Raw genomic sequence first — 144,179 nt, 5'->3', positions numbered from 1 at the left:
TTGGAAAAAAGTTGCTAAGTTTAGTGTCAACATCAGTTCTAGAAACACTTCTGTTTGAATTATAAAAGTTCTATTGAGTTAAAAGAAGGGAACTGATCAAAACTGAAATATGAAGTGATTAAATTACATTAACAAGATATATCAAAAAAATAATTTTATTTAAAGTTCAAAGATAATTTTTAAAAGCAGAAAGCAATTATTCATTACACATGGAATGAGAGAGGCTTACAGACTAATGTGTATTCCTAGCTTTTGGGAGATATATTCTCACTTCTTGCTACATGATGAACTGCAAAAGGGAATGTATCAGTTATTTTCATAGCTGGTTCTCATGGATCCCTCTGTTTCAACATTTTTTTCAAGAAGTTTATGGCATCTACAGGAATACCAAACTAAATGGCCAAATTTTTGCACAGTATTTAGCCAGTAGCAGTAAGAAATATTAACTTCATTAATAAGTCAGTTGCTATTTTACGCATTTCAGTATGGAGCTGCAATTGATAAAACCCATTGAGTCCACTACACAAAGCTACAAATAAATAAAAACAATAACAAAACCAAAATTACGCAAGCTGCGGTCAACCCAATATGATAATTTGCAGTTAATAATGTCATTCATTTCATGATATAAGTGAAATAGAAGAGAATAAGGCAGCCGATATACCTTACTTGAATTAACATGCTTGGGTTTTTTCAACTTAACTTTACAAATAGCTGGAGTTACTGTTCATTGTGGAAAGAACCATAGTATTTTTGCTAATTTTTAACCATAAATTATGGCAAATTATATTCTTTTTAGAAACTGAATAAGAACAGTTATTTTTTCAAAAATAGCAACAATAGCTTTTGCAAAACAATATTCACTCCAATTTGGATTTGCAGTAGTACTTAGCCCAAAACACTTCTTATCATAGTTCAGACTCAGTTCAAATAAGAATATATATATATATCTATACACAACATAAAGTGTTGTTCAAAATGAACCCGAAAGATTTTAATTTTACCATTTGAATGACAAAAAGTATGAATCAGACATTTCACAGAGAGAGAGGTTCTTGCTAAATTTCTTTTCCTCACTGAAAACCATGCAAGAACTTGTTACTATCACAGGTGGAACCTGGAAATATCTAGATATCTTCTCTTGTCTTCTCTGCCTCTAGAGATTTATTGAACAAGGAATTTGGACCAATTCTTAAACTTTTTTTCATATTCAGTTCTATTTTGACACACATCAGAGTGCTAAGATACAATCAGAAGAATCAGATATTCACTTTTATTAGGCCTTTTAGGTCAGATTTTATGGTAAACACAAAACAGCTTACTGAAGTTGAAGTTGTTTTGGTCTACACCAGCTGAGAATTTGGTCTGAAATGTTTAGCAGAAACACTATTTACAACTTTGCCCAGAATTTTATGTATTTTTGCAGCTCTTCATTTGAAACACCTTTGCTAGAGGGTTTACTGAGAAGTAGAAAATCTGAACATAGATTAAATAGGGAAAATGGGTTATGAATCTGAACAAGGGAAGCCAAGTCATTCTCACTCTTCTCCAACAGCATAAACTGGTTAACAGGCATTGTTAACAATTAATAGGCAGTTTGGTGGATCTTTGCAGGATCTCTAAGCCTGGGATTACATATGCATACAGAAGAAAACAAGATACAGAGAATGACATTCTGGGTGAAACAGTTGTATTTGCTTTCTTTGTTATACATATGTTGGAAACATTATTGTGTTTTGGAATATTAAAACCCACTTAAAAGTCTTCTATTTTCAAATGAAGGCACACAGATATTCAATTCGGGGGTGGGGGGGGTGGGGAGGTGAAAGATTAGTTATACAGGTATCACTAAATCTGAATTTGTTATAGTGATGTCAAAATACATTTCATAGAAGCAAGTTTGAATTAAACCTTAAAATGAACCTATGTTTATGTATCCCTCTTACAGTGAAAAAAATTATTAAAATGGTATTGTACTTTACAGCACTGCATATAATAACAATACAAGTAACATGCAAGTATCAAAGAACCTTTTGATAAGGTTTTCCTCAGCACAGTTATTTATGCTTGCAACAGGTTAGGAGACCACATCGTTATATGCTGGTAAAAGTATCCTATGGTCCCTGTTTAATTCCTAGAGAAATCTGTCAGAGGTAAAAGATGTGCTACAAAAGGGATAAAAAGTAAAGAACATGTCTATTATCAATTTAATGATAGGATAGACGTTCCCTTCAAAGTTTTTCCTGTTACGAAGCCTCACCAGTGAATAAAAGTATCTAATGTATTATTCAGATAAAGGCCTCTGAACCTTAGACAGAAGGAAATCCATACTGCCTTACATTGCTTTATTAAGTCTATATTAAGGGCTCCATTACTTTAAAGAAACTGTTTAAGTAACATTAAGGCTATGACCCAAACTGACAAAAGTAAGGAAATACAGATAGCTGAATTTCCATCTTTAAAATATGCTGCTGTGGGGAAGAAAAAGGAACAATGAAGTAGGAGATTTTGCTTCTCATCTTGGGCTGAGAGAAATATTTGGGGGGGGGAAAAAAGCCAGCCTGAATCTTCACCTAGCATTCAACCGAATCCAAATAAAAACTGTTTAAAGTTTGGCTCTCTTCCCATTACCTCACACCATGGGTCACTTGCAGATTGAGGAGCAAGTTTTCAAGCTGCTATAGGAATGACAGATAATTCCTTCCTCCACTGCAATAGCAACTGGAACCCAATTACTGCTGCTGGCCTATATGCAAAACATTGGTGCTCAAAGGTTTTCACGTGTTCTCTGCCCACAAGATGTAATGCAAAATCTCCAGAGAGTGAAAGATATCTCTCTACCTTTTTTTCCCTATTATACAGGGGGAATAGAGGAAAGAGGATGATATAAGGGCAGAATAAGATCACCGGCAACAAGACCGATAGGGTGCAAATTGGCCATCACTGTACAGGAAAGGAAAATACCATGAGACAACTATTTCTTACCTGTAGCTCTTAGCCCAGAGTTAAAAAATTAATTTGCCTTTATACCATGCCACTATTATATCTGATGAACTCTAACTAATTCTAACAAGACATAAGTAAACTAGAAACATATGTTGCCTAAATATTGTCTTTTAAGGTTGACATTAATTTTAAGTGAAATTATATTACTCGGGTGAATGGCCTACATCCTTTCATTTCACCTGAAGGCCTGAAACATAGTTACATGCTATATCTGTGCTGTTGAAGGCATTGATATAGCCCTAATATCAGTATTTTATAATGTATTTTAAAACCTTTGGAAATAGAGGAAGTATATAAGCACATGCTTGTGGCTAGGAATATCTTTAAATCTCTTAATAGCTGAATACTAGTTTTAGTCATAAACTTTGTCTTTATTCTTAAAGTCTCACTTCTGCATTGACATAGCATGCTGCCTTCAATTTGTTTACCTCTCATACTGAGATTCCCCATCAGGTGGACATGAAAAGCAGAAAAGTCATATAGTATTACCACAGCAAATAAGACAGTCTGCATTAGACAGGATTCTCCATAGGGTCATACACACAAAGTCACTGCCCTTTCTATAATATCAGATTACTTATGATGCAACACTGTTACAAGAGACTTACAAGAGACTTTCCTTTTCCCCTTGTTTCATGGCCTATTTAATTATTCTGTACCCTCGGCATACAAGCATGACATAGTATTTTTTATAACAAATTTGGAGAAAAGCATCACAAATGCTGAACAGAAAAGATCCTCTTAATCAAATCCCTACCTCTGCAAGTGGGTCTCAGCAAAGCTGAACCAAAAAATGAGTGTTTAATTGTGCGAGTTATTAACAGTCAGACCAAACTTGGAAATAAATACATTGATAACTTCTCCAGTTCCTCAGATCAAGGTCAATGTCTTTCTGAAACATAAGTTTGGCCAAATCTAAATTTAAATCACAGACAGGGGTGTAAATGGGTGAAAGTGAGCAAATTGCAGGATTTATATAAGATCAGATTCAATGATCCATGGCTTTTTTGGCCTTACACACTACAACATTATTATAAAAGTACATGTTATCCAAACTAGAGGAGCATGAATTTGTGTAATTTCCATGGAAAAAAATCACGAAAATACAAGAGATCCATTTTGACAAGACATTCATTTAAAAGGACAAATGGTTAAATGCATAACAGTATATATTTAAAAGGTTCAAAATGAGCAAACAGGCTCAAACAAAATAAAAATTAACCTCCCATGATGAGGCAAGCAGCTATCTTTCAGTTCTTGTGATTTCCATTCTGATGGAAATAACATACACTACATTATATTTCCAGACTGTGGTGCTTGTGTTATTCATATATACATTACAACCCAAGGCACAGGAAAAGAAAATCCCAGAGTTACCTTGTACAGAACCTGTCTTCATACTTCCATCATGATTTGTGGAATCAGCCTTTCTTACCTCACCCTTGGGCCACTATTCTTTTGGTCCCACATCTGCAAATCCCCTGGCAGTAAACTTCTGTTGTGGTTTCTGCATACCTCACCACCTAGGGTTGTGGATAGTGGTCCTGTCCCTTTCCTGATTTTGCTTCTGACAAGTATGTGCATCCGTTACTGCTGTGTATGATCTCTCCCTCCCTAGAGAATGTCTTAACCACCTATTTCCCAAGGAAACGCAATGGCTTTAGTCTTGCTTCCATTCCCAGTACATCTTGTTTGGAGCTCCATGGTCTCAGATATGTGTACTCTTTTGAATATGCCAATGACAGTGATGAGGGATGAGGAAAATTCTTAAATTATACTCTATTACCCTCTCACAAGATGGGCTTCATTTCCCTCTTGCCACACAAACAAAAAAGGAAAAACCTATCTGCAAAGAAAGCAAACAACATGGCAAAGACCCAGAGAGCTCTGAATAGCACTTCTCCCTGACAACAATCAGCAACCCTGAACAAGCAGAAAATCATTATTTCTGTAACAGGTCTGATACGCTTATTTGCATTTTCTATAATTTTTCAAGAAATCAAAATAGTAGATGGGGTGTGAGGCCTTTCACAAAGACTTGGTCCTGACAAGCTAGTGAAACATCTTCTGCTTCACAGTACACCTTTCAACCACACAAGGCACATCATTCTCAAAATGCAATTGGAACTCTCCAATATTTCACCAATCTACATCATTACCAATAGAGTTTAACTTTTCAAGGTCAGTAGAAGTCACCTAGTAGGTATGGAAGAACATAAAATGATTTGAGTGACAACTTTCTAGCTCTTTGCTTGACACAATGTGTTGTTTGCCCTGTCTCAGTATTTTCTTTTGTAAAATGGGAAAAATAGCCTTCTACATATCTAAGCATAATGTTTAGTAAATGAACAATTAGTAAATTAAATTGTTCTGCAAAAATTAAGAACAACAGCAATTCTAAGTATTCTTTTCCCCATTCATTGCCTGCACCTGAGAATATAGAGATGGATCCATTCCTTCCCTTCTTCTTGAAGAAATCCTGCTCCTTTATCATATCAATGTGGCTTTTAAGGAAAATAGTCCCGCGCTCTCAATCTGCATAGTGCATTTTATACCACAAAAGGCAAAATTTCATCTTAAAACTGGGACTTCTGTGCAAAACATGGGCTGCTTGCTTGATCTGGCAGAAGAACAGATGGATCTTCATCCTGTTGATTGAGCAGGTGTAAAGACTTCATCTTGCAAGATGCTGTTAACCTGTGGAAAGATCAGGCCTATATTAACATTTAAGCATAAGGGTAGTCTCCTTGCAGGTTGTACAGCAACATATACTCACACATATATGTACAAACACACTCTCATATATCTCTATACATAAATACACACACAAATAAATGGCTGGCAGCTGGATACAAATGCAAAAATATGTCTCAGGCTGGGACCCTTTGAATTAGTTCTAACATGTATAATGCAAACCATTTATTTGAAATGTTACAAAGGGAATTTTCTCCCAGGATGCATTTTTGTATGCTAAAATTCAACTAACACTGGACTTCTTTTTGGAAATATAAACATTAAAAAGACTGGGTTTCAAATGGAAGTGCTGACAGGCCTTTAACTATCGCAGCTTGAATAGTATCACCACTGTATATTAACAACTGTAGTCATAAGATCTCAACATTTTTCCCCTCCCCGTCTTTCCCTGGAGCTGCTCAAAAAGCTAAGCCCCTTTTCACATTCTTAATGACCAAAAGTTAAAAAAAAAAGAAAGAAAAAAAAGAAAAAAAAAAGACTTAAAAGTTCGGCTGGATTTTCTTCTGGTTTCCTAATGAGCTTAACATCTCATAAGACGCCTTTGGTAAAGGAGAAAATCTTTTCAAAAAGACCCATTTTCCTGCTGACAGTACAATCTTTCTGAAGTAACATCAGAAGACCATAAGGGTGACATCCAAGCCACCTGAGCTGGTGATACAAGCTCTGTAACCAATAGAATTCTATCCCCTCTTTACTCCACATTTTCTAGCAACATAGTTCTTTAGAATAGGGTCAAAAGAAAAATTTCTGTTTAGTTGTTTAAAGGAAACAAATAACTTTTTCATCAGATCTCTGCTAGAGTTTGACCAAAGTCAAAGTATACTGTAATTTAATTTGTCATAAAAGACCCAAAGTAGCTGGCTGTTAATAAAACAGGAGATCACAAAGTTATGTAGTTTCATGTCACCTTGAGTATGCATGAACAATGGTACCTGACCCATTTCATGAATTTTTTTTTGCTGTTAGATAGCAGAGAATAGTCTCACAATAAACTTGAATCCTGCACTGTGGCAAAAAAAAAGTAAGAAGCAGCAACTGCTACATGTGTAACATCTGCGAAAAGGAATACTGTCTTGAATGTAATGACTGTCTATTACAACTGTACATGGGATTTGAACATGTAAAAAAGTTACTTGCATAACTGTCACTGCTCATATGAGTTGTTTGATGGAAAACAGTGGGGGCTACCTCAGTGTTTGGATAATTTATGTATCAAAGTATCTACAGAACTGGGCCTTACTATGTACTGTAGCAGGTGTACAGAAAAATATATGGTTTTGCCACTTGTGTGTGATTCGGTGGCACTACAATACAGCAAGTGGTGGTGTTCTCTCGTTACATAAGTGTAATTCAATGCTATTACAAAAAGAGGCTGCGTTATTAGGTCAGAATCATCAAATTCTGCAATTTATTTTTGTGATAGAAATTCATAACTGGTGTGTACACTTTAATGGGGTTAATCATAGATGACACCTGAATGAACGAGGCAAGAAACTCAACAATGTTTAGTTTTGAAAGTTGGTGAAAGAACACTTCTCATTTTCTATCTTTTTACAACTTCTATAATTTTTGCTATGGTTGCTCTAATTCTGTAATTTCAGTAACTATGGAGCATCTATCGTGAAATAAGCCATTAACAATAATTTCAGTGTACCTGAGGACCTATTTAAGATTGATGTTTTTTTCAGAAACCGAACACCAGACCAAACTGCATGAAAAAGGCAGTTTTCCTAACACCCTGAATTCCCCTGTGTACAAGTCCTCCTCGGCACAATTCAACACTGAGTGAAGTTGGGATGCCTGGCTGGAATAAGGAAGAATCCAGCAGGATGCACTTCCAGAATAAGGGCTTTCCAAAGACCTTAAACTTGATGTGGCAGTTGATTGTCTCCAGAGGTGGGAATTAATTCTGCCCCCAGGTCAGCTTAATCCTCTTGTGAGAAGAAACCTTCTATTATGATAAACTCTGCTAAATTATTTATGATATCTCTGTGATCTAATGGAGCTTTATTCAGCAAGACCTTTGTCACAGGCTCATACAGGGAATGGAATGGGGCAACTGATCATGAAACTCCAGTAACTGTAGACTTCTGGACCTTTGAACAGGTTGGTTCAAATTTATGCTTAAAATAATTCTGTTGATTTCAGAGGAGTTAACATAGGAAGAAATCTAGCCCATAAAACCCAGTTCTGCGCTGTTTTACACTGTATGGTCTCAGAGAGGCAACTCAGTCTGCCAGGACAGCCTTTCAGTTCCTGAGGTAGACTTCAGGAAGTCCTATAGTCCTGCAATTCTCACATAACCTTTATTGTCTTATTTTCAATTGGCTGCTGTAAGCTGTAAAAATGAATTTGTAAAAAAAGAACCCAAAACCCACAAGACTGGTGCTTTGGGATATCCAGTCTTAGAACCTGATCCAATAAAAAAATATATATATGTACATTCAACTTCCACACCATTAAAGCCAGACATATTCTTTTAACAAAACCTGGCCCTCAGTTGTAGTCAATACCATACAGAGACATTTAGAGAGTAACGAAATCTCACAGGAAATTCTTTATATAAAGAGATTCAGAAATGAAAATACCATGCAGGTCACAGTCATTGGCACATAATGGTACAGTTAAGCCGTTCATTTCTAATTAGGCCTGTGATCAGAAAATAGCCAATTTTGCTTTCTGCTTCTTGGTGTGTTCAACAATTTTGTCAGCCAAAAACTGTTAGCTGCTGAATTTGTAACGATCCTTTATTGGATAATAAGGTTTTGTTTTCATTTCTCTCAAACTGCTGGAGCCTCCATTAACAATTATATCGTGGAAAAGGTTTCCACAGTAGGTGGGCCCCACAGTCTGTCTAAACCATGGATTAGCATTATAGAAAAAAATAAAATTCAGAGGGAAAAAACAAAGAACACTTAAGAAAGGTAGGTTTGGTTTCGGGTGTGTACAGAATTAGATTACCTCATTACATAAATTAAGCAAAGGAAATGAATACATTCAATATAGTGAAACATATGAATCTGCTACTCTCTGGGTTGTCAGGATACAGCCACCTAGTTGAAGTGGTCTTTAATTAATGGTCAAATAAAACTATATTTATTACTTCAGGAATAATATGAGGTTTTGACAGCAGAGCTGGTAAAATCCCTGGCAGGTGCACACCTGGCTCAAAAGCTCTCTCTGCCCTACCATGATGTTTTAGTGACCTGTTCCAAGGACAAGGACCTTTTGGTTTACAGTAGGAATTGTTCACATTTAACTCAAAAAAAACACCTCTTCTTATCGCCTCAGGAATATCTTCTCTTCAAACCAAACTAAGTTTTTCTACTCGCTTTTCATTTTTAAGGCAAAAGAAGAGTTTCTTATTGGCTCAACAAGCTACATTTCTTCATTTCTTATGTTCTTTGTTTCAGAAGACAGTTTTGGGGCTTGTGGATGACCTTTACTTTGCTCTCTGGTCTCACATATCAGCCAGCATCACTTTGGGATCTTTGAGATGGCACATCAAGAAAGAAGTGTCTGTTTTGGATATCTACCTGAGTGATGAAATTTGAATATAACTGAGTGCCTCAATGGTTCTCAGGTTGGAGAGACAAAATCAGTGATTGCAGAAGGAAAGAAGACAAAAAGAAGAGAATTTGAAGGAAAAAATAAAGTTCAAATGCACTGAAAATAGGGACAGTGCAAGCCATAGAACAAAGGAGATTTTTTAAAGAGTATCTACATTTTTAAAAATGGATTTGCAGCAGAATTATATTGCAAAGCCCCCAAATCTGCACAAGTAGGAACACAGACATAATACATGTAGGGTTCATTGCACCACCTATCTCCTGAGAAGACTCCCTGGCACTTTGTATTAAAAACTCAGTATTGCTTTCCACTGTCAAACTTTAACATTTTCCCATATGGGTATGAAAACGAACGATAAAATGAAAAAAATCCAGCCATATCAAACCAACTATTGTCATGCATAAGGTAAAAGAATAATTTGTTTCACCAATATAAAAAATAATCTGGTGACCTTTTCTTTCTTTCAAAGACTCTGAAGCAGATATGTAAAATTCAGCATCAGGATTGGCCATTTTGACAAGGATATGGTTTCTGTTGCAACATCTGGACAAACATAGCCAAGCCTCTGAAAAATCTCTATTTACCTACATTAATTTCTCTTTTTCATCAGCCAAAATTTCTACAAATTTAAACCCCACAAAGCATCCTCAGATATTCACACTTTCTAGAGATAAAGTGAGTATTCTGCCACTCCACAGAGCTGATGTTTTATTTGATATTGGACTGCATATGTTGCAAAGATAAACTACTTTTTATGAATCTTGCAAATATTATCACACTCACAACAATATGAAAAAAGTATATGAGGAAAAATTCTGCCAAGGGGGTGAGGTTTGAATAAAGTATATTGAATAAGGCACTGGGTCACAGTCTGAATAATTAGAAGGACACTCAGAAGGAAAAATCACTATATATAAATATTTATTTAAAGGATGGTATTACAAAGCACATGCACAAGAAAGGACGATGGAATTATAAACAGCTTTAAATCTTCATTTCTTAATCTATAATTTTTTACCTTACTAAACATCTGTAAAACACAGCTTGATACATCTAATACATTTATAAAGGAAAAGTAAACGTAATTGTGTATGCAGAATCAATGCACATATAGAGGTACATAAGGGCATGCACAGACATATAAATTAAATGAATGAGAAAGGGTGATGCAATATAAGGGTGTAGCATAAATTGTGTCTACCTCATTTGTAATTGCATGGTTCATCCTAACCATATGGTGAAGAGCTATATAACCCATTCCGTTCGGTATATACTGACTAGGTCACATTCAGCTTAACTTCACAGTCTGCCCAAATGCATTTCCTTGCTTGGTGGAGCCCACCAAACTGACTCCAAAGTGACAGATGAAAAGAAGATGTGCTGTCTTGACACAGTCAGTAGAGCAGTTTCACTCAGATAGCTGCAGAATACGGTACCAGGAAAGCTCAAAAGCTTTAAGCTACAAGATGTGATGATAAGCATTCACTGTTTGCTATGAAATATATGTGTTGTGGGTTTTGCTGCAGATATTTGACTCGACTCAATATTATAGTCAACAGAAGGTCTCCCTAAGGAATCAAATAACATAGGGCCTGTCTGCTGAAAAGCTGTATTTAACCTTCTATGCAGTCAGGAAATTGAGATAACCCAGGATCTCCTGCCCAGTGGCCTAAGGTTTTTACACTCTTTGATTGTACTGGTCCAGATTCTTTCAAGTAACAGCCTTCAGTTTCTGCTTCACCTGTTTTACCAGGGTAAACTTTTCTATCAGTGCTTTGCACTCTCCATACTCCTTTAATAGGCTGCTAAGCCTGAAGCTCGAGATGCAATGAGCTCAGTGAAATCAATGGGAAATATCTGTGTGCACCAAAGGCCAGATTTTGATCCATTGTGTTCAGGCAGAATGATCCTCATTAACCTAACAGATAAAGGCAGCAATGAGCGACACTTCTGTAATATCCATGAAATCACTATTTCATGATACCAGTGAGAGCCCAGGGAGGAGGTTTCTTGGTTGCAATAATTAATAATTTACAAAAAGCTTTAACTAAGCAAGACATTGCCCACCTGGAAATTGGAATGAAAGGATATTAATGAAGCTGCAATGCAGATGGTCATGTTGAAGGTGATGAAGAATTTATTAGGGAGACAGCCATCAGAAGCTGTGTAGTATATGAAGCATAAAACTGCTATAACTAATGACAGCAAGTAGTTTAGGCAAGTAATGGACAGCACAGCTACAAAAGGGAACATGGAGATATATTATTTAGTAATAAAGTTCTCATAAAAATGTGAAATATGAAGTAGAAAGATTAATATGATTGCACAAGCCATCTTAAATATCCATACCCAACTTCTGTCTTTTAAAAGAAGTAGACTGAATTTATGCCCAAGCAGCAACACGTAAGTCACATCACTTATTTACATAGTTTATGCAAACTACTACAGATCTATGGTCTTAATTTATTGAAATAATGTTTGAAAGTTGTTTAATTTATTGCATTAACAATAGAGCAGATGCTATATTTCTACCTGCCAAGTGATCCAGGAAGTGTAGGTCAGATTATCAATCATCATATCATACTCCAGAAGATCCAGGAACCTGCAGGTTAGCGGCTGCTCTGCTTTAATAATTTCAGTCTTCCCTGGGACTGAGTAATAATCCTTTCTTTACATCTCCACTGCTGGAATTAATCTTTGCAGAAAACCTGGGTGAAAGAGTCGACTGCAGAAGACAACACAAATACAAACATTGCTTAAGACACTTTAGCATTTTGTATGCAACTGGAGCTAGAAAATATTTTTTTATTAAACCATCTTCTATGGTTTTCCTTTAATAGTGGAAAACTGAAGAATTTTATATTATGCTAACACTGGCATGTAGAGGAAGTGAGTAGGGGGAAATCACTGAGGATTCTGGGCTATATTTAAACGCTGTTTAAGCCTGCTTTTCTCTTACCCATCTGAATTCATAATACATTAGGAAATGTGTCTTTAATGCATACATTGATCAAGTTACATAATTGGAGGAAGACATTCTTTTTTCCAGTTCTTTTTAAAATGCTTATCCCAGACCAAAACCACTATACTTGAATGTGAATTTTCTGTTCAAAATAAGGTTGTTCTAGTGCAGATACCCTGTAATATAAAAAGCACTGCAAATTGCTACACTTCAGTCCACAATACAGGTTTATCCTTCTTCTCAGATTAAAAAGAAAAAATTACTCTAAAATATTCTTGATGTTATCAAAAAAGGGGATTTTCATGCATTTGCCCAAATTTATCCATACTACTTGTCTTTAGTGGAATTACAGTAACATGAGATTGGCACAAAGTGGAACACAAAAGGATTTTCTTGAGAACGCTGACCTGATCATTCATCTAGAAGGACAGCTATTTTCTCAGCCACTCTTACTTATTGAGGTTTTAATTATTTTTTGTGTCAGCATTTTTCTATAGAGCAGTATTTCTGCAAATGCCATCAGTACTGGGAAATACTGCTTGCATCTCTGGTTTGCTGAGATGATTTTGGAAAGAAGCAGATGTTGAACTGATATATTTTTGGCTAAGACAGTAACTGGCAAAAATCTGGGATGTGATAAGATGCTTTTTGTCAGTTCTCTCAGTCGTCCATTTCAATGTGGAGAGTTAAAATGGAGCTGTCTGCTAACACTGAGGGTAAACCCTGTCTCTAGAGCACTCAGTCTCTGATATTAAACCAGCACTTAAGTAGTGAATAAAATATATATATACACACATATACATTCAGATAAATAAAATCAGTTTCTCTGAGAACGTCCTTTTTCTGCAGGTCATGGACAGCTCTGCAGGGTAGGGTTAGAGAGCTAAGAATTGTAGCTTGCATTTGGAAACGTAAGCTTTGCCTACAAATACAGGTGATAGGCTTTCGTAATGGTGGTTGTGGAATGAATACACCCTGAATCACAGTCTAAAGACTACCCCATGTCTGTTTGGTTTTTTAAAGAAATGGAAAAACTACACTGGCAGTCATTTGCATAATTCAGATATACTGAATGAAATATAAAGGGTTATTTTAATATGTCAGCAGTAATATTATATTTGCAAGTTCTGGGTCAGTCACTATTGAGAGACATAAAATCTTCTAATGGGTAGTTGTATGAACAAATCTATAGCTTTTGTTGCTTTGGGGTACTTGTTTACAAATGATATAAAGTCTGCTATGAGGAATATTCCATTTTCCTTTTAAACTGTTTCTTTTCTTTCCTTCTTTCTCTCTTTCTTTCTTTCAGAGGGGGAAAAAGCTTAGAAAAACTAAACTATAGGGTGGATAATTTTCTTTTTCCATAGTACACTGAATTATTCTACTATCTGGATGTAGTTTGTCATATTTGGTAGAGGGCTTTTTTGAATGATAAATGAATAAAATAGTTCATTTAACTGTTACTGGAATTTTGCACTTTCCCCTGGTGAGTGGTTTTGCTGGCCTCATAATACTGTTTTGGCCAGTTGAAATCTCATGAGTTATGAGTGTTATTTCCTTACAATTGCACATATTTTCCATATTTCACACAAACCAATTATTTATCACACATATATACATGTGTTTTAAATTATTTTTAAATTAGTTCCTTCCTATTTTATACCGTTTTTAAATTACTCTCAGTGTTTTGAATCTTAAAATAAATGATCTATTCAACACTTATTAATGTTTTTCAAGATTTCACAGAATAGCTGCTGGTTTGTTTATGAAGAACACTCTTTCTCACCTATGCATCATATCCTCTTGCACCTAGGGGTACTTGGCAGTGGGTTTTCTCTTTCTCTCCTATCGGTGGTGTAGAGCTTGACCAGTATGGTAGAAATTGGGAATGCTTGAGGTTCAAGACATTCCTGAAACCATCCTCATTGACTACTTCTGTTGTGCCAGATGGCAAAGGCTGTGTAGTTCCACATGTCAATTCTGCAAACAATGGGCATAAGAGAAAGGTAATACATGAGTGCCCATGTAACACCATAAAGTTATGTTTAATACATATCTGCTAGCTAGCATTTGCAGAACTCTATATATGTCCACAGCACCTTCTGCTGCTTTTTTCTAAACTCCCTGTAATTGGTCACCAGTAACAAGTTGTCCTCAATATGTGAGAGGCAGCTGTACCAGCGCTGTAAACAGAAGAGTTATAATCTTTTTTTATTTTGTGACGTGACACTTCTGCAGATTCTGTCTAGTATTGCATCGAACCTTACTACTGTCACACTGCATTGCAAATTCATGCCTATTTTTCTCTCCACTATCATTTGTGATCCCTTTTGCAGTGTTACTGCTTTCCAGCTTTCACTGTCTCCACAAAAATTTGAGTTATGAATTATATTTCCCCCAGACAGATAAATGTTCATTTTTTTCCATGTTGAATTTCATTTAATTCTTCTCTGTCCATATTTTAACCCCTCTAGCTCCACTTATATTATTTTTTTTTTTTTCAGTACTGACTGTGACACTTTCAAATTCAGTACCGTCAGTGAATTGCATGAAAAGGTCTATTACCCCACTTCAAAATCAATACGAAGGATGTTAAATGAAGTAGAACTTAAAACCAGTTCCTGTTGTCCTTCACTAAGCTCCTCCCTTTTCAGTCTATGGCAGTTTATATTTTTTCTTGTTTTATGGTTCTGCAGTCACATTTCAGCCTGTGGATTAATTTGGAGAACAACATTTCATGAGACATTGTGTCAGAGGCTTAACTAAAATTCAGATTCCTACTGCTTTTCTTTCAGCTATTCATTTTATGTGCAGTAAAATATTATCTTCATCTATCTTGCTTCTCTAGATCTTCAGGTTCCTGAGGATCAGGTTATACTCTGTTTCCAGTGAGGATAGTACTGCTTCTATAGCACACCAAAAATAAACTATTCATAAAGTCAAAACATTTCTGATTTACTTTTCCTTATGATTGAAGGAAATTATTTTGTTCCCCTCCCACAGGCAGCTTTTCTAAGTGGCAGGTAATGAGACAATGCAGAAAAGGTTTTTTGGTGGTTTTTTTTTTTTTTCCACCTGTGTCTGAGTGCTTACATAACTTGAATGCGGTTGACTTGAGGAGTAAGAGAAGACCTGCTCTCTGGGATGTCTGAGTAACCTAATTCCCAGTTAGCATTTTTCTCTCAATATTTTTCTAATACTGTTCTGGGATACAGAGAGAATCTTCAGAAACAATTGTTAAAATCATGGTTCTTTTTTCCTTTTGAATTTGTTTTGTCTTCTCTATAGTTTTTGCTAATTACCCAGATTCCCATGTCTCATCAAAAATAATTGCCTGTGGTAGAGTAAATAAATTTCCTAATTGCCTTCCTACCAGTTGGCCTGCACAAATTGTCAATACTGCACTTTTTCAGGTATTCTTTTGTCTGGTTTTTATCAATGTATATTTCAAAATGTCATTATTTGCTAGTTATGTAAGATTTAACTTGGAAGTCTCTTGCTTTACAAAGATATTTCAAAGAATAACTGAATTTCAACAATTTTTAACCACTACTAAAGTCATCTTCTCCCTCTTTTTCTAAATGATATTATCTTTCCAGGATTTTTTCTTCCTCAAACAAAATTTTTAAACCGTTTTTATTTCCTTAACTACTCTGGCATACAAGAACTAACATAGATTAATTTTTATTGCCCCTATTTTCCTTCCACAAACTTTTTTTTTCCTATGTATTCCTCATAAATTTGGGTTCATTCCTCTTTTCCAATTTTGCATTCTGGAAAAAAAAGAGTTTCATACCATGACAGATGCCTTGAAAAATGACAAGTATGGCCATTTCTTCTTCCTTGCATTCTTCTTTCATAAATATAAATTATATTGATCCTTAATTAAAGTATACTTTAAATGAGCTGCTCTGAAAGATGGCAGGGCATCCTAATGGACATCAAGTCCCAGCATATAGTCCTGCAGGTTGTGGTTGAACAATTCTTTCCTTTTTCCTTCACTAGAGGAGAACGACCACAGGACTGTTCATGTACTCATGTTTTAGTCACAGAAAATTCTTACTGAAGAAGAAGGAATTAGTGGGAAGTAAATGTTGATTAAAGATTTAAACATGTGGACATAGATTTCTTAATTTCTTCTATTAAGTGATTCATGAACTGTGTTACCCTCTATGCCTTAAGAATCCATTGGCTTAATACTAATTAGAATTGAGAAGAGAATTATTCTAAATTGGTTCTCTTCTTATATTCTTTTTTTTTTTGCTACTTTTATAAAAACATAAAGATTTAAGATGAATTCTCTTTAGTTTATCTATTTTTATTAGCAAAGTGATTGCTATCCTCATTCCCTCCAAATATGTTTAAAATCAAGTAATCCTGTGAGTTTAGTTGTCAAAGAGTTTTTTCGTCTTTCTCCATAATTCTGAGAAACCTGTATCCAATGTCTGTGCTTTTCCTCATTTTTTCCCAAATCCAATAAACTTCACAACAATGTTCTCCATTTGGTAATTGTAATTCACTAACATACCTATGCTAACTTCAAATTTCTGGTATTTTTTTGACTTTTAGTTACGAATTTAGATGTATGCTACAATATTCCCTCTACAAGAATCACCCTTCTAGGCATCAGTTAGTTGTATTAGTACTAACAGAGAGCACTATAGACAGTAACTAATTATCTATGTTAATACCTACAGATAAATTCTATCACTTCTGTATTCCCAGCTCTTGTTTTTTGTGCTCCTTTTACACATGGTGATATTTAAACATAAGAATTCTCCTCTTACTCATAATTTTCTATTTCATAAACACTTCATCCTCTATTTTATTTTAAAATCACATGCCACGCTAAACATGAAGCTGTAATGTAGTTTTACTATAAAGCAGTGGATGCATTATAGAAACTTAAGAACAGAGTGACTGCATGAAGATTCATCTCAGAATGGCTAAAGATAAGAAACAAGATAAAGGCAGTTTATACTGCTTGTTATGTCTGAAAGGCACCCAAGACCAAAAAGGTGAATCACATGTTAACAATAGGGAACTTACCTAGTCTTGCCCTCAAGGTGGCAAACTATCTTATCACTAAAGAGAAGGAAACAACCTTAAAAAAAAAAAAAAAAAAAAAGGGATAAAATATGAGTAGAATAGCAAAGATATAATCTTGCTTTTGGTATTAGATGTGGAGTCTATGGGAGTTTCTAAGATACTGAATTCTCTTTAATTATCATTGAAAGATAGGCTAACATTGAGCAGGTGGTGAAGGTTATCAGTGTTACATTGACAATGTCTGGAGCAAAGGATCTCAAAAAATTCCCAAGTTACTATGATATTCTAAGAGCACTTTAGCTAAAATATAATCTAACAGAAAAAAACACCCTCACCTCTCTGGAAATACTCGGCACATAATTACAGTCAGTAGCTTTCTGCCTAAACTGCGTAAGTGAGAGAGAAGGCAAATGTTTAATATAAAGTGCTTAAGAGTTGGACATTTTAAAAACTACATTGTCAAAAGGCCAAGAAAGGGTTTTTCTATTACTAGTAGTCAAAAAAAGAAAAACCCAACAACAAAAGCAGGAACAGGGAGTTATATATCAGCCTTAAGAAATTAAAACTCGAGGTAAACAGCACAAACCCTTTCTTTCAATAACTATACAGACATTATTCATGGAATTGGTTCTGCTAAGATAAATCAATACTGAAATACTGCACTTTTAGAAAACATAGGCAATCAATGTGAATACACACAGAATTTTCTTTCTAAAGTGAAATATATATAGTTGAAAAATCTAAGCATCAGAAAATCCAGAAATAATTTAAATAATTAAAAGCTGCCTATCTTAAGACATGCCATATTGGAAGGAAACTGACTGTCCATCAGAAGTGTATATAGATATAAAATATATCAGGACGCATGACATATATATGACTGTGATGTGTCCATCATAGTGCTCACATGATCTTAGCCAGCTTTACAAGGGATGTTAAGATGAGAAAGGATCATCAGTCATCTATTCTGATTTCCTGCATGATAAAGGACTAGCATTTTCAAAGCGCATACATAATTTAGAAACATATAGACTGTGGGGTTCTCGTTAGATGCCCGACTCCTACTGATTCCACATTTGATAAATGACATTGAGTGTCTTAAATCTCTAAGGTCCAGATCCTCAAAGGCACTTTGGAAGCTAATTCCCCCTACAATCAAAGAAAATCAAACGCCTAAATGTCTTTGAGGACCTGGGCCTAACCCATTTTTGAAAAATTTGCCCTTTATGTCTCTCTTGATAAAGATAGGTGCAGTTAGATGAGGGGCCATTTTCATTTCCTTCATAAGGAGGTGATAATGCAGACACTTGTCTTTAAGCATTCATCCAGGAAGTGGATGACTTGGAATCAGCCCTCTCCTCTGTCTGAGGATATTCTAATTACATCTTCTGCCTCCCAAGAGGATGCCCTAAGCAGTGCTCTATGCTAAGATATATTCTACACTATTCAGGAGAGGGTGCATTATCCACTGTCTTTTGCACAGCTGCCCTATCACAAAGAAATGAGAATTCAAGATTCACTGGGCCAGAGAGAGAAAACAAGCACACATTCAGAGAAAAAGACAACACGGATCCTGTTCCTTGCTTGAGTTCATTCCTCATCTGTATTATTGATATATTATGGCAAATATAGCTGTGGCTGTGGGAGCAGGAGTCCTACCTGTTCCCAGCTACCAGGGTAGTGCCTTAGCCATTGGGCTATTCTGCAAAACAGAACTATTGTCAACACAGTCACAGAGACCTTCTCTGCTCCTTTTTTCATGTGTGCAGGTCCTACTCTTTCTCTGAGTTTAAACACCTGTATTCAGGAAAGGATAACAGTCCATCAGTTCCAAGTGGGAGATCTGAGAAAGGCTCCTAACCCTTGAGGACAGGTAAAAATCTACTCTTTTCACAGGGTATTTTCCATTGTCTACTGTCAGCTGTTGCTAACTTCAGGTGTCTCCTTGCTAAATTAGTCAACTTTTTAATTCCCATTCTGAAGGAATGGGAATGTTATCAACAGCCTACACTGGGTGTGCAAGTGCCAAACACAGAACCCTGGGCTCCATTCCACAAGACAGCGTGTGGGCATAGCTGACATTGCACTTAGCTTTTAAAATACCTAAATCCATTGTTGGACTCATTTGTAAGACCCTAAGTAGCATAGCTGCCCTTTTCAAAAGTGACCAGACTCAGACAAAGAAACTTGGAGATTAAGAATTCTCAGGATAATCCTGAAATGAAGCTAAGCTAAATGGCTATCACTGCTGGGGTGTAGAAAACAACCTTTCAAAGGTACAAGAGTATTGGTACCATTTAACAACCTCTCCTACAACTGTCCCAAAACGTAAATACACCTTCTCTCATATGTAATGCATTCCCCTCTGTGATCAGGAGAAACGAGAAAAAGTGAACAAGCTACAAAATGTTCTGATTAATAAAAATCTAGATGGCAAGCTCCTGTACTGTTTTCCTTCTGCCAGAATAGCACTAACATACTCTGTTGAGAAAAATCAACAGTAGGCTCTAGGCAAGACATATAAGAGAGCCACAGTAGGCCTGACCCTACAGTTATCCTATGATTTATAGTCTTCTTACAGCAGTGTACTGTATTTGACACTGGCTAAGGGGTTAATCAGTTCTGAGCATTGGCTTGGTAATAGGGTCCTGCCCTCAGGGTCTATTCAATCAATCAGAGTTGTCCAGTGCTGTAATGCCTCAGTTCTGTGTGTAGGCAGATGAGTGTGTTGTCATTCAGCATCCTGGAGGTATATGGCCTTTGAGAAGCTTAGTGGAAATTCCACCTAGATCAGGGTTGTCAGTCTCACTCCACAGAGAGCACTGAGGATAAGAAGTGAGGTGACCATGTTGAAACAGGGGTCACCATCTTCTCTGAGGGCAGCCTGAAGCCTTGAACCTGCTGAGAATAGGAAGCTACAGCCATTTTGAAGAAGGAAAATGCTCGGCCACATCCTCTCTAGAAGGAATTATTCTTCAGGCCTCATTAGATAAGAAATTTCTCATTTTGAAGAATACAAAAGAAAACAACCATTAGGTTGAATACATTTCTTCTCAAAAATAGCCAAAAAATCCAGAAGTCATAAGCTTAGGAGGAAAAAGAATCTGGGATATTTCTGTAGAGTATGGGTGACTAGAGAAAATGCTCATATGCATAAAGAGAGATTAGGTCAGAAACTGGAAGAAACTAGCTTGGGTGTTTTTGTTGTTCTGCTCTACAATATGGCATGCAGCTTGCAAAAATTAATTCTCAACCTATCAGTTCATTGCTTATGTGCAACATTTTAAATGATTTCTAAAACAACTAGGGCTGGACAACCGAACACAACTAGATTGTGTTGCTAGCTACATTACTCTTTTGTGTGCTGTTGCTGCAGAAGCTGGTATGCATCAAACTCTCAAGACCAGTGGTCTACCTGCACTTATAGATGCCTTTTACCCTGAATATAAGGGGAATTTCCAGTAATATCAGGTATTTGCAGTGCTGGAGGCCCTTCCTTCAACTACCTCCTCCAGATGACCTCCCGGAATAGCTAGTACTCATAAGATGAGTACCCCCAAAACACGCACATACTTATAAAACTGTCTACACTCACAATACAATGCATTCAGACAGTGCTTACGTTGTCCAAAACAGCCTGGCTCCTGTGGAGAAGCAAGATGTTTCAGATGTAGCAGCGAAGGTCAGAGCTCCCATAAAGCTTGGAGGGAGGGCACTTTACTTAAACCTTTCGTTAATAATCATTCGCAAGAATATCTGAAGAAAAATAATAGCTCTCTAAAGACTGCATTCTTTATTTTTCCTAATTATAGTCCTGTATGAGATTACCCAGAAGTAGGTATCAGAGGAAAACTAAAGGAGCTTTCTGCGGTAATAGTACGTATGTGTGAGGTCAAGAGTTTTTCAAAAAAGCTTCTGAAGCAGGGGAGGAATGGAAATGTGATCCTTCTCTCTGGGTGGTAAATAGGAGGTGTAGGAAATTGTGTGTGTACATATGGGGGGAAGGGGGTATAAACGTTTCTGTTTAGACCTCAGCAGAGCTTTCAGCAGCCAGTATTTCAAAACATAAATGGGAACACATTTGACACAACTGCATATGCTCTTTCTTTTCAATGACAAAAGATGACATCATTTACTTTGGTCAAAGTAGTGTTGATGATAGAAAAGCTAGTCTCAATACAGTCAGTGTGGTTTTTACCATTGTTGTCAATGACGCTAGGTAGAAAATCCATTCTTACTGAAGTTGGTAGTTAACAATTTACACATATGAGAATCTTGAACATTTCAGAGATGGATCAATATAACTTCAAAAATATAGACCTATAGAAACTGCATTTACTTTTGTCCCGAATAAACTTACAACAATGCAATTATTATCTAAAATATCTCTGCATATGAATGACTGGACAGGATGTATTTCTTATCTCTCTTTTTTTTTCTTTATTCGCATGGGTATAGCTCTTTCTTCTTTAATTTTTTCTGCTCCAACCAGTTGTTTGTATCAATAACATTAATTGACACTTATGGCAATAGAGTTGTGGGTGTTCATGAATGGAGAAATGGTTGGTTTCCATGTGTTGCCTCACAACTTTGCCTCACCTCCAAATAAGAAAAATAATTTATAATATGAAGAGGGTAAAAAATTACTTGTGTTTTCCTGATGAAACTGTCAATGAAACTTAAAATAATGTTAGATGTGTTGGTGGGGCTTGTAGTTGTTTGGGGTTTTTTGTTTATTAGTTTTGTAGGTACTGATGTGCCATGAAAATGTTTGAAAGCATCACCATGAGGAAAATACCAGCCATTAATTACCTATGATGTGGCATTCAGCATACCTAAGCAAAGTGTTAATTTTCTTTAAGCACATAATTATGAAACCAGTTACGCCGCACAGTCCATTAGACAAAACAAGTCAGGACACAGGTTTTAGCTCTGCTGCAGTAACATGTGCAAAAGATCTATCTGTCCTAAGTGTCTATTCTCACTCCTGTACCTGCATACACGTCCTTAAATATTGTAAACTCTTGGGCTGAGCATCTCACCATCTCTAAGCACTTCTACAACACATAGGATAAAGCACCTCCAGAGGATATATGGCCATAGTTAGATCTATTCTTTTTTAAATTATTGCTTCAAAATATAGGAATGATTAACACATTAAGTACAGAAAAATATTGAAGAATTCTTATTTTTCTTTTTTCTGCCAAAATATTTTTATATTATCTGTGAAGGTTTCAGTTATTTTATTTTATTCAGATGCTGTTCACTCGCTTCACCACTGGAGGACACGTGAGCTTAGTTAAACTTCTCTAACCAGCACAGAATTACTGGGCAAAACAGAGTCACATTAGATAAGGAAGAAACATTTTGCAACATTTCTATTGTTTTAATATGTTCAAGGCTGATAAAGTGTTAAATGAAATATGTGACCCTTGAAATTCTGAGGTCATTTCAATGGTTGCTTTCTAAGAAGAGAGGTAAGAGAAGAATAGCAATATACCAATATAGTTGCTTCAAGTTCAAGCACAAGATAATTCACTTACTGCTGAGAGATTGGAATAACAATGCTTTTTTGTGAATCAAATGGTTATTATCATTATTAGCATCGAAATATTTCAGTCATTCTGTACAAGAAGAAATGACTGGGAAAAAAATCATTACATGAAAAAAGGACAATTTCTGGACAATGCCACGCAGTTTTATTTAATGCTCAGAAAGAATTTACAATATACACGACCAAACAGATATGTAATGAAGGTAGCATTTTTAACAGGATGCAGCATCTCTTTGACATCTCTTTCTTTGACATCAGCATTGTAATCAGCCACCAATGCTGCCATTTCAGCAGACAGTACAAAATTACCAGTCAAGAGAGAACAAAAGGAGGCAGTTGATCTTTTTATAATGCTTTTAAATAATGTTACAATTCACAAAATGAATGTTCTTGTGGTGCATCATGTAGTACAGAATAGTGCTGTGAAGCTTCATTAACAAATAAAATATTTTTAAGCTAACTGCTCTTGGAGGTAGCATGATGTATAAACTGGCCATGGTCTGACTACAATGACAAGTCCTGGAGAAAAACAAATCTTTCTCCTTTAGGTAGGTTTCCTTTTGTTTTGGTTTCCATACCTATCTTTTCAGTATAAATAAATACTTGAAATCTAAAGCTGCGATATGTGTTTTTTTCTGTCAGAAAATCTTTCTGTGCAAAAAAAGTCTCTAACAGCTTCTTCTTCACCATGCATCTGGGTATGAGAATATTGATGCTGGGGTTTAATAAGAAACATCCATCACATAACAAACATAATTCTGTAACAAAAACACTATCCCAGTACTTAAATTTTTGTATCTAAAAATAGATTTTCCAATATTTTGCTATTTTGAGTGGGAAGAGAGTAAATCAAATAGAAAATAGAAACTATCCATGACCCAAGATTTTCAAAAGCAAACAATAATTTTGAATACTTGATATTTGGTTGATTCACATTGCTATAATATAGAGGGAACTGAATTTCAGAAGTACTGAGAGCTTACTCTGCTGTACACAGTGTATTTTAATTGCAGCATGTTTAGGTAACACATGCTATGATCCATGCAGAAGCCATTCCAACAGTTAAGACATTGTAAATACACTGCTGATGTAGCCTTATTGGTCACAGTCATCACTGATGTCCTCAGTCACTGCAGCAGTAGAAAAATCTGCTAAGTTAAACTGGCCAGGCAATTCCATTGAGTGCACTCTGGTCCACAGTTAAAATGAGAGGCAAAATCCAATAGGTCTGTGTGAACTTGACCTTGCAGACATTCTTAAATGAAAATCTAGAGGTCAGTTTAGCCCTAAATGACACATATCAGTCAGACCTCTGAGAGTTTCTCAAATGTCAATATGACCTTAAGCACTTGCCCATGTTACAACACCTTGTGCTCTAGAAAAAGGTGGAAAACATAAAACCCACAAACCATACTGAACATCAGAAAGGTGTAAAAAAGTCCTTCCTGACCACAGCTGGTAGCCCTGAACTATACAGAATCACAGAATCACAGAGTCGTCTAGGTTGGAAAAGACCTTGAAGATCATCTAGTCCAACCATTAACTTAACATTGACAGTTCCCAACTACACCATGTCCCTAAGCGCTATGTCAACTCTACTCTTAAACACCTCCAGAGATGGGGACTCCACCACCTCCCTGGGCAGCCCACTCCAACACCTAACAACAATGCCTAACACCCCGTTCAAAATACGTTACAAAAAATGGTTTGAAATCCTCCCTCCATTCCTCTTGAAATAACAACTAATTTAACACCCAAAGATTTTTGAAAGGGAAGTTGATGGTATAGCAGTGGTTTGGGAGCAAGCCAGACTGCTCACGCTTTTCAGGCTGAAGTCCAGATCCCTGAGCTGGGAGCATGCTGGGTCTCTCCTTTGGACCTGAGGGCTGCTGAACAGAGCTCCTTGCCAATGAAGTGTACAGCACTATTCAGCTGACAGGATGCTTATACCTGACTTAATGTCAGCTGAAAGAACCTTCAGGCACTGTTGGTGATGTTGGCTAAATCTCCACAGTGGCAGCTTAGACAGCCAGTGCACATACAGACGCTTATGAAGATACTTAAATGGAGGATTCCTAACTTTGAGTTTACTTCCATCTCTAGCTGGAAAGTTAGAAAGTGGGACTAAAAAAGTAGTGGCTTTTTCCCCAAAGAAAATACACTGTTGACACTAGACATATTCCATAATGCAAACATGTCTTGAAGTCACTGAGATTGCAGTTTGGTCATTAAGGCACTACAAATAAAAAAGGGCCAAGTGAACATATGTTTCGCATAAGCGGTGTCCACATGGACAACTTCCAAGAGCACAGCAAAGAAACTGCTTTCTTTACTTACCAAAAGGTTATGCCAGACTCCAGCTATGATGCATATAAACTGTATTTCTTGTATCATTTGTCTCTCAGATATACCATATATTAATGTCATATGTTTTCAAAATGCCCTATGTTCCAATAATGCCTTTCTAATGCCTGGGAAATGCTGACCGTGGCATTGTCTGATAAGGAAGATAACCACGTGCTTGTATAGGCCATAAACAGTAGGGCATAATCCTGCATCCTGATATAGACTACCATAGCATGTCTTCTCTGTGTCTAGATTTTACTTAGGAACACCCTAAGTGTTTGTCTTTTTTCTTGAATACACAGTTCTCACAGGCTGGGATCCACCAGCGAAGCTGACAAACAAGATATCCAATGAGGACATGGGCCCTCTGCCAAAAATGGACATAGCATATGTGTAAGTAAGTGATTTGCTGGATTTTTTTACTGCTTTAAGTTTTACTTATGAGCTTTGGTGGAGTGAGTCCTCACTAAACTTACAATATCAGGTAGAAAAACAAAGCTACTCACAGCTACTCAAGAAGCTGAACAACCACAAGTGGAAAAGTCCAAAACTTAAACATCGGCAGTTAGGAAGCTAACCATTATTACCTTTAACACTGCTGGAAAAATTCATTCCAGACTGGTATCTGGATTCTTACTTATACAAGAAAAATTATTACATTAAGTTTTCTTAATATCATAGTCTTTATGTAAAAGAAATGCGATGTTAAAATGTCACCTATTTGGAAAAAAATGACTTACTGTATGCTAGACAAGCATATTGACAGAATGATATTTCCTGCCTGAAATCAAAAAGGGATCTATGTTCCCATGGGAATTTATAATACAACTGGAAGAAAATAAATAGCCAATTGTAAGTTAGAGTGTGTGGGGGTGAACATTTCAATAAGGTTGTTATTATTTTATTATTTTTAGGTGAACTGTTTTCAGTGATAAAATCTCATTTAAGGAGTTGATTGGCAAGAAAAAGGGTCATTAGTTTGTGTATAAGGTTATGTCTACTTTTTTGAGTGATTTTTTTTTTTTGCACGTTCCTGAATTTCCAACACAATTGAATTTTTATTTGTTTAAGAGCTGGAATAGCTTTAAGAAGGCTAAAAATTGGGGCTGCTTACCATAAAGTAATCCCTGTTTTCCTTCAGGGATTGGATGGTTTCCTCTAAAGTCCAGAGAAAATTTCCTACCTCTGCCTACTACCTAAACTAGCTGTGTTTCACTTACAGAGGTAATTAAGTTTTCTACTAAATGTTCATATAAAATAAGTCATGTCTACAGAGCTCTAGAGCCCTCTAGTGCCTGTCATTCTGCTTCCTGTGTACCTCCCGAGGAATAATTCCACTGACTTTAATGGAGAGATTAATTCAGCCTGCTCATACACAACTGTGCTTTTATCTAAGTTGGTACCACAGCAAGAAAAGCCAATATCAATCTGATAGGGACATGGTAAGACTGGAACTGCTGGAGCTTTGGGGTGCTGTGATGGCCCACTTAATAGTTCTATAAACAGTGCTAGAGTCACCTGGATGGTAGTATACTGCCTTTTGGAGCTGTGCTGTCTGGGGAAGAACAAAACAGCTTCTGCAAATTGTATATGGTATTGTGTATGTACAGATTATTTACAGAGGGCTTTTCAGGGCTGTTTTCTCCAGAATTTGAATAAGCCTTATTTAAAATATACGAACATTTGAAATAAAAATTGAGAAGGATGTGCTCAGTGAGATTTAAAAACAAACAAAAAAACCCCCAAAGTAGGAGGTTTGGATGAGAATGTTATATACACTGCAAGATTCTGGAACATAGTATTGACCACAGTGAACTGCTACTTGAGGCTAGATGGTTATGGGAGTGGGAAACTAGAAGTAATATCAGGTGAGGATTAGTGTGCCAGGCCTGGTAAAGGACTCTGGGACTAACTGAGCAAGTAGACTAGTTTACCATCTTATAACAGGAATTAGTATAAAAAGAAAAAACAAAAAAGGAAGAATCAGGGCAAAGGAGAACAAAGAATTAGATACCAGAGCAAACTCGAAATGATTTAACAAGGAAACTGGGAAAAAATGGAAGATGGCACATGAGATGGGTATGAGTTAAAATGGACAGTGGAGACTAAACTAGGAAACTGTCTGCCATCTCTGCCTGTACCAGAGCATCCCTACATGTAAAAGGTGCAAATAATGAGCAGGAAATGAGAGACTTTGAGCCATGCATTAAGCCAAATAATTAAAATTTTTTTTTTATCATGATAGGAGCATAATTTCAGTGTTGTTCAACATGGTAATCATTCAACAAAAGGCTTTTCATGTAATAATGTTTGGTGTCACAATGCTTAAAAGTTACGCACCTGGTGTATTCAAAAACAGGAATTCAGTCAGACATCCAACTTTGTCCTACATCGTCTGCAGGAAAAATTAAGTCTCTAGACTGGGATTCGAAGCAGAGACAGTATGTGGAACATGACGATGCATGATCCCACTCTATCAGACAGCTTCAGTGTGCCTAAAATGTCTTGCCTGGATTTAAACACCTGTTTCATGGTCACTGTTCAGTGTTCCCGGTTCCAAGTGCCTGAAATCACTTCCTGCATTTAGACACTGGTTTGTTCCCAGGGTAGTTCAAGTATTTGGCCTTTGATGAAAATGAGAAAAAAGAAACTGTGCAGGACTAGAACCCATACGACCCTTCCTGGCCAAATGCCCAAACAACTATTTACAGGGCAAAGCTCCTACTATCTGGCCTGATCAGCTTTCCCTTTCTGGCTGTAATATATCTCAGTGATAATAGGAAGAGAAGCTAAGTCATGGTCAGATCACTCCAGGGACTGTCAGTACAGATGCCCTCCTAGAACACAAAAGCTGGATGTGAAAATCCTCTTACCGTGAGGAGCTAGATCAAAGAGGTCCTTTGGCAAACAGCTGAATTATTAGGCTATCATGCAAATGCAGCCAGAAGCATCAACTTCCCCCTGTATCCATGCAGCTAGATATGATCTCAGTGACTCTAATTAGCTGTTCATCTCCAGGATCTGACATACACTTCTGCCTAACAATGTGTATATAGCATATCTCATACATCCCAGGACATAAGAATAAGATTTTCCTAAACTTAAACTCTCAATTTTAACTAAAAAGTTTTCTGATCACACCTTTGAATTAACCCTGACTGAACGTCTAGAAAAAATACATGTGATCATGTCATTAAGTGCTTTATCCTACTTACACTGTGGATAACAAAAAGTTTCATATGCAGCCTAAACTGCATTTTTAGCTTTTGAGTACTTGTGTCTTCTACTGCAAAAGAGGAATACAATGTGAGGCTTTTGTGCAGTAGGCTAGAGAGTTAAAAAAATAGCAGCATTAATATCAATGACATTAATATCAATGGGATATAAGACAATTGTATACAGTACCTATGCAACGAGAATTAATAGAATGAAATAAAGAAAAAGAAAAGTTAAGAGAAAAAGCACCCTGAGCATTAGAACTGTTAGATTGCTGAATAATTTCCTGTGGGAAGTAATAGGTGTTCTGTTGCATTTTTATAAAATGTTCATTCAAATGCAAATGCAAATATCAAATATTCCTAAATTAAAGAAGAAAATGTACTACTTCTTTTCCATGTATGCATCCACTTTCTGTTTCAATGTTTTGAGTAATAACTCAGTTAAATTATGTATCGTGACATAAATCTGTAGGAAATTATTGACTTTAGAAGATGCAGTACCCTTATTTTGCATGGTGCTGAGACCCTCCTCCCCAGCACTAAGTCTGTACACACAGATTGCAAAAATACAGTTTTTTTGTTCTTTGCTGCACTTAGGATTACAGTTCAAAGGTGGTTCTGTGCACAACTCTGTAATACTAATATTGATTTCCTGACTCAGTGATAGTAAAAATGACATGGAAATACTACAAATGAAGATTAAGTCAAGACCACCTCTCTATTGGAGACACTACTTAATTAGCAGATACCATGTTTTCTACAGTTTTCTACAAATCAGGAAAAAGTTGCTAAGTACATAAATACAAAGAATAGAATCAGTGACATTCAGGGATATACATAAAGAGTTTGAGAAAATTCAACTGGATCTAGACAACCACTGAAAATTTTGAAAGTCTCCAACAAATATCAGCTTCTTTCAGATTAATTTTTCCAATAAAAATATTGATCCATTGAACCATTCTTGTTGTGGCTAAATATTATCAACATTTTGGGGGTTGTTGATTGCAGATTCAGATCTCGACTGAAAAGTATATTTCCTGAGCATCCGGCAACTATTTGAGATAGATAAAACATTTTTCAATTAAAGTAATATTTAAGTTTTTAGGAAAGCAACTAAATTGCTGATTCTTCTCCACTTTTTTCTATTTAAAAGAAGTGGTGTGTGCAGTGGTCAAAGTGTAGAGACATAGAAGCTCCTGCTGAACTTCTTTCTTGCAACAGTATACATTGGTAATACTCATTTATGTATAACAAGTCCCAGTAAATGCTAATAAAGCACACTGTTATATATGGTCCGATCTACCATTTGTGTAGATGATTGGCAAAATCAACTCAAAGACCTAATTTTAAGTCTGTAGGTTCTGAAGTTGACTTAAAAATAGTGAGACTTAAAAATGGTGAGACAAAAATGGTAAGACTTGGCTTGGAATGAAATGGTTTTAAATCTGAATGAATTCACTTAGCTGACAGTGGGTGTAGTCAAATAATGACCCAAGACTGCTTGCAGCTAAGTTACATCTCTGAGAGCTTGCAGCCACCTACTTAAATTGGATACTTCATATCTGAAACATTTTTAGTTAGAACAAGTATTTGTAGGAAAGAATAGGTTAAACTCTTCTCCTGTACTCACAGCCAGAATAAAAGTAGTTATACTGATAAAAATCTGACTGAAAACATTAAAAATACCAAGCTTTTAAGCACAGTGTCTGTGCTATAAACTTAACAGTTTGCAATACAATTACTGAAGATACAAAAAATAAAACCCATCTTTCTAGCCAGTTGCTGTGTTTGGGTTTTTAAGCAGGCTCTTGAAAGTCAGAATACTGTCATAAGAGGTAGCTTCCCTGCATACTGTATACATTGGACATGATTTTGTTGTCATTTCATCCAAGTGAATGGGATTGCATAAAACAGTTTTGTATAAATATATTTGACAAGAAAATTTGGGTCTTAGGGATAATCAACTGGACATGTAGATCATTTGAAAGTCCCTTAACTTTTCTTATTTTTCCCTCTATTTTATATTAAAAACCAGTGAAGGACTGGCTGGCACCATCTCAGAGTACATTGTGGTTTGTTTCCTCATTATGGAAATTTGTGGTTAACTTTGCATTTTGTTTTTTCTTTTCAACATTGTCTCATTGTTCTCTCCCCTTATGCTTAGAAGTATCTTGTTCAAAAAAGAAAAGATACTATTTCCCTGTAGAAATAAACCCAGGCCCACTCATGAAGAGAACTATTCATAATGTAGAGTTAGAATTAATATAAAAAAATGCTCATCTGTGTTACAGAAAAGACCTCTGATTCATGAAACTATACTGAATGCCAGTTCAGCCTTCTGAAAGAGCTAATGTTTTACTGTTACAAAGTTTAGACAAACATTTTCTCCCTCTAAGCATTAGTCTGGATATTTAGAGAGGTACTCATACTACAGCAGCTAATTTAGGTACTTACACTACACTATTCTGTTTATCAGTTTCCAAAGGTGGCCAATCTAGTCAATGGGAAGAAATAGAGCCCTGCACAGGCTGAAGTCAACTATAGGGCTGCGTATCTCTTCTCCCTGTTTGAAGAGTAGTTAAGGGCACTGTTAGGGATGCTTGGAAACTAAAGGGAAGAATCACACTGTTTTACTACAATAATATTATTCATTCAAGCTCCTCTGCCTCTTGTCCAAATAAGTGTTTCTTTCATTCCTCTCTTGCCATCATATCAGAAGAAAACTCAGAAAGATTCATGGAGGGCAAGTGCTGTGTCATAAAGTGAAAGGAAACAGATGGTCACCCATGACCTGAACAGTAACATTGCAAATAAGCAGTCAGGGCTGAACATCTGCACTCTGGATTCTATAAGCAATGGAAGAGACAGGGTTCTTTGCCCAGCTTCATCTGACAGTTTTTCTTAGGTTTTACTTTGTATTTTATTTATTTGTAGACTAACATATTTATTTATAGACTGAAAGGTAAACTTTAGCTTCAATTTTACAATTGTGTAACCCTACAAAGATTTGAATGGGGTTTTATCCATACAACAAAAGGCATAATTTGGGTCCTGGGAAGAACTCTGTGTGTGTGTGTGTGTGTGTGTGTGTGTGTGTGTGTTTGCTTGTTTCTGAGTCTGTGTATAAATACACATGAAAATCCTCATCTAAACCATGAACTGAACCAGAATCTCAAGCATTAAAAAACAGAAGCTCTTGATGCAAGTCAAAGAGGATCATAAATACCGTGTCTTATACTTCGGCAATGGTTATACCAGAGATACTCAGTTACGTTGTGCTTCCATGAAGATAACAGGTCTATCAATCTCACCAGAATCTTCATTGTACACCATTCCATTATTAATTCAGAGTTTCTGTGAGTCCTTTTCTTTATATCTCTAGCAAGGAATATGCTCTTCCTCAAAGATGTAAGTACTGCTGATCAATATATAAATTAGCTTACTTGAAGCTGGCAATTTGCCTTAAACAGCAGAAATATCACATATCATAACAGTGATTTCTCTCTTAATAGTGCCCCTTTTCACAGAGCAAGCAGTTTGGTTCTTTTGTTTGGTCTTCTATTTAAACAAAAAAAGAGAAAAATTACACTAAGAATGAAGATAAGAAACTAACTTGCAACGGAAGCTGCCAAAATATTAGTCAGTAATTGTTTCTACTTCATTGGTCTCATTTTCAATGAATTGCTTTGTACTCAGTACTGTAACTGTACTCAAACTAGTTATCAATGGTTCATTGTCAAAATAGAAGAACATACTGTGTGAGTATCCATGGGGGTCTGCTCCAGTTCTAGTATCCATTGATCTGGATGAGAGAATAAAGAATATACTTATTAAATGTGCAGATAATTACATTTTCAGGTAATAAGATAGGAAGGACAGCCAGGACTTTGGAGTACAGGCTAAGAACTAAAACTGATCTTGAGAAACCGGAGGTACAGTCTGAAAAACACTGCGTCAATAATAGTATCAGAAAGAATCAACTTCACAAACTGTCCATGATGCTAGAACAACATCTAATCAGAAGTTCTATGGAAAAATAATATAGATTTTAGAGCTACCATAAGAATACTAAAAAGCCTGGCACTATGAGTTAGTGTGCAAAATAGCTGTCTTGTACATCAGGTAGACTCCAAACAAATGTGATGTGTCCACACAGTCATTCTGTATGCTGGCTGTTCATCTATGCTTCAAAACAAACAAACAAAAAAAAGCAGTGGTAGCTTTACAGTGAGTAACATATACAGCATGTGTCAACAACATCATCCTGCTGCAAAAAAGCACCAAATGGGGATATATAAATAGAAATGCAACCTGCAAAATCTCAAAGAATCAGTCCTTTAACTCCATTCAGAACTGGTAAGTCTTACCTGGTGTCTCTGCACCTCAAGGAAGGTGTGGACCAAGCAGAAACTGGAAGAGAATGAGAAAAATCATCAGGTATCTAGAAAGTAGTACCTATCAGCAAAGATTGAATACATTTAGTTGTTTACACTGAAGAAGAGAATATCAAAGTGAGAGTATGATGACACAGTCCCAAAAATATCAAAGATGAGAATCTGTTTTCTAGGCTTATGGCGGATTGTGTTTAAAGTGCAGAAAAGAAGATTTGGGTTAGATAATAAGAAAAAATGCCTTTATAATAGATAAAGAAAATGAAGCATTGCAAGAGATTGGCTGGGGAAGTTGTGGAATCTTCCTGATTGGAGATCTTTAATACTGTATAAACAAGGAATCATCAGGAAAGATGTAAGTAAAATTGATTATGCTTGGGTTATTGATGAGGCAATCTGGCAAAGTACTTTCTAGGGCTACAGTTTTGTGAAACAAACTTTCACAGAATCAATCACAGAATCATTTCCACCATTCTACTTAGGAAACGTATTTTAACAGATGATTGAGAGAGTATCTAAAACTAAATTGTTCAAGAGATATATTTTTGCTCCACAAAAAAAATTAAGTCCTTCTAATTATCCTTGTGGCTTTGTAGACCCAACCAGACTGTTCAATTCCAGCTCACCTGTACCTGTAGAGCTAAAAGAGACATTAAGTAAACAGCAGAGTGGTCATGTACATCTTCCATTTTTCCTGCCATGCAGTGATATTCTCAAAAAACTAAATGAACCAGGGTAGTAGTTCCCATTTTCAGCCATAACTCAGTTATTGCAGACAGTGAACACACATGGTGTTTTAAGTGCTGATGTCCAGTTATTTAAGTGAGGCCCAAGTCATCAAAATTAAGCTTTCTAAACTGTAGTTCGTAGTGTCAGATCTCCAGACAAACCGATTCCCTAACCTGTCTGCACTTAGTATTACAATCAGAGAATGGCTCTTACTGAACAAGACCATATTTAAAATACTGAGGCAAGGATTAAGTATGAAAACACTATAACCAGAAAGGTACCACAGCAACAACGGTTCATGGAGAATTAAACTGAAATGATAACATCAGCTGCAATGTGAGTTCATTCTGACATGCTGTCAGAAAGTATGGAGCTTTGTCTGAAGTAGCTACTAATGCTGAACAGTGTCTTCAGTAACCTCATTGGGAAATTTGGAAACTCTGCCCCAGGAAGTAACAAATCCCAGGCAACAGCATTTCTGAAGGAATTGTTCAGGGAGATCTCAGGAGTCTCATGTGAACCACCAGTCTTCAGTCACTTGGAGCCTGTACTCATCACCATGACAGATGCTACAAGTTCCTGAACCATAATCCTTCCACTTAGCTCTCTATGTATTCTTGATAGGAATGAAAATGTATTTTGGTTTGACCTAGATAACTCTATATTACATCCGAACAATGCTACTACACTTGAATAAAGAGCAATGATTTTTAATGAAGTATATAAATGAATAGGGATGGCTAAAGTGCTCATATATTATTGTGACAGAGGCCAATATAATATGTTAGACAAATGTATCAAATTTTACATTATCAGATTCATCATATTCATGAATTTGGAATTTGTCTTTTTTAATGCACAAACATCAAAAAGAGTGGAACATTTGAAGAATCACAAATGCAATTTATCATACAAACAAACTGCAATCACACCAGATTGAACAAGGTTAGCCTTGGAAGGAAGAAGAAATGTATGACAGCAGGGAAGGATTCATTTGATCAAATGTAGACTCCTACAGTGCAAATCTGGTCTAGCTAGCTGGATTATCCTTCTTGCTAGTGGAGAAAAACAAGTACACATAGGGTGTTATGCCTCACATTTTATTTAGGATAGGTCAGATTAATTATGTCCTGCAGTGTCTTTGTCTTCCTTTAGACTGTAAATGGAGTCTAGGAAAAGAAGTTAAAATGTAGACAGCTAGACTGCAGACTTCTAAAGTGATGTGAGATGAATTCCACTCTTACCAACCAACCACAAGTTATGCAGAAAAGGGGATTAAAAAGAAAAAACTAGCTAAAGAAGAAGGTCATATTTTTTCTTGTAAAGTTTTCCAACAAAACACTTGAGAAAAACATAAACCTGCAAAGAGTAAAATATTTTTTATTATCAGATTTTTAAAAATGAACTTTGTAAAAAATATTTCAATTTATTTTTCATCCCACTTCGGTTTTAAACACTTACTAAGTTGTCTTTCCCTCTCTTTCTCCAAGTGGCTCCAGTGGAGATAAAAAATGAAGATTTGGTACTAATGGGAGGCTAAAAGTACAGCTATGGACTCAACTCCATCTTGGTGTGTGTCTTTGTTGACTTCAGTAGAATTCTGCAAAATGAATTTGACCTTGGATGTTTTCAATCAGTGTGTTCCAAATGAGAAAAAATTGTTGTTAGTAAAGACAAAAGAGGGAAATAAATCAAAGACACAAAGGGCAGCCAGTCGTCCAATTCTCTCTGATTCTCAGTGGGGATTGGGTGCTTAACAGCCCTTAGTATCCTTGAAAATATCCTCTTGGGATTTGAAAATGAAAAGAGAAATGGGTGACCTTTTTTACCTTCCAAAAATTGCTCAGTGAGAAGTTAGGCCTTCCTGTTCTTTTCTGGGGGAAATGAGAAAGAAGGGGAAAGGCTGAATAATTTTTGATAAATAAAATTTTCCTGTAGTGGTTTGCTCTAGTCAGAAAGGTGGGGGGAAGGGATGTCATTTGTTTGTTTCGGTTTTCAAAATGTGTGTTTGAGTAAGTTTGCTTTCCTTTGCATAAAGGCAAGGTAATAAAAATATCCATGTCTAGGTCAAAATAGGTCAGGCACTGAAAGAAGTATGTAAGGTTTCTGCAAGAATGACAACCATAGCTCTTAAAAAAATACAAGCATGGGAAGAATATACTTTTGCAGGATTATATAGGTATTAACTGAAAAGAGCCTATCAGTTTAGAGAGCTGTCTCTTTCCCTTCTCATTCATACATTCCCTGACTCCTTTCACCAAACAAATTGAAATTAAAACAACAAATGTATATCATTTTCCTTTGCACATAGTGTGGCAGGTAGGAGAGAAGAATCATTAATATATATGGACAAAAGTTTAAGATTAAAACATGAATCTCATTCCAGTTGTGATGATGAGTCAGGGTTGAAATGAATTCAAGTCTCTGGACCACTTTGCCTTAACCCAATCATCCATACGGCAAATTACCTGGAATGATTAGATTGCAGAATTGTACCCATGGGCCCCTTACCATTAAGCAGGGGGTGCTAGAAACTCTGTTGCTGCTTCAATAGGAATGAAAAGGGCAGCTTTACAGGATGTTTCTGTCCTGCAGCAAGTGTCAGGAAGGCTGCAGCGTCTAATCCCTGCTAGGGAGTTCCCCTGTCCTTCCTCTTCTTTAAATGCATTTGATTGAAAGCTTTTTACTCATTCCTTGCACAAAAAGGAAAGTAAACACAGCTGTAGGATTTTAATGGCCTGAAGATAAGTGCACATATTTTTGTTGTTTTGGTATTGCGGGCTGTTGACTGAATTTCAAAGAAAGCAGTAACAACAGAACAGTGAGGAATTGTACTGACTCGGGAGATGCATTAATATTCAGACCATTCTACCAAATATGCTTGGGAATATTTTCAAGTATAATAAATTCACCACAAACTCCTGAACTGCTATACATTGCATGCTACTATAGGCAGCTGGCAAATCTAAGGTAACTGACCAAAAGCATGAATACTTACTTTATAAATGATTCAGGCCTCAAGCTCCCCTTGACTAAGTGAGAAGATGCAGCCAGGTATAAAATGAATAGAGGGGCAATGGCCTTTGTTAAAACAATATAAATGAACACAATCATGACATGGTTATAGCATGTGACTGTACTCAGAGCATGCTGTACATATCTGATGTCATTTCTTGTATTAAGTGTATTGTGCGGATGCTGACAAAGAAGAAAGGAATTATTTAAGGTCTGTGAGTCTATTCTGTTTTAAAGATCATTTAGCTTCACACAGTCAGATTACAACTTGCAGCTAGCATTTGTATTTCTGGGTGATAGAAAACTAAACTTGACAACATACAAACATTTGTAGATGCTCTGGGAGTGTGCCTATCCCCCCAAAAAAAGGCAGAAAAAGAAACAGGCTACCAAAATAGACTGTACAGAAGGCTGAAGCAGAACTGAGCTATAGTTCTCTAGGTATATGAGCATGTACCTAGTGTACATGGTTTGTCACTCAGTACAAGAATTTGCTATACATCTCTATTCTTCTCTTACAGATGTGAAACAAAGGATCTTCACTACAGCCACTATACATCTAGCATGATTCTGAATTATTACTAATTTATCCAGACTCTTTGCAGCTCAGTATCCGAAAAATACCCATTTGCTGAAATTTTCTTCAGATAGATGTGCAAAAATCTTTTTCACTTTGGGTTCTCCTCTTCCTATTGGAATTCCATTTCAGAAGAGCTACCTGACTCCCAGAGATAATAGATCCTTAAACATGCAGGAAACCACTTCTATTTTCCTGGGAAGCATCCAGGTCTGTTAGAGAGGTCCTCCAATTGGAGCAAAACCAGGTGGAAGCCTAATAGAGGCTGCATTTACTGCTTTGATCTGATTATGCCATTAATCCTCCTGTTCAACTTCCTAATCAGAAAAAGCAAAAAAAAATATTTTACAAAAAGAATAAACAATAAATGATACACTGCATGAGAACAAATAATTACAAACTAGATAGGTGACTCTCTGGATTTCAAAGCTCTCCAGTGAATTATAAAGTAGAAAACATTTACACTTTCTAATTTGAAAGAGAGTGTTTTTTCTGGCCAATGCAACTCTGTATGTTGTAATGTAAAGGGATCACCTATCCTGAAAAAATTGAACTTAACGATTGTTGCTCACTCAGGGACTACCCACAGTTTCACTGACAATATTACTCACCCATACACAGCCACTTCCATACCTTGGTCTGGTAAAATAATATACATACCAAGCAGAGCATGGACCAAAGCAATGAATAACTGAATAAACCTCCATTCAGTCACAGCCCATCTATATTATTCATTGTCTGTTATATGCAAAGTATATGTTTAATCTGCACATAGAATTACTGCCAATTTGTAAATAAATGGAGTAACCATTCATACAAATGACTGATCAGACATATTTATGCATATAATGCTTAAATTCAGTGCCTGCATCTCCGTTTGCTTGAATCAGATGTCTGTGTGTTCAAACATTTTGCACATACAATTGCACAAATAAAAAAGTATGAAAAAAGCAGGTTTAAAATGCGTTAAGAGATAAAGCAAAACTGCTTTAAACATAAAAACAGCATTTCAAGACTGCATGTAGTGTATTTAATTACAGGGAACACTGGAAGCAGTATCTGATTAGCTGAGTACTTGGGGCCTCACATTTCTCATGATGTTTTCAGCAAAAGAGTTCACAAATATCTATCATCGCCTGCATGGGCTGTAAAAAGAAGGAAAAAAAAGTCGAGGACAGAAATTCGAGCACTTTGAAAATAATAATCCTTGTTTATAGGGCTTCAATATTCTCAAACAATTTTCAATGTGAAAATAAATCTTTATACTATGAAACTGAAAATCTTCATGAAAACCTTAACTGCAGTCTTATGGCTACTTCAGCACAGCACAGAATCAGTACCCAGAAAAAAATAGATGAATCAGACCCTGATTCTCAAACTACTTTTGCAGCCCTGGCTCAGTTCTCTAGAATGAGACAGCTGCATTTATAAGGAATCCGCTCTCTGTCTGGCACACTATCTTTCCTCCAAATCCTGAATGCAATTGCTCTGAAACACGAAATCCGTGATCAGATTAATTACACAAAATCTATCAGGTACATTGGTTTTTCCAGTGGTGTCACGGTGACATGATAGCTGGAATTTCCAAATTCCATAGACATTAATAAACCAACAGCCTGTATTCCTAGTGTTATGCTTGATATGGATTTCACCACTAGACTCAGACAAGTGGCTGTAATATAAATAGGAAAGCCTGACTGAGAACACATCAGGCCCTTGGAGAAAATTTGGATTTTGACCCAGATTTTGTGTCTGGTCCCAATCTATACTGGGCTGAGTCAAACCATGACCCGACGTTTGGGCAAATTCCCAGCTGGCTTTTACAGTGACAGTTCTGGCTCATCCCTAATACATTTTCTAGCTTTGGAGATATAATATAGGGGTTGAGGGTTATAGTTTTCAAGAACATTCTCTATTTCAGGCCCAGACAAACAGAACTAAAGTTAGTCAGAACTATGCAGAAAAGTCTTTCTCTTCCAAGTACATTTTAACATAAAGCAACACTGGAGATAATATCTTACCACATTGGATATTATTTAACTCAAACTCCTTATAGTACATGCTCAAGACATACCTAGCAGTATTATCACTCCTAATGAAATGGCTTCCTGAGAGTTTGATATACAAAGGATTAGAAACACCAATTCCATTGATATCAGTGCATGAATGACAAGCAATGACAGTTAAAGAGTGTCTCATAATAATCACAATAACTTCCTTTGTTAACTCCTATAACTTTAATTGATTTGTAGTAGTTAGTTAAAAGAGATGTAAGTTCTTAGGAACAATTTGAATATATCTTATTATTCTCAGTTTTAAAGGACCTACAGTTTGCTCTGAAGAGATCTTATGAATCTGTGAAAGAGTTTGTAAGCAGAATTTTTATTACAGTTTATATATTTGCAAAGATTAAGGTGTACAGTAACTACTTTATTTACCAAGTCTTCTACTAGAGGGGCAAACATAATAATAGCAATTAAAATGGAAAACAGCAGGAACACTGAGCACAGCAGCCTGGTTACAATGGAATTCCTGCTGGTAGGACAACAGGAACACATCAAACAAGAAGCAGTTCTGAAGAGAAAAGAAGCCAGCAAAAATAATGAGCTTTTAAATTATAAACAGAAATGGACAACCTTCTCTTTAAACAATGTAAAAAAGGTGAATATAAAATTCAGTTACATGAAATAGGCAGAAAGCGACTATGAATAGAAACACCTTAGACAAGTTATTATAGAATGAGGGCTGTTTGCTGCATGGTTGTCAGTGAAAATGTATTGCTCTTATATTCCTTTCAAAATTAAAATGCTGCATCTGGGGACAGCTGTTGACTGATAAGGAAGGACTGCCTGGATTTCAGTGACATTATTTCTCTGCAACAGCATGTAGAAATTAATTTAGTTAAAGGAAAGACATGAAAATAAAACTGAAATAGAATGGATTTAAAGATGTTTTTTTCCAAAACTCGGAGTTTATTATTATTGTTGTTGTTGTTATTATTATTATTTAGTCTTTATTTCCCTTCATTTTCTGGTGCTGAAATATGTTTCTTTCAGATGATTCCCTCCTGTCTGCAAATCCAAATAACTGAGATGTAATGACAGTTGTGAGCATTAGGAAAAGTTCTATAGAAAAAATTCTATACATGTTTTGATTGAACATTTTACATTCTGTATCCTATTTTTAAAGGCTTTATATTAGTTGAGTGAATATCAGTCAATACAAGATTTGTCTGGAAATGGACCAATAGCCACACCTTTGCTGTCATTTGTGCACAATGCCTAGGGATTTAATGGAATAGAATACCTGCTGTATATAAAAATACTCATTTTACAACAAAATAAGATCAGGCGCGCTTTTTTTTGCCACCTAGAATCAGAAAGAAAACCATAAACAAACCAATTCCCCATATGCTATATTGGATGACGGTCCTCATACATTCATATTTGGGGGTATTTCTCCTGGAAAAAATGTTGCTTTTGTGTTTATCTCAGTGAAACTCAGTATCTCTTGCTTGGGAATAATCTCATTAAATATTGCCTAACATTCTGTGGTAATAAGGGCTCATTCCCATCATTCCCAATGGAAATCTTAATTATAGGTTGCCATGAAAAGTTGAGTTATTAAGACACTCATCACTTTACAATTCTACAACTTTCCAATTTTAGTTACACTACAAAAGTTGGTTCTTCCAGATGCAGCAAATGCCTGAAAAAATATCCACAGACCAACAATTTAATATTTAACAAAGGAGACAGTACACTTTTGTCTCGCTCAGGAATGGAGATCAAAAACATAACTACTGTGATCCCTAGATGTTCTGATTTTGATGAAGTTTTATTGCTATGACAGTGCCCTACTCAAACACCAGTGTCTAGACTCATACAACACAGCATTATTAATTTACTCTTTTATTTATAAAGCTCATCCCCTTTCACAAATCAAGATTCTCTAAGCTAACTACCCAAGATGCTCAATCTGTTTTAAATGAGGTCAAAATAACTTTTGATAACACGACAAAGAAGGCCTTTACAAAGCTTTCAAATGGCAAAGAAATTCAAAAAGTATTAACTTTTCAAATGGAAGCCCTCACAAGAAAAGTACCACATAACCTTAACTCTGCCCTTTCTGTATGGGAGCATGGTCTTTCTCAGTACATAACTACCTACTGTTCTTATTAAAACAAAAGCATCCCCTTGCTTTCTTGCCCAGTGCCCGGGATGTATTGTGCTCAGGGAACACAATCTGTTCGGTACTCCATTTGACCCACATAGCTTACTTAACACACACCATCAAAGCCCTTCTCCAGGCACTTCAGCGCAATTCAATGTTCTTGGCCTTGTTTGTTGTCTAGCAGGTACCGGGACAGTCTGAGCATGAGCCCACTGAAGTCAGTGAGGGTTTTCCTACCAATTTCAGTGCACTTGAACCTGACCTGAAGGAGGTGGAGGTCCCATGTAGGAGCAAAATGTGGTCCCTTAAGCAGGGGCTGTAGCATGATACATAACAAGAGGGCACAGCTGAGCATGGAGTCATTCCTTAGCCAAATTTATTGTTCTCGTAGTAAAGATTTCCAGCAGAAAATAAAGACTCCTCCCTGCCCAACAGAAAAGGAAGAGAATAAACAAAAAGCAGTTTATCAGTCATTTGCTTTGAAAAAAAAAAAAATGTTCTGATCTGAGCAAAATACATCTTTCTGAAATAACTCCAAGTCTATATGCACTGTCATGACTAGCATGTAAAGAAAAGGATTTTTCTCAAAACCTGGTATTTTTATGTCTCTACCTTCATATGCACATTTGGAGTCAAAGTAGAGAATCTAGTTCGGCAAAAAAAAACATTTTACATGTGCATTACAATGCAGAGAAATAAAAAATTATTTTTGTGAAACTACTGAAAAACAAATCCCTGATGCAGTGTCAGTCCAAATTTCATCTTTCCCATCTACCACAAAAACATCAGATTGCTTCCTTCTTTTGAAAATTAATGTCTTTTCAACAAAAAGTCCTTCCTCCTCTCCCCTTCTACTAACTCTTTCTGTCCTTGGGGATAGAAGCATACCAGCTTTTCTTGTTATGGTTTCCAGAGTAAAACCCTCTCTCTGGCAGCAACCAAACAAAAATCTTTTAAGTGACTCATCAAAAAGGGGGAAAAAAAGAGTCTATGAAACTCTGTGAGATCAATTTAGTCTGTTTAAGATAATTCAGAGCTGCCCATCAAAAGGGATACTCCTCAATTCCTCTCTGCAAGCTGTTGGTATTTCTTCCTTTCTGCTGCACTGGAATTTGTATAGATGCATGGTACAAGATCATTAGAAAATTAATCCAGGTGAAAATTTAAAAAAAAAAAAAAAATCTGTTCTGTTTTCGATTGAAGGCCTTGTCTGATATAACATTGCTCATTTGCTTAATATTTTTTAAAAATACTAAAATCCCAATCATACAAAAGAACCTTTATTAAAGGATAGTTGCTCCCTCACAGTGTCATTGAGGAGTAGGTGGCTTCACTTTCTTCTCAAGATTAGGACCTCAACATTATTCATCCCAGGAAAACTTCCATTAATATAGCTAGGAATTTATATGAGGCAGGAATTAATAAAATTTGAATAACCGTGTCAGCATTTATCTGCTCAAACAGTGAAATTCAGAGTTGAACAAAACAAGGGAAATCTTATTAAAATGCATATTAACTGTGATACCTTGAAAAACATTTTCTAACAGGTAGTTTAGATGTTATTTAATAATCATGATAAATGTCCCAAAGAATTAAGTTTTGCAACATACAGAAAAGAATTTAAGATAATGTATTTGTCACATAAAATCGGTGAAGATTTTGGCTTTGACTATAACAAAACAAGGCTCTGACCTGTGTTTTTGTGGGGCAGACTCAAAGTCAAGCTTTTGCCAAAGTCAATCTGTTATGAAACACTAGACAGCTAACAGTTCACCTTAGGTGCTTATTAAACACCCTGCATACCTATTGTTTCAGAAATCCTACAAGTACAATAGATCAAAATACAAGTCCATGAACCAGCGCCAATATTAGCTTTCTCTAATATATTCACTGAGCTATCTTCAAACAGTGTCCTTGAAGAAAGCTACAAAACCAGATAGGTTTGTTGTTGTTTTCTTAGGCTGGCATTGCACTTCTTTTTTTCAAAGCTAACGTTTCACAGTCTTCTTATAAACAAAAAAGTGTCTGACTCAGAAAAAATTTCTTTTCTCTGTAGAGGAAGAAGCAGGCAGGCTTGCTTTCCAGCTACATCTGTGCCTCTCCTGAGGACTCGAAACGACACGGGACTACATGAACAGGAATGATTTCTTAACCGACTGTGCCACCATGAGGCCAGAGTACACAAATACACTAAAACCACAGAAGTATCTTGTCTTTGGTATCAAATGTTTTAAAATTAAGAGCCTCCATAAGCACATATCTTACAAATCTTTGTTTTAGAAATTTCTAAATGTAAGAATTCATAAAGCCAACAGGAGAGAAGAACTATTTTTATTCCAAATTCATTACAAATGGTTTGACAAAAAAAAAAAAAAAAAAAAAGAATTAACACTGACTTTGCTTCTCTTTCATTTCCTTTGTATTTACCATTATGTATAAGACTTAAAGAAATTACAAAAAGTGGGGGATAAGAATAAAGTTATTGAGGATTATATGAATTAAGGATGGCTGCGTTAATGTGAATTTCTTTCCAGTGCTTGCAAATTAAACCTATGTAACTTCAGCAACTAGTACACGTATCAGTGCCATCTGGGGCCCAGAAACTACACATTACCATATGAGGATCCCACAGGACCCAAACAGAAGCTCACAGATAGCATTTAATACATAGTGATAGCATTAAGACGAGCACAAAGCACAGCAGCAGCCATGGCTTCTTGGATGAGGGAAAAGGAGTGAAGATAGAGCTCTCAACTTTCATATTGTAACTGAGCAGTTAATGCATTCTCCCACAAATAGGAAGAAGTGCCCCCAGCTCTCTTCATCCACAAAGGGATCCAGATCCACTGTCCAGGAGTACACCTCTCCCACCATGTAGAGGCACCAGGTGAGGCTGGGGCATGGACTGTGCGGGGAGGAATGAAAGGGGAATGGCAGACAAGAAAGAGGGAGAAAGACAGTTTTCATATTGTATCTGGGTCCTGTTTAACAAAAAAATGTACAGAGTGGGGAGCAGAGAGCAGAACTCAGGTCTTTCCTTCCCAGCCAACTGTCCTCAGCACCATGTTATAGAGCCGCCCTCTTCGAGTTCAACAGGAGAAGAGAGGTCCTTTCACCCACAGCTAATAGGATTCCCTGGTGTGCAGGGTAATCTCTTGGGGAACATAGATTTGAGCCCCTTCAATTCAAAAAGACATAAAACTTGTCAGTGGAGCCTGCCCCCCTGGGATGAAGGTGAAGATGAGAAGTAGGAAGACAAGGAAGGAAGTACGCAGACTCAGGAGCTGACAGTGTGGCTTGTAGGGTTATCTTTAGAGCAGATGAGACACTGCGTCTGCTGTTGGCCCCATCTCCTAAGCCTCCAGAGCATCTGCAAGGAGTGAGGTGAGAAAAGATAGAGCAAGATTTACCCTACTCCTACTTCAAATCCCATACCCATTTTTAAAAACATGGGCAGTATAAAGACCATATAAGGAATAAATTTCAGACAGATCACAGGAAAGGACATTCAGTTCAAAATAAAGACAAGGTCACTCACTCTTATTGCCTATGTGCAAGATAAGTATCTACTTTGGGGACAGTCACTTTCCAGGTTCCATCAACAATATGGACAAAAAGGCTCAATTCAGAGGCCTGAACAGAAGTATGTAGTGACTTTCGAGATGCCACAGGATTTCTGAAACACCTGTTTGCTACTGGCAAATGTAACACAAATCTACAGGGAACCTGTAGCTGAATCAAAAGGTCTGCGTGGGATTTCTGGTAACACCTACATTTGCACAACAGAATTGTGCCCTACATCTCAGTTGGTTATATTGAGAGCTTAGATCCTGAGGACCCATGTAGACAACTACCTAAAGAAAACTCTATTTCAGTCTCTTAGTCCAGAACTAATTCCCATATCTAAGGATTGAGCTGAAATATGAGAAGACCTTGCAACCTGGCAGATCATCTAGAGAGCCATCTAGAGGTATTTAGTGCCCTTTGAGATGCCTTCAGATACCTCACCTGGAGCTTAGCTGCCTCTCCAGAAGAGCTGGAGCTTCCCACAGATTGTGTGTCATCTCTGCCAGTCCATGCTGATGCCTTGAATACCCCAGTGTGCCTCAGACAGCAGTGAATACTTCTGTATAGGCAACTAAATAAAGATTTTAATAAACTTAATTCATCCCAGTTGAGATGAATGTCTGCTCATGGAGGCAGCAGCAGTAAACTTGCCAGACCAGAGACTGGACTCAAATGCAGTTTTCACATAAGATGTAGACATAGCTGAAACATCCCACTTGCTGTGTGAGGGCTCTAACTCTTACTAGAGTTAGAAGACCTTGGAACACTTCTTAAAGAGTCAAAAAAGTATATAGCTAGGAATAATAGGCTCATATATAGCAAACTACATAAAAAACTACTTATAAGAGATTTATTTTATGTTGTAGGTCTCACAACTGTAATTAAAAATTATTTAGGTGTCCACAAACCAAAAGAAATTGAATGACATTTCCCTGAGCTGTCATAAAGAGAGAGATTCAGCTGCTATTCCCTCCTGAGTAAGAAAGCTGGAGGACACTGTAAGCAAAATGTCTGAATCCTAGCCTAACTGATACCTGCAAGGAGACACTCATGCACTGCTTCTCTGCAAAATCCCTACTGACTGGGTTAGCTGACCCTTTGCTCAGGGGCACCAGTTATTATGAATCCTACCACAGATGTCTGATGCTTCCTATGCATTGTACAAGTAACTTTGGTATCTAGGATGGAATGGTAAAATTTTGAGTGATGATTCTCAATAGAGAATTTTTTTTTTTTTTGCCTGTTTACATTTTCTGAACTGCCACAAGACTGGCAAATCACACAGCTACAGAAATAATAAACTTTTCCTTTTCTAAATTTTCATTTTCCTTAGTTATAAAGTAACAAAGAAAAGAATCTTTAATTATAACAGGGCTGTAATGTGTCCATTAACTTTAATAACTTAAAATACACATTAATTTGGGGAGTTGTTTTAGGAAACATGGAAGTGTTTTTACAGGAAAGGGTATCATTTTAAACTGTGTTCAAAGAAGTTGCCAATTTTATTCATTATTGGGGGTTTATGCAATATTTTGTAACTAACGCACAGCATACTCACACATATGTACACACACACACAAGGCTGCTGTTTGGAAGTTCTGCTTTAAAGACCAGAGCTAGTATCTGCAAATTTCTCAACTTCTGCTCATTCAAGGTGTGTTCCTGCCTCCCTGTCCTCTGCTGCCTCATGTTTTTGCAGCCCATCTCAGGATCTCTCTTCCTTTGCCAGACTTTAAGTACAGCCTTTTACATGGAATCTCAAAAGATCAAGTTCAAGTGCTGAGAAGGCAGAAGAAGCCAGGATAGTGACAGGGGACCGTGCACCATCCTGGCAGCAACCGTAGAGTAGCTGTGGTGCAGTAGTGTGCCCCACGGTGTTGCATGCCATGATGTGGGGAGGATTGAGAGTTTTGTACATTACTGCTGTAGCATGGACAAGAATCTAAAGTGGCCCCAATTTTTTCTTTTCTAACAAAGGGACCCTTGAGCAAAGATCTTCTTCTTTATTACATAACTAAAGAGACAAGTCAAAAATAGGCTTTTCCTTTTTTTAAAAAAGTGACCCAGAAGATCTAGTTTGACCCATTTAACTTTTAATTCTGAACCCCATGATTTAACAGGGATAGCAAACACAGCACAGCACTATGAAAAGCGAGAGCTAGGTATTCTAATGGAAGGAAAACAAAGGTAAATCTTATTCTTAGAACTACAAATAAAATTAAAATTATTTTTTAGAAAAAATCGTTCTAGGGAATTCATGTATACCCATTCACTCACTTTTTACACAGTTTATTCGAATATTCCTTCAATTCTTCAGACCATCTCAGAAAAGTACCATTATTTGAGATTACTGCCTCATTTTCATACATCACAGTATCTGCACAGAAAAATGCACAAGACTTTGTGTAGCCATAGTTTATTTTCTAGTAAGACTTTTTTACAATATATTGATCTTGACAGCTTTCCTGAGTTTAAGAGAATAAGTTTGCCAAAATTTGGAAAAGACAGATCATGAAAATCTATCATATATGTAAGAGCTATAGTCTTCATTTTTCAGTAAAGGGTACTTTTTCTCATGCAGCAGACAGAAATGGATGCAACATACTGATGCTAGCATTGTGATGTGTATAGAGGTACTTTCCTGTTCTGGTATGTTAAAAGCTTATTAACGTTTCATAGTCTTTCTTTCCAAGGACATATCATGAAATAGGCTGTAATTAATTCAGCAGGAACATTCAGAAATGAAGCTATCCAAAGTCAGAAAATGCAAGTAAAAAAACGGCTAAAAAGCTTTTTTGTTTTCATTTTGATGCTAGTAGAAAGACATATTAGGCCCCAGATTGTTCAGTTTATTTTTGCACTTAGTTTCATTGAACGTAATTGAAATTCTCATGAGAGAAAGGCAAATGGATTTGGCCCAGTGTGTTTCTGAACAGACTATTGTGAGAAAATGATACAGACACTTAAATGCATCTCCAACTTCTTTATAAAGATATCATTTTCCACATATATCAAATTTCACACAAACTGATTGTCTCTAGACAATTTAGAGAAAGCCAGATAGATTTAGTACACTTTATTTTGACTTTCTGTTCCCTTTTAGGATTTGACTCAATAGAAGAGAGGCGCTTTGAGAACCAATACTTCTATGGCTAGATCATTCTAACCTTCACAGCCCGTGTGGTCAAGTCTACACAGCCTACACTTTACCATTACAGCATCATATTTTATATAATGATACATGGACAAATGCACAAACACTCAAAAAAATGAAGCAATAATTAACATTAAGAAAAATGGCTTGCATCATCGTGTTGAATTGCCCCAACAGGAGCATTGCATATGAGTCCCTCTCAGACAAAGCTACTTCAATCGTTCTAAGATTCTGAAAACTTACAAAAAATTTTGGTTTTTTCCTTCAACTCAAAATGGAAGATAAATGTGTTTTTTCTGTCTCATTCCCACACATGGAATTTCTGTCCCAAAAACTATGCTCACCACCATCCAGAATGGACAGCATTTAGTTCTGACTTCACACCAAGTCATAAATCAGATATTTTATGCCTTGCAAGGGATACAAATGAGAATTACCACATTTTTTTTGGCTTCTAGGGAAAACACAAAGATTTACAATCCTAATCAATATACAGCTATTAATATTAATTATTGATTAGATTAATATTAACATTACTCATTATGAAGGGATGTTTGAGTAATTTTTAGATGTCTCTAACAATTATAAATTCTACTTTTTGTCCTTCTATTTATAACTAGACCCTTAGCATCCAATTAGACTTATCTAAGAGGCAGAAGATACTATCTTCAGAAGTTAAAATTAGCTGTAGATCAATTTTCCTGAACACAATGATATAAGGCGATCCCAAATTGATTTTCTATCCATTTGGGATGAATGCACTTTGCATTTCCAGCTCCTGTCTAATTTTACATGAATCTAATTTTACATGGTCTTTCAGGGACTGAAGATCCAAGTATTGCCTTTGATTCACTAACTAGGAAGATATTGGAGGTAACTCACCATGCATCATCTACTTTATGTTTTCCATCTGTGTATAGTCTCTACCCTTTATCAGTTTAATCTACTTTGAAGCAGGCTCCTAATCAGTTAAAAAAGCTACCTCAAAATGACTGCGGATAGACAGTATGCAGAGAAACCACTGCGCAGGACTTGTTAACTCAGACACATGTCCAAGATATTACAGGCAACCAGGATCACCCTTCACCTCCCCATGGGAAGTGTCCTTCCATCATCTCACACAAAATAACTTCAGGCAGCTTAGGCCTCTAGAAAGTGCTAAATGCTGTAGACTGAGAGGGTGTGGCTGAAGGTCCAGTGGAGAAAATAGTTGTTGCAAAAGGAGAAAGGAAAAGGAACTACAATACAAAACCATTTGTGCCCCAAAACATTTGTGACCAAGAAAAATAAGATGGTGATAGCAATTTCAGTAACAGAACAGTATTTGGGAATAAGGGAAAACTGCAGTTACTAGAAAATGTTATTTGCACTTGTAACTTGACATCTGAAAAGGCAGAAAAGAAAAATGTATCTCATGCATTATGTATCTGGTCAAAATATTGCTCAGATGTTCTCATTAGAGAAAATTCTGGAGTGGTATGGTTAAAGCAGATCTCACTTTGCCTATACATTCCTAATATTACCTCAGATACATAATTTCTTAAAGTAAGGAATATTTAGTCACATACAATCCTCACCCTAAACAAGTGCTGACAGTAAAAAAATTGCGACTTTACCTCCCATCTTCACTCCTACACACACATAGACAAAACACCTCATTCCAAATGCCAAGAAGAAAGGCAATTAAAAGTTAAGTTGCCTATCAGTATGCATTATTTATATCTTGCCTCACGAGGACACACTGTACCATTACCACAAATGCTGTACTCCCCAGACTACTCAACACCAGTGTAAACCCCAGCTGCCCAATGTGCCCTGCCTGAATTTTCTGTTCTCTTTGCTATTAACTGGGGATCATAGCTTAAGAGTGCATCACAGCAGCTCCAAAATGAGAGAATGAAGAAGCCACGGAGAGAGACATTTAATAAGTTTCTCGGTGGCTTTTTGTTTGCTTGCTTTTCAGTGTTTCAAATCTGTCTGGATCAAGTACTTCGGTTCTGAGAAGAGGGCTGAAGTGCAGCTACAATTGGAAGATTATTTTTCTTCAACAGCATAAAGGCATACTGTAGAAGAAAATATGATTGAAAAGAGAAAAATATTTTAATGCTGTCCCCTGCTCTAAATTTCCAGTGATAACAAACAGTATGTAGGATAGTCCAAAGTCACACATTTACATTTTAAAAAGACTTGTGTCATATTGGTATCCATTTCTTAATCAATCTCAGAGGGTTTCTTACAGTTCTTAATCATTTCATTCATCAGCAATTTTAAGATGTCTCAATAAATTGTATAAAAAGAAACAAAATAACACAGAAAAACTGTAACAAACCCTGTCTGAGTGAGAAACAGCAGCTTTTACAGAGAACCCATCCATTTATAATTTCATACCCGTTCAGCTCTCTTCAAAAGGGAAGCTTAGCTGTCAGTTCCTGACTAATGCTGTAATTTAAATCCTCGGATCTTTGCTACTAATAAAAATTTGTTTGGAGCAGATGAATATAGACACCACAGGTGGTACTACTCTCATTTTGCCACTTGAGGGCAGTCATTTCGTGTCCTCTAATAAAATGCTAATACTCTAGCAATTTCTCATGTTTGCAATTAGGCTGTTCTAAGCCAAACTGTGTCACTGATATACACAAACAGAATATAAACACAGGCTATCTCTTCTGAATAGCCAATCTGATCCGAAATTCATCTTGGTCAACCTGTGGGAGAGAAAGCTAATAAGCGATCAAGGGATAAGTGCTCAAATGAGAATTTAAAAAGAACAGCTTAAAGGATACTGAGAAAAATCAGATGTTTTCAATCAGCTAGGCCTGAAGGATTTGCCCTGCAGTATGCAAAGCACTTGCTGAAGCAACCTCAGCATTGCTAGTAGTTGTAGTTGAACAAAATGAATAGAGAACTGGTGATGTTTCTAAAAAACAGGAGAAAAGTGAAAAATGTGTGGAAGATCTTGAAAGCAGGGCAGAATTAGAAGCAAAACCACTGTGGATTAGCCAACTCACTTCAGAACTATAAAATACTAAAATAATAAAGAAATTTGTAAGATCTTGAAAGGTACAAAGGAAATGAGCAAATGCCAATCTGGGCTGCCAAGATAAAAACTTTGTCACACCATCTTAATTGTCATCTGTGATAGAATACAGGGTCTCATGCAAAACAAAAAGTGATTGTCATATATCTTAGCTTTTGTCACATCTCAACAATAGCTCAGATAACTTTAGTGAAAGAAAAATAGGAAATCATGGTCTAGCTAAAGCCGTAGTCTGGACAAAACATGCTTGAAAATGTGTATGTAAAGAATAGTTATCAAATAATTTATAATTTGAGCAGTAGGACAGAGAGAGCCCTTATTAAATCTGCAGAGGACACGAAGTGAGGTGAAGGGTTTGTATATCACAGTCAGAAGTTCATTCAAAACACATTATAGATCTTTTCTTCCTTAATAAACCTCACATTTTGGATTTCCCATTGATTCTGCCACTCCATTCAACCAACACTCCTACTCTGTTCTCACTCAAAAATCCCCTCCAGACACTGCCTCATGGAGTTAATTCAACCACATGATCTTCCTGAATTACTCTGCAAGGTCCACACTCCACACTTCCAGCTTCTTTTTCAAAATCCATTTCTGCTTTACTGTTAGACTCATTCATTCATAGAAAAAAACACTCCTTTTTTCCCTAGCTACTCCTGCTGTCTCTGTATTACAATCTCCAAAAATCTTGTATATCTTGACAGTGAGTTGAACAAATGCCATTTGCTATGAACCCACGTTACTTATCTTAAACTGTGTATACTTTTGGATTGAGATTCTTGTTTTAATTAAAGTTTTTTCCTGTTTTCTAATTATTTGATATTTTCAGTAGAAAGATACATTAATTTGCAAGATAGCCAAAGTAATTATTTAAGCAAACTCAAGTTTTGTAGCAATTAAAGGACTACTCTGCTTGTTCATATTTCTTCACACCATGAGTAGGAAACGCTTCTATGTGCTCTGTGATAAATGTAAGCTATGTATATACAATGAGGATAGTTCTTGGATTTCATCACTCATTTCCTTTATATAGAAGCTACTGTAAAGGCCCTATTGACACTAGGCAAGAAGGCAGCAATAGGAGGTGAATGAATGATAGAGACCCCTTCATTTCAATGACAATAACTGCCCTGAACTTTGATCCTGTACTGTAGCTTAAAAACTGTGAATTCAGTTCCACTAATGGAAATAATCTTGGAAAGACTATTCCTTTGAATGAGGAATAGCAATAAATTTTACCAAAATACTAATAGTGTGTTGAAAAGAGAAAACAAATGTTTTTCTTCCTTCAGAGATACCAGATTCTGTAATATGAAGCATCAAAGGATAGAGAAGATGTTCAGGTTTTTTACTTTTATAGTTCCTTAAATGACCTTCAGACAAACCAAGCTAAGAGATATTTCTCTTGAAAGGACAAAGGAAAACTTGTGACAATGTGAGTGCCATAAGTCTCTGGAAGACTGGGCAGCTCTTGATTGAAGGCAGCATCACATTTATTGACACTGCAGATATCTACTGTTCAAAAGGATTCAGGGATATGAAGTGCTGGTCAGGTTGATAAGGTTTCATATTGTATTTAATGCTGCCACTTAATATGAAGTAGGGGTATTTTTAAAATTTCTATTGTATTTGCAATGGTAGACTATCAAGGTTACCCAGAGCATTGGGAAGGAGGGAGGGAGGGAATTGTTTGCTTTTCATGTTGTTGTCCCACATCAAAATGAACTGCAAAATAATTTCAGGTAATCTAGCCAGAAGACTGCGGGCTACACGGTTTTAACAGGACACTGGATGGGCCAACCAACCCCGCAAAGACTGGACATCACTGCCTTACCCAGGAAAGACTAGCACTGTGGTTTTAAAGAATTATATTTTCTGAGCTGACCCAGTTGTACTGATTCATTGCTAAAAGAAGAGTGCAGTGGCTCAAAGTGTTTTTAAATATAGTTTGCAATCTTCCTTGAGATGAAGGAGAGTGACTGCTAAACTTAGGAACAGGCCTTCTGAAAGGAGTCAGCCTGGCCATAGCATAGTCTATATTGGTTAGATACTCTGGACATCATCCACAGCAATGATGCAGCCAACTATTGTTGCAAGAAAAGTTTTTTTAAAGGTGTTTATATAGTGCTGAGAATAATATAGTTTATACCGCATTATAAATAAGCACTTGCTAACAGATAATTATTCTTAAAGACTCTAAATTACAAACCCACATTGCCCCAAAATACATTACCTTATAACATATGAATCAAATTCTCCAATACTTGCTCAAATAAATCTATTAGTGAAATCTTTCCCAGGCAGAACTATGGTCCTTTGTAACATGCTGAACCATGTTTCAGGATTGGTTTAATCCACGGAGTGACTAAATTTAATTCCATTTAGTTTGTGAAATATTAAACTATATGCCTCCCAAAGCATTATATCTCATTAGTGTTAAACTTGAAAAAAAAAAAAATTCAAAGGAATAGTTGGAACAGGTGTTGAAAATTTTGGAGCTAATAATGTTTCCACAGTATTGATAAAGAGCTATTTTATTGCCTTTATAATTTTCATTAGGATTTAATTTGCAGATACTTTTGATGCAAATTATGATGCTTTTTGACATTTTAAAGGAATGTCACCAAATACTTAATCACAAGTTCTTACTGTATTTTGGGTTATTGGCAGCATGTATATTCTTGTGTATCTATTCAGGAGAAATAGAGCTAGCTGTATGCCATGTGATAGAAATGTATCACTGTTTTTAGTAAAAATTATATATTAGCATTAATACTTTGAAAGCATTCCTCCCTCTCCAGGATATTTCAAGAAATATTGTATGACTGGTTTAGATCATTAGCTAATGTAAGCCTATACTATCTTAGGATGGGATTCAATAATTCTGAAGTAGAAGCATGCATGATCTAATATCAAGCAAACGTAGGCAAATTATACATTGCTCAAAGAAAAGTGTAGTTTATGCTATCTGAATAAGACCACATGCTTCTTATAGAAAGTCAATCAAAACACAGAATTCAGAAAGAAAAAAATATTTGCATTACTAATAAGTCTAATAATTCAATAATTAAGAACTTCATATAAAATTATGAACAAAAGAAGAAATAAATTACTGCATTCATTATGCTGAAGTGGGAGGAAAATTATAGGTCATTATGTACTGCAAGCGACATCAATTCTTAGGTTTAAAATGTGCTTTAGTGAAGAACTAGTGGGTTTTGCATAAAAGCAGAACTCAATGAAAGAATGCAAAAATCCATTAGCCTCAAATTTATAAATCATTCTCTTTTACATTTCAATATACCAACACTGATCATATGTAAAGTGCATTTGCCCTGAACAGTGGAATTCATGATGTTTGGAACATATCACCTTGCTGTGACATCTGTCATCCCTTTACTGTGGATTAAGGGAGGTGGTGAGGGAGGTGGTCAGATGTAACCACTGTGATGCAGCGTTACCACCAGTGTTAGAAAAAAGTTTTGAAAGAGTAATCAGCAGCTGGATTTTCTATACCTGAAAATTAAACTCCTGCTAAATCTACCAGTATCTCAGGTTTTATAATATCTAATTTTTATCTTTACCTTAACTAACAGAAGACATTGAACAAAATATGTGTAAGTGACTTTGCCCTTTTGAAGAATGAGACTGGATACAACCAGATACAGTCTTCATTTTTGCCATCAAAAGATAGCTCTTGCAGACTTGCCCCAACTCTAAATAGGAAAGGATGGTCTTAGTTGTGAAAACTACCTCACCATCCAGCCAAGACCTTCGCTGGTGCTAAATCAGAAACACCACATATTGCTACACATTGCCCAATGCAACATCTTTGAGCTCAGAGTGCTGCTGCTAACTGCTCACAAGACAAGCTTCACTGTCTGACGTTTTAGATGCACAGCTGTACAACGGGCTCCACACCATTTTCTTTAGTCACTCTTTGCAGGTCTTGATTATTCAGTCTGGTTAACTCTTTGGGCAAGAAAGTAGCCCATTCACAGTCAAGCTGGCTGTTGAAAACTCAGCATCACCAAGGCACAGCTTTGACGCTGCTCTGCCACAGCCCACAGGCTGCTAGAATGCTCCCTGGCATAAATCTGACTGGAATCAACTAGATTTTCCCAGACAGTGCCCACACTTAGTTTAGGGGACAGTATGAGCCAGACTGGCAGAGTGGATGACATTACCCTGCTTGGGGAAGAAGAGGAGGAAGAGTTCAGCCACACAGAGCAATGTGCAGTGAAAAAGCCTCTAAGCCCCGACTTGATTTTGTTTCTACCACACATGTAACCAACTGGATTATTTCAGTATTGCTTCTTCCAACTCAGTAGAAAAAAAATAAATTTAAAAGTTGACAGAATCTTTTCTCTATTTTAAAACTAAAAGTAGGCATTTTCTTGAAGAAATGGAATAATAAATGAACACAGAACATGCAAAATAAATGAAAACACATCTAAACCCACACCATCACTCTTGTGTGTGAGCTATACCTAAACTTCAGATAGCGGATGGAATACAGAATTTTTTTCTATCACTCTTGTAGGTGTTTTAAAAAAAAAAAAAAAAAAAAAGATCTTAAAAGGAGAAAATGATACCATTTTTTCACCACTTTGAAATAAAATTGTTTAAAACTTTGAGACAAAATGTTGACTCAAATGATTTTTTATTGCAGATTTTAACCTATTTTGGCAAGAACAGTTGTTTGCATAGAGTGCATGAACAGTTTAGTACATGCACAGAAAATGTTAGAGGAAAATATATTATGCGGACTCCAACAGCTCAAGAGAGGGGAGGCTGCTGCAGCTCCATATCCTCAGGTGCAGCCAGTAGGGATGCTGAAGATGTATTCCTAGTAGGCACACACACACATAGAACATACAGCACATACACACACACATACATACACACACATACATACATATGTACATACATACATGGCCAGCCAGTCACACAGATCAGAGACAGAGCACTCACATGAACACAGATGGCACCAACAGTCTCATCCTGCTCTCTGGCTGAGTAGGACAGAGGTCCACTCATGAAAATACATACATGGACATGTACAATGGTGGATCCCTGCAGCAACTGGTCTCAGACAGTCTGCCCAGTAGCTTCCCCTGGATCCCAGTCTCCCCAGTTGCTGGCACCTGGGCATACAAGCCTCTGAGGCTGCAGCCCTGCTCCAGTTGCTGGTACAGACCATCACACTCTCTCTTTCTCTCTCACACACGCACACACATGCACAGAGCTGGCCAGGACCCCCCCTGGTCCCATAGCTGACCCCCTGTGCTCTCCTACCTAGAGACATGGCATTCTCACGCTCACAGCTGGCTCTTACATACCCACTCACCACCTTGCTCCCAGACCACTTCACCTACTCACCAGCTCATCTGGCTTGATCTTCACTAGAGATCACACACTCATTCACATACCCAGTTGCTCCAGTCACTGCACCATGGACACACGGGACCTCCAACCCCTGGCCTGACTCCAGTTGCTGCACTCATACACACAGGAATTTAATAAGAAGGCAGGACAAACTGCACCGATGAGGCACAGGGCATGGCTGGGCAAGTGCACCAACTAGCCAAATATTTACATTTTACCACACTTTTTTATCCCCTTATCCCTCTATTTCCCACACTTGCTCCTCCCCAAGTCACCTAAATCCCACCCTTTTTCAACTTTGGTTCCTCCCTGAAATCCCATAAGGCCTCCTGTGTAATCCCAAGATGCTTTTCCCCTGCATCCCATCATGTGTCCCACCACCAGGCAGCAACACCCCTTAGTCTGAAAGGAAGGAGAGGCGGTGGGGTGGCGCTGTATGTTAGAGACTGTTATGATTGCTTTGAGCACAAGTGTAGCGAAGACAGGGTAGAGTGTCTTTGCGTTAGAATCAGGGGGAAGGCCAACAGGGCAGATGTTGTAGTAGGAGTCTACTAGAGGCCACCTACCCAGGACAGAGAAGTGGATGAAATATTCTATAGGTATTTAGGAGAAATCTCACGATCGCTTGCCCTTGTTCTTGTGGGAGACTTCAACTTCCCAGACATCTGCTGGAAGTACAACACAGCAGAGCGGGACCAGTCCCGGAGATTCCTGGAATGTGTGGGAGATAACTTCCTGACGCAGCTGGTGAGAGAACCAACCAGAGAAGGTGCCCTGCTGGATCTCCTCTTTGTGATCAGAGAAGGACTGGTGGATGATGTGGCAGTTGGAGACCGACTAGGGCACAGGGATCATGAAATAATAGAGTTCTCTATTCTTAGAGAGGCCAGGAGAGGGCTAAGCAGAACTGACATCCTGGACTTGAAAAGGGCTGACTTTGTCTTGTTTAGGCACCTGCTTGAAAGGATCCCTTGGGAGACGATCCTGAAGGGTATGGGGGTCCAGGAAGGCTGGGCACTCTTTAAGAAGGAAGTCTTAATGGCACAGGATGCTCCTGTGCTGACTGGCGGTCCCCAGGTGCTGTAAGAGAAGCCAGCGACAGAGAAGACCACCCTGGCTAAACAGGGAGCTTTGGCTGGAACTCAGGGAGAAAAGGAGAGTTTACAGCCTTTGGAGGAAGGGGCTAGCCACTCACAGTGATTACAAAGAGGCTGTGAGGCTATGCAGGGCAGAAATCAGGAGGTCTAAAGCCCAGATGGAAATTAATCTGGCTTCAGCAATCAAGGACAACAAGAAATGTTTCTGTAAGTATGTCAGTAGCAAAAGAAAGACCAGGGAGAGTCTCCATCCCCTGCTAGACGCAGGAGGAAACATGGTAAGAAGTGATGAGGAGAAGGCTGAGGTGCTTAATGCCTTCTTTGCCTCAGTCTTTAATAACAAGACTAGTTGTATTGAGGGAATCCAGCCTCCTCAGCCAGAAGACAGAGACTGGGAGAACGACCCCCGCGCAATCCAGGAGGCGACAGTCAGTGACCTACTGCATCACATAGACACACACAAGTCTATGGGACCAGACGGGATGCATCTGAGGGTGCTGAAGGAGCTGGCTGGGGTGCTCGCCAAGCCACTTTCCATCATTTACCAGCAGTCCTGGCTGACCAGGGACAACATGTGGGACAACCAGATGATCAGGCCCAGTCAGCATGGGTTTATGAAAGGCAGGTCCTGCTTGACAAACCTGATCTCCTTCTACGACAGGGCGACCCGCTTATTGGATGAGGGAAAGGCTGTGGATGTTGTCTACCTTGACTTTAGTAAGGCCTTTGACACCGTTTCCCACAGCATTCTCCTGGCAAAACTGGCTGCTCGTGGCTTGGATGGGCACACGCTTTGCTGGGTAAAAAACTGGCTGGATGGCCGGGCCCAAGGAGTTGTGGTGAACGGAGTTAAATCCAGTTGGCGGCCAGTCACGAGTGGTGTCCCCCAGGGCTTGGTTTTGGGGCCACTCCTGTTTAACATCTTTATTGATGATCTAGATGAGGGGATCGAGTGCACCCTCAGTAAGTTTGCAGATGACACCAAGTTGGGTGGGAGTGTTGATCTGCTCGAGAGTAGGGAGGCTCTGCAGAGAGATCTGGACAGGCTGGAGCGATGGGCTAAGGCCAACTGTAGGAGTTTCAATAAGGCCAAATGCCAGGGGCTGCACTTGGGCTGCAACAACCTCCAGCAGCACTACAGGCTTGGGGAGGAGTGGCTGGAGAGCTGCCAGTCAGAGAGGGACCTGGGGGTGTGGATTGACAGCCGGCTGAACATGAGCCAGCAGTGTGCCCAGGTGGCCAAGAAGGCCAATGGCATCCTGGCTTGTATCAGAAATAGCGTGGCCAGCAGGGACAGGGAAGTGATCTTACCCCTGTACTCGGCACTGGTGAGGCCGCACCTTGATTCCTGTGTTCAATTTTGGGCCCCTCACTACAAAAAGGACATGGAATTACTTGAGCGTGTCCAGAGAAGGGCAATGAAGGTGGTGAAGGGTCTGGAGCACATGTCGTATGAGGAACAGCTGAGGGAACTGGGGTTGTTTAGTCTGGAGAAGAGGAGGCTGAGGGGAGACCTCATCGCCTTCTACAACTACCTGAAAGGAGGTTGCAGAGAGCTGGGGATGAGTCTCTTTAACCAAGTAACAAGTGATAGGACAAGAGGTAATGGCCTCAAGTTGCGCCAGGGAAGGTTTAGACTAGATATTAGGAAGTATTTCTTTACAGAACGGGTTGTTAGGCGTTGGAATGGGCTGCCCAGGGAGGTGGTGGAGTCCCCATCCCTGGAGGTGTTTAAGAGTAGAGTCGACATAGCGCTTAGGGATATGGTGTAGTTGGGAACTGTCAGTGCTAGGTTAATGGTTGGACTAGATGATCGTCAAGGTCATTTCCAACCTAGATGATTCTGTGATACTTAAATTATGGTTCATCCCAGGTTTCCTTACCTGCTGATTTAATTTCATGTAAGGCCTGTAAAGTCAGCAGCGACTATTACGATAGGACAAAGGGTAATGGGTTTAAACTAAAAGAGGGTAGATTCAGACTCGATATAAGGAAGAAATTTTTTATGATGAGGGTGATAAAACACTGGAACAGGTTGCTCAGAGAGGTGGTAGATGCCGCCTCCCTGGAAACATTCAAGGTCAGGTTGAATGGGGCTCTGAGCAACGTGGTCTGGTTGAAGGTGTCCCTGCTTATTTCAGGGGAGTTGGACTAGATGACCTTTAAAGGTCTATTCTATGATTCTATGAATTAATAAAAACAAATAACAAATGTTTATGACCATACTGCTAGCTGAACTAAATTGTCGTGTGCTACATCATGGCCTGCAAAGTGTCATAACTATCCACCCTTTATCTGAAGGACTCATCCTTAGTTCAAGAGATCACCTGTACATCCTTTGTTGGTAGCATGAGGAAAGGGAAGACTGCAAAAAATTTATTTGGCAGGGTAGCATTAGACACTATAATAATTAGACAAAATTAGTCTAAGGAAACCTAGTCCCTTAAAAATAACCACAAAGTTCTAAAAAATGTCCTCCTTTTATGTTGTCTTAAATCTGTACCTAAAATAAAAATCATGGATGTGGCTCCTTGGTTTGAGACTCTACATGTTAGAACTTGATTTTGCCCTGAGGTTCTGGGTTTTTTTATGTTTGTAACTAAGTTAAGGAAACTGGCATATAAAAAGAAAAATCTGGAAAGGTTAATTAATCACTGTATAAACAGCTAATATGAGCAATAGTACATTTTGCTATAAATGTTTAGTGAGAATCACATAGAGGGTAAAGCTTTGAAGAGACTACAGCTAGAAGAGGACTTCAGCCTCCTGGGACAGCTTCCACTGTCTTTTATGAAACTACTGAAGAATCAAAGGACTTCAAAACCACACACTGGAACCAGTTAAGAGATGATCGCCCTTTGGGCTCATGACTAAGACTAGGTGTGTGTTACAAGAGATTTTTAGAAGACAATTTGAGGTGGAAGACTACTTCCCTCCCACTCTCCACTTTTGCAACTGGTCAAGAACTGAAAATCTGGTTAGTGAAGCAAAGAAGTAGGGATGAATGATGCTGTGCAGAGGTCCCTCTGACAGGCTGCATCTAGGCTATCCTAGCCAGTGACTACTTCATTACCCAGGCAAATATGGCACTCACTATCAAGTGCTATCTGCTTGATATTGATATTGGATATAATATGTGCATACATCTCCGAAGACAGGGAATCTTCACTTTCTTTAGGATTGTTTTTTACAGAAATTATTAAAGCCATCATTAAAAAAGATTCTTTTAAAAATACATTTCCAGAATACAAAGCTGCCTACAAAGCTGTAGGTGGGATAACCCAGTAAATTCAGCTAGTCACTGAGCAAAGATTTCATTTTTTTATTTATCTTAGGGTAAATGCTACCTATTAACTACACTATCTGGGGACTATCTCTGTAATATCAGTCAATTACAGAGATTGGCATGGCAGTAATAATCAAGGTAGAGACATGTATTATTTATTTCTATTTGTTTAAGTTACACCATCCCATAGATCATGAGTATGACCTTGGTAAAATGTAATGAAGTCATGCCCTAAAGTGAAGATATACTTTCAGGAGTATATACTTTGCTCTTTCAGTAATGACAAACATTTTGTGATATGTATGGCTATACTTTTTACTATACTTTATGCAGCAGTTTCTCTGTTGCCCACAGGGACTGTTTGGAGTAGGACAGCATGCAGGCAATACAAATCCTCCAAATAATTCTAACATAGCATCAAGGAACAAAGCTCTTGGTTTTGTGTTTTTGTTAGTTATTGCTAACAAATGTGAAAATGCAGAAGCTCACAAGGTGGCTGCCACAAAAGCAACTAAGTATACTGCCATATCATTTTGAGTCATTCACAAGAATTATTTGATTGTAATAATAAAGCAGCATGGTTTTCTAAGAGCACCTGTATCTAAAATGTTACCTCTTCATATGACAGAGCTTTGTTTATTGCCAGTTTTCTTTTAAATAAAAAACTCATTAAGAATAGTTGAAAAAAACCTATTTTCCTTTATGGCTATTGGTATTTCAAACAATAAATATATCAAAATAACTTCTGATAGTCCTACCTTATTAATAATTAAAGAAAAAAGAAAAAACAAATTCGCTATTTGATGGATTACTTCCTAAAAAAACAATGAAACTGAAGCTGAAATTCTGAAAAAATAAAAAGTATACTGCATTCAACTGGTCTGCACTTTGACAAAGAATTATCATCTCCAGCTGCCAGTGTTAACATCAACTCTGTGAGATATTACTCTGTCTATAAATTAATGGAGGATAAAACCAAATATTCATTTCCAGCAAATTGTCCATTTCCTATAGAGCAAAATACACTATAAGTCATAAAATGATCCTGCCAATGATGTAATAATAAATTTAATCTTCCTTTCTCATCTTCCAAAATTTCAGGATAATGGGAACTATGTCATTTTGTTAGTTTTAGATACTTAGAAATGTTGTGTCTGTATCCCTTTATCTCTACAGCTGAAAGCAGCTTAAAATGTTTTGTTACTTTTCAATATTGCATTTGTACCAAGAGAAGAAACTGCAATTTTTAGTCTCTCTAAAGATGAAGAAGATGGATTGGAAGAAACTTTCCATGACTGGGAAATATTCCTATTTCTTTAATGACATAATGCATTAATTGATTGTTAAGTACCAAATGGAAAATGATGACAAATTATCTTTTCGCAAATTTAATACATTTTAAAAAACATATAGCTAAACAACAACAACAACAACAACAACAATGTAAATACATTTATTTTAGTAGTTCTCAAACTTAACATTTAGGTGTCAGCAAAAAAAACCCCAAAACCAAATTCTAATATACTGTAACCATTTTATCTGAAAAGTATTTGGTATTTATTTTACTTCTCATGAAAATATTAGAAATATTTTGGGGCTGGAGCCTGACAAAAGGTGTACTATGGATTATTTCCATAAAGAATATTTTAACTGAGATTCAGTACAGTATGAAAATTAGGAAATTAATAAATTTTCTATCTTTAAAATCAGATTTTCTCAAGTTCTTAAATAATTTAAAATTTACTGTCTATTCCTACTTCAAATGCAGTGCTCAAAATAATTATTTTCCTAGTAAATAGTCTTGGAAAAATTGCAGAAGTTTGCTAAATATTAAATCTGTTAAGGTTAAACATCAAACTAAATTCAACTGCATATAAAAGTTATTGAATATTTTGCATTTTTAAAGTTTTGAACTATATTAAACTGGAAACTCCTTTAAATAGCAATTTGAGACATGTTGACTTGTATATATAGAATCACAGAATCATAGAATGGTTTGGGTTGGAAAGGACCTTAAAAATCATCAAATTCCAACCCCCATAGGAACAAGAAAAATAAGTATGAGAGAAAAAGTCTTAATACACTGCAGGAAATGGTGTTTTTTTCATAATGACCTTTTAAATATAATCTATTCTTCAACTTTCCTTATATCTCTTTGCTTTTTTTCCCATTCCTTGGAAGTCTCCCTGAGACCTCTGCAAGATCCCAGTAGATCTGACAGCAATTCCTAAACATGCAGACACTGATTTTCAGTGTTCTGTGAATTAAGAATCAGTCATTGACACTTCATTACTGCTATGTTGTAACTTAGCAAAGTCAATTATAGATCAGGAATCTGATTTTACACCTTTTTTTCTTCTTCAGTACCTGTGTTCACCAGCTCACTAGATAAGATTTAATAGAGATGAGGATTTCACCACAAAGGACAAGTTCGTTGCTCCTTTCAGCTGATACAAACAACCAATTTGAGTCCAATTTTTGCCAAGGTGCCATCAGTATCAGCTCCTGACTTTGCCTCAGTTTTTGGCATATGCATAGGCCTTTAACAGCTGCTTTAATACAGCTGTTCATTTGATGTCACAACAGAAATACCACGAATATTATACTTTTCAATCTTCAAGAAAGTTACAGGAATATAATCTCATATACTTTTCTATAACAGTGTAGGGATCTCCAGGCTTCACTTTTCAACAAAGTTGCTGATAATATAAAGAGCTTAAAATGTCAGTATGGGCCAAGACCATGCTGAGTGCTTTTGATAGCTTTTGTCTTGTTTCTGACATTACCTAGGGAGTGTACTAATTCTTTCACTTTGTCACTCTTTCTTTGAATACCAAAGAAGGCAGACTATCACATCTATCCATTAGTTTCTGCATTACAAAAAGGGAAACCCTCCTGAGAGCATGAACTGGGGAATGGTTGGATTCTATCAGCTAGATTCTGTACAAACAGCATTTTCACAGCAAGTCAACTACACTGATCTTGCTAAGTCTTTTTCCAAAAATTATAATCAAATAGTAACTAAGGTATTAAGAGTCCAGCTAAATGTTTATTACTTCCTGTTACAGACATACAAGCATATGGACTATGAAGATAATAGTAAAGTTAGTATATGAGGATATATGTTACCATAAAATATTTAACATTTTTCTTGTTAATGAACAAATAAAAACAATTAATACTATGGCGTGTTAGGTTTATAACATTTATAAATGTTTATTTAGCACATTTATAAGCTAACCACTGAGAATGTTTCAGCACCCATTTTCCATATTAATGACGTTTGGCTGTATTTAATATAATTTTCACATGGTATACATTTGAAAGTACCACATGCATACTGACAAAGGAGAGATAAAACTAAATTTTATCAACAGATTAAGAATTATTAAACACAGTGCAAGATACATAACCAGTGACTTTAGTTTACAAATATATACATCAATTAATTGCCTGGGAATAAATTGATATTTTAAAGGCTTAGTCAGAGAAGAAGGTGGTTTAAAAAGAGGCATTTCAGGATATGCCTAACCCATCAGAGAGAAATCTTTTGATAGAAGAATTGCTAAGGCTTTTGCTTTGTTAGAAAGTTAATTTTAGTACAATAGTAAAATATGTGGCATTTTACATCTTTTTGTTTTATTGTGCAAGGAAATATTACTCACTAGAATAACAGCAAATTTTCTAAAGTGACCAAAGTTATTAAGAAGCAGCTAGCCTGTCTCTATGCTGTCTTTATTTAGCCTTCTAAAGTGTGTCTTGTTAATGAGATCAAAAAGAGATTGCCATATTTTAATTCTAAAGGTTGGGTTTCTCTAGATCTCCCCACCACAGAACTTCTTCATCATTATTTTTCCTTATATTTTGGATATTATATTTATCCATATATTTCGTTTAAATGCTCCAATAATAGCTGTAACCCTACCACAATAACAGGTGTAACTTCACCACAGTAAACTAAAAACGTATGTGTGTTGGGTTTTTATTCTATTACTGCATACATTACATATTTCTGAAGCAACTGGGATTTTTCTAGCAACATGGGCCTATTAATTAAGTATTTTTTCTAATTGCCTATTGCTGCACTGGTGCTATTCCTCCCAATGTCTCTTCTGAGCTGGAAGATGCTCTTTTGTGCATGGCATATACATTCTGCTGACTCCTGCTGTTGGTGCAATCCTTTGTAGTTATGCTACCATTGTACAAACATCAACATTGGTCGATCTTCTGATGATTGGTGTGATTTTGGCAATGTGACTCCATGGACTCCAAATTTGAGTTTTGCTTCCCGTTTCTGTTTCAGATTCTCTTTTCTGTTTGGGGATTCTTTTTTTTTTCTTTTTCTTTTTTATATTCTCTTGTACTCATGCTATACAAGAACTTAACTTTCTTCAATAAGTTTTCATGTGGGCTGATGAATTTCCTTCGCTTGGCAAATTTTAATTACTTCAACAAAAATTACTTCTTTGTGTTTGAGATCTAGGAGAAGTCACAACCTGATCTTTTATAAAACCCCCAGCATTCTTGCATCATTAGGTCAGCCGTATCCTCTTTTTCTATCTTGCTTTTATACAGATTTTAAAAAGGTTTATTTTTATGTATACCATTCTAGTTTTTCAATCTACTGGAAAAAAAACAAACAAACAAACAAAATCCAAGTGCATATAAACTGTTCTGCATGTTCATACATGGCATTCCTAGAGGAGTCAATAACTCAAGGTAGGCAGCTTTCAAGCTTTTTGTCACAAATACCGCTCTATACTTCCCAACTTTTCCTTGCTGCTGCCGGCTCATTATGATTTGTTACACTGTAAGTTGGTGTGATGGCTGCATCCACTCCAGGTGGTTCAGAACCTGTGGTTCAGGAATCACCGACAAGTGGGCCTGACTGAAACCAGTCCTGCTGTGCCAACCATGAACACTGTGCTGGGCTGCATCTTCTCAGCAACTAAGGAGTCTAGGCCATGTCTTACCAGGAGCCAACAGTACCAGTCTGAGCTGGCACTAGACAGAATTAAAACTGCTACAGCTGCACACCTGCACATACACCAAAGGTGGGGGGGCGGGGGGTGTAAGGTGTGGTGTGCTTGACTATGAGTCAAGCACTTTACACTATAAAATGTAGCCCCTCCAAGCCCACTGAGCTCTTTATGGCAGTGGGCTGCACAGCTGCGATCTCCTCCTTGAGCAGGGCTGCCGCTCAAAGCTACTGCTCGAGACTGAGACCCCTTACCCAGCATCTGATATTTATTAAAAGGTAAGTGACATTTTACATTAGGCCTAAATATATATTGCATGCTAGTGACATTTATATATATCCAGCTATAGCTTAATTATTAGAAGTGTAGTAAGTAGTAGAGTGTTTGACTGCTGTCTAAATCATCACCTAATCACCATCTAAATTATAATTTAAATAATCATTTAAATCATGGTCAAATCATTCTCAAATCATTGTTATTCCTTAATCACCATTTGATTAATATTTGATTTTCATTTAATCATCGATTAATTACCATTTGATCATCTTTTAATCATTAACAAAACCCTTTCAGTTAACACCATAGCGCTGACTTCTCTTTATAATTGACCTGAGACAGTTAGACCGATAACTCACCTTTTCTTACTTTACTAGATGCCCCAGGGGGAAAAAAAAAAATCTTCAGCCAAAATACGAATTTATATGCATGTTGCTACCAGACAGAAAGGTCTGGTTTTCATGATTACTTTGCTAATTTTCCTCAGGCTTACACACAAAGGTTAGCAGTGAAATATAGATTCTGATGCACATAAAACCTTCAGCATAATAAAGCACTGGATCTACAGAGTTCAAGACAGACAAGGCATCCACTGTAAAAATACTCATGCAAAGTGTTCAGACAATACATGCATTGTAAATCAAACAAGGGAGGAAAGAACTAGAGCTGCCCAGTCCATTCTAAGAGAAAAAACATTCTATTGTTTTCCCATGGCATTGTTAGAGACAAAGAATGCTGAATAAGTGATGAACTTAGCTTTTGTGTGATTAAGTGCACCAGCTGTATTTCCAAATTTTAACAGTCAACTGGACGATTTTCAGTAACCTTTGTAATTAAACATTTGCCTTAATTCATCTGTAATGTTCTTTCACATAAGATAGATTTGAATAGCCACATACAACAGCTACCTATTCTAGAACAAGTGAGAGGTTTTTAATGTCATGCTGCTTCAAATCAACATCATTTGAGATATCGGGCATCACTGAAATTATGTTTATGGGATATGACACATCATAAATTAATGTAAAACAGCCTAAAAAATACCACTGTGCTGAGTCTCTTTATAACATGTTACTGGCATTATCAAAATAGGCTAGGACTTTCCTATAAAATCAGGAGAAAGAGCCGTTCCCAAAGGACTATTTCTCTGGAGATTGAATAAAGAGAGAAATGGAAGAAGTCAAACCTGGCTACACAGGAGAAATAACTTTGTTAGGAAATGTTCCCTACACAAATAGGTTTTACAAATTATTCACATAAACATGCACACAAATATTGCATCACATGGATTCTATCAAGACTATTTTTTTACATGCTCAATTTTAGTTTCCTCAGCTGAAGAATCAAGGAAAGAAAGAATACTGTAAAGCTCCCTGGTAACTTCCAGGGAGAAACACCTTTTCTTCAAGGGGAAAAATGGCTACATTTAATTAGCTGAAGACATGCTGGTTCCAAGGCCTGTTTTTCATAGACAGGATTAGGATAGAGATCCTTCCACTGTAACACTCTTATATAAATGTTTCCTTCCCTGAGGCTGTATTCAATTTAGAACTGGAATAATGAAGAGTCAATAGAGGTCTGACAGGGAGAGGCACGCATGGATAAATTTTTGCATTGTCATTGTTTTATTTCTGGTGAAGCTTTGAGAAAATTTTAGGAAAAGCTTTAAATGCACACCCAGCCATCATATCTACCTAGAATGGCAAGCTCAAGCACTTTTTCAGCAGATTCCAAACCTTTAGAGGCCAAACCCCTATCAAAAACACAGAAGCAATGTGAATGCCACTACCTTCCACAAAAATAAAGATTGATTCAGGCTTGTCTCTGCTTCCTGGGACAGCCTAAATATCTATGCCAATGCTTAAGCAATGCCTTTGTTGAAAAAAACCTTTGAATTATGGAAGACACTTCATTAGCTAAACCAACCACTTGGAGGGGTAAAGGGAAGACCTTCCTTCTGATTTGCTGTGCCTTGAAATAACACAGTCATATCATGTTTTATCTGAAGTTCATTACTTCGAATAAAATCAGACGATTATCTAATTCTTCAGGTTTACTAACTAAAATTAAAACTCGTCATACATAATTGGATGACATAAGCAAAATGAAAGGACATTCAAGTTTGGTTGCTTTTTCCTTAAAATAAAGTTGATACAAACCTATTCTGCTTAATCATATACTACAGGAGGGGATCTTGTTCATAGCAAAAGTCTCACCAATAGTGAAATTTGATGTGTGTTGAAAAAGGTGATTACAGGAGCCACAAAATTTAGGTTTTTGGTAGAAGATAATACAGTTCATAATACTTCCTTCTTTTTGTGAATTGTTAGAAATTTGAGATGAGATTGGTTCAACATATTATAAATTTCCTCTACAAAAAACACCTCCCAAAGCTATCATCTCTCTCTCAGAATGCTGTTTGAACAGATTTGTATGTCATAAGGAGCAAGCATTCAACAATCTTTTGATAACTGCTCTCCATCTGGAAATGAAGACCAGCCCTACAATATTGTCTTTCATTGCTGCAAAAATAGCAGCTGTCGAAAAACTTGAATTTAAACAGTAATGCAAAGAGAATTTAGGGTGAAGAAAAAAAAAAAGTCATTTTCTGATAAGCATTAGAGTGGGGAAAAACACCACACACTTAACAGAAAATAGAGTGGTTAAGGCACCTGAAATTCTCTGTTCAATTTCCAGCTTTGTCAGACTTTTTATTTGACATTGCTCAAATTTCAATGTCTCCATTTGAAAAGCAGAAATGAAAGATTCCTTTTTCCTTTCTTCTATCCCTCTGTGTATTAATGATTCAGACTATAAGATACTGAAATATACATATAGACCTATATACACATTATATACACACTAATCACTTTGTATAGCTGCATGAGGTGAGTAACATGGTATGCTTTTTAGTGACACCAGTGCTGTCAGCACCAGTTAGCTGTTCTCCAGGCTGTAAAACAGAATTACTTTAGAGCTTAAGTAAGCAGACACGAACTCTAGACTGAATAGGCCTTAGGCAAAAGCCAAGGATCTCTATGCTCAGTCAGAGTTTTTCCCAGGCCCTAATTTTAGGTATATGAGAAATTCTAAGGACGGTCAAGGATAAGTAGTCTCTGGAGGGCCACTCCAGCTCAGACTTGAGGACAACTGAGATACTGAGGGTCAACGTAACGCAGAATGTAGGTGACATGGATCTTGCTTTATTATTATGTGTATGTGCAAAATCCAAGACATTGTGAGGTCCAGACTTCTTCTCAGAACTCCTCACGCTGCAAGAAGTCAATAATTCTCACTAACAAAGATTATCAAAGTACCTTTACTTTCTGGTGCATATTTTACTTCACAACATGAATATGTGGGGGTTTTTATTGCAGACCAGGGAATCAAATGTAGAGTTTTGGTTCTATAGATTCAGCAGAGAGAGACATTGCCTACTCCGAGTTTTAGACAATACCTCAAAGTTTGCCCAACAGAGTTCTCTCTCAATGAAGATTGCAGCAATAATGACAAATCTCTTGGTCTATCAATTTTGTGTCCATTAAGATTAAAAGTACAAGTAACCATCTAGTTTAATGAAGACTGTTGTAGTTGCAAAATTATCAAAAGGACATTATCGGTTCAAAAACATTCCCAGGTAACCAGCATTAAACACTTAAGGTGTAGAAATGTTGCTGTTGCTGTTCAGAAAAGGATTTTCCTTAATGTCTCATTTTCTGATAAATTTCTTTGACATTTCATAATTAAGTATTGTAAAGTCCATACTACAATTATATGTTCCATTTTGGATGTAGTTTTAATTTAGAAAATGTTTTCTACAATAATTAATGGAAGATCATAAACCAAAGTCTCTTAGAGACATTTGAAATTAAATAAGTGTAAAATATGAGAGTTTATTCCCTATCTAAGGACAACTTTCAGCTGAAAAGCCCTGCAATACACTGGCAATATATCTGCTAAATCCCTGAAAACTCAGATTCTACAGCAAGCTAAAAAATGAATGGGATTATCAATGCATGCAGTAGTTGTTTTAAGAAAACAAAGGAAGGGAATTTTTAGGGGAAAAAACTCTAGGAAAACCAAGCTTCTGCTCTGTCTTTCCACTACTCTACCAAAATCTCAGAACCAGGAGTACCTCCAACTGCCAACTGACTTTTAACCTGCTGACTGCAATCTTGTCCTTTCTTCATTTTTGTGGTCTCTTCGCACTTCTTTTAGGGTGGCCTTCAAAGTAGTTTTCTTAACTCCTGTCTTTACCTTCCTAGAGTTCTGTCCTTACTCTCCTTCTGTTGTCCTTCTATATCTTATTTTAGCCATGGATTCATGGTCTCTCTTCAAAACACTTCTAAAATTGGGGGGGGGGGGTGTTTCCTGTTTAGCCATGCAATCAAAAATCTCATTTATGTTCTTATGAATTACCACGTCTTTTTTTGGCTTTGGCATATGCCCTGCTTGCGAAAGTCAGAGCATTGTTACAATGAACCTCCTATCCCATTTGCAGTATTTATTTCTGTGCATTCCTATATCTGTGGTTTCACATACAAACTTCTAGACCTGAGATGGGACATCTTCACAAGTCATCTCATTACCATCCCTATTCCCTCTCTTTTTATGATGTCTTTAAAAAATTAGTACTTAGGCTGCTTCTGTGTTGTGATTCTTGCATATTGGGAAAGACCAGGACAGAATTATCCAACTGTATCCTACTATCCAGTGTCTTGATCCTTTGAATGTAAGTGACATAGGAAAAATATCTTGGGTTTGTTGGCTCTTTTTGTACTGTGTCTAGCCTAATCAGATCCTGATCTAGGATCAAAGCTTTTTTGTGCTATGGTAATTCAAATCACGTTTTTAATTGACATTTCTAGCAAAATTCCAATTTCAGAAACGAGGTAGTTTGGATTATGTGTACTGATATATTCTGTTCAAAGAATATATACAAAGAATAATATACAAAGAGTAGTTGCTTATGAAACTGAACTGAATAAAACTAACTTTGGGCATCAGCTTCACAGGTCTGATTTAGCCAAATTAGAAGATACATTTGGACTACAAATTGCAAGTTACAGGTCTGTACTATTCAGCTACTTATCCATTTAATTAGTCTTTTATTGCCTTGAGATAGCTAGCATACACTGTCCAAAGGCTCTTTTCACATGGAGCATGCTCTGCTGCCCCACTGACATGTAATTTGATACCACCTCTGGAAGAGACTGCCTCTGTGGATATTCAAGACTCATTTTATATAATTTTATCTGTCTGAGTGTTCATATCTCTACAAGTACAATGCAATTCCACACATCATAAAGTGTAAGTGTTCCACCTATTGTAAAATTTTATTCCCCTGTTTATCACAGTAATATCTGAGCTCGTTCAAACAGCAACCTCTTCCTTGGTAATCCTTTATTTTTTGACTGGAGAAAAAATGTTTGCAGAAGGATTTTGTGAAAGTTGTACCTTCCATTCAGCTCTTGCTGAAATTCGTATTATTTTTTCAGTCTCCTTTTTCTTCACATCCTACAAAACAATATCCCATTAACCTATTGTTGAGAAAGTCATCTCCAAAAGATTATTGTTTCTTGTGTTCCATGACTGACACACTTTGCTCTAGGAATATAAACAGACTCAAAGAAATCCACAATGATAACAGAGATTGACTTTAAAGTGGGATTCCTATGGAGGCACTGAGTTTGTGATTGGGCAGGTACAGGAGCAGTTACAGAATTTTCCAATATAGACTCAGAAATTAAACAGCAAAATTAAACCCAAAAAATTACAAGACAATTATTTTTTATAAAACTATGTTTTGGAGGAAAAGATTCACTAGCATTGATACAGAATCACTAAAGTACTTGGTCTGGCAAATAAATATTTTTAAACAGAAAGCCCCAATACCCCAGCTGCATTAATCAAAACCACTGACCAGCTTTGGGCACAGCACTTATCACTAATGAGTTTGCTTCTTTTATTCTGTAGGGAAATAAAAGATTGTGAAATATACCCACTTGTACAGCAATGAAAAGACTTCTCAGAAAACAGGCAGATGTCTTAACTGATGCAAAAATATTCCTAAGGATGACTATCAACGAACTCAAAATCCAAATGTCCAATACTGTCCTGACAGCACTAAAGTCAGGAAGAGTTACACTTGTACAGGAAAAGGCAGGAGCAGGGACCTAAATGAAAGTTTCACTAGATCATACCCAAAGAAACAACTGAGAACTGCAAATGCCTTGAAAACCAGGAGAACTGCATATGTTTAACTGCCACCTACTCACCAACATTTAAAGAACTACAAGCAACCCACAAACTTCTGTTATTTAGAAAACTAAGATTAGCCACCATCCAAAATTGATATTTTTTTTTTTTTAAATTCTGAACTGAAAATTTTTGCTCAAGAATACTGAACAGAAAGGGATCCAGTAAGGGAAACAGGAAGCAGATACAGAATCAAAACAGGCATTCTTTAGTTTTAGAAATTGCTTCAGGCAAAGTTCTAGAGGTGCTGGCATGTTACTGAGAAATCTGCCTAAAACCTGACTCATGGGTTGTGCTACATTTAGGACTAGGAAAAGATGTATTTTCTCTGGTCAAACAGATAGGTTTCTCATGTTTCTTGGCTGGTTTTAACTGTTTTGGCAGTGAACAATAACCTAAAGTATACAGGATCACTGTGGCACATTTTTGCTGTCAAATTCTCTGCATCTGCAAAGGCAGCAGGTTTTGGCAGCTCTCACAGTCTTTGCTTCTCTCTTCCCTGTTACGCACTTCAACTTTCAGTAGTAATTTTTTACATTTTTTTTAAATTAAAGATCTTATCTGTGTTACAAGATGTTCTCTGCTGCACTGCCAAATGAATAGTAGAAAGGGCAATCTTTTGGAAAAATATCTTTTTAAAGGGTTGTACATAACAATAACCACCTGGACTCACTGACTCCAGTCTTAAATGGGTTCCTCCACTAAAACAAACGTGTAGGGGAAGAAATCTAAAAGAAAATCAGGATTAAAATTTTACAAAATTTGAAATCTGTATCAATGACAGTCAAAGTAATACAGGCTGTACATTAAATACTAAATATGACTGCAGGCTGAACTCCTGGAAGTATTAGTAAGACAGAAAGGCATCAAACTAAAAATGAAATGTGGACACTGCACACAGATATACACTAAGAATAGCCTTATCTATTATAGGAGTTACTCACCACTTTGGACTGGACTCTTTTACTCTTGATTATAACTTTACCAGTTTTAACCATTTGACCTATAAATTGTGCGAGCTTCAAAATGTACTTTAATGTCATAAGAAAATTACTTTTTCCAAAAATTATCAGGGTAACTCCAACCAGAATAAAAATAAATCTGATGAGCTCTCTTTAGTCCACATGCTTTGGATGAGGAACTGAACTAGCCACTCAGATTCAAACATATCTAAATCCTTAGAAGTCTGAAAGCTACACATGCTCAGAGAGAACTAGGGAGTTTAAGCAATAACCACTTTTAAGATCCCACTCTCACCAAGCATATGCCAGAGCAGATTCATTGACTACTCACCTGATACCAGCTCTGGAAACCTGAAGTTTTCACATCTTTTGTTCTCTTACAGCCAACTCTATCTGGCACCAGACTGCATGGAAGATGAAGACGCAAAGTTCAAATGCAATGGAGACATGAGCAAGGAATGGGTTCCGCTAAGAGGAGTACATCGGCTCAGGCTTTTCAGAAAGAGATGAAGGGATATGGTGACAAGCCAAAATAACATGTGGCAGTTGTGAAGAGATGAAGAGGAAGTGAGATTGAACTACAGAGCCTCTAATTTCTTTGTTCCACCATATATTATTAGGAAGTGGAAAATCCCACAATCTGGAGAGGAGTTATATTGAATACTAAGAAAAAGAATGAATAACAACTAACATCTGTGGGGATTGGTATAAGAAACCTGAAGATGAGAATTAAGTTGAAGATCCAAGGGGATGAAAATATGGAGTCAGAAGAGGGCATGAACAACATATGCCAAGATTCTCCAGTCTTTGCTTTTACACTGTTGACAAATAGTTGTAGAATCAACAGGTAAAGTATTACATCTCACTTCAATATCATAGAATCATAGCATGGTTTGGGCTTGAATGGACCTTTATAGATCATCTAGCCCAATCCCGCTGCCCTCCCCCCGCCCCGCCCCCTGCCCCATGGGCAGGGACAACTTTCATTAGATATCCATTCACACAAGTAAACATACTGAAGACCTATGTAGATATCAGAATTGCCACATGACAGTAATTTTTTTCTAGAAAAAGAACAGATTCCACATACTACATCTAAAAATGTGAAAAATCTAACGTTGACAAGTCAAGCGCTCAGAAAACATTATGGCTAATGCCAGAATTGAGAACACTAATACAGTCTTAATTTATCCCCTTATGGCATATGCATTATAACAGCATTATATTATTATAAGCTATTTTTCCCACTTGGAAGGATGCTTTACATTACAATGTTAGTAATGTATTTTTAAGCACAGAAAATGCTACTGTGGGACTATTATTCCTACAAAGTTTAGAAAATGTATAAGCAAGCAATGAAGCTGACAGTGTAAAATGAGAAAACCCAAGCAGGTTGCTATTATAGCATTAAGAAAATCAGACTCCTTTGTACTGAGACAATGCTGGAAGCCCCAAGGGAAAAAAAAAGGAAAATGCATCTGTTCCTACTGACGTCAGGAAGCTAAGGACCAGGGTCTACCCCCCTGTACATTCACAACTTCCATTACCCTCAGCTGAAAGAACTTGTAACTTAGGGAAGAACTGGGTCTTGCGCATAAAAGTCAAAACATCATAGTAGAGACTCAAGTGTCATAAATTATCATCAGTCATTCTGCAAGTACAAACTGAAACATTGACAGTCCCTGCCTTGAAAACTTGAGTATCCTGATCTAAGGAAATATGCAACCAGCATTAAGAGGAGGATACTGAGAAACACTGGTAGAGGCTGTCTGCATCCAGAGTTTGGTTATTGTAAACTCTGCAATCAGATCATATTACTCAAAAATTCCTGTTGCTTTAGATTAGAAACCATTGTACTGAATGCAGCATGAGTTGTTTGGTTTTTAAAGATTATTCCCTCCCAGATGGTTTGGAAATGACTGCAGATATATATCACTACTTTAAATGTATTTTCTTGATGATGGTTTGTCCTGGTTTCAGCCAGGATAGAGTTAACTTTCCTTGGGCTGAGAGGGAGCACAGCTAGACAGCCGGGCCCGGATCAGTCATTGGAGTATTCCATATCACATGATGTCATGCTCAGTATATAAAGGAGACGCGCGCTCTCTCATTTCCGTTTCCTGGTTGGCGCGGCGGGATTTTTGGTGCAGTTGGGATCACTGCTGGGGGCGGGCTGTGTACCAGTCGCCGACTGGTGAGCAACTGCATTGTATACTACCCATTTGGACTTATATTGTTACTGTTGTTCTGTTACTATTACTAAATTTTTATTTATTCAACCTATGAATTTCTTTTTTTGTCCCTCCCCTATTTCACCAGGGAGGTGGGGGTGTCACAACCCAGACTGGAAGCCCAGAGAATCGCAAGGGTTCTGTGATCCCCTTGGGTTAATTAATGACACCAAACTGGTGAAATGACACCAAACAACCTGTTAAAATGTTTTACTTGTGGTAGAGAACAATTTAAACTTGGAAAAGGATAATAAGCAATGTGGTCTCTTATAAATCTATAAGAAAGAAAAGAAAAGAAAGGAAAGAAAAAGAAAGGAGAGAAAGAGTCAAAGAAATCCGGATCACCACCCCTGGATCCAGCGTTGTCTCAGGTCCGGTAATCCTGGGTGGTGGGTGCCCACACAGCGAAGGTTCTGTTGCCTTTTTAAGTTCATCTTATTAGCTGATTAGCATAGTAGACAAGGAAGGTCAGGTATTCCACAAATTCATCTCCATGAGAGATGAGGAAAAAGATGGAGCATGGGTTCCAGTTGAGTCGGTGGTTGTTCCCCAGCTTTGGTTTTTCCTCTGTTCCCAGAGATCATTAGCAAGGCAAGCTTGATGTCTGGCTTGCACAATAGGGTTTACGCTCAGTCCTTGTCTGCCCCTTTGAGGCTTATCTAAGGAGTTTGTCAATGCAGCTGCAAGGGAGTGGGTGTGCATCCTTCAATACACTCCCGCTTCCTTGGGTGACATTCCTTAGACTAATCCAAAGGCCACAGCTTGTCCTTGAGGTTTTCTGTGTCGATGAATGTTTGAGGCATTTCTTCCTTCAGTTCCTTACAGGGGGGGGAGGGGAAGTAAATGACTGGCCACGTGGTGATTGGCTACTGGCTGAGTTCAAACCATAACACAGTTTTAGTTATAAGAAAGTCTATTTGGGTATTGTTGACATTGTAGTTCCTCTTGCAATGTTATTCTTCATCATCATACTACTTTTGGGTCACTATTTCTGCCATACACATTACACCTCATAAATACAACAAATTGAACAAAATGTGTTCATTTACGTAATTTACTTCATTTACTTAAAGGCATAACAAGCTATAATGGGAAAGAAAGAAGGAAAGAAGGAAAGAAGGAAAGAAGGAAAGAAGGAAAGAAGGAAAGAAGGAAAGAAGGAAAGAAGGAAAGAAGGAAGGAAGGAAGGAAGGAAGGAAGGAAGGAAGGAAGGAAGGAAGGAAGGAAGGAAGGAAGGAAGGAAAGAAGGAAGGAAAGAAGGAAGGAAAGAAGGAAGGAAAGAAGGAAGGAAAGAAGGAAGGAAAGAAGGAAGGAAAGAAGGAAGGAAAGAAGGAAGGAAAGAAGGAAGGAAAGAAGGAAGGAAAGAAGGAAGGAAAGAAAGAAGGAAAGAAAGAAGGAAAGAAAGAAGGAAAGAAAGAAGGAAAGAAAGAAGGAAAGAAAGAAGGAAAGAAAGAAAGAAAGAAAGAAAGAAAGAAAGAAAGAAAGAAAGAAAGAAAGAAAGAAAGAAAGAAAGAAAGAAAGAAAGAAAGAAAGAAAGAAAGAAAGGAAGAAAGGAAGAAAGGAAGAAAGGAAGAAAGGAAGAAAGGAAGAAAGAAAGAAAGAAAGAAAGAAAGGAAGGAATTGAAACAGTGGTCATGACAGCTTAGTCTATTTGCTTTGTAAAAATATCTGCTGAAACAATACTTCCAACATCAACATTTTTAAGTACTGTTTCTTCTTAGTAGAAAGCCTACAGTAATTTTAATTTTGTGCATAATTTGTGGGACCTGAAGTTATTTAATCTAAACAGTGTCAGAGGGATCAGATGGACATTAACGTATTAAAGGGGATAACTAAGGGTTCTTATGATGCATTCTTACATTGCGTTTCAATGTCAGCAAGTCTGTTTATATACAGTAGGGTATGCACTTGTTATATTCTCCATGGGAATTGTAAAATAGTGTTTAATATTTTATACTGCACTGCTGGTGACACATGGCAAATGTTTTTTCTGTCATTTTTTGAATGCTTATGTAAAATTTTTGCCCAGATCTTTTGCCAGCCCAAAGCTGGTAAAATTTCGTAAGAACTGTTTATTCATTGTCTTGCTTTCATTTTAATGCAGTCAGAAGAAATCCAGAAAAACCCTGTTAGTAAAGTGTATATTAGTACTTATTTTAATAATAAAAGGAAAAAAAAAGCTTATGGCAAACTCTGATAAATAAATTGGTTATTACAGAAGTATCTGTTGTTCTCTACAAAATAGCACATTGGCTTCCACTGCAGAGACTCCAAAATCATAGAATCATAAAATCATAGAATGGTTTGGGTTGGAAAGGACCTTAAAGATCATCCAGTTCCAACCCCCCTGCCATGGGCAGGGACACCTTCCACTAGACCAGGTTGCTCAAAGCCCCGTCCAACCTGGCCTTGAACACTTCCAGGGAGGGGGCATCCACAACCTCTCTGGGCAACCTGTGCCAGTGTCTCACCACCCTCACAGGAAATACTTTCCTCCTTACATCTAATCCAAATCCACCCTCTTTCAGTTTGAAACCATTACCCCTCCTATCACTATCACTGCACCCCCTGATAAACCATTACCCCTCCCTAGCTTTCCTGTAGGCCCCCTATAAGTACTGGAAAGCTGCTATAAGGTCTCCCCAGAGCCTTCTCTTCTCCAGGCTGAACAACCCCAACTCTCTCAGCCTGTCCTCACAAGTGAGGTGCTCCAGCCCCCTGATCATCTTTGTGGCCTCCTCTGGGCTTGCTCAAGCAGGTCCGCATCCTTCTTATGTTGAGGGCCCCAGAGCTAAACGCAGTACTCCAGGTGGGGTCTCACAAGAGCGGAATAGAGGGAGAGAATCACCTCCCTCAACCTGCTGTTCGATATAGTATACAGTTTGCTTTCTGGGATGCGAGCGCACATTGCTGGTGTTTTCCATCCACCAATACCCCCAAGTCCCCCTCAGGGCTGCTCTCAATCCATTCTCCGCCCAGCCTGTATTTGTGCTTGGGATTGCCTCAACCCATGTGCAGCACCTTGCACTTGGCCTTGTTGAACTTCAGGAGGTTGGCATGGTCCCACCTCTCAAGCCTGTCCAGGCCCCTCTGGATGGCCCATCCCTTCCCTCCAGCATGTCAACTGCACCACACAGCTTGGTGTCATTGGTGAACTTGATGAGGGTGCACTCAATCCCACTGTCCATGTCTCCAAGAAGACGGTTAAACAGTGCCAGTCCCAATACTGACCCCTGAGGAATGCCATTCATTACCTGAACAAAGCACTAGAATTTAGGAACTCACGAGAAGAACGTAATGTAGGTAACTGTCACATAAGCAGGTCCATAGGACGTAGGCTATTTAGGCAGAAAAAAGTGGATGGGAGATCAGAGTTCTTTTTTATACTCAGTACAACCAATTTTCCTAGTTTCAGGTATATAAACTTTAGAGAAGCCTATATGCAGTGATCCTCATATCTTCTTATGTTCTTGTACTACTTCTGGCTGGGGTAGAGTTAATTTTCTTCATAACAGCTTGTATGGTATTAATGTTTGGATTTGTGATCAAAACAGTGTCAATAACACACAGATGTTTTAGTTATTGCTGAGCAGTGCTTATACAGCATCAAGGCCATTTCTGTTTCTCACACCAGACCACCAGCAAGTAGGCTGGGGGTGCACAAGAAATTGAGCAGGGACACAGCTGGGACAGCTGACCCCAACTGACCAAAGGAATATTCCATACCATAATATGTTCTGCCCAGCAATAAAAGCTGGGGAAAGAAGAAGGAAGGGAGGCTGTTTGGAGTCATATCATTTGTCTTCCCAAGGAACCATTACACATGATGGGGCCCTGCTTTCCTGGAGATGGCTGAACACCTGCCTGCCGATGGGAAGTGGTGAACAAATTCCTTATTTTGCTTTGCTTGCACGCACCGCTTTTCCTTTATGTATTAAACTGTCTTTATCTCAGCCCTCGAGTTGCCTCACTTTTACCCTTTCAATTCTCTTCCCCACACCATTGCGGGAGGTCGCGAGCAAGCGACTGTGTGGGGCTGAGATGCCTACCTGAGCTAAAACACAACAGTTCTCCACATAATATATGCCTTCATTAGTAAGACACCTTGTAAATCAGATCCACTTTTACCAACCCTCATGGTCTATGACGTTTTTACCACTGGTACCAAGTGAAGTGGTAAAAAAGCTAAGTCAGCTCTTTTCATTAGGAGATTTCTGAAGATCGTAATGCTCATGAAAAGTCTTATATTTCTACATAAATACATATGTGAGCATATCCTTATTTCTACATAAGTATACACTCACGTATGTTTATGTGAGCAAGAGTACGATGAAGTATTTCCTAACAGGAAAGCTTCAGAAAGTTCCCACAAGCTGTTAATACTGCTATACAATCTATGGCATAGATTTTTGATGCATTAAATGCCTAGGTAAAATTGAAATGAAAAGTAGGCCCATGGGAGTTTACCTTACTCTGCCTCTGAACATAGACCAAGAAATATACACACATTCCCTAAGTTACAGACACACTGAAGTCAAACCCAGAGGCAATGTATGAAGTGATCTTCTCCATTTTACTGTTAAAATTCATAGCTCATGTACACATGCATACTTGTCCTGTTTACACACTTCTTACAAATTATTCTGTGGATGCACTTGATTCTTGCCATTTGTTCTTATTTTTCAAATTAGCGCATGGCTGGCCACATACTTACTATTTGGCCACTTGATCTAAGTGTTTTCAAGTCACTGGTTAATTGCAAAGAACAGCTTTCTGTAAAGCTATTTGTTACTTGTAATACACTTTCTACTGAGAAGTGTCACCATAGCAAACTCAAACAGTTAAGCAGAGATACAGACAGGACACCAAAATTCCGTATGTATACTAGCCTCAATTGATATGTGATAAAAATACGTTTTCATTTCTCAAAACTTATGACACCGCTAGCTCAGAGTCATCCTAGGATCATCTAATAGTTCTGAAATTTTCCTTCTTTTCCTTTGTGAATCCCAGCTGAAGAGTCTCTAGTGTATAGCTAAAATTTTTGGCTTTTTTCCATTAAAACTTCATCCCAGTTCTCTGATTTTACTCCTCATCTGGTCAGTATGTTATTCCAAACATCCTGTATATTGATAGTGTTTCTTATCCAAATTTAATTCATTTACACTCACTTGCCAAGACTGCTACTGAAAATGCTAAATAAAATGAAATCTAAGATTACTTTTTTTTAAATGCTACCCCTAAGCTTTCTCCAGAATGACATCTTGCCTTCACAAGACAACTTGTTGCCATCCTTCATATTCCTAGTCTCTTACATGTACACTGTATCTACCTTACACCTGTCCCTATATTGTGCAGTTTATCAAATGGATTCCATAGTAAAAACATTCCTGAATTTCGGTGTTGCATGCTACCACCAACTAGCTCATGTAACTGGTATTTCCTAGGCCTCTTCTTATTTTTTAAATACTGGTACTGTCTGATAATCTCCAGGAATAGGGGACCACCTTTGACATACAAAAATTTCTTCAGACTTTATACCATACGTTTTCTGTTACATTTAGATGATTTACTCCTCTGACTTGAACACACTCTTCTGATTTTAATTTCACTGTGAAAACAATAACATTCAGTTGTATACATTCATTCATTCATTCATTCATTCATTCCCCTTCATTGTTTTTCCTTCGCTCCACTCTTTATTCCAACCAGCAATCATCAGGAAAGCAAAGTATTCAGTTTGAGGGAGAGAGCCTAGATTTTTCACCCCATCCTCACGAAAAAAGAGCTTAACTTCTTATTTTCAGGATTTCTTTACATTTTTACAAGTGATGCATCTTTTACTATTATTTATTTTCATGATCTAATTTAATTTGAATGTTGGCAAATCTCACCTTACCCTTGCTATTTCTAACCTCCAAGCCACAACTTTCTCTTCATTTCTTGGTTGACAACCTACATCTCATATCTTATGTGAAGTCACCCCCTTTGCAGTTAAGTCTGGAGTTCCTCCTTATACATTGTTCTCACTTACTAACGAAATTTCCAAGCTTTCCCCATATTCAGCTGTTCAACTGATTTCACCAACTAGTTCCTTCTATCTTCCCTACAGTGTATCCTGTTAAAGCTGAAATGCTTAGATTTCAATCAATTTGTATTTATATTTGCATTTATTTTAAACTGATGGAATCCATGATTAGTAAATTGAAGATTATATTCTCTGAGTAGAACAGGCTCTCTGAATGTTGCTAAATGATGCACACCTATACATCTTTCTACTAAAATCAAATTCTATAGGTGTCTTGCCCATGCATCCTTCCTTTTTTTTTGTAATTATGTATATTGATGAGAACAAATTAATACTCTTGGGCCAGGAGCATTTACTTCTCTTGAATCTGGAATTTACTGATACCAAAGAAATAGAATATTATATTTCTAATAAAAGCTTTATTTTATTTCTAATTAAAGCTTTATTTATCTAATATAATTTATAATAATAATAATTATTATTAATTTTACAAAGATCAAGGATTTTCTAGTACACTAACCATTTAGTGGGTTGTGTTAGGAGTTGCTGAACCATGTAGCCCAATAGAAGAGGCTGCCGTGGCTCCATTTTCCTAGGTCTAGTCAGTAGCAAGTCTGAGCACATATTCCTAATAGGCACACACACACATTAGGTATGTATACAAAAACATAGATATAAATATGCACATGGCCAACTGCACAGATCAACATGGATACACTCAAGCAAACACAGATGGCATGAAAGGTGCAATCCGGTCCTTCTCTCTGGCATGGGTCCCTATGACCTGAGGTGTGACTCTTGCTGCTGGCACCCCCCCACCCCCCCAGAGAACAGAGAGCCCTCTCACCCAGCAAAAGAGTTAGAAATAGAGTTTAATGAGAAGACAGGAGAGACTGCACTGATCAGGCGCAGGGTGTAGCCAGACAAGCGTAGTGACCACCAGCTTGTTTACACAGAACTAGCCCTATTTACCTCCTCGTCCCAGTATTTTCCCACACTTGCTCATTCCCATATCACCTTGATCCCTCCCTTTCCCCACCTTTTGTTCTTGCTCTAAACATCCCATAATAAGCCTTGTACAATCCCAAAATGCTCTTCCTATTATACATCCCACAATGCATCCTGTACCCCTAGGCAGTATCCCCCTCAATCCGTGACGCGACACATAGAGCTTTTTGGTTGACTGCTGGGTGTGCATCCCCAGCCCCATGGGGCTGAGGCTCCCCTGGACAGCCCTGGGAGGGCTGGGCAGGGGCTCCCTTTCTCTGACCCGGTTACTGGGGCTCCTCCGCCTGCCCACGTGCCCCTGAGCTCCTATGTGTATGTGGAGATGAGCCTTTAATCACCTAACCTAACACACTGTAAGCAGATTAAATATCACTGTTGAAATGCTGCCAGTGCTGCACATCCAGGTCTTTAATGCCAATCAACAGAAGAGGTTCAAGGCAGAGAGTAACCTGGAGCAGCCCAAAATTCGTGCAACTGTCAGACTGCACAGGTACGGGGAATCAAATCAAAGACATTGGCACAGTTAAAAGCCTTACTACCATAACCACTATACAAATAAATGCAATGAATTTCCAAGAGGGAACTTCAGCTCAGAGTTTTTATATTTCATCTGAGAGACAGAGATTAAGATCCTTACCTTAAGGTGATTCCTCTCCCCTTTTCCGCTTTCCTCTACCACTACAGACAACCTTCCTAGACAACCTTACAGACAACCCAGGCCACTGAAGCAGCTCTTCTCCTGTTTCAGACCTCACCACCATGGAAAACGTCAACATTTCCAACTCAGGTCTACTCCAAAATCTTGCTGAGTCACCACTTGGCTACCGGGTCAACAGAGCAGGTACGGCACCTTAGAAACACCTGTGCTCACTTTTGTGTTTTCCTGGGAGCTCGTCCAGCAGGACTTTTCTTGACCAGGAACGACCCTGCCTTGATCATGAAATACGAAGAGCTCTCAGACTACGATGATTTGGTGACCCAGACTGCCTGGTGTTATTTATGCAGCAACATAGCTTGTCCTCCACATGGGATGAGCTTGTGGGATTGTAAACTGTGACAGGAATCCAGCCTTCTTTATGAGCCTGTCAGTTACCCAGCACCGCACAGCACTCTGTAACAAAACCAGACAAGCTGCCTACTAGTGGATCTTAAAAATATCAGGAGGCCCTCGGTAAGGGAGAAGTGTGTCCCGATGACCTTGAACGCAGTGCCTTTCCTCTGCTCTTCCCTCCCAGACACAGAGCAAGAGCCGCTGGCGAGGAGACTCCTCTCCACCCCAAAAACAGCTGCATTTTTTAGGGGCACAGGCTGCGGAGCGCTTGGGTGCCCTGAGGCCGGGAGAGGAGAGGGGAGAGCTGGGCGCCCCCGCACCAGCACGAGGGATTACAGCAGATTTTCCTTCAAAACAGGGAGACACACACAAAGCTCTCCCGGGGCGAGGCCCTCCCTTGGCTCCGGCCTTGCAGCGGTGCGGGAGCCTGCCCTCCCCCGCTCCTCGCCGCTTAGCCCCGTACGACCGGGTTGGGCAGAGCGGCGAGGCCTCGGTGCCGGACACTGCGGGGGGGGGGGGGGGGGGCGGCGGCGGCGGGAGCGGGCCGCGCGCCGCCGACCGTGGGGCGGGAGCTCCGCGCTGCGCGCAGCCCGCTGAGGGGACTCCCGAGAGGGGAAGGCTGGCACGGGGCGGAGCGGAGCGGAGCGGCCCATCCTTCCGTCGTGCCCGGGGAGGGACCCCCGACCCGCAGCCGCGCCGCCGGGGGACCGTGCCATCCTTGGCGGCTTCCCGGGCAGCGGGGTGCGTGTGGTACCGCGGGAGTGTCGGCCCCATCGGGCGGGGGTGGAGCGCCAGGGCCCCGCGGAGCTCGGGCGGCCGGGCGGAGGGGCCGTCTCCCTCTCCGCGGCGGGAGCGGAGTGCGGCGGCCCGGGGAGGGGGCGGGGAGGATGACTTCATGCCGCCGGAGCGCCGTGAATTTAGGAGCAGCAGCAGCTGCCGCCGCCGGCGGGATGTGGGGGTGAAGTGACAGCGGGAGCTGCCGCCGGCTGAGGGAGGGGCAGCGCCGGGCACCCCGCTCCGCTGAGCCCAGGGGCTCTGGGCCGCCTCGAGCAGCCGCTGCGGGAGGGAGAGAGGAAGATGCGCTGAGCCGGTCGCTGGGAAGGTGAGGGGGAGCCGCCGGGGGCGGGCGCGGGGGCGGGCGGCGAGCGCTGCGGCGCTGCCCGGCTGGGGAGCCGCGACGCTGCCGCTGCGAGCTGCCCGTCTCGGCTGGCCCAGCGCGGGGAAGGCCGGGCTGGCGGCCCGGGAAGCAGCCGCCGTGCTGCGTGCGCCCAGGCAGTGTCTGCAGCTGTGCTCGAGCATGTAGCTTCCTCCTCCGCCCTCCTGCTGTGAGTCCCTCCAAAAGCAGAAAGGCTGCCCTCTCAGAAGCGCCACAGTGTAGCACTTTATCTCTTACTGCCAGGATGGGCAGTGGCTCCGTGCCAGCGCTCTGCTCGGCAGCCCGGGCTGCTTTCTTTGCCCTTGTCAGCAGGGATTCCCGCGCGTGGAGGGGGCATTTTGTCTGTGGCGCAGCACAGGACGGGCGCGAAGGCGGGAAGGACCGTGGAGCGCGGCGACAGGTGCAGGACTGCGCTCCGGGTTTCCTCTTGCTCCCTCCGGCCCGATGTGCGTCCCTGAAGTGGCGGGGAAGACATCTTAGGACAGAAGGGTTGCAGGGAAACAGAAGCTAAAAAGGATGTCGTCTGGTTTACATTCCTGGATTTGGAAGTCGCTTCACAGGGAACTGGAGGGAGTGTAGAAGTTGGAGAACCAGACCTTATGCCAAAATGGATTCTTTTTCGGGGACTTGTGCCTGTGGTTTTCTCCTTTTTCCATTTTTATCTTCTAGCACAAGGTTTGGGACTAACAAAATAGTAGCAAAATTCAAACGCCTTTGTATGCTAAGTGGAAGAATTAGTGAGTTGTTCTCCTGTCATATGACCTGTAGAAGTGGAAAAACAGGAGTACATGCAGCATTGTAGCTTGGCCATTGACATTGTACATCGTTTGTGGTATGTACACAGGTCTTAACATTACATGAGTGATCTTTTGGAATTGAGTGGAAGGAAAAAATCAGCCTGGCCTACGTCTTCGTCTGATATATTGGTGATTTTTGGTTTTGTTTTTCCTTTGTTCTGCTCTAAAAAAGGTGGCTCTAAAGCAGGCATGTCAATACAGGAGGCTGGGGTTGACATGCAGGGGCAGATCATTAGAATGAGCACTATCTGCATGTAGTAGTGATTAATGGCTCTATGTGATTTGGTCTGGAAGCAAGAGCAATGATTGCGCCTCTGGGAAGAAAAGGATAGGGTATTAATCTGCTCTTAATGAAAAAAAGGAAGCAGAATGTTGGAAGCTGAAGGTTATTTTATTCAATGTCTATTTACTTGTATGTTCATCTTAAAGGATCCTGTTATCCTGTGTGTTCACAGAGCAGCTCACACAGTTGTGGGATCCCAGTTGTGGTTGAAGCCTCTGGTCATGGTGCTAGTGACAGAAGTAATACTTAAGGAGGTAACAGGCAGTTGCTTGGTCTGTTGTCATTATTTCTGGGAAGATGTTTAAATACATGTACTTGCCTCAGTACTGTTGCTGGGTACACAGAAGGCAAATGATGGCTACAGGGACAGGAAACGTGTATAAAAGACAATTGAGTCTTCACAAGGCTGAAACAAAGAGTGACTGGTGAATTGCAGTGTCAGAAATTAGTTCAACAGATAAATCTTTGCTCTGAAGAACAGTTATTAACTATGACCCTCGTATAAGCTTCTTCCTTTTAAGCACCCCATAGCACAGCCAATGTATGCATGTCAAGATAGAAAAAAATTCTCATTCCATCAAAAATATCTTTTGTCTACCGACCATTTACTTTGTTCCTGTAAAACACTTGGGAGTCTGAATTATGACATCTCTACTGTTTTTTCCTTTCTAGAAAAGAGCATGGCTGACTGTCTCAGCAGTTTCAATGTCATAGTCATTTGCTGATTTCTCTTCTAGTTGCCTTTGGCTGGAAAAAGAAACCATGTAGCTGAGTTCAGATACTTCTCATAGTAGTCCACCCCTTCTATGTAAAGCCAGTCTCTTTGCTGAAGAGAGCATCAAGTAATGGTCTCCCATTCTGTTGTTGCAAACACAGGGTAGTATGAGCATTCACTAATGTTGACATGTTAGCACAGTAAATTTAGCCATTTGTTCTTCCTGGCAAATCTAAACAATGTTTCAAAAGACTTAACATTTTTTTAAAACAATGTGGTGGCAGAGATGAAGGGAGTAGTTCACTATGAGCCATAGGTTATTGTAGATGTGAATGTATATCTGATTGGTTTGACACAGAAAACTTGAATTGCTTTTGGTTTTATCTTGTGCGTACTCCAAAGACAGATGGTGTAATCGTGTAAAATGCAAGAGTGCATGTGTCCATAGAAAACATGTATATCCAATTATCAGTGTGACTATAGTTCAGTGGTGTAACTGATGTAAATCCACTTCCTACAGACTTCTCTCCCAGAACTCCTCTTCCTCCTTCTGTTACAGTAACTTCCATACCTCTGCCAAGCAAAGAAGAGCATCTTTATTGTGGTTAATCTGGGGCAACAGCCCCGCTGACTGGAAGAACAGCCTAGTTGGCCAGCTGGTTGATGCCAGACAGACTGGGTAGCAGCTGAGATTTAGCTGCGTTTTCCTCAGAGGGTCTGCTATTTTGGAACTCTTTGTCTGGGTTAGTTCTTCAAATTTGTAAGAGCTTAATTATCTTTGAGATTTCTAGGCCGCAGTCAGTCTTTGAACCAGCAGGTTCATTTGATCAAATTTATGAGTGGGGCCCAGATGGGTATGTTTGCATAAGGATTGTTTCCTTAGGAGAACAAACTGGAAAACCCAGTAACCTTGAATGCACTTGAAGTTGCAGAGGTTTGATTTCATTTGTGGTCCTTTCTAAGGGCTGAAATGAAACAGTTCAGTTAAATAGATTTTCTATTATTATGAGAATGTTTAAAGATGATGTTTCTAAGTGCTGTTTGAACTAACTGAAGTAACCATGTTCCAGAGCAAGCATGTAATTTTTCAGTTATGTTGTTACTAGGCTTTGAGTTGGATTATTTTCCCCAAATTAAGAATTCCTTAAAGAAAGGCTTGAGCAGGGTGTGAGTGGACAGGTATTATTATACAGTGAATTTAAGACTATGTACTTTAGCATGTGCAAACCGTCGGAGTTTTTTAATGGTAGTGATACCATGTTTTCTTCTGAAGAACAAATGTATTGACACTTTCCAAATGCATACCCTTTATGTGCAGTAGCTAACATTTCTAGGTGAGAAAAAATTTCCCTCTGAGAAATAAATGCATAAACTTAAACTTCGCCTCCTACTATGCAAATGGAATTCATGTTGGAATCCAATTATTGTCAATAGAAGATCTTTCTGTGAATGGACAGACAACTGCAAAGGTAACAATTGTTAACGAGAATTAAGAGTTTTATCCATTTATAATACATTAGTGGTGGGAACAAGGCAGGCATTAAATAACTTTCTATCTTGAATTTGACCAAATCAAGTAAGTCAGCACTTCACAGCCCAGGTAATGAGCCCCGGAGTTTAATATCGGAAATATGGAGATAGAAGTTCAGAAGCAGAGTTCATATATGCTTTTTTGCAAAAGCAAGGAGATTTAAGCCTTTCTGTTGAAGAGGACTGCATGTGACAGCAACACAAGCATGAATCCATTTGTATTTCTGAGTTTCATGATGCATTGAGAGAGTAGTTTTGAGAAAGACTTCATATTGTGTACTCTTACAAAATGGCTCTGTTAAAACAACATTATAAAAGAAAGGATCTGATTGTACAAGTACTGTGTGCTTCCAGTATATATCCCTATCTTTAAATATAAATATATCAGAGGAGAAAGTAACACAAAATGGACTCTCTTGTAGGAGAGTTAATGCAAATGTCCCAGCCAAATGCCAGATCAAATAATTTTTTTTCCTCTAATTGTTATGGTAGAACCAATAAGATATGATAGCGGTTTTTGTCCTCCCTAACATATTGAAGATATGCTGCATTTCTGAGCTTGGTTGTGTTTCTGCAGTGGTAAAATGATTCCAGGGTATCTGCCCTTGTTCCCTGGGTGGACCCAGTATAAAACATGAACTCTGCAGAAGAGCTGCAGTGGAAGAATTTCCATGTCAGCCAAGGTGTAGTTGTCTCTAGTAGAATTTGTTTTGTTTTCTAACCTTTATTAAAATTGGCTCCATTGCTGTTCTTTGGCTTTACAGGACGCATGGACAATTTAACCTGCCCTGTGTTCAGAAGTACGTTAAAGCAGCTGGCTGATCTTTGCACAGTTGTGCATTCCTTTCTGCACTAATGTCAGATGTGATAAGCAAATAGGTCTAACTCCAACATACAATTTCAGTTTCTCTTACTTTGCTTTTTTTGTCACATCTTTGTTCTAGCAACTATTCCAAAAGATCCAAAGGTATATCAAAGTTATCTTGGCAGCTCTTAGCTAGCCTGTAAAATGTGCTGCAGCTTTAATGAGATCATATACATCTTAATATATCTATATAATTGTATATTTTATATAATATATATATTTGTTAACTATTCACTCATTTGCCTTCTACCTCCTACAGAATTTCCACTTACACATATGGTGAGCGCATAACTGTGGTGAAACGATCTCACCACCTGTTGTTTTAAAATAGCACAAATGCTTATTAATGGTCCTTCCATGATACTGTTTATAGTACATGTTAAACCTCACTTAAAATACTGTGGATCATATTGGTAAAGGATATTATTACTTCAGTGGCAGCCTTAAATTGGTTCCTGTTCAGCATCTCTACTTAACTCGTTGACTGTTCGTAGGTTGGAGAGAGGTAAACTGCATAGGAGAGTCAAAGTTAAGATGCTCAATGAGAAAGCTGTCAGTGAATCCTGTACAAGGTGTTCTGTGAAAATGACTGCTGCTGTTTGGATAGCTGATCAACCCAAAGAACTGAAAAAAGTATGAGTGCACAGATTCTCTATGCTCAGAAGTCTTGAGCTCAGCTGATGTGAACTCCTTCAGGCCAAGGCTCAAAAGCAGTTTTCTCACTTCAAAGCAAGGGAAATAATAGCAGAACTGGAGCCTTGATCAAGAGCGTCTCCTAATACATTTTTTTTTTTTTTTCATGGAAAAGTCTGTTCTAAACTAAATTTAGGTAAACAAATGTTCCATCAATTCCCTGTTTTCCTTGTCCAATCTAACAAGTGACTTGGATTCTCAACTTTCCTTTCAAAGAATTTCTAGAGTTCTGACTAATGTTTCTGGTCTGTAACTCTCTAGATTTATGTGGTGTGGTTGGGGGTTTTTTTGTCTAACCTAGAAATTTATTTCTACTTTGAAATCATCTATCCACAAGGGGACCAAGAAAAATTCTTGATGTTAAGTGGCAGTTCACTGTCATTCTCACTTCACTGAGATGTAAATTTAAAAGGACAATCAGGATAAACAGACTCTGCTGCTTTCGGACTTCCCAAGACGCACGCTTGAGGCACAGAAAGTTCTTGATATTTGCATGTTGATAGTGAATTCCAAGAAAACACTATTATACACTGCAAAAAATATATAACAAAAAATAAATGAAAGATGTCTCTTAAGTTTAGCAAAAGCTTTTAGGAACTATTAGGGTGAGTGTCTTTTTTGTGATCTTCTTTTTTTTTTTAAATGAAATACATATGGAGACTTTTATTTCTTTCCTGTAGTGCATGACAGATGGCATTGGTTGGGTTTAGTATAACTAGTAAATTAAAAAATAGTTGTTCATACTAGAACGGTGACTGTCAGATGCCTGTTCAAACTGTATAGGATGGACGAAACCCTCTTTTTATTCAGAAAAGCTGTGTGGAATATCATCATAAGCATAGCCTGTAAGAATATAAATCTGCTGTTAAAATAAGATCGCTGGCAAAATTCCAGTAAAGGATGCTTAGAGATGTAATGCATAAATTAAATGGTGTAATCATCTTTTGGTACAGTCTCCCAGTGTCTGGTGCTCAGCATTGATTAGGAGTTCCGTGAGCATAAAGTAATGTTTTCACTATTACGTTTAATTGCAGCAGGCATCATGTCTTCACTGAATGTGTTTGGTTAATCTGATTTGTATTTTCAGCCTCCACAGTATCCTTTTGGCAGTTACATGATTCAGTGCATGTGGAGTGTAAGGAAGTAAGTCTCTTTGTTTTGCCTTAAAATTTGTTGTCCAGTGCTTTAATTGGGGGCCCTTTTAATTGATATGGTGTGAGAAATATTAAACAATTGTTTTTAGTTTCTCACGAGTCATGATTTCACATATCTATCACATTTTCTTTTTCCTCAAGAACAGTTATCTTGCTCTGTTTACTCTTTCTGCATATATAGACTCTGTTCTTTATCTGATTCATCCTTCATCAGGTTTTTATATACTTCCTGCAAATTTATTTCTGATGTGCAGTGGTCAGAACTTAGGAACTCTGTTTAACAGCATGAAATTTCTATTTCTGTTCCATTTCTTTCCCAGTTTTTTTACTATGCGTATTTTTCCCAGTTACTAACTACATGTTTCATTTGGGCCGATCTCTTGTGTCCCTGTTAGGTTCATTTTCATTGTAGCATCAGTACAATAGTATGTTTGTATGACTAGAAGAAACTGGTGCCATTAGCAGGAGACATAAAAGTTGGTAGTTGGATATCAAAAATACGTATTTTAAATGTAAGAAAGAACAAACTGTGTCTAGCCTTATAGAGCAAGAGAGATTCAGTCATAAATCCTTCCTTTGTTTTGTATTACTCTTATTTTAAAATGGTGGGATGATGGAAGCTTTACTGATTTGGGCTAATGTTTGTGAGCTCAGACATGGCAAGCAGAAAATAAGAGAATAGGATTCATTAATGCACATAAGAATTGAAGCATGTGAAAAAGAAAAAACAGACTCTAAAAGGCAGGCATAATGTGAAATACTTCATTTAATAAAAACCAAACAAACTAAAAATAGACTGCTGCATTTTAAGTAACTGTTATTTGTAAGGTCTCATGGAGTCAGTGTGATAAGATATGTGAATGGAGTATGCATGAATATAGAAGCTTGTATGACCTGAGAAAGAGATATTGCTTATCAAAATTGATTACAGCATGCCTTAAAAGCCTAAGGAAACCACAGCTTTTTTGCCAGTGAAGTAAGCCCATTTTATCATATATTTGTTTATTTACAGGCTACTAATGTTTACATTCAGTTCTTAGACAAACGCCAAAAACTTTTCCAAGCAGAATATTAATCCTGAATAGGGAGTCCTCTTAGTTATACTGGATAGCTGGAGGCCTTGTTGAACACTTCTTTTTAATGTGTTTATTTGCCTGCGGGGAGTTCAGGTGTTGATCTGTTGAATGGCAGCTATAATATTATAAGGCAGTAAAGAATTGTATAACGCCACTGTCATTCACTCTGAGTGATGATGTGCAAAAATAATGCCACCACCGCTACGAATCCTTTCAGAGTGAAATTTTTGTATCTTTACCTAATGTGGTACTACTAGGGACTGACTCTTGAATTTTACAAAAGCAAAACCACTGATAAATGGTAAGAAACATCTGCAAAGCCTTCACCCATCCCCAACACATGGACAGAGCATCTCCAGAACAAAAAAAAAAAAAAGTTTGAATGGGTATTTATAGAAGATGAACACATGATAGCCATGCACCTGGAGGAACACAGATACTGTATGAAGAAATTTAAGCATGTAACATCACTTCCTCACTGACACTTTAGTATTCGTTATATGTTCATGTAACAATAGGCTTTTAGTATATAGAAAGCTAATAATGGGGAATGATTTCATTAGCACATAAGGAAGGAATTGCACGAAGATATTTTGCATAGTATGATGCATTAGTTAATTGTCACTCTAGAAGATACTTTTCAATTGTACATTCTGCACATTTATGCAATTGCTGTACAGACCAAAGAGCAAGAAGAAGCATTTCTGTTATCCTCTTTTTCTCAGATAGTGGGGAAATATATTATTTATGTAGCACCTTTCATCATGGAAGACCTCAAGACACTTTACAGCACTTCCATTTTCACTGACAACATTTGCAAGTAAGTGATGAAAGCTGTTATTTAAACATTGTTTTCCCACATTTGTATAGCTGATAAGACTGCAGATCAGGGAGTTATTTATGCTAATCTCCAGGAAGAGGTACCGATTTCTGATGACTGCTGCAGCGTGCTATTTCCTTCCAAGCAGAAAATTCTTTTCTATCACTTTTGTGCCTCACAGAAGCAATTTCTGAAGGGCCATTCATCCGTTACAGACTGCAGCTCTGCTTCTTAAGCATTGTTTCTAGTGGGACAGCACACTATGCAAATGTGTGTTGTGTAAATTTACTAGATTCTTCAAGTCCACTCTTTGTTAGCATTTCTGTTCTTCCATTCTCCTCTAGCCTTCTTGGTCTGGCTAAGCCAGGCACAGCTACCTCTTTTGCAAGTTTTGCAAGTATACTTTTTTACTAATTTTTGTCAGTAAGTCAGATTTTTGAATTGATAGTTGGGTAGCACAGTATTTTATAAATATGTGTTCTTAACTACTTTCTCATACCTTTCTTATACGTTTATTTGGAAACTAACAGATTGCATACCTTAAATGCATATGATTTCTTAAGCAAACTACAAGGCAGAATTCTAGAAAGAAGAAAATCTTAGCACTCTTTTGGGGTCAGCATCCAAATGACTGCCTTTCTTCCTGTGGTGGTATGTTGCATTAATCTCCTACTGCAGTGGGAGGAAAAAGTGCCAAAACCATTCTAAGTTTCCCCAGCTTTCCAGGCTGAGTAATCTGAGCCATTTATTGAACATGGTGTGTTCTTTGAGCCTTAGGTAGCACCTGAGCACCTCGTTTTGGTGTCTAGGCATGCTTTTGGCAAGCTTTTGGGAAGTAAATTCTTCTGTCCAGCTCCTCCTGAGAGGACCAGTTGCCTGTGTCTCTGCCCTTAGCAGCAATTCATTACACTGTCCTCTCAGGGCTGCTCTTCAGTGTCTTCTTTTGTAATTCTATTCTTGTATGAATTTTGGTGACAAGTGTGGGGTTTTTGAGGGTTTTTTGTTTGTATGGAATGGGTATCAGCAGGATCAGAGTTGCAATCTTTAAGTTAAACAGTGTCTGTGAATACTGCTGAGCTAGGGCAGTTTCATGTATGACTGTTAAACTGTTTCCAAGGGTTTTGGTACGTTTTTGGCTTGTGTCAACTTGTTCTTCTGAACAAGTCCAAAACTTGGTCTGGGAATTGGTGTGGGTTAGCTGCCATTTCACAGTAGTAATTTGGATGTTGTTTAGAAAATAAAATCTCCTAATAGCCTTTTAGTTTACCTGACTTTCCTTTGATGTGGTTGCTGTTGAGGCAGGCCAGATTTTCAGCTAATTTGTCTGGCTTTTCTCTGTTCAAACTAATGAAAACAGCGGAAGCTTTCAATGCATCCTGTGAGATCTGTCTTTCAACTGATGTTCCTTCTGTGACACTTTTCTTGAACACTTACTTAATCATATCTGCTGTTTGTTGTGTTGAAGAATTTCAGCTTCCCATTCCCTTGTCTGAAGTATTCCTGTTCTGCTCCGAGAGCAGCAATTCCACTGAAGTGTTCTAATTTACCTCTATTCTCTGAGCACATTTGAAGGTCTTGTAAAGGCAGGCAGATATACAGAAATAATTTGGAGTATCATGGCTTTTATATTAACAGTTGTAGAGGCTTTCAATAGTTTTACTTTCTATGTATGTTTATTTTGTATTAAGGTGTGATGTGAAAATCCAAGAGAAGTTATAGTTTAGCACCTCAATTTTGTGGATTCTCTCTATGTAATGGTAATTCACAAAAGTAACTAGCATTCTGATAACAATGGCCAAAATACTAGGCTTTTATTTTCACCAAGGATTGTCTTTCTTAAGAGAGATCCTTGTGTAAGTCAGGACATAGATATGGATAGGTTGGAAAGGATAACATAAATATGAGTTAACTGTCACCAGAAGAATGGGAGGGTGGATCTAGAGAGGGTCTTTCCGGATGAGTCAAACCGAGGACTTAAAAACACACTAATGTTGACGTGTCAGTTGTTTGTCCAGTGGGTGAATTTTTCCCTCCCCCTCCGCACAAAGTGCCTTCTCTGTGGAACTAATCAGTGTGAGACATGTGAGGGAAGTAGTTCCTTGTATAAAGATTGGTAATAGCAAAATTTGACTAACCAAAAGTAAAGGTAGCTGTGATCTCTACTTTTAACTGTACCTCTGCTTTTTCTTTTCTGCCTGTGTATTATTTGGGTGGTAGTCAGGTGCTTCCATCTTATCATTTAGGCATAAAGACTTCTTACAAACTAAGGAACAAAGGCTTCTGTGTTGGGTTTTTTGTTTTGTTTTAGGTTCCTACTTTTCTCTCCAACTAGCCAGCTCATTTAAAGCTAAAATCTTACACTTGGCATGGAGGCTGTTTATATTCAACCCAGCTGATGTATCACTAAATGAAAAAGTATTCAGGGAAGCATGAAAAAAATCAGTAGGATTAAACAACAAAGTGTAAGGGTTTATTCCATGCAGGAGCAGTCTTTGAGAGCTAAAAGCAAACTAAAGAAAGAGACATTAATTGTGGGAAGTTAACATGTAAAATGGGAATCAGAAGATTCCTCAAATCCTTTCAGCTACTGAAAGCATTGAATCGGAGATCTTCAGTTTACAAGTGATCAAGTATAAAGAGAAATAGAAAAGAAGCCTAATACAGATAAAGAAAAATTGTTGAAGTGGCTGTTATGTACTTCCCCGTAATCAGCTGGCTTTGAAAAGGGTGTCTTCTCTCCTACCCTTGAGTGTGGTTTTAGACATATTTGACCAGAATTGTTGGTTATTTAAGGTGGCATGGGTGACAGCTAAGAGTGAGACATAGATGAAGTCAGTATCTGTGTGCTTCTATAAATGAAGAATGCATGCAAGGCCTTGCTGAATGCTGGCTTGTCTGTTAACTGAAAGGGCTGACTATTCATAAGTTTAATTCAAGTCTTCCTTCAAGCACTTTAATGTTTAAAACTTAGCCAAAGCAGAACATAGGTCACTTTTTCTTTGTGTCTCTCCTTCCCTATTTACTGACTGCTTGGAGAGCTTCACATAGAACTTAATGAAAACACATTCTGGCTTATGTAGTCATTTGCTTGGTTTCACCTGGGAAATCTACACACAACTATATCTGGCAATAACCAGTTACTCCTGAAGGATCTTTTGTTGTCCTCTGAAAATCCTTTTGTTTCTGAGCACAAGAGGAATAAACCAAGACTGGAATAAGCTCTAAAATGCCAAGCTGAGTGCCTCATCGTCTGCACTTGGATCATCCACAGCACACCTACTGGACTGTGCACAAGTACATGTCCTTTCCATGGAAACTGAAATGGTGATGCAGAGAATGGGAATGCCTAGGTGTCATACTGACATTTAATCATGACAAGTCTGCGAAGTACTCATGAAACATGCAACGTTAACATAACTGGGATCTCATTTTTTGGTCTCACTGACTGGCATGTTTTGCTGCTTTTTCTACAGGCAAGGTTTTTTTGGGAGTTCCTTCTCAAAATGACAGTACTCTACTACCTGCACTGAGCAATACTCCAGCCCTTTTATGTGCTGGAGCAGCTGCAGCAGGATCTATCAGACAATATGGCTTAGCCCTAGCCTTCTGATGAAAATACATGTTTTGGCAAGTAATTTCTATTTCCACAATTGTTTGGAAGAGAATGTGCTTGGTGCTTTCTTACCTATCTGCAGCAGAAGGAAATGTACATACTTACACATGTGAGGCTTGTCTCAACATGCAAATGTTCTTCCAGGTGCTTTTAGGGAGCTAAAATGACTTTACTTCAAAGAACCCATTTCAGAAAGAAGGTAGTTAACCAACTTGTCATTTGTAGTCTTCACTATTTGAAGTGCCTTTCTCACCAGATACTTCATATAATAACTGAAATAATTTTGACTCCTTCCTCAAGCTTCTTAGGAGAAGACATAGGTAAGAAAGAACTTTTATCTCCAAGGGAGACTTTTCTACAAGCCTTTGATGAAGTCCATTTGTTTCTGTGGCATCCTTCTCATCTTCTAATGACATGTGTGACTAATTTGCTAGTCTGTTTCTGTGACTGTGCTTATATAAGATACCAAAAAGAGTGGAATTTGTTTGTCCCACGTTGTTGGGTACAACTTGCTCAAAAAAACCCCAACAGTACCACCCAGATTTAAACTGTTCACCATTCCTTCTTCCATGTTCCTGTACTCTTCACTTGAATATTCTGGAATAGTGAGGAAATTACAGGAGTCAAAAGAAAGCTAATATAGTATCTTTTATAAAAAAGAATAAATATAATGACTTAGTTACCAAGGTCTGTTGATCTGGTAGTAGAAAAAGCAATATATTTTTCACTTATAGCTTTGAAGGACAGCATTAAAATTAATGCAAATCACTGATGGTTAATGAAAAAAAGATGCTGTCAAAGGGACCCTGACGTGCTGACTATATATTTTGGAGGTTATAAAGTTTGGCTAGAGGGGATGAGCTTAATAGTGTATTTTACTCAGTGAAAACTGAAGTTAATGTTATTTCACGTCTGCAAACTCAACACCTCTTGTATGTTCCCTGCCATGTTTGCTAGTTAGTTCCAGGCAACACGGTGGTAGTTACAGCAGCACATATGTTGTGTTAAGTTCATATCTATGCCTTACCCACTGGAACTTCTTTGTACCATCATATAGGTGTGATGAATGTCTTCCCAAGTTCATGGTGGTGTTTAGATCAGTATTGGCCCAGACGGTAAGCAGCTGCTTCTGGGTTCACTGTGAAAAGATTTCTAAAAGATGGAGTAGTTACAAGAGTCTTACCTGCTCAGAAAATACTGATGAGTATCTATCTGATGAAGAATATCTGTTTTTTCCCTTTCTTGCTCAGCCTCTGCAATGGTCTGCAATATTTGCAGGTGTTCCCTTACCTTTCTCTCTCCTTCCTGACCTCCCCCCACACCAAGAGAGAAAAGCAAGGGGGAAGGTTTTCCTACAGTAGAAAGCAGAAACAGATTTCAGAAGTGCTCTAAATTGCTGCGAATATCTGGAGAGCTACATGATTTTGTACAGCTTCCATATTTTACCAATGGAAGAAATTGTTTTCCTATTGATAACTTACCTTGACACACAAACATTCAATCTTTCGCTTAAAACTTTGAAACCAAAGAAATGCAAATTCACTTTACTTGTTCAAAAGTGTTGGTAGTCAGAATGTTATTCAAATATAGCAAATTTGTCAGCAGTACCCTAAAATACCTCTTCATAAGGCTCGCTAAGCATGTTTGTTAGATGAATTCAAAGACAGCACAAAGATGATTAAGAGTTCTCCAAGGCCATCTTAAAGACCTGTATGACTAGTGCTTTTTTAGCTGTTTATATGTAATGCATCTGTCCTCATGTGCATTGCAAATTTATGTATTAAATCCACCAAAATCAGCAATTTCTTGCTGGAAAACTATGAAACTGTTGAAACACTGGGACTGGGCATTTCTGTTTCTTTCCATATGACTCATCACTGTTTGCCTCATTTAAATGCTTTACACCTCATTAATTCCTTGTGATTACATTGTGCGTTTTGGTTCTTTCTACTTTGTTTCTACTGGACAATATGAACTTTGTTTTATTTGTCTTTTTATATTTTGAACTTTGGTACAGACTGTTCTGCATTACAGCTCCTTGTTCCATCTACAATAGGGTAAAAATCTTCCAGACATCAGCATGTTGCCTAAAAATCAAGAGGGGGGCCTAATGTCACATTATCTTCTCTACTTCTCTTTTAGTAGATATAATGAAGACCCAACTGCTGTGAAAAAAGACGACTGCCAGCTGTGCCATATGCATGTTGTCTAGTACTATGAAGAGAACCTCTTGTATAAGTTGTAGTCAGAAGATGCTGACTGGGTCTTTCAAATTAATTATTGAAAATGACATGAGAAACACAAGAAGAAATGTGAAAAAAGGTCACCAATTATAATGAGTAAGATCTTTTGAGAAGTCTGAGAAGCAGCTTTTAAAAATACAAAACAACAACAAAACAAACAAAACCACTAATTTATGAACTACTTGTTTTCAGTGCTGTGCCCAGAACTCTGTGTTAGTTGCCTTTGTAGAATCCTTTGTATTCAGCCTCCAGCAGTTCCAGCTCACTCTGTTCTTGTACCCCTCCCTTCATTTTGTTTTCTCTCAAAGGACAGATACGAAGGTCAGCTCTGTGCTCTGGACCATATGTCTTGAGTGATTGCTTCATACTATACATCTATTCCTTTTTTCCTTTTTTCCTAGCTTCTTTTACAAATTCATAGTTTAAAAGTCCGTAATTGCAATATACCAGTGAGGAAACCTCACTGCAAGAATGCATTATGATGTCTTTTTTTCCAGATGCTGCTAACAGATGGAATTTCTTACTACTTTTTTATTTTACTACTTCAAAAATGTATTTTAAAATTTTATTTCAGTGCCTGCTTGCTCTGTGTATTCCTAAGGCTTTCTCTTGCATGCCAGTTTATAATGGAGATCATTGTTCTGCTACCCAGCCTGTAGATGAGATGTGCATGTAAGACTTTATTAGATAGTCTGTGTATATGTGCTAGTAGCAAAATACATAGCGGTGTTTCAGCTATCATCAAGCTCAGGGCCAAAGAATGTGTGTTCTTGCAAATTTAGGAGCTAAATATGCAAATCTTCATCCTCTCTTGAGAAATTAAATATTTTTGACTGTATGGGTAGAATCTGATGAGAATTCAACCAGTGAAAATTCTACAGTAAAGTTAATTAAAGCTGGTATCCTGAGAATGCTTTGCATTAATTTTGTATCAGATTATACTTCTGCTTTCTGCAACCTTAATTAATCAAATCTTAATGGTTACTCAATCTGTAGCACTGTTTTGGGTTTAAAAAATATCAAGGGGCATGTTCCTAATTGAATATTGGTACCTGGGGAGGGGAGGAGTAGATATTGGTCCCCTTTTCCAAAGGGGAAATAGGCTCTGAAGTCTGAGCAGGGAAAAGAGAAAGAGGTAAAGGGTAGCTTGTCCTTCAGGACAAGAAATGGCAGCAGAAGGCAGACAGCAACGTAATTAACAGGTCTTTCTCCAGAAGAGAAGGTGGCCTTTACTGTGCCTAATTACACAGACTGTAATTTAAAACATGCTGTCTTGATCTCACAGTTGGAGCTTTCACTGCCTGGTTTATACAGGCGGTGTGCTTAAGTTTTAGGCCTGTGAGCAGATATCTAGGTAGTGTTTGCCCAAGACCACAAGCTGAGAGGACAGATTGCCTTGTGAAGAGTTAGAACTCTCATCCTTTGTGGATTACTGTTGTAGATTAATCCTCTGTAGATTAATGGCTTTGACCTGTAATGTTAACATTTTGAATTATACTAGGATACAAAGGAGTATCAACTTTACTCTAAACCTGGGCTGTTATCCTCCAGCAGGTAGAGAGCTAAAATCTGATTTTATAAACTCTGTGCAGATGTGTGATTAAAAGGAAAATATCTAGTTACTTGTATTATATATCAGGAACAAGCAAGTCTAGAGTAGGCCAAACTAATGTCAGGGAATCATCTTGCCAAGACTCAGTTGCATGTGTAAGTTGAAGGCTGTATTTCACCTACGACATGGTGATAGTGACAGCTTTTTAAACTCATAAATCATGGTTTAAACATTTCTGTCAACCAGTACCCTTCGCTTCTACAGTGCTTTTAATGAGATTGGGCTTTTGAGCCAAGAAAATATCTGGGAACTACATGTACCTTTTAGGAGACTGAATTCAAGACTCCAATCTTTCCTGTTTTACTTAAAAACTATAAGCGTCTAGAACTGCTGGTCAGACTCTTTCTATGTGCATACCATCTGTCTCTCACCTAAGACTGTTTATGATCTGGTAACCAGGATTCTCTGATCCTGAACTCACTAAGGATGAGGCAGCAGTGTGCCATTGCAGTCATTTGGACCACTGGGTACAAAAGGGATATTGACATACCAACTCAAGTTTAGTAGAGGCTAACAAAACCGTCAGGAGGCTGGAGCACATGATGTATGAGCAGGGGCTGAGGGAACTGGGTTTGTTCAGTACGGAGAAGGCACCACAAGGAGATTTAACTGCACTACCCAAGGAGGTGTTATGGAGATGATACAGACTTTTCTTGGAGGTGTACAGCAAAAGGATAGGTGGCAATGGTCACAAGTTACAATGAGAGAAATTACGACTACATGAGAGGGAAATCTTTCACTGCAAGAATGGTTTAGTATTGCTATGTGTTGTCCAGAGTGCCTGGAGAACCTCCGTCTGTAGGGATACTCAAAATTCATCTGGAGTCCCTGAACAACCAGACTGATGTTTGAAGTTAACCTAGCTTTGAGCAAGTGGTTGTTGGCCTTTGGCCTCCAGATGTCCCTTCCAGCCAAAGTTTTTCTATGATTCAGAGATCTGTTGATTTACTAAGTGTGCCTACAGACCTATCAGTCCTGACTCGGGGTCTGAGTTTAAGTTCATACCTTCTGTGTGGAGATAGGGAAGAAGAGAATCTCTTTGCTCATCTTCCATATAATACCTCTTGTTGAGGAAGGTGGAGACTTGGACTCCAGACTGTCCTCAACCTCAAGAAACCTGAACCCATGTCCAAGCAGAGGACAGAACCACTAAAAGGTATGTTGAAGCTGGTTTATTGTGTACAAGCACAATTACTTTCCTTCTGGTTCTGTGCCTTTTTGCAGACAAAAAGATGCCTGACTATAGTCGTATGATTTGTATGATGAAAAACAGGAAGCCTTCACTTCAGGATAATTAGGTTATTTTTGTTGTTTCTAACTGACCCTGGAGTAAAATATATGAGCAGTTCTGGAAGTCCTTCTAGCTCTAGGTGTTACGCACAAGACAAGCTTTTCTGTCACTCAATCTTATTTCACAGGAATAAGCTGATCTAGGATCATTGCAAGAGACAGTTCAGTTAGACCTGCCCCACAGAAAGTGTCCAAATGCAGCAGAACAATAGTCAAGTGCCAAGACAATATGGTTCTCAAACTTCTGCCTGAGGAACAGAGCTATAGCAAGCTGGTATTGTCCCGAACCAGTAAGACATGACCACAGTGTTCTTTGTGGAGGTATTGCTTCTGTTTTCTTTACACTGTCACACAAAGTGAAATTCTCACTAAGACAATGAGATTCAAACTAAATAAGCGATCCATATTTAGGTGTTAATGAGTTTGTCATTATTTAATGTACCTTACTCTGGTGCAGAAAAACAGATATGTGACAACAGGCATTGCAAACTAAACTTATCCTTCTATCAAATCCACCCACATAGAAGATATTCAAGAAAAGCTCCATCACATGCTGAAATCTGTGATATCTAAAGCAACCCTGGGAAGTAAATTAATTTAAATTAATAACTGTATATCATTCAAACTGTACTGGTGTGGGACAAGAAACAACAGAAATTGAGCAAAGTGTAGAAGTTCATGTCATTTGTTGGTTTTTTGTGTTGGGTTTTTTTTATTGTGAATGTTGCTAATACTGTTCTAGGAGACCTTGTAGCTTCCTCTCCTGAAGTGTATTCACTTTCAACAATTGCTGAAGTCTTGCTGCACAGGATTGTTAAAGAAAGCTAATGAAAAATACTTGTTCTGGGTAGAGAAAACACCTTTTTTTTTTTTTTTTTACCCCTGAGGTTTATCTGCTGGTATTGTTCCTAGCATCATAACATGAAGTAAACACTTAGTATAGAGCACAGGTTTTGTGCTTAATCATCCTGCACTATTATAGTTTATACTTTGCTTTTACCTATCTATAATTCTTGCTTTCTCTTAACAAAACTAGCGTAGGATCATAGCTACTAAATTCTATGCTGATCTATGTGGTGTTAACCATGATCAACACAATATTTTTTGAGACTACTTCACAGCAAACAGAAATAGTCTTTCAACGTAGCCTGTTTTTGTCTCTGTGTGTTTTGAGGAAAAAGATATTCAGCCTTATAATAGTATACTGCGAGTAATTTTCTTCATAAAGCACGTGAGCTGACTTAAAGCTGTTTACTCTTCTAGATGTACCTCATCAGCCCTTTGTTTCTTAGAAAGAATCTTCTTATCTAGTATCAGGCATGGTTCTGTCTCTGGAGCTCCTCGCCCCTATTATTGTTGTTTTAAAGTGCCCAAGATTAATAGAAAGAATGCAGAAGAAGGAACCTAATATGAAGCTAAACAGAGCAAAAATTGTCTGAATCATAATGTTTAGCTCTGAAATACTTGATTGTTACTGTTGCAACATCTGAAAGACATAACACTATGCAGCTTCATAAAACCTTTATGTGGTAACATCAGAGCTCACTGGAGTATTTGATTACATGCTTAATAATCAGAGTAAACCAGTTTGCCTTTGTTGGCAGTGTAATCACCATCTGTATTTAATCATATTAGAGGTGCTGGGTTGTTATGTTTAGCTTACCTGGTTGGGGTATTTTTGTGTGGTGGATTTTCTCATTTTGTTTCTTTTTTTCCTTCTAGTTATTTAACTAGGAAGTTGACTGAAAATGTTTCAAATAAGCTTCATTGGGGAAGAAGCATTTGTTTGGTGTTGTGTGTGATGAGTGGGAGAGGTGTGGTTGTGTTTTTCCCCGGGAGTATGGGGGTTTTGTTTGTTTGTTTTTTAAAAAAATAAACAAACCTCCTTCTTTCTGCTTATATTCCCAAGGTGAACATAGTGTCTGCCTTTTCTGTACTACTGTTTTTGTCATGAGGATGGCATAGCTCTTCATTTTAATCCTGTCTTCAAATAATACCATCTTTCAATTATCAGATTTGGAGAATCTGTGCACCTTTACACACTCTCTGCAGTCCAGTCATATGTTTTTTTTTAAAAAAAAAAATCTATATTTATTTTTTGGTGGGGAAAATTTGATTAACTTTGTTTTTACTTTGTTGAATCCATTAGCTTTGGTAGTCCCTTAAATAGTATAGTGAGGTATGCCAAACAGGAGAATAATTTACTTAAAAATAGCTTTAATGGACCTAAGAGTCATTGTGTTACGTTATGTGATGTATGAGGAGTTTTAGGCAAATAGCCAAATTCCCTTTGACTTTACAGATAAGTTTACCTCGTTTGGCATACAAGTCAAATGGCTGAAAGATTTGTAGTGATTCTCAAAAATACTTCTTGGCACATGAAGATCACTGCTGCCTGGATACAAATGTGTTATTTCAGTAATGACATCATGCAAAATAGCTCTGTGGAAAGGAGGGGACACATGTCGAGACATGTGGATTCAGCAGTGCTTCACACAGAAGTGAAATGCCCAGAGTCTATGAGTCTTCATCCAAAGGTCAGCTCTGGGGAAGTACTTTTCTATTTCAATTAGCCTTCCAGATTCTTGATTTTTTTTTTTTTTTTTCCTTTCAGTGTTTTGCATGTTTAAACTTTTTGAAAAGTTTATGTTTATTAATTAATACTAGAAGTAAATATTTTAAATTTTCATTGATTTTAACATTTGAGTGTTAACATTTAAATAATCCCTGTAGGGGGTTGAGCAAGAAGAGTTGCAAAATACAAAAGGGGGAAAATATTGCTTGATTCTGAAAGTCATACTTGAAGATATTCCTGACAAAGAGTTAACAAGCAGATTGCTTAGAGAGAAGAGAAGCATTTTGGAAAGAAAGATTTAAAACAAAAAAACACAGGCTGAGCAAGGTATAGTTAAGATCTCTCGCATCTGAATGTTTTTTCACTCAAACTGTGCTGAAAAGCTTTTCTGAAATGAAGATACATCTTGTCGTTCCATTTTTAGTGCAGCTCTGATTTCATTGGAGTCAGTGATGAAAACAAATATGGAATATTATCTGCTATGCAAATATCAGTACTATTTGAAAGTACTGGTGCTGTTTCTATTGGATCATGAGGTGGCTGTAGGTATAAGTTATGTAGTAGTAATGGAAAATTTTGTTCAAGGGAAGGGTAGAAAAGACTGGTTTTGGTGGTTGGGATGGCAAATTTCATTCAGACATTGCAATAAAAGTTAAAATTTACTTATCTAAAGGTTGCCTATGAAGCACATATTCAGTGAAGCTTTTAATCCCATGTAAATAGTCATGTTAGAAAGTGTGGGCATTAATTGCTTAGTAGAAAGAAAAATGTCTTTGGCTTCTCCCCCCACCCCTTTCTTACCTTAATTTTTTTTTTTTTTTTTTACAGTATGGGTGAATTTCTGACTGCTGAAATCAAAATGGTTTTTTTCATCAACTTCAGGACTTGGTGTCCTATATTTCAACATTACATTAAGTCAAATTTTCAGTAGTGATAAGAGGATTGGGTTTGCTAGTTTATTTCACTACTTATCCCATGATACTTTTTTAAAAGGTTGGTTCTTAATTTCTGAAGCATGAGGTCCTTTATAGTATCTTATGTTGGTCATCTGAAACTGAAAATATGAGTCTCTACATACTGTGTTCATTTACTCACACTTGGTATGTTACTTGCATGTGGGCAAGTGTCTTCTTTTTACCCATTGTTCTTGTGCAGTATTTACTTTTTAAACAAGCTAATCAATTCTTAGAGTAAACCCACAAACAAACATGTCACCTCCTGGAATGTGCTTGCATCCTTGGCACTTCTTGCTCTTCTGACAGGCACTAATTCAACTGAATAATGTGGTGTGATCTTGACAAACTTGCAATTTTGTTTCTATGGTGAATGGTTTCTTGAAAGTAGCCTATAGGCTTGAAAAGCTGGTGTATACTTTACCTCTGCTGGTATATACTCCTTCTCTACCTTTTTGCTACAGAAACCTAAAAACATCAAACCTAATCTCATGTTATTCAAAATAACAGAGAAAAGATTCCTTGTCTGAACAAGGGCTTCAGTCTTGGGGGAAAACCACATTGCTTCTGGTGTCTGGTAACTCATGGCTACAGTGATCATGATCTTGGAGAACACTGAGATTTTCTTGGTCTGTGATGGTAAAGACTGTCAAGTAGATAATAGTGCCTTATTATCTACCTCTTGTGGTATTAATATACTTGCCACCTAGCCTTTGCTTGGGAAGAGACTGCCTCATATCAGCTGTGAGATATCAGGAACATGTAACGAGAGCATCACATGCCTGTGATTTCCCAGTGTTAAGTGAAAGAAAGTGACAGAAGGGCAGTCTGAGCAATTAGTGAAGTTTAAGGAAGACACTGGAAAGCACAATAAGTGCTTCTCATGGCCATTTATATCCACTTAGTATCTCATGATGAATATGAATTTTATTGGTGAGTATATCAGATGTTGGCAGTGAGATGTCTGCAGGGTGGCCTCTGTGAGGAGAGGCCAGGGCTACCCCATGCTGGACACAGCTGGCTCCACAGACCTACTGCAGGCACAGCTGAGCCCCTCAGCCAGGACGGTGGCACCTCTGGGAGAACATACTTAAGAAAGGGAAAAAAAACCCACCACGCAGGTAGAGGAGGAGGAAATAAAAATAGTGAGAAACAGCAGAGGGAACACAAAGGTTGAAGAAGAAAGAGAAGGAGGAGGAAGAAGAGGAGGTGCTCCAGGCACTGGAGCAGAGATTCCTCTGCAGCCTTTAGAGGAGACCACAGTGGAGCAGGTATTTGCCTGCCAGTATGTGCCACACTGGAGCTGCCTATTTCCTAAAAGAACTGACGCCTGGGGAGAGCCCAAACTGGAGCCCATGGGAAGGACCAATACTGGAGCAGGGGAAAAGTGTGAAGGAGCAGCAGAGAAGAACTGTTATGGATTGACCTGACTGCACTCTCCCATTCCCCATCCCCCTGGACTGCTGGGTGGTGGGGAGGAGGTAGAGCAGTCAGGAACTGAAGGAGTGAAGCAGAGCCTGGGAAAAAGAGGGGGATGGAGGGAAGGTGTTGCTTTAACTTGTCTTTTTTTCTCACTATTCAAACCTAATTTAATTGGCAGTAAATAAATTTTCCCCAAGTTGAGTCTGTTTTGCCAGTGCTGATAATTGGTAACAGATCTCCCTGTCTTCATTTTGACCCGCTGGCTCTTTAATCTCATTTTCTCCCCCTGTCCTGTTGAGGGGGAGTGAGAGCAGCTGGGTGGGCATCTGGCAGTCAGCCAAGGTCAACCCACCACAGGTAGTTCTTTAAAGCTAATTATTTTAGGTACCAAAAGATAATTTTTTTAATAGATAAGCATTTGGAATATGAGGCAGTTCTTGTACAGCTTATAGAAAACCTACTAAGCTCACAGGCTCTACTGGTAAGTATGTCTAGATGCAAGTGGTTATATTTAATGGTACCCTTCTCAGCAGGTATTATACCTATGGATGTTTACATGGATAGATGAGGTCAGAGTTCCCTGACCCTGAACACTCAAACTGTTGTGTAGGAAACCTTCCTGGTATCTACTAATTTTCTCTGGTGTTATGGCCCTTTCCATGTTCATATAGGTCCAAAGGTGGACAGTTTTAGTTGGGATGGGTAGAGGCTTACAGCTATCTGTCAGCATCCCAGGATCTTTGCCAGGAGGAATAACAGTTTTAAAGGAGGTTTCTTTCTCTTGGCCAGAAGGCACTTAAGGTTGATTGTTTCTTCCTGATCAGTCTTAGAATCCACTTGAGTTTATTTTTATGTGCTTTCTTACTGTGGTCTACCTATATGTCTTTTCTCTTCATTGGTTCTCAATTACTTAATTCTTTTATTCTCTTTATTTCTAAAGTTTAGCTTTCACTTGAACAAGGCACTTCTGTAGTAGCTATGAGAGATGTGTGTATTTTTCTGTTGCTTTAGATACAGAGGAACAACTTCTATACAGTTATCTTCTTCCTCTTTGAGGTTATACTTGCAGCTTGCCTTTTATGGAAAAAATGGTATCTAGAAAGTCACATCTGTGAGTGATTCTTATTATTGAGAGGTTTTTCCCTTTGCCAGGATTTCAGAATTGGAAGTCTTAGGAAATATTCTGGCCGTAGATGCATTCTTACTGCAAGCAGACAGCTTGCACTTCCTTTCATTATCCACAATACACCAGCAGGTAGAAAAAATGAGGGATTCTGTGCTTTGCATGGCCTCTGAAGGGTCAGGTAAGCTATTCAAGTCAAGTATGGAAGTACTTATGTAGTCTGACAACATTAATTCCACTCAGGAACTTTGTACAGTAGTGAAAGTTTCTGTAAGTTCTTCTGTTTATGCTCATATCCAGAAAACATGGCTTGCACTTTATTGCATTTTGTTGTTTTTTGCATGTTGGAAGAACTGTATGTTCAGATTCTTAGGCTTTTCTAACGTTTCTTACTACTGAGCAACTGCTGTAAAAGGGAGAGTTGCGAGCTAGAATTAAGATCTTGAGCTGCAGAAAATATGTGCTAGTTTGGTTGGATAACTTTTCTTGGCATGATTATAAAATGTCTACTGTATGCTCTTTTTTAATAGGCCATCTCCTAAAGTGATTGAGCAATTTGTTATGGTTGGCTGAATTCAATGAACTCTGTGAGAGTCAAGGAAATTCTATTTTGTTTATATGCTTCCACCACCCCCTCTTGTAAGTTGCCCACCCTGTTGTCTTCCTCCATTTGGCCCTTTTTTCTTTTAGATGAACGATTGGGACATTAGCAGGATAAGAATTAAGTATTTGAGCTTTAGTTTAGCTTGAAATTGGGGACAAAAGCAGTACTTGACCCTCAGATTCAAAGCTGTAACTAGCACTGCTTTTAAGTATCTATTGTTTGCAGAGCCTGTATCTTACTCAGTTGCTGTTGGGTATGATATTCCTCAGGGTACCTTGGTTTCTATCTAGACATGCATCTTCAATATGAGTGTCATGGACAGATTGTGTAATGCATCACAATTGCTAATTAAATATTAGTATGTGCAAGCCATTTTTTAGTTTCCATCTGGTACCAGCACATGGAAACTTGTCAGCATTGTTAAGGACAGCTCTCTAAAGTGCAGATTTTTCAATCCCAAGTGTTCAAAATGATCCCAGGTCACAAAGGACTATTCAGGAGGAAGGTTGGTTGTTTTGCTTTTTCCCCTCTTTGCTTAATTAGATTATTTTTTAAGCATGGACATGCAAAAGACATCAGTAAAGTTCCTATCTTCAAACTTATCATGGCAAATGTGAGGGTTTTCTTTTTGTCTTTTTATGTTTGAAATTATTTGACCTGTCTTAAATACCCATAAATACCACAAAGTGTAAAATGCAAACTGAACATACTAAAGGATTTTCCCATTATAAAAGACTCCCTTATTAATGCTTTTCACTCCTCCAGCTGATCATGCATCATTTTCAGGTTTCAGACTGTTTGCTTACCGTAAAGGAGCTGCTCTTCAGGTCTTGATCTCTTTGCTTTCAAAACAGTGTTGATAACAATTTGAGTCTGAGCTGTACTTTTTCCGTGGTTTTAAAGAATAGAGACTTGAAATGCATCTGGGAGAGTCACACTCACTAAGCCTTGCTGAATCATATTCTTGGATATCCTGGCTACTATGCATGTATGTGGATACACATATGGATATGGAAAATCACCCCTTTACACCACCTCATGCATTTGTTTTTGAGAAGCCCATTCCTATGCCTACCACAGTCTGCTCTGTTTAAGAAAAAGTCATCTTTAAGACTTAGGATCTTGCAAACAATATGAAATTGATGCTCTCTTCCCCTTCTTCCTTTAAAAGACTGCAGGTGGACTTGTCTCTTCAAGGGCCTTAACTTAAACCTTGTTCCTATTTTCTCTGGGTCTGGGAAACACCCTTCCTCTACCTCAATTCTGGACTGATACACAGCTCTCCATAGACACAGCTGCTGCTGAGCATCCTAAGATGGACAAGAAAAAGAAAAGAATGTGAGGAAAAACATTTCATTAAAATGTCTTCTGTACTATTGTACAGGACAGTTTCTCAGGGGCTACTTGAAGGTACCTCAAAAAGGAAATGCCCCCAGTTTATGGCATCTGTAATGTGATTTTTAAAATGTGGAACCTTGTCTTAAAGAGTTCTGAAATCAACTTATTTTGTAATTAATTGCAATATGGAATATTTGCATATATGTTTCTTCTGTTGAGCTGATTAAATTTATAATAGACTTCATATAAAGAGGGTCTATTTTTCCCTGACTGGTGGCATATTGTAGATTAGAGACCTTTTTTCCCCCTTGAATGAAATAGACTAAGATGAAGAACAATTAAGATAATTTTTTTTCCCTTTTAAGTACATGGTGCTCATATGTGGAGAACATCTGGCAAACATATAGCAATATTTGAGATATCTACCTCCCTGTGTTAATGCAGGAGGTATGTCCTGAATTTTGCAAGCAGTAACATTGGGTTTTGTCATCTTAGGTAGCTACCAAAACTTCTCGGGTGACCACTGGGAATAATGTTGTGGTAATAATATCAGTGGTCCATTATAAAGAAACAGTAAAGTATTCCTGCTGGAAACAAGTCTAAAAAAAGCACGTTTGAGACAATTATTTCAGGAAGCCCTAAGTAGGCTATGCAGTTGCATAGCAACAGAGCCAGGCAGTCCTTAGATTCTAAAGTAGTCAGTGTACACATGGGAACAGAATGCAAAAATGATGAAAACCTTGAAAAATATAAGGCTGAGACTAAGAGAAACTGAAGTGAAATGATATGCAATATAAAATGTGAATTTATTGTGTGAGGTATAATAAATTGAACTGCTTTTAAGCTACAAAAACTGAAATGCTGTCAGCCAAACTGTGCTTTTTTTGTAGCTTCTAGATAGTAATTAAAAGAAAGGCAGAATGTCTGGTGGCTGGGAAAACTAATTCAAATGTAAAGTAGATGTTAAATGCCTGCCATGGGAAAAAATTTGCATGGAAATGTTAACTTATTATTGACGAGCCAAAAAGTTGACCAAATATACCATGAATGAAATACTGATTAATGTATTGTAGCACAAAGAGGTTCAAATAATTGCATTATTAAAAAAGCTGCTTGTCTAATATTCACGAGTCTCTAGGTTGGCCCAGTGGTATTTATCTTTGCAAATACTGAAAAGTATGGTGTGATTGGATGTATTCTTGGCAAACTCCAAGCTTGCATGTGAAATGTGAGACCTTAACAGAAGCATATTGTACTATAGCAGCTTTGTCTTTGCAAGAAGTAATTGCATTTATTAAAAGCAAATGTAGGAACCAATATTTAATATTTAGTGATGTACAGTTGTGGATGATCTTGCTATCAGAAAAGGAAAATCCCTTTCTTCCAGTACTGTTTTTGCCACTGTCCAAGAAGAAACAGTAATAAGCTCAAGCTCTTCAGTTCTGGATGCTGCAACACATACTTTCATGATGAGTCATGACTGCATGATTTTAAAAGGTAGTCACATGCAGACAGTTGAGCTATTCCACCAGAAACTGCTGAAAAGATACGTAATACAACAAATGTTGCATCTGTCTAGTACCTTACAATGTCTTAAAGATTTGAGGAAGGTGTTTTATGGGGACAGTTGTTTTTTAAAATATAGAATGGTTTGGGTTGGAAGAGACCATAATGACCTTACCTCCAACCCCCCTGCCATGGGCAGGTACACCTTCCACTAGACCAGGTTGCTCAAAGCCCCGTCCAACCTGGCCTTGAACACTTCCAGGAAGGGGACATCCACACTCACCACCCTCACAGGAAAGAATTTTTTCTTTATATCTAATCTAAATCTACTCTCTTTCATTTTCAAGCCATCACCCCTTCTATCACTATCACTACACTACTTGATAGAGTCCCTCCCCACCTCTCCTGTAGGCCCCCTTTAAAGTACTGAAGGCTTCTCTTCTCCAGGCCGAACAACCCCAACTCTCCCAGCCTGTCCTCATAAGGGAGGTGCTCCAGCCCCCTGATCATCTTTGTGGCCTCATCTGGACTTGCTTGAGCAAGATCCATGTCCTTCTTATGTTGGGGGCCTCAGAGCTGGACACAGTACTGCAGGTGGGGCCTCACAAGAGTGGAATAGAGGGGGGAGAACCACCTCCCTTGACCTGTTGGCCACACTTCACTTGATGCAGCCCAGGATACGGTTGGCTTTCTGGGCTGCGGGTGCACATTGCTGGGTCATAGTCAGTCTTCCATCAACCAACACCCCCAAGTCCTCCTCCACAGGACTGCTCTGAATCCATTCTCCACCCAGCCTGTGTTTGTGCTTGGAATTGCCTCAACCCATGTGCAGCACCTTGTTGAACTTCAGGAGGTTGGCATGGTCCCACTTCTCAAGCCTGTCAAGGTCCCTCTGGATGGCCCATCCCTTCCCTCCAGCATGTTGACCACACCACACAGCTTGGTGTCGTCAGCGAACTTGCTGAGGGTGCACTCAATCCCACTGTCCATGTAGCCAACAAAGATGTTAAACAGTGCCAGTCCCAATACAACCCCTGAGGAACGCCACTCATCACCACTCTCCACTTGGACATCGAGCTGTTTCACCACAACTATTTAAGTGCGACCATCCAGCCAACCCTTTCCACTGAGTGGTCCATCCATCAAATCCACGTCTCTCCAATTTAGAGATAAGGATGTCATATGGAACAGTGTCAGATGCTTTGCACAAGTCCAGGTACATGACATCAGTTGCTCTTACCTTATCCACCAATGCCATAACCCCGTTGTAGAAGGCCACCAAATTTGTCAGGCACGATTTGCCCTTAGTGAAGCCATGTTAGCTGTCACCAATCACCTCCTTATTTTCCATGTTCCCTAGCATAGTTTCCAGAAGGATTCACTCCATGATCTTGCCAGGCACAGAGGTGAGACTGACTGGTCTGTAGTTCCCTGGGTCTTCTTTTTTTTTCTTTTTTAAAAATGGGGGTTATGTTTCCCTTTTTCCAGTCTGCAGGAACTTCACCAGACTACTAAGGAAGAGTTTAAGGCTGGCTAAACTGTGGAGCATTTAGGTATCTTGAATACTTGATAGCTAGACTATACTTTGTACTGAAACACTGAAGAAACCTAGCAAACAGGTCTGGAAGAAACCTTATGAAAATGCTGGTGCATCCTCCTGTCCACACAGGATAATGTATAGCCTAAGTTTAAATTCTGTCATGATACTATTATCTAGACATTTTCTTTTTGCTGTTCTAACTGCTTGCTTTCCCTTTGAAATGCTTTTGTTACCTACAAACTGCTGTTGTAGATGCTGCAAACATATCAATTAAATTGTCAGAATGCAGAAAATCACAAAATGCAAAGTTTAGTTAACTTGAGAATGGGAGCAGTGTAATAGGAAGGATAACTCTATTAAGCCAAATCTCATGCAGTGAGATAAGAAGGTCTTCTAAGAAAACTTAATGCATTGCAATTTCAAAGGAAAATGGGTATTGTAATGATACGAGTATTGCCTGGAAACAAGGTATGCACCATAATTGTGTTAGATCTTGGTTCAGCAGCAAGCAGTAGAAATACTCTTTGTTCGAGGGATGGAAAATTAAAATACTTAAGATGGAATCCTCCAGGAGGAGGAAAGTAATCTCTGTATTCTTAATAAATAGGCTCTACAATGTTAAAAGTAGTCTTTTTAGTGACTAGTAAAAACAAAAATGCCATACAAACAATTAGTATAAAGTATTGTTAAGCACCTGACCAGGGTATCTTTCCATTGTAAGATGTCTGAGGCTTTCCCCCTCACCCTAAAATGTCTCTTCGGTGAGCCAAACCCCTCATTCAAATCAGTGGCCCTGTGTGGAGTCCTCAAGTCCAGTTAGCCTACTGTGTGCCTCTTGGTAGAGCACCCGGAGGGATCCACCACAGTGGAGGCTATTTTTCTCGTTGTACAGGCTTAACTGGTTTCTTTAACTGAACTCTTGAGTTTTCTAAGGCAATTGCTGCTTCCTCCCCATCTCCTGCTTTTTTTTCTTCCTGGTCTTGTCCTCCAAACAGAGTACCCTTTTGGATGATATCTCCCTACCTGAAATGCGATTCTTCATGCCCGTATTGTGGTTTTGTAATTCCATCATGTTCCCCCAACTCAGCACATGCATAGATAAGTCTCGGCAAGTGCTAGCTGATAACTTCTTCCTAACCATTACCTTTACTGACATTCTAAAACAATTAAGAGCAAGGCTCACATTAGTTCTTACCCTAGCATAACAAAACTATGTATTTTATAAGATTGGGCATATATTAATATGGAAGAAATGGTCTATATTTCTTGGCTTGTAACACAGTATACATAGTACTCCTGGATCGTGAATCGTCATGTTAGTTTCATGGTTCGCTGTTAGGAACTGCAACTACTATAATAAATTACTTAGGGATGATTATCTATTCAGCTCTATAGTTCAGCTGAGTATTTCAGCCCTTACAAATGAATGAAGGTTGCCTTGCACCATGGAGCTATTTCTTAAACACAGCTGGTTCCCATTTAACTGCAAAAGTACACAACAAAGTACTGCATGTTGCCTGTGTGCCACTTCTTTGATTTTTTTTTTTTTTTTTTTTTTTAATGACAATGAGGCCTTTGTTTACTTTGACCTGGACAGCATTAGTACTAGTAAAGTAATATCTAGCAAGATGTATATCTGTGGGGGGAAAAAAAAAAAAAAGATATTGAGGGGATTAGGTCTTATGCAGATAAGCATTTTATGTATGCTGAGTTTAAAAATTCAGTGGACCAGAATACTTTTAGGCCATCTAAACTAGGATTAATGTCACCTAACTTAATGCATGTGTAATAAAGATCTCTGCTTATTCTAGATTTTTTTTTCTATTCAGCAGGAAGCGATAAGCACACTGAAGTTAGTTGCGTTCATTCTAAAACAAATGCTAAATATGGATCAGATGAATCACCTCATATAGGTACCTACCTACATATGTGTACACAGCCATTTAAAATTAGTCCAGTGAATCTCATTCTTAGCCCCTTCAATAGCATTAAGCTTCTGCCAGAAATAGAAAACCTGTTTGATAGAAAACCCTTTATCCAAGTGGCTTCCAAGTTATCACCTTTGTACCACTGTTTGTTTAGAAGGCTCATACTAGTCTGCAGGTAATTCACAGAACTATTTTGCTATCAGACCTTCAGTTAAAAGTTGGCTAAACCTGTATTTTTTTTCAGTTGAAAGTTGTCTGTAAGGATTACAGTGGCTCACAGCAGTTTGGCCCAAAACATTTGTAGACTACTGATAGTGACTGTTTGGTGCTTTGTTCTTTTTTTCCCTATAAAGCCATACACATGGTGTTTTACCTATCAGTGAATAGAAGAGACGTGGCTGTTACAAAAATAGTCACTACAGTGCTTGTAACAAGTTTTCTAAAGAATAGACATCAGAGACTCAGCTATGTTTTCTAATGTGAATTGTGTTGATCAATACCTTTAAAGTACTGGCTGTGCAGCTGGCACTTGTTGACATAAGTGTCCGAGAGAACAAACTTGCTTATACCATGAATCCTGATTTAAGGGCAAGGTTAGGAAGATACAGAGGAGCTTCATGAACAAAGCCCATGTAATTTCCCCCACCCCCTCCACTAAACGTCCTGATGCTAAGTAGATGTCTACTCTACGCTTCTGCAGAAAGTATTTTCTTTTTTGAACACAGCACTTCCAAGCTGCCAGTCTATTGTGAATCCTCAGTACACTGGGCTTTTCCAGTAATCCAGCAGTTGAGGAAGAGCTCCTCTTTCCTGTTCAGGGGTGTATTTTGTGTCTTCGTACTGCTGCCTCCCTGGGGCCCACGTCAAGGACCTCACAGCTAAAGTCCCTGCTCTAGTGAGACCCAAGGGCTACTACCCTTTCCTGGTTTTTCAGGTGGGTAGTGACAACATTAGCAGGAGAAGTCCTAAAGCAATAAAGAGAGATTTCAGGTCCTTGGGGAAACTGATTAAGGGGTGGGGGGCACAAATTGTGTTCTCCTCCATCCCTTTAGTTGTGGGGATGGATGAAGAAGAATGCCGGAGAACTCAACAGATGAACTTGTGGCTCCAAGACTGGTGTTACTGTCAGGGGTTTGGACTTTTCAATCATGGGTTAGTATACAGGACACCAGACCTTTTGGCATCAGATGGGATGCACCTGTCCCAGAGGGGGAAGAGGATCTTGGGGCAGGAGTTAGCTGGGCTTGTTGACAGAGCTTTAAACTAGATTTGAAGGGGGAAGGGGGCAAAACATCAGCCCATCTGAAGAGCATGTATACCAATGCACACAGCATGGGTAACAAACAGGAGGAGCTTGAAGCCATGATGAAACAGGAAAATTATGATGTCGTGGCTATTACAGAAACATGGTGGGATGTCTCCCATGACTCGAATGTGCCAGTTGATGGCTACAAGCTCTTTAGGAGGGATAGGCAGGGAAGGAGAGGCGGTGGGGTGGCGCTGTATGTCAGGGACTGTTATGATTGCTTTGAGTACAAGTGTAGTGAAGACAGAGTGGAGTGTCTTTGTGTTAGAATCAGGTGGAAGGCCAACAGGGCAGATGTTGTAGTAGGAGTCTACTAGAGGCCACCCACCCAGGACAGAGAGGTGGATGAAATATTCTATAGGTATTTAGGAGAAATCTCACGATCGCTTGCCCTTGTTCTTGTGGGAGACTTCAACTTCCCAGACATCTGCTGGAAGTACAACACAGCAGAGCGGGACCAGTCCCGGAGATTCCTGGAATGTGTGGGAGACAACTTCTGACGCAGCTGGTGAGAGAACCAACCAGAGAAGGTGCCCTGCTGGATCTCCTCTTTGTGATCAGAGAAGGACTGGTGGATGATGTGGCAGTTGGAGACCGACTAGGGCACAGCGATCATGAAATAATAGAGTTCTCTATTCTTAGAGAGGCCAGGAGAGGGCTAAGCAGAACTGACATCCTGGACTTGAAAAGGGCTGACTTTGTCTTGTTTAGGCACCTGCTTGAAAGGATCCCTTGGGAGACGATCCTGAAGGGTATGGGGGTCCAGGAAGGCTGGGCACTCTTTAAGAAGGAAGTCTTAATGGCACAGGATGCTCCTGTGCTGACTGGCAGTCCCCAGGTGCTGTAAGAGAAGCCGGCGACAGAGAAGACCACCCTGGCTAAACAGGGAGCTTTGGCTGGAACTCAGGGAGAAAAGGAGAGTTTACAGCCTTTGGAGGAAGGGGCTAGCCACTCACAGTGATTACAAACAGGCTGTGAGGCTATGCAGGGCAGAAATCAGGAGGTCTAAAGCCCAGATGGAAATTAATCTGGCTTCAGCAATCAAGGATAACAAGAAATGTTTCTGTAAGTATGTCAGTAGCAAAAGAAAGACCAGGGAGAGTCTCCATCCCCTGCTAGACGCAGGAGGAAACATGGTAAGAAGTGATGAGGAGAAGGCTGAGGTGCTTAATGCCTTCTTTGCCTCAGTCTTTAATAACAAGACTAGTTGTATTGAGGAAATCCAGCCTCCTCAGCCAGAAGACAGAGACTGGAACACCGACCCCCCCTCAATCAGGAGGAGACAGGTAGTGACCTACTGCATCACATAGACACACACAAGTCTATGGGACCGGATGGGATACACCCGAGGGTGCTGAAGGAGCTGGCTGGGGTGCTCGCCAAGCCGCTTTCCATCATTTACCAGCAGTCCTGGCTGACCGGGGAGGTCCCAACAGATTGGAAATTGGCCAATGTGACACCCATCTATAAGAAGGGTCGGAAGGATGATCCGGGAAATTACAGGCCTGTCAGCTTGACGTCGGTGCCCAGGAAGCTGATGGAGCAGCTCATCCCGAGTACCATCTTACAACACATGCGGGACAACCAGATGATCAGGCCCAGTCAGCATGGGTTTATGAAAGGCAGGTCCTGCTTGACAAACCTGATCTCCTTCTACGACAGGACAACCTGTTGTGGCTGTGGATGTTGTCTACCTTGACTTTAGTAAGGCCTCTGACACCGTTTCCCACAGCATTCTCCTGACGAAACTGGCTGCTCGTGGCTTGGATGGGCACACGCTTTGCTGGGTAAAAAACTGGCTGGATGGCCGGGCCCAAAGAGTTGTGGTGAATGGAGTTAAATCCAGTTGGCGGCCAGTCACAAGTGGTGTCCCCCAGGGCTTGGTTTTGGGGCCACTCCTGTTTAACATCTTTATTGATGATCTAGATGAGGGGATCGAGTGTACCCTCAGTAAGTTTGCAGACGACACCAATTTAGGTGGGAGTGTTGATCTGCTTGAGGGTAGGGAGGCTCTGCAGAGAGACCTGGACAGGCTGGAGCGATGGGCTAAGGCCAACTGTAGGAGTTTCAATAAGGCCAAATGCCGGGTGCTGCACTTGGGCCGCAACAACCCCCAGCAGCCCTACAGGCTTGGGGAGGAGTGGCTGGAGAGCTGCCAGTCAGAGAGGGACCTGGGGGTGTGGATTGACAGCCAGCTGAACATGAGCCAGCAGTGTGCCCAGGTGGCCAAGAAGGCCAATGGCATCCTGGCTTGTATCAGAAATAGCGTGGCCAGCAGGGACAGGGAAGTGATCCTGCCCCTGTACTCGGCACTGGTGAGACTGCACTTCGATTCCTGTGTTCAATTTTGGGCCCCTCACTACAGAAAGGACATGGAATTACTTGAGTGTGTCCAGAGAAGGGCAATGAAGGTGGTGAAGGGTCTGGAGCACATGTCGTACGAGGAACAGCTGAGGGAACTGGGGTTGTTTAGTCTGGAGAAGAGGAGGCTGAGGGGAGACCTCATCGCCTTCTACAACTACCTGAAAGGAGGTTGCAGAGAGCTGGGGATGAGTCTCTTTAACCAAGTAGCAAGTGATAGGACAAGAGGGAATGGCCTCAAGTTGTGCCAGGGAAGGTTTAGACTAGATATTAGGAAGCATTTCTTTACAGAACGGGTTGTTAGGTGTTGGAATGGGCTGCCCAGGGAGGTGGTGGAGTCCCCATCCCTGGAGGTGTTTAAGAGTAGAGTCGACATAGTGCTTAGGGATATGGTGTAGTTGGGAACTGTCAGTGTTAGGTTAACGATTGGACTAGATGATCTTCAAGGTCCTTTCCAACCTAGATGATTCTGTGATTCAGTGGGCTTGCGTCTCATGCCATCTCTCTGTTTTGGAGAGAGTGCTGCTGGATCACCATATAGAGGCCCCAGTGGACAGACTTTCCCCAAAGACTGATACCATTCCTTTTGAACAAAACATTGTATTTGTTCAGTATTGTGTTAACCCTGCTCATTGGTTTGGAGCATCACACCGTTCTAAGCAAATAAACTGCAGTGCTGCATACCTGGCCTCATCCTCCCAGAGCCTTATGACATCTACCTTCCCACAACTCAGATGGATGTGAGAACACTCAGCAGGGCTGCCAGATGTGTGTCTCACGAAGAGCTTTTCAGTTCCCATCTTGCTTTGAGTCTCCTGCTCATCTTTACAGTTATAAGGCATTGCTATAGTAATGGATTTGGTTGTTCATAGAGGGTATCAGAGCATCCTGAAAACTGATGCCTTAACTCTTTCCTTCCTTTCAGAAGCCAAGAGGTCCATTCACCAACTGCAAGTAAGAGAGTCACACAGCAATAGATGCCTCTTTTCTCAAACACATTTTGTTTGCCACACAGTGTTCTCTTTTAGGTTGAGCAGTGACTAGTGATGGTAGACAGTAGCTCACCCTCTTCCATTCCCTACAGGTCTCTGTAGTTTTGCTTCATTGATCATGTTTTTTTATTTTCTGCTGTTACTTCACTGCCCAGTTTTATGGAATATTGGAAAATAAAACTGAAATAGTGAACTGAAATTAATTGGTAGATGAGAAACCGTATCTTTATGGTCATGGGCATAATGAAATTTGCCTGAGCAAGGACATAGTAAGAATTTAACTATTTCGCTTTTAATTTTGTAGATCTCTTTAGGTTAAATATAACTTGGATAACGCAGAAGGAAAACCTATTAACTGTCTTAGTGAATCATCCCTTTGTATAGGTTATGAGCTGAAGAATATCCAACTTTATAGTGCTTTTTTTTATGTAGATTTAAAACAGCTATTTAACTTCTTTCTGGTTAAAAAAATAAATAGGTGATCATTTTCCTTGTTCTGTTTCATTGTTTAACCAGTCGAATTGCCCACTAATTTCCATTAAGATCTTACTAGTAGTAGCAGTGCTACATCTACTTTGTTAACAGTAAAAATGTTAACTGTCAAAAGGTAAGTGACCAGTTCTACATTACTATTTCATAGAGGTTGTAACTTCAGAAACATTAGACAGACAAAACTACATAAGGGATTTTCAAAGTGCAGATTAAAATATTGTCCAGCTCGCTAGGTTGCATGGACATTTTTATTTCCTTTAATTGGCTTTCAAGAGTTAATGCAATTTTCTTGCTCATCCGTGTCTGTTTAAAAGCAAGACTGTTGTATAGCACAACAGATAATCTCTTGTGGAGGGAGTATACTTTTGTTAAATTGTTCCTCTGTTTCTGCTTTCAAAGTAGTAGACCACATATGAGGTGGGAATCTAGGTACATGTTGCTGTGGAATAGAGCTGTCTCCTCACTGGAAAGAGCCCTGTCTCTAAGCTAAGGCTAGATTTGGAACCAAAATTTATTTTAAAAGCATAATTATACACCTTCTCTAAAACAGACATGCTATTAAATGACAAGGTTTTTTGGTGGGGTTTTTTTTGTTTTTTTTTTTTTTGTTCCCTTATGGAAGCTGAATATAGATAATTATATTTAAATAATGTGCTGATCGTGATACATTTAGCAGCCAAAGCCTGGGAGAGTTTTATTTGAAAATTCCGTATTCAAAGCCATCGTTAAACACATATGGAGAAAGAGGGGGAGTAAACATTGAAGGATCTTACCTCTTAGTCTTACACTGCAGGTTTGCCAAGAAAATGGCAGCTTTCCCGTGCTAGCCAGCAACATATGTGAAACCCCATAGACAAGCCATGTGTCAAGTGCCTGTAATTATTCTGTCTTCCTTTTTTAAAATAATAATAAATACCAATTAGTGAAGGTATTTTAAATGTGTTTGGGCTTTTTAGGTAGCTAGTCCTTTAAACAGGCTAAATTCAACAATCCTAGGTACTTCTGGCCCATAAACTGTATAGACACTGATTTTTAATTCATGCTGGTATGCCACATGATTTCTGTACTTTCACTTCAAAATTCTTGAGAACAATGCCACTGTGTAACACTTGGTTTCATTGAATGATTATGAAATGCAGTCAAATTCTGATGTAATTTGTGAAGCCATCACTAACTTCTTAGGTTTTTTTAAGAGTTCTTTCAATAAAACCAAAGTATGTAGAAGCAAAATAGTTGTAGAAATTTGACAGTTACCTTCAGAAACTTGGGGGATAAGATTTGTTATACACAGCATACAAATGGAAAATTGAACACAGAACTTGAATTGTGGAAATCAAGGAGTATTCTGAGAACTTTCTGAAAACACAAATACTAATTCTTTCTGTACCTATTAAATTATGCCGTTGTTGTCGTCCTTGTTTTCCTCTCCTGCATTCTCTGGATACTAATTGTACTCCTTATGATGCTTATCTGTAAAACTTCTTCATTTGCATAGGTTATAGAAGTAGGCCTTTTGCAGGTGTAGCAGTATATGTTATCCAGAATATTCATTAATAATACAGAGATGTCTTGTTACATTGGCTAAAATCCAAGACAGCAACTATGGCTATCTACCTTCCTCATCCTCCATAATTCTTTAAGTGCTTTCAACCAATTTTTCGGCACAAATTTCTTTGGGAGGAGGGAGTTGGGAGGGGAAAGAGGCAGAAGCCCAAGATACTCACATTTCTAGAAGTTTTATGAAACTAAGAAGCTGAGGAAAGGAAAGATGCCATATGAAAATCCCCCAGGCTGTATTGCAAACTCTAACTCATTATCAGGCAAAGTGACTCTACATGGGGCGAAAGACAAAGCACAGCTGGGGAGACTTCAGATGGGATAGTATCTTACCAGTTACCAAGGAATCCAGTCCTGCGACAGCAGGTTTCATTAGTCCTTATGCTCACAGAACTGCTTTTTTTAGTTTGCTGGCTCAGTTGGCAGAAGCAGTGAGGTTTGCAGCCTTCTTGTTTCAGTTCAATACCATGTAGCAGAGTGCTGTTTCTGCAACTTTAACCAAAAAAAAAAAAAAACCAAACAAAAAAAAAAAAAAACCAAAAAAACACAACAAAACCCCAACTAGGGGGACTGTGACCACAATCTTTAACACAAAAATATCTGTTAATGCACTTAGTTAGGAAATTCAAATTATTCACAATTTGAATAATTATATCAATTAATTTCACAGAATTATTATCAAATTCCACTCCTTGCACAGAGACTGAAGGAAAAAAAGGTTTTTTGGAGTGAATGGTAATTCCTTAATGACTGGTTCAGTGAATAAATACAGACTGCTGGGCACTGAGCCATTCATTGGAAGGGGAGCTCGTGGGTGATGTCAGTGGAGTTCCATATTTATGCAGTAATGTCTCAAGATAATGCCAATACAAAACAGAATGGTGTTTGATATTTAAGAGAAGATGCAGACAGGAAAACTTGGAATTGTTAATAAATGTATGTTTGGTAACATTCTTTTTTGATCAGAATGTTGTTAGTAATGCCATATTGAGCTTATAGAAAATTAGCATTTAAAATAAAGTTCTCCACAAGCACATTTTCCTATGGCTTTATAGCTTGTTTCATAGCTAAAATTAAATAAGCTTGAGATTTCCCCTGGTGCTCTCCACATTTTATGGAATGTTTCAAGAACAATATAATCTTACAGAAGAGTATTCTGTGGAGTGCAGTTTGTACAGTCCAGGGAGTTGTTCAGAGGGCAACATTGCTCATTTTGCCAGCCTTACAGCCCTATAGCTTGTTCCACCTCAGTCACAGTCTTCTCTGCTTATTCTGTTTCTGATGCACTGATATGCAGCTTCCGAAGTAGCAACAGAATATTCTCTGTGATGTTTTTGTCTATGCTAAAATGAAATTAATATCTTCGTAGGAGTGATAGCTATGGTGACTTTGGACTGGTGCTACACTAATGAGAAAATCCAAGCCCGTACATTGATGACTGTCAGGTTTTGCAGTTCCTTTTTTTCAGGCCAGTTGCAATAACAGGCATGAACAAATATAACTCGTGTAAGTTTCATTTAAAATCTTTTATCTTATGGTCTTGCTGGATGAAACTCTTCAGTGAACAGGTCAGATAAGTCTGAAAACTCATGCTGTTTTCTTACCTTATCACAACTGTCCTTACTGTTTCCCTTCGCCTTTGCAAGTTACATGCTTCATTACTACATGGTTGATTTATTTGACATTGCGATGTCTGCACCTTGGGCAAAGAACAAATGGTAGACTTCTCATTTACTTCAGTATTCTTGCAGTGTTTTAAGAAGAGGATGCTTCCTGGGAAGAAACACATATGCTCTTATGAAAGCATTTGTTATTGAGAGGCACTACACTATTTTATGTGTGTCAGGCAGGCTTTCAGTCAGTGCTGACCTCTTTCCATTCTTTAGGTGTTTGTTGTTAGGTTTTGTGGGTTGTTTTGGGGGTTGGGGTTTTTTTTTAAAGCAGTTTCCTGTTTCATAGTGGTTGTTCATAGGAGTAAAATTATCCTGTCAGCCATTCAGCATTTGGCATGGGACACCAAAGCTTGATAGCAGTGAACTTCTTTTTAAGTCAGTCAGTCTTGCAATGATACTTGATATAGTTATATTTAGACTAAATAAAATATGGTGTAGAACCCTTTTCTTGGCTTCTCAGACATATCATATGTACACCCTCATAGAGCTGACTGAAGGTGGGGAGGTGAGGACTGGAATGAAGATGAAGAATGGACAGGATTTGTGAAGTTATTCAGAGTTGAGGGTGGAGAAGGGTTGGCAGTTGTCTTTTAATATATCTGTTTTTAAAATAAGTGTTTATAAAAAATGAGGTTTTTTTCTTTTTGTTTAAAGAGAGAAAGCTGACTCTCTTGCTGCAGTTAGTGCTTGTGATGACTTCAGGGGCTTCTTCAGTGTCCGGCAACTGTGGAAGATTTCTCACTGTATGCAACTTGCGCAGTGTTGCAGTTATGGCCATGTCCTCTCTCTGCATCATGCAAAACCACAGAAATACTGCTTAGAAATTAAAGAAGCATACAACTGTGGGGGTGCTGGTTTTGTTTAGTGTTTCCCTAGTGCTTCTTTTCTTTGGAGTTACTGCTGTAGCAGAAATCTTTCCTGATTGCCCTACTACATTCAAACATAAAATGTGAGGGAAGCTACATCTGAAGCATGGTATGCTAACTTTTTGCAGGAAACCTTAGATGAGTACAAACGGAACTACAGTAAAAGCAGTGTGATCATCAAGCGAAAGTACCTCCTCCTCCTGCCCGCCCCCCACCCAGTCTCTGGTTACAATTCTATAAATTAAGAAAAAGAAAAAAAATCGCAACAGGTTAGAGATACAGCAGATACTCTAGCAGGGATGCAAATCTTTTACCGAGGTTGAAATAGGAGTTTTGTTATATCTTTGGCAGGTCTTGCATTAATGCACATCATCACATTGTTCCATAATAACATGAGAAATAATTATTTTCTAATGAAGTTCTGAGTTTATATCTAGCTTACAGAGTGGTGCTTTCTAACCTCTGCATTATCGTTTAGCTATTCTGTTTGCTCTGTTAGCATGTCCCACTGTTTCAGTGACATTATGGTAATGCATTTGCTTTGGTGCAACTACCACACCAAAATAAATTAGTTGAGTCTGAAGAGGTCTATACACAATGCCAAAACTAATCATACTAACAGAAAGGAAAATACACAAAACATAGCTGTGCCTGTGTATAAGCACAGTGTTCTGCATGCAAAAAGCGTTATCGATTTGTACTTTCTTATTCCTTACACTTTTTTTGTGCAGAAAAGAACTTTGTTCCACCCCCTACCTACCTCCTACTTCCCAGCTAATATTAAAAGCAGAGACAGCTCTATAAAGAAATTATGTTGCTGAGGTCATTGCTTTTATAAAGTACTCACTAGCACTTTATGAAGTATGAGAAATGAAGTTGTTTAAAATACTGTTGAATACAGATTGCATAAAATCCACACACTTCTGCTTTCTGCTCAGTTTCTTCTCTAATTTCTCCAAATTTTGAGACTGAGGCATCTTCTTTTGCTACTTACTGCTTAATAAACAATCTACGCCACGATGAGAACCCTCTAAGTTCTTCTATTCCTGTTCCATAACATTATTTGTTTGGTGGTCTAAGTGTTGTTTGGTTTTTTGTTTGTTTTTTTTTCCCTCCCATCCAGGTACTGCTATGTGGATATTTGTTAGCAATGACTGATGTGGAATCTACATATGCAGACTTTATTGCTTCAGGAAGAACAGGTAGAAGAAATGCGTTACATGACATACTTGTGTCCTCTCCGGGTGGGAACTCTAGTGAACTAGCCCTAAAGTTATCAGAGCTTGATATAAATAAAGCAGGTGAGTACATTTTGGTCTTTTATTATATTTATTTAAAACTAAAATGAAAAGAGTGGTACACAAAACATGGTTTATGTGCAAAGATTATCCCCTTGTCCCTCAGCAACAAAAATATTTTTTTCTGATCAGCAGGAATTGCCTGCAATAAGAAGCCCAGATTTCATAAATGGGAAAGGTGGTTATTTACAAATGCAACATACTACTGAAAAAAGAAAAGTCATTCTGCAGTGAGTGCCTGGTGGCAGGGTCCATATCAGGACAAATTTTATGGAAAATCAAGTATAAGGAAGGAATTAAGGAAGTCTTCACTAAGACCCAACTCTTCATAGTATCCTTTAATGGATGCTCTCTGGTTTGAAGCTTGTAGGAGAAGTCATGTGTCTGCTTGAAAAGGTTATTGTGGAGATGAATCTTGTTTTGAGCTGCCAGAGGACAGAGCAATAGCAATGCATTGTTTGTTTTAGTTGGATCTTTGTTTCTGGGTAAATTGTCTCTCCCCTTTCTGCTGATACTTTGACCTTCTTTTAAGGTGATTACCACTAATGCAATCCTAAATCTTACTTCACCTCTAATATTACCAAATTTTTTAGTTGGTTGTGCACCTTCAGCAGAGAGGAAGGAGGGACAGTGTATATAAAAATAGTAATATGGCTGTGTAATTATTTTCATGTTATGTGGGAGGGGGTTAATGAATGGATCTTACAGATATTTTAAAACCCTTTTCAGATCTTAGGAAAGAGGTTTTATGCTTATTTTAATAATAGCAGAAGAAAACGTGTAGCAAAGAACAAACTGTTGACAAGCAGCTGCCCTGTCTGTGCACATATTTTTCTCAGAGACAGCGGCTAGAGTTCTGAGAGGCATTCTCATCACTGGACAATCAGATGTGGGCAGTGTGACCTTTGGGTGGTTGCAGTGCTGTTTGGATGGGGGATTCTTTTTTTGGCTTTCAGACTAATATACATTCTAAGTCATTCCTCTGCAGTTGCCAGTTTGGGGCCTATAGTTTCTAGATGCATGCAATCCCAGCTGGGCAGGGCCTTTAACTTTTTTTCTATTTAAAAAGAAAAGCTTTATTAGTATGTGTGTAGGTGTGTCTATTTATTTTAATGTGGGGATACATGTAAAATGTTGGAAAAATATAAAGTAAGTGGCATTTGAAAACCGTAATGCCAGCCTTCCTTCTTGCTTTAATCTTCTTTAGTCTCAAATTTACACTTACCAGAATTGTCTTTGATCTTGTCCACTTAGAAGATATAAACAATCCCTGTTTTTAAGTTAAGCTGTTGGAGTGATTGTAAGCCAGAATTGTGTTCATTTGTGAGCTATAAAAAGGATGTGACTTTGTGCCGGTAATGTATGTCTATATGCATTTTGTACATGCAGTTAGCTCTGTAGTGATGAGAATGTTTTAAATAACTGTTAGCCTAATTTTTAATACATAATCAAGGAGCCTATTTAGTTTTTCTTGGAGACCTCTTTTGCCGTTTGGGAAACTTAATCATTGCAGAAAAGTGGACAGAGTTGCTCATAAAATTAGGTGGTAGATACACAAAGATGCCTGCATACTTCTTCAGGAAGTTACGCAGTTTGAATGAGATACAATGAAAATATGTTTAAATACTGTATTATTAGTACACCTAGGTGTCAGATAAAAGCCTCCAAACCACAAATATTGGAAAATGCATTGTATTATCATTCATATGAGTATTAGTGTATTATCCTATCTTTCCAAACCAAAGAGAGGCTAAAAAATACTTTGCATCCCAAATTCCAGTTCAGAATATACTAGTGCTTGTGGGATGCATATATTCATCGCACATGACAGGATTATGAGGAAAACATGTTTGAGGTTAAATCTTACTTCTTTCAAGGTGCATGTCAAACAATTTATGCTAAGTACTACGTAATTATACAGAGATATCAAGTTTCAATTCTTTTTTTTCTTTTATTCATATTAGAGCTATATGCATTTTCTTGCAAAAGCTCAAGTACGTTTGCTTTCAACTGCATGGAGTAATGGCAGAGTAGGGTAATGTGGGTTAAAAAAAAAAAAGATTATTGTAAAACATATGTAAATTAAGCTACCCAAGCATATTTAGTACATTCCCTTTGAAAAGCCTGCATATACATTTCCTGTAAAGAACAGGAACAACTTGAAATAGCACTAGGCAGTGAGGCCTTGTTCAAAGGCCACGTTTTTTCTGTCATGTACTATTTGATGCCTGAAGTGAGTGCTGGTTAATCCCTTCATTGATGAGCCAACGACAGATAATCAAGGGTTTACTGAATAATTATATATAATACATATAATTAGTGTATAATACTCTCCCTTCCAAGCAACTGTTCCAGTGTTCTTTGTCGATAATAAGCAAACAACCTGCTGTAGTATCTGTGGAATGGACATATTTACCAAACTTCAATATATAGGTTCCAAGTACTCTGTGGCAATGCATTTTATCTAAATTTAGTAAAAGCAACACTGTGTACATGTGGTAAGTAGAAAAGTGCAACAGACATAGTACAACAGAAGGCAAAAGAGAGATTTTAGGGAAATCAGCAGGTAGCTCACCTGCTGAACTCTCTCTCAAGGTAGCCAATGCAATTCTAAGAAACTTTATATTCAGATCATCTTGCAGGTGATCGTAGCTAACGTAGTAGGGAAAAAGTACAATGGAGAATGAGTACCAGTCTCTGCAAGTCCAATCTCTAAAACAAACTGCTGGTTTTCTAGGTGTCTGCAGATATGCTACAGAACACAGTTTGGCTGCGGAAGTGGAAAGGAGACTTCCTTGTAAAAGTTGTACTGGGGATAGTAGAGGCTTTGAAGTCATACAAAACTGGAATGAAGGACTGATTGTAGAAATTTGTGATTAAAAGTGATTTTAGTTCATGGTAGAAATGTTTTAGGTGTAAGCATTGGGAACATGTTACAGGAAGAAAAATGAGTTAAAAGCTGCACAATAGCAGAACTAGTAACTGTTGCGAGCTTACCAACTCACACAACTGTATTATGGCTTACAGTATCACATTATTTGGTTTGGGGTTTTTTAATACTGCCTGTTGGTTTTGAAATGCTGTGTAAGAATTGCAACTCTTAAGAACTTAGAGCCATCATGTTCTGAAGGAAGAATAGTTCATGAGTGTGCTTAGACAGTTTTGGGATTCTCAGAATCTAGAAGCGAAATTATTTCCATAAGCATATTTTAAGGCCTTTGGGAGGACAGCTCTGCCAGCAGAAAGACTAAGTCTGTAGTAGCAAGACAGTGTATCATAGATTAAATTAATTTCCACTAGTGAGTTTTCTCAGTTAGTTGAGAAAATCTTTTACGAAGTATATTAGAAACTTAGTGCTCTTCCTCCGAGTCTTTGTGCACTATGTTTAACATTTAGGTAGTGAAATGTTTGGGCTTTGTGTCCAGGAAGATTTTTCTCTTAAACACAAATACCTTGCAAGTTTTTTTCTCTTCAGTTTTGTCTTTTTACTGTTGTTGTTGTTCGGGGGTTTTGTTTTTTTAAATAAGATTTCTTTCAGGAAAGCTTGACTTGCCCAGATAGTCTGAGGGATACTAAAGACTTCCTGCTTGTCAGAATAAATGGAGTACAGAGCAGGCATAAAGGAATAAAAAAATCAGATTCCACTCATCTGGACTTTTGCAGTATCAGAACAAATGTAGTAGGCTTTGTAGAATGTGTTTGGACAACTTAGGCAAAAGAGATTTCTGTCCAATAGGAAATAATTGCATGTAGATCCTTTCTGATAGAATCCTTTGGAATGTGGGAGATAAAACTGAGAAATAAAGAGTTTCTGAAAAAGTGCCTTGCAAAAGAATTTTTTATTTATTACTCAACCCATAATTAACTGACAAAAACCTCACTGTTTAATAGGTTAATCAACCTTCCATACAACTTTTCATCAGGTTAAATTTGATAATTACCAATACCCTCTGAGGCATTTTGCCACCTAAATACTTAGTGCATGCACAAAACACAGCTATCACATCTGAGCTTTTTGCACTGTCCTTTGCAATGCAGAGAACTTTTTTTTTTTTCAATTAGCAATGTGCCCTCTCTTCTATATAGAAAAGAGAAGGTGTTTATGGTGCAGATGTACAGTGTGATCTGAAGTGGGGAAACAATAAACATCTGTATTGAGAAACCTGCCTTTATTCTAAAGATCTATAGATTAAAGTTAAGAGGCACTATTTCCTCTTTATAACTTAGTCCATGGGATTTTCTTCTCTTTACTGTATCAAGCCAGTTCAATACAAATTACTCAGAATCTTTGCAAGATACAAGAGACAACTTACATCTCAACATTATTCCTTACCTAACAATATTCTTTATTATGTACCTATAGCTAATTAGTCCAGCGTTCAGGGACTTCTCTCTTTCTTGCACTTAGCTTCCAGCTGTCTGAACCTGTTAGGTCTTTAGTTGTTAGGTGAAATACAATACTTTGCATATAGGCACTAGTAGACCACTGGCAATGCCTTCTTTAGACAGGCTTTTTGAGTTGTCTGCTCACTGTGCCACTGTAAGATGTTTTCTATTCCTCACATCATTCTGTGGTTTGCAGTCAGACAGCTCCACTGAACGCTGTGGGGCATAGTACTGAAAAGGGACACACAGAACAAGCTTTAACTATTGGTTTTATTGAAGTTGCATCTCTTTATAGTAAACTCTATTCAGACTTGGGGTAATGAGGGGTTTTTTCTCTTATATTGTCATAGTATCATAGTGAATAAATTGTCAAAAATACCCCACTATTTTTGTTGAATTCTTCAATTTCTAGCTACTTTAGGTCTGTACTTAAAATGATAGTGGTGATTGCAGCTAGGAATTTGGTTTTGAAGGTGTCTGTTGAGATGAAAAATGTGTCTATTTTAGTAGTGAAAGGTTTCATATTTAATGCAAGATTTCAGTTTCAGTTTCTTTTTACTTTGTTTTTGAGACTGGTGGATGAACAGTTGGGGTTCTGGGAGCAAGACCTCTTTGTTTTAGGGTGGATCACTCGTCCTTTTCTTGTATGTTGTAGAAGGAGAAGGAGATGCACAACGAAATCCAAGTGAGCAAACCGGGGAGGCCCAAGGGGAGGCAGCAAAGCAAGAAAGCTGACATCCCACTTTGACCGATTGGAGCAGCTGCTGGATGCTTTCAGACTACAAGAGCATGCTGGAACAAATTTGTTTCCATGAGCAAGCTGGTAGAAAAGAAAGTGCATGTGTCTTCACTGCTGGAACCCACTCAACACAATGCTAAAAATGGGGGTACAAGCTGTGGCAGAAGACAGAATTTTCTCTACCTCTGTCATTAGCAATGGTTGAACATGTATTGATTTCTTGGGATAGTGTCATCAGATGGATCCCTTCATAATGACTACTTGATGGGAACACTTTTAAAAAGTAGAACAGATAAATCTTGTAGCAAATGGCCTTTGAAATGTCAGAGGATCTAATTGTGTATCTTAAGCAAAGGCTTGTGTGATCCTCGGAGTTTAAAATTCTCTGGCCAAAGTGTTCACCCATTAAAAGAACTGTAAAGAAAGCACTGTTTTTAGAACTTTGCGTCTGTTTTACAGCTCTGTTATTTACAATGGTTTTTGTATTGTACAACTTAGATGCTCCACACTGCCCCTTCTCAAATGCTTATGAAGAATATTTCTGTTACTGTGAATTTTTCTACCACGCGTTTTGAAAGGGCTGGTTTTTTGCATTATGTGGTGATGTGCACATGATAGATTTAAAACGTCAACTGCTAAATTGATTATGCCTAAACCTAAATGACTCAGCAACACTCTAATTTGTTACTAGATGAGCCTTCAAAACGATTTGTTAATGTGAATACTTCAGCGTGTTTTGTGTCCTTGGTACAGTTTTGCCACTTGCCTGTAGTTAGTTGCATATCAGAGACTCAAACTGAATCTTTTATGTTATTCTTCCCCATTTTTCTAATTTTGCTCCCAATTTCTTAATCTTTCTCTGAGATATTTTTTTAAAATGTTAGTCCAAGTATTTTATTGTTATGGTAGTTTTAAGAATACATTTATAACCTTATATGGGTTAAAATTCAAACAAATTCTGTGGTGCTAGATATTTTCCTGGTTCACATTGTTAAAGATGGGCCTTGTTTACACACAGGAGAATAACTGGCATAGGTTACTGCCAGATATGTATTCCAGAATGAGTTTTAGATTGCAGAATAGTCCAACTTAGTGGATCATGGGCTGGATCCAGACAGAAGGACTATTTTTTCTGTTCCTTGCCTTTGCCTCAGTTGATCAGGCTGTTGAGTTTGCAGAGCCAGTAGCCTGTTACTGATGCACGAGGTAAAGCCAAGTGCTAGAAGCTGCTACAGCAGCCTTTTAGCTAGGAGGTGGAAAGGGAAGTAAGGGACTTGGCATCTAGCACCCAAAAGACTGGATTTTTCCCATTTCAGCTATTCCAAAATGACAATCCAAACTGGACCTTCACTGAAATACCAGGATAGCTCGTATACCCCATCCAGAGGATTACAATATCTACAAATTAATAACCTGTTCTGCAGTAGCTATGCTGATTGATTTCCTTTCCCCCATCCTGCCCCAATAGACAAGGCCATACATGAGTCTGAACACTGCAAAATGGGGCAGCCACACCTCTGTGTGACGAAGGTGAGTAAAGAGTGACTGACTAGTAAACCATGGCAATCACATAAGCACCAATCACAAAGTTAGAAATTTGTTTTCTTTTATTAACAGGAGGTGATGTCACTTTCTTTATATATAGTATATATATTATATATATTTTTGTGTTGTTGTTGGTTTCAAATGTTATGCACTTTTTAATGTTTGTAAACTTTTACTAATGAATAGTGTGATTGCTTCCTGAATATATTAATCATCAGTTAACAAAACATCTTTGTGGCCACAGCTGTTTGTTTCTACCATATGTATCATAGTACTTGTCACCTGAAATTCTTTTGTGAGATGTGTGAAGAAAAAAAAACCACTTCTGATCAGTATTATGAGCTCATTTATTAGTGTTAATAAAAAACAAGCCAGCAGTATGCTTGTGGCTCACTAGTGTAATATGAACTCTCACCTTTTATTGTTTGGAAGCTGAATGCCTCGCTGTCTTATTAGCTGTCAAATGCCCAATCTTCTTGGTAACAGAAGTAGTCCATTTGCTTTGAAAATACTGTTACCCTTAAACTAATTATTTATTCATTTGTTTCACTTGGTGTTCCTTTCAAAGTTAACACATTATTACTGATCTTTTTTTTTAATTATTTCCCCCACCCCACCCCCCTTGCTCTTGCATCAAGTCTTCAAGCTGACCTGGTTGCCCCTTTGTCATGGATTAGTTACTGTCAATCTAGCACAAACACCAGAAGGAAATAAGTTTCTAGGTCTTTTTGTATTGTTACTTTATTGATGATCCATGAAACATCATCAATAAAAAATGTCACAGAAAAAGGCAATAGTGGAATAAGTAATTACAGTACATTAAAATGTGGGTTTTCCTTATTTTCCTTCAGTGCTTTTCTTTTTCAGTACTTTCCTTCTTAATTCTCCTGTGTTGTGAAATAAAATTCATTTCAGCCTTTCCTCTCTATTTTGTACCTGTTTCTTCTATTTCTCCTCTTGTTCTCTTTTGGTTGTAAAACAATTATGGAGGCCTTTGCTGGTTTTTGAAACACATTTCTCTGTGATGGAAAATGGCGTTGTTAATTTTAATAGAGTAAAAGGCTGTTTATGTTGCTCATCCCCCAAAAGTGTGTGAGTGCTTGCTGTATGGCTTGAACTCTGCTTGCTTTCTTTGTTTGGGATATTTCCGTAACATCTATAAGCAAGCCTCACTTTATGTAAATGTGTGGTTAGTCTGTGCCAAATCACAGCACTGTATCTTGAGTACAGTTATTACCCAAGCAATTACAAGAGAGCTAGTTCAAGTATAGTCACACCCATACTTCTGTGTAATTGCATCATATAACAGGGACACTGATGCGGCATCGGACTTTGACGGTTATTTTTCCCTTTGCTAGTTATCTTTTTCAATAAGCCTGCCACTCTCACTTCTGTTTCAGTATCTTCTTTATATTTTATTGTTCTCATGATAGGTAAAATATTTAATTGTTTGTTTAATCCAGGATTATTTTAGAAAGATCTCTACAAAAGCTGTATATACTCAACAAAGTTAGGTCTGGACTATCAGCTTAATAGAATACTCCTTAAAAGTTTGGCTTTGGGGGTTTTTTGTTTGTTTTACTGTCTCTTTAGTTTTCTGTTTTCAGTGCTTCCTTCATCCTGCCAGCCCCATCACTTCAGAAAATAGTCTCTGTACTCATGTTCTTGTTGCCCATAATAAAATCTGACTGTGTTTGCAAGCATTGCACTTGCAGCGTTTAGATTCTCCATCCACTTGAAACACAAAGGATATAGAATTAGAATTGGACAGAGATATTGGCATTTCTGTCTTATGCTTACTTCCATTAATGTTGTCCATGTGCTTCAAAAAGCTTCTATTAAAAGAGAGCAGCAAGCACGCACATACCATTCTTTCATCAAACTGTCATTTTAAGTGAAAAGTTCAGCATGACCTTTCATATAACAATTAAATAAATATGAAAAAAAGTCAGTATACCTGCTACTCGTCCCTGATATCTCCCTTGCCATGTTTTTTTCAACAATATTTAAATGGGAAAAAGTATATCCTAATATGAGTGACAGGTCCTGAGGAGTTAGATTTCATGTAAATGGATAATGAAATTACCTGGTGCCCAGAAGGAGGGGATCAACTACCAAAGTGGTTAAGCTGGAACTTCTACAGCATGAATGCCTTCCTCAGCTAAACAGTGAAGAATTCCAGGTGTGCTAAATGTTTATATTTTATGTTTCAGAAACATCCATGAATTTTGTACAAAGAAAAGACAGAGCTGCTGTTGAGACTGAGCACAGTAATGTAACCTCAACTTTGACAAAGTTTGCCTTACCTCAGCAGTATTCCTGTGTTAAACTGTTGTATTTTTGCTGACTTGTTTCTTTGTTTTCTCTGCCTGACTTCCTGGCTGGTTTATTTTCTGTCCTGCGCTTCCCTCATGTAAAATAATACCCTAGAAATATATGCATATGGAGTGCTGTATTGGATTTTCTGTATATTTAACTGACTAAAGTGTTGTAGTGGAAAGGTTGTTTCTCTTCATCTCCTTGATCCATGCACAAAGGGGAATCTGCTTCAAAGTTCTCAGCACAAGAGAAGCAATAGAACCAGGAAGAAAGTGTGGATTCCAGAAGATAGGCCAGCAATATGAGGAGGGTATCTCTTCTTAATAGTAAGGCAGGTGGAGCCCCATGCAGAAAATAGCTTTCTCTGTCATATGATGGACAGTCAGGATGTGTTGGTCATAGCTAAAAAGAAGATAAAAGGTGATATTTTGACTTCAGAACCAACTTCAGGTTTTCAACAGTGCTCTAGAAAAGAAGCATAAATCTGTGGCCCTTATCCTTGAGACAAATGAGAATCACCAGGTTCTAATGAGAGAGAATAGGATTTCTTAGGTAGCAGAATACAGGATACTCTCTGGAAAGCAGAAACTTTAAACAGCTAGGAAAATGATAGAAATCAAGGTAGTATGAGGAATGTTGTCACTATTCTCTGCAGGCTGAGGCTGAACTCTATTCTTTCCTGCAAGAGAATAAGGACAGAGGTGGTCAATATGGATGTTTGGTACATTTCCACTATTACTTTATTTATATAACATACTGCCACTATCTGAGATAAAGTAATGGTCAAACAATGGTTTGAACAAAAATAGGATAACAGGGTACTGAGTCAGTTCCTATTGTTGTGTGACAAATCTAACTGTGAGTTGACAAAATATGAACAAATCTTAAAAGCGGAGAGTAAAGCTAAACACAAATACAGTGCACTCATGCTGACAAGAAGCATCCCCATCTTCTGAAAGCAGCAGAACTTTATGCTCTACCCTTTTCACTAATTCTTACGTTATGGCTTGGAGCTGCTGATATTTTGGGACAGAGGGCAGGACAGACTTGTCAATTCATGACATGTGTGTACAAAGATCTCTTGGTATTTTCAGGCAACACATGCTTCAGGACCCTGAAACCAAATGTTTATAAAGACCAATGCTAGTGATGACGTGCTTATGAGTTCATAAGTAAGCGTTTAGCAAATTAGCCATCACTATACTTTTTCAATACTATTTGCTCTTAAGAAATTCTCTGGTGCTGATCTGTGAGTGTGATGTAATAGGTGGTGGCCTGATACAGACTTGACCAAGGCAGATCCTCGTGAGTGCTCCCAAAATGTCTGAGCCAAGAATATTAGCAAAAAATCTACATGCCCTAGCAAAGATAGATAATAACAGTGTTTTGTAGTTGTGCAATAATAAACCTAGTGTATCAACGGTTAATCAGTTAATGCTTAGATCTACTTCCATGAAAAAAACACCTTTTGATCCTGAAAAAGTAATCAGTTTTTAACATACAAAAGGATGAGAGATGAAATCAAAAAAAGTAACTCAGCAGTAATTTATATGAAATAGTGACAGATTGTCTGAGAGATGGATGAGAGATATTTGTAGGGAGATCAAATCTTGAGCAGCTCTGCAAGCCAGTATCAGGGGATTAAAGCTACCTATCTTTCAGTCAGTACTAGTGTGGCCCAAATAATGCATGTGTTAGCAGGTGAGTTGATCTATCCTGCATCTGTTTTGTTGCATTAGCATGTAAATTAAGTTTCATTGTGTTCATCAAACATGGATATTACAAACATACACAGAAGCAGCTTTTAAATGTGAACACAGTGGTTTCTAAGGCAGCAAAGGAGAAAACAAGATTATATATTTTTTTTACCACATAGCATGCTGACAGATCCATTTCATTACTAGTATGCTTCTATTTGTATGTCCCTTTTTTCACTAAAAAAAAAACAACACAGGTGTGATTGTGCAAAGAAATTCAGTGTTGCAATGTGCACATCAGCAAAACCGTAGTTGGTTATTACTTGGGACTTCAAATGGCAAGTATCTAGCTAATGCATTAGCCATAGCTTTGATGTGAGAATGTTTTATCATTCATTTTCAGTGGAGTTTCCTACTAGTATGTCCTACTGTGTTTCCTACTAGTTCAGTTGACTCACTTGCCTGTAAAAAGATTTTTGTTGTCCACATTCTTTTCAGTTCAGTGATTCAGCTGGCTATTGATGTAAGAATATGTACTGTGAAAGTTAAAAACTCATGTACAGTAATGATACCTATCTGCTGCTTTAATATTTCTCTTTATCAATAGAACAAGACATCTATGAGTCCATGGGGTCAGGAGCTACTCAGAAACATCCTGGGACTGCCATCACTGGTGGGAATCCAATCACTACTCCTGGAAGAGGCCATGCTAGTTTTTTTGTTGGTATGGTGTTATAGTTGCAGACAAATATAAAAGACCAAGTTTATGGGTAAATATGGGGAGGCAGGGGTTGGGGGCGGTAAGCTTATAGTTTTACACAGGTAGCCTGAAAACTATATCCTCAGTGAAATGTGACTACTAAATTAGATTTGGCAAGCTTACAGATCTCTTAACCTTTTAAGAAGTTTGGCCATAACCCACACAACACGCTGCTGTATTTGGAAATCTTTTTCAAGCTAATGATATCTCCTCAACAAGGATGGCCTTCACTTTATCAAAACACATGTTGACTGCAAGATGCCATAGAAAGCAGAAATAGTCAATCTGACTGTACAGCCATGAAAAAAGTATCACTCCTGCACATACAGCACCTGCAGGTAGTGCTTGTGACTGTTGCAACACACTGAATTTTAATTTGGTTGGGACAGTATTTTCAACAGACCCTGTGGAATACATCTGAACTGTACATTATATCACCAGGCAGGGCTGTTCATATTTTATCAACTAATTATTTCTTCCTATCTGATGTTCAAATGACATCAGATTTACTACTCACTCTAATGTATGCTTCTAAATATCCATGTGGTAATAAATATGGCACTACTTTAGACTATAGTCTAAACAATAGAATGTCTTGCAGTCATTTGTAATGTCCTATGGATCACTATGGATCTGTACATATTTTATGCCTATATTTACAGTGAAAATACACTAGATATTTTTCAATTAAATATCACAGACCAAATGTGCAACATCAAAATACTGTGTGATAGTTAGCCTTTTGTCATATATGCTCATCTCTTTTTACTAAACCTGGAAGTTACACACAAGTACTAATAGGACAGAACTTCTGTGTTTCAGTACAAGATCCTCGTTTCCACAACCTCGTCTTTGATCCTGCAATGCAGTCAAAATGTAGACTGTGTAACATCTGATTATAGTCATCATTTCCCTAGCAACAGACTGATATCCTCAATACATTATACAGTATACTTCAGAAAACAGGGCATGCTGTAAGAGAAAAAGACGGATGATTTAACAGGTCTTTTTCATCTATAATTCTCACCTAGGGAAAGAATTAAGGACTCTCTCTGGACACAAACACATCCTCATTTGTTTGGAAGTGCAAACACCAATGCTATATAATAATAATGATCCTATAGAAATTGCTACCACTGTGGTGTTGTTATGGAGCCCTCCTTCCAAAAAATTAAAAAATGCAAGCACCCTGGGAAGTAACCAATAAATAGGACACAGACACCTCCTGGTGGCACTGGATAGTATTTTAAATAGAAGGATTAAAAATTAAACCGACCTATAGAAACAAAGGTCCAAACAGCCATGGTGGATCTGGGATGATTAAGGTGTTGAGAAAATTCTTTGGAAATCATGAGAGCAAAGTATTGTAAATACATATTTTGCAGGAATGCATTACAGGCTTGGCTTTTGTCCTTAATCTCTTAAAACATTTATCCATACACAAATAAGATCTCCATAACTACTGGAAATAAAACTGTGGTTTTAAAGTAAGCCTTGCAGCTGCTTCCAGTAGATTATCTGAAATCAGAAATGCATTATTCTCTTGTCTTCATACAAACTCATTGCTAAGAGGCCAGCCCACAGAATCCCAGCCTGCATTCAGCAGTCTGACAGCACAGTCAAAACAGTGTACCTTCCTGGTGACCTTTACTATCAGGAAATTAAGAACCTGAATATATCAAATAGGCTTTAAATTAAAAAAATCATTATAGCAAAACCAAATAATACTTGTCTGGTATTTGTGGGAAGTTTGTGCTTACTGGAATTCCTGAAAAAAAAAAAATATGCAGAAATGTCATCAAGGCAAACTCAGAAGAACAAGAAGGGATATACCAAAGCATTATAGGGTTCCTATGATACACCTTTCTTTCCTGGTGCTGATCCCACGATCAGAGCCAAGGAACTAGATGTTAAAGAGACCAATAATGAAGGGATTTAGTGGCTATTATCATAAGTAGCCCAAGATGTTTCAAAGAGAAAAGGAACACAAGAGAGCAGCTTTTTAATACAGGAAAGAAGAGATCATATGGAAAGGTGGCTGATAAGCCACTTCATTTTAGTATTCATTTAAACAAACCTGTCTGCCATTTCTTCCCAGAAAGGTTTGGTGAAACGACACAGTGTGCTCCTAAACTGTATCACTAATTCCAGGCATGACATCGGGAAAGGCTGGTAAAACATACTTACGTGTTACTATGCTATACAAGTGCAGAAGTCTCAGAAGCTTCTTTTCTGAAGATGAACAATACCATGCAGCAGTTAGAGTCCTACCACCTCTTCCACCACACCTGCCAAATTGTGTCCTATTGCTGACAGACAGTCTCACATCTAGGCTTTGTTTTTTTCTTTCTTCAAAAAATACAACTTTCAACATGTTTTTACAAAGACCAGAAGAGTTCTGAGACAGAATATCAATCTCAAAGGCCTAAAACAGACCAAACACTTAAAAAATCTGAGAGAACCTCTTCACTCCACCAGCGTTGGTGCATATTTATATACATATAGCTAAGAAGATGGAAACTTTCTACTGTCTCCAGTCTAAAATAGCTCTCCAGGGGATCACTCTTAATCCATGATATTCTGTTACTGCTTCTCTCTTTGTTTCAGTGTTAATTCCACTACATTTCAAGAAGGTTTGGCAGGTGTTAGAAGCTCTGGAAAAGTCACCAATTGAAAATACTTGCCTTTCTAAAGGCACCACTTGCCAAAATTAAGGATTGCCCATTCACCTCAACCCCATGATGTTTGCTGATGGTAACATATAATCAATATTGCCACAACTCTGGCAAGTAAACCTAGTTTCTACCTTCTTTCCTGATGTCTGAAAAGTGACCTAGTGCTGCAGTGGGTTTCATTTTATATCAATAAATTTCTCATTACACTATCAATAATATGGTCCTTCTTCAAAATCATGTCTTTAAACCAATCATTTTTAGGATTATGAAACAGTTCTGCATGAGACAAAGCCTCACAGATTTAGCCTTACTAAATAGAATTCTTCTAGCAAATTTTGGCCATAAAATATGTGATGGTAGTGTCAGCTCCTTGTATTGTCACTGTATTGCCCTGGAGACACTGTCATTTCAAAAGACTAAGTACCTTATTTATTCTACCATGGTGGTTTTACCATCAATTATGTTGATACAAAGCTTGTACACAGATGCATCAAGATAATATTTTTATCAGTGTTTAACCTGCAGGAGACCTGCTTTCATGTCAACTACCCACAAGGCCAGTCAACATCTTCCTAAGAGCTCACAATCTCTTTCTGGTCCCTTCCTGCTGTCTCCCATGAAATATTCAGGCTCTCTTCTCTGAAGCATTATTCTATTTCTCTAAAATACTTCAGTGAGTGTTACTCATGTGTTGTGAAGTCAGAAAACATTCAGAACTTAATACTTTTATCTCCTGTATTAAAACTGATTGTTATCTTTTCTCTGCTGTTTTTATTTCTTTAGGGCAAGTGAGACTATTCAGTAGATATTCCAGTTTCCTAAATATTTTCACAGTAATACTGAATGTAAGTGAATGTAAAGAACTGAGCAGTTAATTTCAAGCTAGAAAAGAAGCAAGTAACTACTTTGAGTTTTATACTACACTGCATATCCACAAATAATAAGTAGACTGTGCTTAGTGCATTCTGCAAAAATAACACAGTTTTTAAAAAAGGGGGGGATCTGATTTATACAGGTTGTAGAGCCATCTCATAAAAATTCCATTCACTGAAGACAATAGACTTGGACTAGCATAAAACTTATGTGGAGGTTCACTCTCACCACCAGGAGCCAATTCAGCTGATAGATTTTTGGTGAGGGTTTCAATCACGATGAGAATTAATGGAGTATTTTTTGCCTGAGGTTTCACTAAATAAATTGCTCCAATTTAAAACCAGTGATTCCTATCCCTCATCCATCCAAGTGTACTGATTTTGGCTGAGTTAATTTTCTATGTGCACAGTCAATAGAGAGAGAAGCTTCTCCTGGGGGTGATTAAAGAGCACAATCTAGTTTAAGTTCTTTGAACTGCCCCCTGCAAAAAGTGTTTGGGGGAACTACCTGGCTTAGTGACACAGACAATTCCTTTCAGTTTATAGCATGAATATTTCCTTACATCTATACACTGGAGAATCAGGATTCACAAACTTGTCTTTTCATCTTAATTTTCTATTAATTTTGCCCTTTCTCTTGAAATGAGATAGCAAGGGCTCATATGCAAAGTGGAGCAGCTATTCCAAAAACAGCTACCAGTTCCACTATAGTCATTATGTTTTAGGAACCACTTTACCTGGGTGAATGAGGCTTTGCAGACACAAGATGATTCACAATGAAGTTGCAGTTGATAAACACACCGATACTACTACCCAACATATAATAATCTACTGAGCTGAAAAAAAAACAACTTGGAAATGGTAATCAAAGCAGTACCCCAAAAGACACTAATTTGACCGGCCGTGCAAGGTTCTAAAGAAAGAATATTAATAACCCCAATAACAGGCATCTAGAGTTTGTTCACTTTAGCAGCCATATTGCATATAAAAGTGCAAGACTGAGCTGACAATTAAGTGCCTTCAGTGGTAACAGACAGCTACAAGTCTCCACTTTTAAGCCTTCAGTGATATTTGATATGAATTTGAAAATTGTTCTTACATGAAAACTTGAAAACTTTTTCATTTATCAAAAAACTCTGGTTTGTGATATGTCAGTGATTTTATTTTAAAGAGATGTGATAACACTGCTGTATTTCATATTATCATATTTCTTTGCACTTGCATGGTAGAAGGAGGAGGGAGATACACATCACCTTGAAACATATTTCCTTTCCATCTACTACTATGTTCTTTTCTACTCTAAGATTTGAATAGTGCTGCAAAGTGAATATAACAGAAGAACTATCATAACAAATTCGACCAGTGGTGATGTTTGGAACTTAACACAATATTTAATAGAATTCAATATAATTACATATAATTTATTACTTTTTTACCAATATATTTTGTAAATATTAATAAACTGATTTCCTTTTTTTACTGTTTATGTACCATATACTGACATTTCTCTCTGTACTTTGTGCCACTTTCTGAAGACTGAATACATTGCTTGTTTGAGCTTGAGACATCTACTTCTAATACTTTAAAGATTAGCCCACTTTGGCCTCTGAGTAAAATAAAAAGGCTTTTCAAAGATTTTTACATGCAGATTCAGAGAAGCGTGTGCACTCTGTAGCTAACAGTTTTGAGGTGAAAATTCAGGTTTTGTTATTCTGCTGTTTTGTCTACATCCCAGCGAACACTTAGGAAGGGTTTCAGAAAGATCCTGATAAGTATTTTTCATAATACGGAGGCATGCCAACTAAGAAAATCAGTCTATTCCACTACTCTGCCAGGCGTAGTAGGTTTTGCCCACTTAAGATCTGAATGAGTTCAGACCAGTGAGAGGCTCCCTTTCTTACTACTTGTTTCTTTAACCATGTGATTAATCAATAAAATATCTGTATCTATATCTATACCTATATATCTTTATTTGTATCTACATCTACATTTAATCATGTGGATTAGATATAGCTATATGGAGATATGCTAACTACATTTATACAGATATAATCATATAGATATATATTACATATTACATATCTCTATAATGATAGAACAGTAAAATTTCCCCAAGCACAAAAATTGTTTGACTCACCAACTACAATCACATGGCAATTCAGTCATTATTTTTTCAGTTTCAGCAATAGGAAAAGCAGAACACATTTTTCATGAGCGTTATATACCTAACTAGTCCAGGCATGCTGAGATTATTTTTGTCTTTGTTCAAATAGATGAACTATTTAATTCAAAGCTGTATGCTTGATCACATGTACATTATGGAGATGTAATGGCATGTTAATATTTATATTCCAGTAAAGATAGTACACCAAGCCTTTTGCAGATACATTACAGAAAAATTAAGCAATTTTATCTTAAAAGCTTTCATGCTGTAGTTTGACAGCTTGGGCTTTGAAATCTGTGATTTCTATGAACCAGCCTGTCAGGCTGCATCACAAGGAAGTACAAATGTACTGTACATGATGTTAAGGTGCAGCATACAACCTTGAAGCTTCACACGTGAAAAAGGATAGCCCTTTCTTTCAGTTATCATGTTTTAGCCACTCATCCTTACCAGAAAGCTGAAACAAATGTTGGAGGGGAGGGTTCCCCAGCAGAGTTTGGTTTTGACTAAGTTCATTTAGTGGCTCTGAGTATGTCAACCACTGAGTATGAGACTACCGAGTCAGAACGGCCTCCTTAAATCTTAATTCTTCCAGAAAGTTGGGTTCCTTCTCTTTTAGACTCTTGTAAATAAATACATCACTTTTGCCAGCTGATCTTTTAAAGTCAAAACTCAAAACCTTAAATAAGAGACCTAAATAGCTTAAGATCTAGATGCTGTGTCCATTTGTGGTTGAAGATGAGATCTCTTCCCCTTTCCTGTTGACAGCCACAGAAACTTTGGGGCATTTTATTCTTTAAAGAAAGTAACTCAAGCACATGTGAAACAAAACAAGGGCCAGATGATCATGACAGTACACAGTGTCTTAGTCTAACATTCAGTCTAGGACACCACTTTATCAAAGGATGCAGCAACAGTGCTTGTTTCCACAAGAGTTTGAAGATTAAAGCTTTGATCCATTACATCAAAGGTTCAGAATAAATGCCATCCTTTGTCTGAGGATTTGAATCTCCATCATCTACCTTCTAGGCAAGAAAGTATTCTGGTGCTGAGACTCTCAATACTTCTTTTTAAAGCATTTCCCCACTGTGTAAAAAGAAATTAAAGGCCTTACCTTCTCCCAGGTGAATGCCCTAACCACTAGACTACCTGACAATGGATCCAAAACTACACTGATTGTTTTCTTTAAGGAAAAAGAGTAGGACTGATAAGCTCATCGTCAAAGTAGACTACTCAAAGGGATTTACATGCTTAGTAAGAGCAGTCAAGTCAAAGAAGAGAAAGGCACCCCCAAGCCCAAAGGGAGAGATTTACATCCTTGACAAGCAGGTCTTAAACACCACCTTGTGCTATTCTTTGCAGGCTTACGCACAGGCATATGACTTCCCTTGATCTCATTTCTATGCCCATAACCCAGAGTCAGTCTAGGCATCCTGAAAGGACAGAGAACTGCAGTAGTTGCATCCTCCTCACAAATGCAGCCCAACATTTATTAACTCTCTCCAGCTCTCACAAGAGAGATCACAAACCACAACTGATCTGAAATATAACCAACAGTTTCCCTCCAACAACAAGAATAATAAAACCTCCTTAAACTATAACTAGTCAACCAATCAGTGGCATCCAGGAGCAGATTTCATTCTGACATTAATATTCCATGTTAATTTTGGGAGACGCTAGTGACAAACAGCTGCTTTTGAAGCTGTCTGTTAACCACTGCTTCCCCATCCTAGGGTCTTTGACTTCATAACATAACCTGCCTTTTTCATGTATGATGTTGCTAGTTCATAAAAAATTCCAAAACATCCTTTATCAAGAGAAATATACAACTGGATGAATACAATTCATCAATTTGACAAGACTCTTATACATAAAGACCTATTCTTAACTAATATACTTTAAACAAACAGAAAAAAAAATAGAGCTTAAAAAGCTGTGTTTAACAGAAAGGTATATCTGGTATGCATAG

General features: G+C 38.2%; 1 protein-coding gene across 2 annotated transcripts; it reads left to right on the top strand.

Annotated features, from left to right (window-relative positions):
* The first annotated feature begins 84,244 nt into the window (after positions 1–84,244).
* PKIA (cAMP-dependent protein kinase inhibitor alpha) lies at positions 84,245–132,651 on the top strand. 2 transcript variants are annotated; one of them, XM_074817076.1, is made up of 3 exons: positions 84,245–84,413; positions 124,879–125,056; positions 130,095–132,651. In XM_074817076.1, the coding sequence occupies exons 2-3, from the start codon at positions 124,906–124,908 to the stop codon at positions 130,172–130,174; spliced, it is 231 nt and encodes a 76-aa protein (XP_074673177.1). In that variant the 5' UTR covers positions 84,245–84,413; positions 124,879–124,905; the 3' UTR covers positions 130,175–132,651. The 2 variants fall into 2 exon arrangements, with proteins under 2 accessions (XP_074673177.1, XP_074673171.1); XM_074817070.1 differs by lacking the exon at positions 84,245–84,413 and adding an exon at positions 84,560–84,774.
* The last annotated feature ends 11,528 nt before the right edge of the window (positions 132,652–144,179 follow it).

Source organism: Strix aluco, chromosome 1, assembly GCF_031877795.1.
Source record: "Strix aluco isolate bStrAlu1 chromosome 1, bStrAlu1.hap1, whole genome shotgun sequence".
NCBI classification, from domain to species: domain Eukaryota; kingdom Metazoa; phylum Chordata; class Aves; order Strigiformes; family Strigidae; genus Strix; species Strix aluco.
This window is presented reverse-complemented; position numbering and strand designations above follow the sequence as displayed.

Bases quoted from the DNA above. Each gene is read 5' to 3' on its own strand.
- PKIA (XM_074817076.1), top strand. From the start codon at position 124,906: ATGACTGATGTGGAATCTACATATGCAGACTTTATTGCTTCAGGAAGA. The intron at 125,057-130,094 runs GTGAGTACATTT...TGTATGTTGTAG, and splicing joins GCTTGATATAAATAAAGCAG to AAGGAGAAGGAGATGCACAA.